The following is a 108829-nucleotide window of genomic DNA, read 5'->3' as shown; positions in this document are numbered from 1 at the left end:
AATAGCTTGATGTCAATCGTATGACCTATTTTCAAACAGCCATTACTAAAGAACGAAATTAGATCAAATATTACTTACTTTTTTTTTTAAATAAATCCAATCTTTCATACAGTATCACCAATGTCTACATGGACATATGATACAATATTCTTTTGGCCTTGAAAGATGCATCAAAATGCTCAAAACCGGCTGGCATTCAAGGTGTTGCCTTTTCATATAACGCTTGGCACTGAAGGAGTTAAGTAAACAACGACAAAAAAACTTTGCGCATTTAAAACAACTGCATACCTTTGCCAATAAAATTGAAGTCAAACCGAAAAAATATTCTTTGCAGCCCCATGCGTCTATACAAAGTATTTTGATTAACATTTCCACTGTACAATATGAATTAGGCCACAAAATCCACTCGTTTTTCTCAAGGGGCGGCCATTTTGCCACAAGATGTGGACCGAAAATGAGTATCTTAGGGCTCAGGCTAAAACCGATCAGGTCTCAGCTTGATCCGACACAGAAAACGGCTGAGCGGTGATTGATCATCACACGAACCCTGAGAAACTCGGATGTCATTTTCAAGTGACAGCAAGTGGCAAAATGGCCGCACCTTGAGATGGATAAAAACTCAATTTGTGTGGGATGACTTCCCCTTTGATACCAACATATAATTGTAAAGGTGACACTCACAAGCTAAGCAGTGATTGGTTCTTACATGAGCCCTGAGTAAGTGTGACATTTTTAGATGACAGAAAGTGGCAAAATGGCTTCCCCTCAGGATGGGTAAAAAAATATATATATAAAAAGCAGCTGCTTAATTTGATTAGCGTGCCTGCATAGAACATATAGAACATATTTTAAAAAACATTTTTGGGCTAATGATTTAAGTTCATGTGGCGGTGCTGTAACACATGACCACAATGGGTGCAGCAACACACGTAGACAGAAAATAATACTCTGTCACAAACATATGTTCTTTACCTGACAAAACAATATTATTACAACAGCAGATTAACAAGTTTTTATAACGTGTGAAACACATTCATTTTTCTTTTTTTTTTCCCCCTCCATGAGTCCATGTCTATCTCATACTAAGCCGTGCACAGCAGCTGGGAATTAATCATAAAAGACAACATTTTGAATTATTTACATTTTATCTACTTTTGTTATCACAATATGGTTTGGTACAAAGTAGAGTACAAAAAGTACAGTGTAGATTGCTATTTATTTTCCTGTTGAAAAATAATTTTGGGGCGTATTTTAACTCCTTAATGACATTTTTCTTGATTACGGATCCACCAATTTGAGATTTGTGCAAATTTAAAAAATCTTTTTGCAGGATTGTATTTTGGTTGGCAATGCATATTGGCGGTTTATCAACTGTTTTTTTCCCCTTTTTGGGTGGGTAGGCAATAAAAACAATATACATTGAAAAAATACCTAATGCATTTAAACGGGGATCAATTATATGTTGCTTTTTGCAGGCTTGCCTAATCCCTATACCGCATAAACTATATAAATCAACTATATAGTCCACCTATTGAGGACCTTTATTTCTATAAGGAATATTAACAATGTCCTACGTGTTACAATGTCGTGCGAAACTAACATAATGTGTCTTTCTGGGCGGGAGGTTTAATTAAGTTAAGCCAACGCGACATGCATGGCAACACTGACATGAAGGGACACTGAATTGATGAGGTCTCCTTCCAACTCTTGACAATGCACCTGTGAAAGTCAGAAAAAAGGCAATTTAATGGTTTAATGGGGGCAATCCATTTTGGAGAATTGTCACAATAATTAATTGAGAAGCCGCGTGTGTTTTAACTGTAGAGAAACGCTGTGACAAACCCACGCTATTGGATTGAAATTTAATGGGCCAGGTGAACGCATTGAGATGGCCCAGCCGTCAAGACAGATTAATTAATTAGCAGGCATGCATTTTTTTTTGCAATCCTGCTCCTTCTCTGTCAAAAAAAAAAAAAAGAGAGGTGTGGGGGACGTAACATAAGGGGCATTTTACAGTGTGTAATTTATGATTTCAGAAGAGGAGGTCATTGTCTTGCACTGTTGACCATAAAGGCTCACAACAACTATACAATATCTATGATGTCAAAATGCATTTTTTCCAGAGGTTGCTAATTCCACGCATACAACATATTTGACCAGAAAGGCAATTTTAAGACAAACACTTAAGGGAACGTATTGAAAGAAGGGACCAGGGAGCTGAAATTTCACCTCCATGGTTTGGGAAATAAATAATGCTTGGTTCATATCGACTACGTGGACGGCGTAACAAGCCACGCATTTGAATCGCAGTCATTGATGTATGACTGCGTAATAAGGAGACATCTATTGGACGTGTTTGGTGTGACAGGACCCGAAACTTCACGAAACGTCATGAAACGTGACCCGAGACAGTCAATCAACTTTGGAAAGGTAAACATAGGAAACGGAAATATAATGAGGCCTTCCAGATTAAAAGCAAACATTTTCAGAGTAAGATATAACTAAACACTAAAAACTAAAGCGCTTGAAGAATTCTTAAAACAAATTTATTTTGAAACCAAGAAGGTAACAATCTTTATTAACACAAACACCGCTACAAGTTAATGCCGAACGGAGAATATAAACTGGGAATACAACATGGCCTTTCATATTAAAAAGCAGTTAAAAAAAAAATTATATATATGCACATCACCATGTAGAGCTAAAAAAGGGGCTGCTGTCATCTTGTTTGAATTTTCTCCCCTATGATAGAACAAAGTCAAAACTTTAAATTTTTAGACTTTATGTTGCGATGCTGTATACTTTCCCCCCCATAGATAATCGAAGTAAAGATCTTGTTTTATAAATTTAACCGCAATTAAAATTGCATGCTGCATTGGCTTAGTTATATGAAATATACGTCAGATAGGTTGGCCCATGGCATTATTTTAATATTGGTCAATAGCCCTTATTGGTCTAACCATTAATATGTTATTTTCCTAGCAGCCGATGGTAGACAGCCAGTGCTGAATTATCACAAAACCAAAACAGAAAAAAAAAAAAAAAAAAATCAATGGTAAATTACGTATCTACGTTTAAAATGGTTATATCTCCCTCTTGTGTCAAAAATGGCACATTACTTGTACCGGCGGCGATGACGTCATGGTACCTTCATCGCATGCACGTGTTCTTTCGACTTTGCATTAATTTATTTTAACACTTGGTGGCAGCAGATACAAAAAATAGTGAACTCCAAACACACGGCTTTTTTATGATGATAATAATAATAAAAAATAAATAAATAAATAAAAAGATGATGACAATATTAATAATGATAACAACACAAAAACTTTTTTGTGGTAACATTAATATACTGTACTATAATCATGTCCTGCATGTATGAATGTATGTATGTACAGTATGTATGTATGTTCTACAGAACATTAAAATATACTTCTCAAAAAGAGCATTCATAAACAGGAGGAGAAAGAATAGAAGACTTGCTAATGCTAATAAAGTTGCTAATAAAGATTACTGTATACATATAAATGCAATATCAGCTGTAACTTAGGGGATCTTCAAACTATGTACTGGTGCATGAGTGGACACCATTACATCATGAATATTCATAGGTCTCAAGTGTGTGCGGTTGTATGTGAACTTAGTAGGACCCCAGCTACACAGATTCATATCAATAAGCCACAAATATGCCCAATATGTGAGTGTGTGTTTCTTCCTCTTTAGCCCGCAGACACACACAACAATAAGTACATTGTGTGACTTATAACACACAGTCAAAACTAACTGATATGCATAGGGTCAGTACTGAAATTCCAAGGGAGCTTCTACCAGGGAAAATTACACTAGTATGAATCTAAATTTAATGTTCATAACTCCACGATATGTTCAAGTCTTATTAGGGCTTTTCACTCACCATTTGTTTTGTTCAGCCGAGGAGGTCAGGAGCCCGGTGACCAACGTTGGATGCTTCATTGTCACATTGTCCACATCCTGCCCATGAGTTAGGCGACCATCTTGTTTTCAACCTTTGACCCTGGCAAGGAGTTGACAACACTAAATACAGTGACAATACCTGGCCAGTAGGAGGCATATTAATCAAGGAAAAATGTGTCAAGAAGTCAACAACTTCCTGTTTGTGGGTATCATGTTCCTAGTTAGGAATATGCAACGAATGAGAAAGTTAAGAAGGAAGTGTGTGTTTCTCGGTAAAACTGTGCAGATCAAATGAGAAACATACTGTAGCTCTCCCATCCATGCTGCTGTCTCTCCCATGACCTGGAAACTAATGCGTTCATATGCCTATGATGCCTTCTGCTATGCTGCTGAGGTGGTGGTGAATGATCTTGCGCATGGAGGGGAAAAAATTCTTAAATATAAAGATAATATATATATAGATTAAATAATGAGATGTAATGTATAATTAAAGTGATCAAAAAATAGAGCTATAATGGGGTGGGGGTTAAATAGTAAACTGATGGAATACTGGGATATGTTTGTATATTAAAAAAATATATATACCGATAAATAAATTTAATGTTTCATTCTTGTAAGATGATGACTTTTGTCGTTAAAAAAATTGTTTCACATACACTATATTACACATTATATCTTGTTGAGGGAAAAAAAATTTTTTTTTCCAAAAAAGTTGTTTTTCTATTTAAAAACATGTTTGTTTGTTTTATTTAAAATCTCGAGTACCCATTGACGTTCCTTCAAGTAACCCCAGGGGTATTTGTTCCCCCATTTGAGAACCACTAACCTAGAATACCGATACTTAAAAATAAAGGAAATAAGGAAATAAGGCCAGATATCAACTAAATAACGATATTAAGTAGAAGAACTTTCCCATTCCTAATTATAATTATCCTTAATATGAAAATGATTCATAAATATTCTTGTAAGATTATGATTATCATAAAAAAAGACTTTGCACAGTATAAAACATTTTGTAACATCTCGTAAAATTGATTTGAGATTATTTTTTTGGTATAGGTCGGAACTTAATTTCTGGAAAAATTCTGACTATCCCTCATTTTTTTCTGAGTAACTCGTAAGATTCATTTCATGTTTCATGAAAAATCTGGTTGTATCACAATTCTTTTCATCTAAAATGACAATTACTTTGTGAATTTTTTTTTTTTTTTTTTTTTTTTGCTCGTATCCATTAAGACCGAAAACATTAAACTGAACCTTTTCTGTTTCAGCAGAAGATGAATATTTGCAGGTATAAATAAAACACTAACAAGGTGACCTGAAATTGAAAACAAACGACATGGCGCCGCGTGCTCTGCAGCTTTGCTGTATCATAAATAAAACAATACAGTGGACTATATCTGGAGGATGTTTATGAGTCATCAACAGCCTCTTACCTTTTGCACCTGTGATTCCAACAACACTGGTCTAATCACTGCACATTTTGCCCCAGATCCTCCATTGCAACGACCTCCAGCCTGCAGCTTTTTTTGCTCTGAAACAATTTAGGGGAAAAAAAGGGAATTGCCATGAGATGGAAGGACGGCAGACTGAAGATATCCCAATGATGTCTTTTCAGTCGACTCGCAGGTTGTTTTGGCTTCTATTCAATTTTGCCTCATTGCTTCTCTCTGCCGGCCAAAAGCACAAATCAAAGGGAAACTGCACACTCGCAAACGCCAAACTCTACAAAATTTCCCTGCTGAGCGAGTAAACAACATTCTCTCACCGACTGCAATCGGGACCCGGTATCAATCGTTGGGGCTGTACTGCAGTAAATACAATGCAACTTAAATTCTGTTATTAGAACTCTGATTATTTTCCTCTGGCCTTGAAATTCACAACAAAGGACCGATAAATCATTAAAAAAATAATAATTAGCAAATGAACTCCGGTATTTAAATCCCCCAAAATAATATAGAGTTACAAATTCTTTGGTGATTACCGATGAATGCCATTTTTCAGTTCTACCTCTGCGCATGTGAACACTTGAGAGACTGCTATCCTTTCCCAGTCGTTGCATTTCTTCGATTTGACTTGATGAATGAACCAGATTGAATATGCAAATCGGGGTCGGCCATTTTGCACATCAGTTGTTCATGAGCTGATAAATGCAAGAGACAAGAAAGAGAATGACGCACAAACAAATGCCAAAGGGAAAAAAAAAATCAATCTCAGCTAAATGCACTCTTTACTTAGAGGTTCTTCTGCTTGTCTGATGTAGATTGCATGTATGTAAATATATATATATATATATATATATATATATATATATATATATATATATATATATATATATATATATATATATATATATATTACTTCAGAGGTTTGAAAAATGCTGGTATATCAGAAAAATACAGGAACTGGTATCGCAAAAGACATTTCAAAGAAATAGGGCCACCTGGCAGTTATTTAATGCATCATATCACTTACTTAGGAGAAGGTGGCTCATCAATGCTGTGGTCTTATTGTGTGATCCCCATGTGAAAGAGCCTGTACACTCAAGCAAAAACTGCCAGCACTCACCTTGAATTTTAAATGTAATGCTTCCAATGGTTCGTATGTCTGCATTCATGATGAGGCTACAGATCTAGTGTGCGTACGCTCATTACAGTCACGCATCAAGGTTGCGTCCTCTATATATATCCTTTATGACTTTCTCCAACCACAGAAGTCTTGATTTCAAACGGCTCCACAAGGTTTAGCTTTCAGTTCGCGTGGATTATTTTGGGACCTTGCACCAACAGATGCATTATTATTATTATTAACATGCACCAGTCAAACTGATGTTTTATCGTTTTCAAAATAAGTTTGCATTTTTCAAACATATTTGGTCAAATTATAAGCAGTGATTTAAGCGTGCCTTTTTGCAGAGGTATGACATAATAGCGCTTCCTAATTGTATCCTCTATAGCGGAAAGTGGGACTTTTTACAACATACTGGGAATTCACATGAGCCTTATATAATACTCATACGCCTTCTTCAGTAATTTGAGTACACCAAACAATAAAAAAGTTAATTACAATTAAAAAAACACACACACACATAAAGTCATTGTGGGGTGTGGCACATGTCTCAGGTTAGCTGCTAACAGGAGTGTTAATAGGTGCATTCATTTGCATTTGGGCATTTCAAACTCACGCAGAAATGATTTATTTATTATGATCTTTTTATAGACTTATTAATTAACCAACATAATGATCTGCTGCTGATTCCTGGCAAGTCAAATAAGATGATTACAGGCACTTATGTTTGCTCACTGAAAGCACGATTATAACCATCATCTGCAAGTTTTTATTAAATAGCGTCACTTGAAAGTCGCAATTATTCACATGGAAGTATTTTTATATGTCCTTGGTATGCGTAGTTGTAAGCCCTGTCATGGAAAATTGATTGATGGACCACTTATTTGATTAAAATAAATAAAAGTAGAGTACAATACAAAATAGACATTTCCAAATAGAGACTTATGAAAAAATAAACGTGGTTCTCCCACATCGTTTTCGTCAATGTCACAGGTGCACTATTTCACGGGAGGCGCATCGTGCCTGCCGCGCGCATTGATTCGCACATGTGAGCAGGCTCGGCTTGTCAGTCATACTTTGAACGGCGCTGTGGCGCTCAGCATCCCCACCGCTACGAGCACCGCACCAGCGACTCGCCCTCCTCCCACTCCCTCCTCCCGTTGACCGCCGAACGAGCCGCACGGAGCGACTACATTTTAGGATGAACGCCTGCTGAGGAGCCACCGCCACAAAGCCGAGGGCGACTCGCACAAACGCCGCTGGGGAGGACGAGGAGCGAGCCGACGAGCCGTTTCGCCATTCGAGCGCTCGCCTCAAGAGGAGGCGTTTTGGGGGGGGGGGACTTTGCCATGGTCCGGTCCGGGGACATCTTTGTGGCCCTGCTTTTTGTGGGCTGTGCGGGTAAGACACTTTTATGAACTCTCTCTAAGTGTAGTTGCATCGCTAATAATACTGGCTGTAACGACCAGGGCGCTCGGTTGCCATTCTTGGGTCTTCCCCCTTTCTCGTCTCCCTCCGCCCCCCCCCCCCAAGGCGCCCTGTCAGGCAGGTGCTGCGGCTCATGCTAATTAGCTTACTCCGCGCCCTATTTCTTTCCTCCTGTCCACTATGGAGAACATTATCCTACCCCCCCCCCCCCCCCACCCACCCTTTGTTCCTTTTTTTAACGCCGAATTTGCATTATTTTGCATGGCATAATTTGTGATCCTGCACAAGGGGCACGGGGGAGGGTGTGGGGTAATGTGTCAAGGGGATTTATATCGGCCTCCATCCACTGCTGTGTTGTTGTTGTCCACTGCTCTTGTGTGGGATCTGTTTGTTATGGACGGGGAGGATGCTGGGCTCCCCTTCAGCACAGTGTGTAGTTTGCGTGCGTTGCCGATAACACACTTGTAACGCACCTGTTATTGTGTACAGCAGGTGCGGTGTTAAGGGGGTGCGCGTGTAAGGGGGGGGGGTGTAGTCCTTGACAGGCGATGCTGGGCTGCATGGAAGCATCAAGGGTCTGTCAGCGAGAGCACCGCTTCATTTGCGCCCTCTCAAGCACACTGATGCATACCCACGCAGACACACACCAACTCCTACTCAGAATCATCTGTTATGTAAGCTGATTCCCCGATAAAGGCTTTGAAACGAGATCCTCTAAGTTGGTGAAATGTGTCATTACGTAAGCGCAATGGCGTCGGTGGTGCGTGCGTGGAGGGGGGGGGGGGGGGGGGGAGGGGGGGGCTTTGTCAGATTACATTTGTGATAACCTCATCATGGATATTTGAGTGAATAATTAAAGAGTCGGCATGTGAGGGATGATGCGTGGTTTGGAGTGGCGCACGGTTTGGCGTGGGAGAGCCGTTTAATCTCTTTTACGGAGAAGGGGGGTATTCCTCGGGCGGGGAAAATGCTGAGGGAGTGAGTCCTGGCCCTGGCTCCTCCTCGCATGTTTACAGGCGTTTGTGAGAAGAGCGTCACGATTGTGCTTTGTTGATCACGTGCCTCGCCGCTTTTTGTGAGAAACCACCCAGCCGCCGCGCACGCTGAAAGGCGACGACATTCATCACGAGCAAGTGACACTTACTTATGGATGAAACCTGTCAAACGGCGGGAGTGCGGGAGAAAACCATTCAGGAGTGAAAGATCTAGTTTCGATTTAGATGGATGGGGATACTAGAGTTAGGTATGACACAACAGAGCATGTTTCTTTGCCTTAACAGTTTTGGTGGAGAATTTAATTCGATTTGATATCGCAATCAGTATACCATGAGATAACATCCACTATAAAAAAAAAAAAAACACACCTTTGAGATTTGCTTACATCGATTGCACATGATTAATATGTGTTAATCTAATATATATTTTTGAGGAAAAAAAGAACATTATCATCATGTGCAACCAAAAATTAAATGTTCTTTCCCCCCCCCCCAAGGCAGGGGGTGACAGCTGCCACCTTTCCAAATCGATAATCTAAATCTATAATTCATATTGATAAATAATTTATTGTTTAGCAAAGTAATATTAGACAAACCCTCAAAATTTCAGTCTCCTGACAGTTAATAAGATCAGATTTTAGTAGTATTTACTGAAACAAACTCACAATCATCATGTTGAATTAAATAGAAACATTTTCACTGCTTTGATTTTGTAAATCAATAATGAAAAAATATGTGCATATTTTCGTATTATTTGAAAAAAAAACAGTTATGCGTAAAATGGCGCTTTAAAATTTTTAAAAAAGATTTTTAACATCTGTTTAATTGACTAATCAACAATATAAGCAAAAGTCAATTGCATTTTAACTTGATTCAGTTATATTATAAAATGTTCATGGTTGCTCTAGTCCAGCAGTTTTCAAATGGGGTTACGAATTCCCTTGAGGGTACTTGAAGACAACTCAAGGTCTATGTACTATTTGATGAGATTTCTCCAGGTATCAACAATGGTATTTTGTTAGGAGAAAAGGGTTCTTGGGTTTTCCAGGGTTAATGCTGTGAGAAGCCCCACATTTTTCTTTAAAGATTCGAACGTGAATCAGTTTATGGCTAAATTGATTTGTCATGACTCTTTTCCTTTTTTTTTTTTAGGTACAGTTTTCAAATGCAATTTTGTGTTACAGTTTCAGTATAGAATTTTATTTTCGTGCATCTGCTGTTGCAACCATAGGAACAGATTTCCACCATAATTCGAGGACCCCACCCGCAGAGCGAAATTCAATCAGATTACTCACGTGAGCAGCACTAGGACTTGTATTGCAATTAACAGATAATGATCTGAGTCCAGGCCATCAATGTGTCTTGCTGTGGCCATTTGACTCCATAACGGCATCTCTCTGCATGTTTTTTTTTTTTTTCTACAGAGAGCATAAATTGAGTTTCCTTAAATTTAGGGACAACATTTGAACAGACAAATGTTTTCAAACGTATTTAATTTTGAATTATTGCAGGCAACATTACATTCTACACTTATGGGGTTGGGGATGGAGGGTCTTTCAAACTAAACCATCATTGCTATGACAAATGTCATGACCCCCTCACTCAATTCAGTCAGGTGTCCAGCACCAGAGCTAAGGTATGAAGTCTGGGATCCATCCATGCATTTGGCCTCAAATGAATTACAGCCGTGTTTAAAAATGCATGCTCTGCGGCAGGAAAATGTAGCAATCTTACAGTTGGATGATGTTAACGGGAACAGATGCAAATTATGGACCCTACCGAGCTTTTAAGCTATATAGGGAGAATTTAGCAAACACTGAGGGGAACACTGTATCGACAAATCTTTCTTGATCATCTATCAGCAAAACTAATCACTCAAGAATACAAAACAGCATATCCGCTGGTTACAGTCTAACATTGCTCTCCACTTTGTCAACAATCAATTCATAAAAAAACACAAAATGTGTGCAATCGACTGCATTGCTCCCATCCAAATAATCAATACTTATGGATTTCCATCATAACTTCTGTTGGTTACTGATATGCTTCCACATTACATTCAAGTAGAACACTAAATTGGGTACGACAAGAAAGAAAGAAGTTCAGAGCTGTAAGTCGACATATGTCCCCTTCGCTGTGGCGGACTGACTTATTTACAGTGGGACTATCTCTTTGTCTGTGTTACATCATCCTGATGATGACACGGGCTCATTCCACGCCGCTCCATGGAAGGACGCGCGCTGTCAACATACTTCCCTATGTCTGACTCCACACTGGCAAAAGCAATGCCGACACATTCAAATAGCATGAAAAAAAAGTGTTTTGTGCACAATATCTTCATTAGTAGGCAAGTGTGAGTACTGATACCAAATATTAGTATCAGGTCAATACTTGGATTTATTACAAGGCATCTCTACTCGCCGATTTTTGTATTGACCACTTTCTTGGAGCAGTTTCATGATCATAACTAGGAATTACAAATGACAATAACAGCAAATTGAAGAAAATTGCCATATTAGAATAGATAGAAGTATGCATCATAAGTACTCCTGGTACCGGTACTTAGTATCGGTACTGGTATCGGCCTGAAAAAAAGAATATCAAACACACTATTTATTTACACAGCACACTATCATTATCATTTATTACTGTTTTTAATAAACACCAACCCATTGGAAAACATAAGCATTCATCTTGCAACCTGAATGAATCCCCTTTGAAATTAGCAGACTCTTCTGGGATTTTGCAAATCTTTCATAAACAAACAAGTCTTTGGGCAGTGTCTAGCTTTATTATGCAAATCCGTATTAAAAACAGACACCTGCACCTTTGGGGAGAGGCTATTAGAAGACAGAAGAGCAAAAAAATACAAAACCTAGCGTATGGTTAGCCTTTAAACATTCTACTTTGAATTGCAAAATCCGCTGTCACACTTTTCGAAAAATCTCGTTTTCAGTATCGCTGAGAATAAGCGGTCCAAATCACAGAGGCTGTGATTTCACTCTCGTCAGGACCACTCGACCCGGTGGTGACGGGGAGCGGATCAGACAGATCCAGGTCTGAGAGCGTTGAAAGGAGAAGCACCGCCTCGGGAAGCCGAATAGATGACATTACACGTTCACGTGACCTGGCGAGGGCCAAAAGAGCCTTTTCTTAAGGATGGGCTCCACAGGAGTGCAGAGTCAGCATTTTTCATTGCTCTGAGGTTCAATGGTTAAGCGCGGCATTGATCAGGCATGGACTCGTGTGACACAATGCTTTGGGAAATCACGCCACATCCTTTCAGACTGGAACTGTTCTACATACTCACCGAACGTAAAGATGTCAGCTCCGTCGGGAAACGAGAACGGCGGGTTGGTGTCACTCATTAAATTCAAACGAGGCCAGAATGTTGAGCGCAGCGTCCCCCTGGACACGTAACATTGGTTTGTCAAAAGCTTCCGGCGTTCCGTAGCCTCTGCTTTGTAGGGCTTAAGGAAAAGGACCATCAAAGTTTCCATTGGAATACGCTTGACTCACTGATTAAGAACCAGAGTTTTGCTTTAGGCCGCCAAAGAGTTTATCTTTTATTACCAGAACCACGGCTGTTCCCCGGTTGGTGCTACCAGGTCTTTTTGATAGCACTAAAACCCCTTGGAGTCATTTCAATGCAATTTTCCCCTCCCAAGTTTTGCCAACAGTCTCACATTCACGCAATATTTCGTCACTTCCTGACAACTAGCTTTGGTTTTACAAATGACAAAAAAAAAAAAAAAAACTGCCGGCAATATTGGAAATGTAATTATCTTTTATTTTTCTAACGGCTATAAAAGCATTTAGGTGGTCCAGCATGTGTGTCAGCGGAAAGACATTACTTGATACCAGTGTTGTTTTTCAATAAAAATGTTCTAAATTTGTGCGTGCCGACGTCACCGGCTTGCGGGTAGGAGCCACGGCAGCCGTGTGTGTGTGTGTGTGTGTGTGGAAATATTTCAAGGACACGAATGACAACACTTTTAGGCAAATGCAAATCATGCTCCGCGAAATAAATAGAAGAAAATTTCCTTGGGCAGCGAGAGGGTGTTTCTTTGACAATGTGTTATAGTTTGTAATTAGATCTTCATATAGTCTGCTCTTGTATTTCGTAATGCGCTCAAAACAGCCTTGATGGATTTTATTGATGTTCGATACCATGAAACTATTTATTGTATTTAATATTCATATACTGTATATATTCATGTACTGTATAAATATATATATATATATATATAAATAAATTCATAAGCACTCCCAATTTAATTCTAAACAATGACATAATTTAAAAGAAAGACAAACAAATTTCAATATTGCAATTCCTTTAAAAATTCATGAAAATAAAATATTATCATATCATCAAATATCATCAAAATATTATCATAATTTGTAATTTCTCATTTGTGATTAGAAAATTGCTCAAGGATAGCGGTGGAGACTACATTAATATTGAGTTGCAATACCTTGAAATAAGGCCAGCTTCTAGCCCATCACTTGTTGATTCTGAGCCCAAACTGTTTCGGCCACTTTTAAAATGATATTTTCCAGAAAGAATCACACCTTTTTTTTCATTTGCAGGTTTGTGAGTTGTGCAGCCGAAATAGTCTTTCTGCTAAATCCGTGCATCTCTCTCATTCTCATTGTATTTTGTTTGTTTCTATGCTATTGCTCTTCCATTTGTTGTGTAATTAATGTTGGGTTGCTGTTCAGTGCAGCCCCCATTCTTGTTTATGATATCGCTTATGAGCCGGCTGCATGAGCTGCGTTCGAATACTCTTAAGTAATTGAAAGAGATATGTTTATGACTTTCTGTAATGTAGTATAAAACTGGTTTCTTGGGAATTTAACGTTTGAATTAAAGTGCTATAGCTAGCACATTGCGATATATGATTATTATTCAGGTATTATTTTGATATTGTTCATAATATGGGATTTATCCTATTTGTGTTGTCTTGTCCTGGCATTTTGTTACTATTAACAGTGTTGAGTGAAATATATGAATATATATTTTTTTCCTCAATAATATTTGATTTAAATACTGTAAAAATACAATTGCTTGTAACGACAGTTTCCCCAATATCAGCAAGTAAATGTAAGTAAAGTACTTGTAGTCATACTGAAAAAATTTTTATATTCCCCTTTTTACCTAGCAAGGTAAAACAACATGTTTACCACACCCAAATTAGCAATGTGACATTAGCAATGTGGGATTAACATCCTTAACAAATTAATTCACAAAAAACCCAATTCAGTACATTTATGTTGTGTTTTTAGGGCAAGTGACACCATTAGAAATGTCACAGAATTTCTGACACATCAACCTTAAGAAGTCATTGAATTGCGACCCGCATGAGATTATTCATAGCTATTTTCAGTGAATCACAGGAGTTAACACCTTAACTGACGAGACATCATCGGAAAGCCCAGGATGTCCTCTACCGAGCACACTAGGACTTTGTAGTATAGCTTGGATGAGCTAAAATGAATTGGCCAGGTCTCAGGAGGTTATCTTGAAAAATAATCCTCTTACACTTTTTTTTTTAAAGCAATTGTTTTTTAAAGTAGAAAAACGTTCCCCCAAAAGACAAAAAAAATGTTAAACTTCTCTGGAGCCCATCCTCAAAATGTCAAAAGTGTTGTTGCCTCAGACAACTCAGGTTGAAATTGCTTTTCCATCCAGACTCAGCTTTTTGTACTGTCACTTTTAGTAAATCTTGTCACATTGCCACTAAAAGCATTGCATTAACTGTCCTAAGTGCAGTTCATCCTTGAGTGGCTAATTTAGCTACACAATTTTGGCACAAGTGCATTAGCCAGACTACGTACACCTCACACATGGTATACTTTAATTGTCATCCACTCAAACCATTATGTTCATTACCCGTATTGTTGACACTTAATTTTCAAAAAGTACGTTAATCTTTTAAGTCTAATCACGTCGTCGTACAAGGTGAAAAAAACATATTTTACTACTTGTATGGAAGGGTTTATTCAAACAGCTAAACTTTGAAATAAAAGACGATTTCTTTTGGCCTTTTTTGAATTGACAGGCTCCCTTCCATGCACTCCTATCTAAAAGAAACAGTCGTGAAAAATGATTGAAAGATGATGAAAGAGAACTTTTACTAACTTCAACCCTAAATCATCAGAGCCTGGAATATGATGTAAACTCACGCGTCATGTCATACACTGTCCACGCTGGAGGCTACCCTGTCCCAGTTTAAAAGAGATGCTGATGAGTCCCCATAAGTCCAACCTGAAAGCAAGCACCCTGTTTGTATGATTGAAGGAGAAAAAGGGGGGGGGGGGGGGGCAGCTGTGATAAAGCAACACGCTGGTGGCTAGGATTTATCCCTCCACTTCTTTTGTTTGGCAGAGCTCGTCTTCAAATGCACCCATGCGTATCACGCCAAGTTCCTTATTGAACAACTATAGGATGCATCACTAGGCTCGGAGCAGGTTGAATTCTTGGCTGCTGTGCCCCAGGGTATCTTCTAATGTAGTTACCACAGCGTGTCCCCGCGCTAACATCGTGCTCTTTATGAACAACCTCATCATTTCCTGGCAACTCCGACACGCCTCTAGTAAAGCAATATTTTTATTAGGATTATTAACGGATAGTAAAAAACAAGAGCGATTGCCATTTAAAGTCATGACGTGACACGCAGTAGTAGTAGTAAGCTGCTCCTTTTAATCTCTAATTAGATCAGACTAAGAAGACACCATCTCAAGGGAAGCTGGAGAAGCCGGAGCCGTTTTTTGTGATCCACTTCAAAATGGTGTCACTTATTCTCGCAGATGAAACTTGACCCATTTGACATTTTACCCTCGGAAGCTGTTGCCGAGTTCCTACGTATTCTTTCATCGAAGAAGCCATTTTATTAATTTACCGGCCTGCGTCTGCGGGAATGAACCAAGTTTGTATGTTATGGCTTCATAACTTGGTATTAATATTTTAGTGTGAATATGAACAAAGTAACTGCTCTCTGTAGGAACAAGACTGGCACTTATTATTGCGGTCTTTCAAAACCGGGGAGTGGAAGAGCAACTTCAGAAACGAGGTACTTGTGCGCCATGTCACAAATCCCAATTAAATAGTCACATTTCTCAAAGGTGATATTTTTGACTCTGCAATTTGAGCATTCCACATTTACCTTGACCTTTACTGCAAGTTTGTTGCTGATTGATCCCAATGAATAATGAATGATGCCTGAATGGCTATTACACCATCAGTGCTGCCTGAACTCTTGGTGGATGAATTAAAGTCTTTCTAATGTCCTCAAAACGCATGCCTCCCCGTGTTTAGCTTACAATTTGCTTGTATTTAAATGCTAACCACCACCTTTTAACGCTGACATATTCACTTTGAAAGTGTGCCCTTTTTTTTATGCGTGTCAGTCTCCCAAAAGCGGCTGTTGAGAATAATGTACATTCCCTGTGAAGGGTGGTTTATGGAAATCAGTGGTGAGATCATTGAGAGCTGGCCACAGAGTGAACGGGAGGGGTAGCGAGAAGATTTGCAGAGATTACAGTCCTCTTTTGAGTTTAGAGGTCACTGGACCGCTACAGTAAGCTCGTCCGTGGCAGGGTGACTAATTGTGTGTGGACTATATGTCTCTTGCGATGGCAAAGGCTCGATATACTCCGCAGTATACAAACCGTCCTGTTTAGAGACCCTACCTTCAGTTTAGTAGCTTAGCCTAAAAGCTAGTCTATGTTTACGTATAAGATTTTAAATGGAGGCCATGTAAAAAAAAAAATGTTTGTCATGTTAAAACTGTATGACCTGAACTGTACAATATTTTAAGCGCAAATTTGTTTTGTATGTTTGCCTCATGTGTGTGTGCTATTCGATCAATATGCTCACCGCTTTGCAATTATATGTAAAAGCTGTCAGATGTTTCACTTCTGGTTCAGAGCCAGATATTGACCACCGTACACTGCAGGGTAACTGCAGAAATCAGACTTTAATGACGTAATAGTTCAGCTCGTCTTTGACTGACGTAGCCTACTGAGTAAGACTGATTTTGAAACACTGCAAAAAAAGACCATGTATTGCCCCCTGTAACTATATCTAAATCATACAAAAGCATTTAGCTACCAGGGTATAGCAAACATTTTGACAGACAATTTTTTTTCAATGCTTTTGCAAGTACTATCAGGGTGCTTGCAAACGGGCAGTAAATGTCTCAGTTTGCTCTATCTGCTATATGTGGCAAACCGAATATTTCAAAACCTTCGGCCAAAATGGAGATTTGCCCAAGCCTCAGGTTTCGCGATTGCGTGTCACCAGCTTCAACGGAGATACGCGTCATCGCGCTACTATAATGTCGTGGATACCGGCGAAGGCGAAAGTTCTTTCTGATTGGACACGTTAGAGAGGGAAGTTGTTTTTGATTGGACAGAATTTGCAACATTACTGCCGCCTAGCGACTTGGAATGCTCGTATACAAATTTGGAAACAGCACTATGCGGGTTTGTATCGACGCGACTTCTTTAAATAAACAAACAACAATAACGAAGGAGGGGGACTATGCGGATTTAAATAAACCGGTTACATGTAGACAAGGCCTTAGTTTAAACTCCTCATGATGCATGTCAATTGTATGTTTGCCCATTTCTCTTTGGTCTCATTCTCTCACTTCACAATCTTCACACAGTGTGAGTCATTGGCTTCCTCTGCCTTAGAGCCGTCTTACTGTTGTTGCCAGTAGATGCCGGATGCACCGCGAACCCCACTGCGCATCTTTTTTCATGAATGCCATAAACTGTAAAAGATGATGACAGCCCCGGAGAAGCAAAAGAATGTAGTGCTCATTGCTAGCCGCCGTGACCCAGTCAAAATGGCGACACGGTATCCGAGGACATCTGGGTATAGTGACCAAAATTTTAACCCTGATGGAAAAATTGTATTAGGGCTAAATGCTGACATAATCTTTGTGAAGAAACTAGTTACCATAATTTCTCAAATATATGAGGTTGTTTTTTTCCCCGAAACTGAAGGTAAAAAGTATGGGTGCGTCCTATAAACAGGAACTAGATTTTTTTTTTTTGGTGACACCATTCAAGGAAGATTGATCTGTCAGCCACATAAGTAGCTGTGTCTTTCTTTAGAATGAGCAGTTTGGTATTTTTGGAATGGGGGAATTTTGTATATCAAAAGTAATCGTGGTATCAGCAGTTAGTGTCGGTATGGGCGACGACTACTTATCTTTGTCCGTATGCTTATACTGTTAAGTATTTGGATGATAGTCCTCGCTGGATTTAACTGCACAAGTCAAGCAAGTGCAATTATTTAACCGTGCCAATCTGTCAACTGTGAACTTGCTGTTAGTCACATTCGGCTGAGTCTTTGGTGAATCAAGGCTCCTAACCTTCCATTGACCTTGCCGTAGCATACGCAGTACTATTCTTCATTAAATGAACAAAAGGCGTCTCGGTGTAATCAAGGGATGTAAGCAGATGTCCGCTCTTAGCAAACTGCAATCATCTACCGTGCTCTCAATTGTATACTGGGAGCTTGTGTAACTGCTCCCACTGGAGAGTTCCTTCAAAAGACCCCCCCATTAGGAAAGGCGAGTGGGAATAGGACTGTGAAAGGCTAGTGGCGATGTTGTGACAGCACATCGCTGCTTAACTCTGGTGAAACACCCTTTGACGGAACAGGGCCAGGTTGCCTTTTTTGACAAGAGGACAGAAGTCAACCTGCTCGAGCAAAAGCCTTGTTTGATATCAACTGTTGTGACATTCTGTGTTTCTTTGTCTTCCCACTCCATGTTAGAATATACTGTCCTAGACTAACGATTAAAATGGGCACTGTTGGCTACCTTGGGAACCACTCGCCGGCTTGATCGGTTGATAGTAATGCACTTTATGGCTGAACTATTTAAGATAAGATTGAATTAGCTTTTTTTTTCCCCCCATTTACGATTCAGCTCGCTATTTTAGTGCAATAGTCACTATGTAGTCAAAGTACATAAAGTAAGTCGCATTGCAAATTTGAATTGATTTAAGAAAAAAGATGGTATTTTGAAATCTACAGTATTCTGTGTATCTCATCACTCAACACGGGTTCAAAAGCAGAGATATGCAAATACAAAGCTTATATGGTATTTTGGCATTTTTAATTTAGTTTATTTGGTACTTTTGACTGTATGATCGCCTTTTCTAGACTGAAGTAACCAACTTAGCTAACTAGCATTGCTAACGCATCTGCTAATTTGCTGCTCATTGCAGCTAGTTCTACATTGAAATGTGGTTCCATTCAGACTTCTGTGGAAAAAAAAAAGTTCGGGAACGCACAATTGGGTTAGCAAGAGATGAGGGAGCCCAAAAAATTGTTTAGCCATTATTATGCAATCTTAAAACTATCCCAATTCAATCGTACACCTGCTTTACAATGACAATAAAGGCATTCTATTCTATTCTATTCTATTCTTTGCATTGAAAGCTCCAGTGCTGCAAGCTATTGGTGATGGTCTTCCTTTCTAGCAGATACCTCTAGAGAGTCAGGTCCCAAGACAAGAATTCAAATCTCATGTGGTTAGCCCAATCCCAGTGTCTATTTTTACTGTCTTCCTTCTGATTGGCCAACGAGGTGTCTGTGGAAGCTCATGTGTCGTAAGGTGCCTCTGTGCCATCTGTTGTTCTGAGCTGTTGCAAAGACAGTGCAAGCCAATACGAGTAAGTCTGTCTCAACCGAATGCGATGTACCAACTTTGGGAGTTGCAAAATTTATTCTCATTAGTTACTGGCTTTGATGAGAAGTCTTCAGTGTAGTTGCAAGTGTTATTACAAGATGTAGTACAAGTAGAAGAAGTATTTTGTATATACTGTTATCAATAAGTAGGATAAGGTAAGGTGTAAGGGGAGGAGCTGCTACAGTATAACACGAGCGTGACGCGGTATAATACAAATGTGGCGCTTTGCCACAATTTGTGACATGTACACGTACGTATAGAATAGAATAGAATAGAATCGAAGGCCTTCATTGTCATTGTACAGCTGGTCTACAACGACATTGTGAGCATTGCTTTGATAGATGCATCTTAAATAATACATCTTTTTTAGGGGGAACCTGAATTTTATTTATTTATAAGAAAATGGATGAATCTAAATTATTTCATACATTACCAAATGCATTCTGGTTCATTCTGCAACATGGTAAAACTCAACTCATTCATCACAATACCACGAGAGAAAAAGTCAATGTGGGATGCTGTCCATGGTTTCTCCACCTTTTAGTATATGAATCTTTTACTCACCATATGCCAAGATGCAATGCATTATGTAAATGTGTATCTGTCACATTACACTGTAGCGTATGTTGTATTTGTATCGGCTTTTATTTTGCTTTGTTTATTACTTTGCCCTCTGCTGAGTAGTCTGGCAATGCAAATATTCTCTATTGCCTTCGCTGGATAAATAAATAAACAAACAAAAGTTTAGTATCAAATCTGTTGATGTCCATTAAACACAGCCAAGCAATTTTGTTCTATTTTTTTGCCTGAATTTTGCTTGAGAGCATGCCCTTGGTAGTTAAAAATCAAGTTGTACAAAATTAGTCAAATAATCAGGGTTATTCGTGACAGATTTCAAATAAACCATACTGTATTGTTTCGAGAACAAAACCTGAAGACTTAAACAGTCAAATCATGATTTTTATCTTATTTTTCAATGCAAATCTCACTTTGCATCACCGCTATGACTTTACTGGCAGGGTTTTACTATGCTTTCTACTAAATGTTTCTTGAGATTCATTCTATTTCGCTGGGCCCATGCTGAAGTCTAAGTGATGGATGGATGAATGGCGGGATGGATGGATGTGTTCGTCAGGACGTCTTCTTCGAGTGAGAGACAGCCTGGAGACTAAAGGTCACATGGTTGAAGGGAATGTGCGATTCGACAAGTAAGGTCTTTGTACATGCAGCAAATGCGGCAATGTGATACTGAAAAAAACATATGGAATGGCCTTAGAAAAGACAGACGTTTTAAAAATAAATTCAATGAAAGGAATGCCTCAGTTATAACCACAATGGTTTATGGTGCACTCACTCGCCTGGTTCAGACGTTATCTTATGACAGCTTTACACTGAACTCCATTCAAGTTCAGAATAACCTGAATGTGTCTTATGATTCTGGGCTTATCATTTTTACCATCCGCTTGTAAAATTTCCTTGGGACGTGCAATAGTGAGCATAGGCAGAGTTTAAAATCAGTTGATTAACAAAACGGCAAATGGCCTTGCAGGCATAAAGACATTTGTGAAACCGTGTTTCGGAATTCGACTTTTGTTCAAGATTTGTTTGGTTGATAACCATAATCCAATTCAAAAGAATGTGCTCAGGACTTTTTCCGACCATAAGGGTCCAAACATTCTTCTGTTTCTGAGTATTTGTTTGCACCAACACACACACACACAAAAAACATCACCATTACATCAAACGTTTGCCCAGCACAGAAATATCATAGTCCTAGGACAAGGATTTATACAGCATAATTTTCCAAGAGGATACAACAAATTAGCATTTTGGCCAAGGAGATTACTCTCGTAGTATGGTAAAAGGGATTTTCTTTGAAAATGGACTGCAAGAGGCCAGGAGATTTATTGCACATCCGTATCAAAAGGATACAGTAAATCCAGGTGATGGCAACACTGAAGCAATTGCACGGTCTGCTAGCTAAAGATCCTTGGCTTGAAGATTATTTAAAGAGGAGGAATTCAGTATCGGCATGCATGTTTCCACCTCAGTGAAACCGGAGGACAGAATGTAACGTCGCGGCTGGCTACCATTCCCATTTTGTAGCCTCTAAAACGTATACCTATTCTAATTAGCGTTTTAACGATGCAGACGAACCATAAATGAAAGAATCTGTATCTGCTTTCTGCTTCTCATACCGCTACGAGATAACGTTATTTGCATCTGTGCATTACCGCTGGTCCGCAGGGAGACCGCGCCATAAAAACACCTTACTCATTTCAGCGCTATTATGTTGTAAAACATTCACTTCGGAGATGAGGGAAATAAAGGCTTTGATTTAAAACTTGATCATTGATTTTCATGCCTTGGGTGTGTTGATCGATCCATTTGTGAATTCACATTACCCGAAGAGATAAAGCGAGATGTGTTAGTTTGTACTGTTTTATATTTTCGACATCAGCGTGTTAGCATTGTCACTATGATATCTATAAGACATAAAGCCCTTAAAGACCTCTCTGTGTTTGAGTGGTTTCTCGCAATATATGTTCAAGGTACAGTACGTAATTGCAAAGTTTTAGTTGACTTGCTTCAGATTCAGGTCGACGGTTGTGCAATTTAGAAGTGTGTAAGAAGCTACGTACCGACAACTCCATACCGATCATATTAATGTAGCGCGTTGTGTCCGAATTTCAGTTTGTTGTAATTATAACCTTTCTAGTGTTGTAGTTCTCAAGAAGAGGATGGTATTGGTCTTGTCTTGGAATCATAGATATTTTTAGCGCTCCTGTCTCGGTCTCAAACATGGCAGGCTTGGGATTTTTGGTCAGGGCCAGGGCAGTTCGTTGTTTGCTTAGAAAAGATTTGTTACATCCATAATTTTTCTTTTTTTTTTCTTTATTCTTTACAGACAGAGTGGCAAGACTCGTGAATACTTTCAACAGTCAGCTAAAATTAAATTGTTGCTTGCGTTTTTTATTTTATTTGTTTTGACTGACACCCAAAAGGTTTTTTGACAATAACATGTTGAATGTACCCCCGCTTGTTTACACACAGTATTCTGATTATCATTGTGAAATATGAACTAAGGGGTAAAACCTCATCTCAAAGGGTAGGAATTTTGACACTAGCTGTCGCCTAAAAATGACATTTTACTAATTTGTTTGATGGTGTGGTAATCTCAAAATGAGCCAGGATTGGTTGTTGCATGAGCCTTGAGCAACACTGACGTCAAATGCCAAAATGGCTGCTGCCTAAAACTGATGAATTTCGACTCTCAATTCATATTCTACCAATGTTCTGAATCATAACACTGTGTTTAGACTTGTGGAGCCATGTGGAATATATTTTGGGCAAGAACATTTTTGACTTGATTTCCCCTTTAAGGCGAAACAGCAATGAACCAAATGTAAACTGCAAGTAGTTAGACTCTAAAATCATGGTGTATGCCTCTTTTTGCAGTGCATAGTCTAGAGGTCAGGTGCATAATTATTCCTTTGATTATTGAGGTCAATGACTATTGTTTATATTCTGGAAAGGCCTAATTACGCTGCTATTTGATACTTGGCAGAAGTTAATTCCAGACCCTATTTGCATTGTAGGAGGGTCATCAGTACACAATTGACTGATGGAGGGCTTGAAATGATCCGCCGCAACACGGCTTGCTATTCAGAAAAAAAGATGTCTTTCATGAGTGTTGTTCTACTTGGAGAAACGATTCTCTTCCTGAGTACTATCATTCTCAGCTTTAACCTTGATGGAGACACACTCAAGACAGATTATATTTTCATTAGCACTTCAATCCAATTACTGGGCCATCCACCCAAATCTCCACCGTACCGCTTCCAGACGTTGTCGCTCTACAAGTTGCCGCACATCCCACACACACTACGTAATGAGTCCTGCGCTGTCGCTCCGCCCTGCTTCCCCAGCTCTTGTCTGGCTCCATCTGAAATAGTGCCTTCCCTCCTATTGATCCCCCCTTCTTCCTGGAGTCGCGGGCGGGCTTATCCGGCTCGTCCCAGCTTGTCTGCCTGGTAAATGGACACAGAGAGAGAGCTGTGTGCATGTGCCAGGTTTAGGAACGCTGTGTTGTCTCGGGCAGCTTGTGGCTGAGTGGCCATTGTTTCATATTCTGCCTTTTTGGCCTCCCTGTCCTTCCCTGTTTTGCCTTCTTGTTACAACAGTACTTATTATATGTTTATAATATCCTGTTGGAATGGAAAACGGTGTTGTATTCTACTTAATTCTCAAAACTGATCACGTATAACTTGAACACTAAGCTCCACCCACTCAATCAGAACCGCTTTGCTGTAAAGACTTCAGGGAGTGCTCTGTGTACCTTTTATTTTATTGCGTTATGATATCAATTGCTATGCATTTGCTACCGTCATGTATTCATCACCTTTGTCATATCGGGTCTTTTGTTCATTGATGTAACCGGTATCAATTTCCATGCAGTAGCTGCGGTTCTTTAGTTTCCTTGAATATGTCACATGATTTATGTCTGACAGTATTTAAACCATAGGTGTCAAACTCCAGTCCTCGAGGCCCCGTACCCTGCCTGTTTTCAATGTTTTCTGGCTTCCGCAGAGCATGTTGATGAAATAACCATTTGAATCAGGTGTGTTGGAGATAGAAACATTGAAAATATGCAGGATACTGACCCTCGAGGACTGGAGTTTGACACTTATGGTTTAAATTCTAAGTTTGAGAGAGAAAAGAGTCAGAACATCAAGCTTCATAGTCTTCCTAATTTCATTCCGAGGCCAGTTTCCGAGTCTAATTTAAAATGTTTAATAGAACTAGAAAAATTACTTTCTACGTTTACACTTATTGCACATGTCTCGTCTGATTCTGTTTTCAAATGCTTCCTCTTGCAGGACAGTTATGTTCTCGTTACAAGGAATTACATTATTGGTAAAAAATCTTATTAGAATATCAATTGGATTTTTTATGACATCGGTGAAAATATTACATTATAGTTATTACATTTTTAGTGCACATTTTATTACATTTTCCGGCATTATCCCAGTTTTACAAATAGGGTGGCGTGGGCTTTGCTTTTCATGGAAATGTGTCGTGACTAGCAGTAACGGGAACCGCGAGGGATCTGTCGTCATGATTAGCCTGGAAGAATTAGCTTTTTTTAAAAGACTGTCTGTGGTGTTTGCAGAGATGCAAAACATTTCAGTCATTGTTCAGGCTCACACAGGCTCGCCATTCTCGGGGAATAAAAAGATATTACGCTGACCTCAGAATTCAGTCTCCGAGAGAGAGCCTTTCTATTTCACTGCTTATACATGTCACTTTAAGTCTTTGTGACTGACTGCTCGCACAGGTTGGGAAGTTCATCGCCGGTTCCGGGATGCACGTTAAATCTTTCTTCGTGGCTTGTTGTCATCATGTTTACCCTAGATTACAGTACGGTATTTGTGGCAAAGTTCACAATTAATCAAGCGGTACGAGATCGCTCTTTTCGGTTCGCCATACTCTATTCTACCTTGTTGTTTTTTTTTTTCCCCCTCGTCGTTCCACTGAGTCATTATAGGAGTACGGAGAAGGATGAGCCACAGACGCTCGGCTTTCCACCTCTCTGGGCTTTTGTTGTGTGATGCACAGCTGAGGCAGATGCTGAGGGGCACTTACACTAAATTGCCTGAATGAGGGCGAATTCTGCTCCGCAACCGAAGTGGCGTGCGCTGCTGCTCGCAGAGTTGCATCTTTGCCAGAGACAAAGAGGCATGTCGCTCGGGAAGGCTTAGTCCTGTTTGTCAGAGTACATTTTAATGATGTTTCGGCTTTAGTATTGATAGGGGGGTTCTTTTTTTGGATGAGGTTATAGTTATTCAGTGGCCTCAGTCTCATAGAAATAAAATGAGACAGGTGGGGCTGCTACAAAAAAAAAATAATAATTGAGAAATCTGTCAATTATTTTGTTATTTATCAACTAATTTGATTTTTTTTGTAATCTTTTCATTTCAACACCCCCCCCCTTTTTTTTTTAAATCAGGATTTTTTTTTTTTTTTTGCCTCAAATTGACTCCAGAAAAGTGACTAGGTTGACATATGTATAGTTTTTTGTGATTGGTCTACCAGCGATTGGTAACGTCACAAAATTGGCTAAAATATTTATCGTTGGACATGTTTGTAAAAATCTGTTTTTGATTTAACACAATGAAAATCAGTCTTTTTCCTTAGAGGATTAAAGAAATCTGAAAATATTTACAGTTGTGAGGCTGAAATTCTGAACATTTAGACAATTTTAGGTCTCTGGGCAATCAAGTGATAACAAAACTATTCATTTCATAGATTAGTTGTTAAGTGTTGCACCTTTATCTACAACTAACAATTTTCATTTTTTTTTTATTATTTAATCAATTCATTGTTGAAACATGGAAAAAAAAATGTCATTCTTTTATTAAAAATGAAGACATTTTTTGCAAATTGACAGTGCAGGAAATGTACTAATAATTGTTTTTATGATTTGATTTGAAATTGTTTTGAATCTAAAATCGATTCTAAATCAAATCAGAGACCCCCAAATCGTGAGACAGTCCATCATTTTTGATGATGCGTATTGTGTCCAATTCATTTTTGCTTCATCTTGTCGACTCCTTAGAACGGAGCATCAGGAGAACATGATTACTTCATCTATGGAAAGATGAGTTTTATTCACAAAACTTGTCAATACATGCTTTACATGTAGCCCAACGTAGGCTGTCAGGGCGTACAATACATTTTATGTTTCGATTACAAAAACAAACTCTTTCCAAGGGCCAATAGGAATTTGAATAATTTCAACAGTAGTATCTTAGCCTCTTCTGCAGTTGCCTTTCCTGCAGTATTTCTGTTCGACTTGAAATGGCCATTTTATTCTTCCTGACATTAGCGCAGCTTAAATGTGAATAGCTTCTTTGTTACTGTACAATTTTTGCTTGATTGCTCAGCTTAATACCATTGAGGTGATTACCCAAGTAAAGTGGTTGGAAATAAATAGAAGTTTGTCAGTTGCTCCGCTCCAGTGAGTCCACTTTTTGCACGGAGAAAGGTTTTAAAAACACACTTTGGGGGGTTTACTGCAAGCTTCATGTAATGGGTTTCTCTTATGGTTACAAAATAATGCACGTATGAAGCCTGCCAGGTTATTGCCATCGTAAGGGAGCCCCAAGCGGAGGCTGAAATGAATCGTTGAAATGTGGGCTATTTAAACATGATGAGGTTTTGCGGTGAATTTGGCCCGTGTAGATTATGTTGTGGGCAACCTGCGTGGAAGTGGAACCATCACACCACCACATCAGACCACCAAGGGAAAGCGGGCAGAGAGAAACACGTTTCCATAGCAACTGGTAGTGAGTGAGTATAACTGCGGTTGAGAGGCATAAGTACAGTTTTAATTGCTTGAAATAAGCGAATTATGAATTTGTCTACTTCCTCATTGCCTTTTGAGTGTTTGCATCCTGAGGTTTTATGATAAAAAAAAATTGATTTGTTAAAAATCCGGTCAATAGTGTAGAATTGATTATTGTGTAGTAACGTTGTGGCGATTCAAAGTCAAAATGAGGTGCACTACTTAAGCCAAACAACCCACCTTATTCGATACATTTCCAGAGCCTAAAACATTCATCAAATAATACGAGACACATTTCCATCTGTTTGGTGTCATCTGTTGAAAATGTCATTAAAATCTTCAGTTATCCTCTTCAGGAAAACATCTATTTCATTTTTTTGCCTCAGTCAAGCACGCATGTACAAATGAATTATTTATAATGGCATTCAACAGTTTGCCCTAAATAGATCATTTTTGACAACATGAAATTGCTGCCTATTTATTTACTTGGTGCCCTTTAAAAATTAGACTAAATTATTCAACAAAAGGTTCCTCGTGTTCGGCCAACACAGCATTAATGTGAAGGACAGATCTGTGTGTGCTTTGGATGAGTGGTTTTTCAAAGTCTGAGACACGGTCAGGTTCCCTACAGAGAACATTCAACATGAAAGAAAAATGATCTCATTTGCATAACTAATTTTGAAAAACTAGATGCAAGGCTTTTGTGGAATACTGGAACATGATGGTGGAACTGACCAAAAGAACTCGGTACTCTGCTACATTTTTGTTATTGTTATTGTTATTGTCGAGTATGAAAAGATAATATCACAACATACTAATTATACAGTAACTATTATAAAATGCTTACCGTGAAGGAGATCCATTTTTACGAGGGGTGATTTTATTATAATATCTTCCTTGTTTTTCCTTTTAATTTATGGATTAGGTTAGAAGGAGGGCTGCAACTAATGATCAATTCAGTAATCGATTTCTCTGCCGATTTTCTCGATTACTCGAACAAAAAAAGCATGTTTCCATTTCCATACTTTTTTTTTTTTAAATCGGTCTGCAATTTTAGAAGACTGCAAGAATCAAAAGAATATTTACTGTTGAAAAACTTAAATTGTACTCATTTAGCATTAGCACTGGTACGTTCCAATTAGCTCACAAATTTGGATGCTACTGGGATGGAGATTACTTTTATGATTTCAGGAGTTACGATTTATAAATGCGATACTTACTTTTAAAAGACAGCTTCTATTAAACACACAACAAGTGAGTAAGTATGTCACTTCAAAAAGGCATTACGGTTGAATTTCGTGGTTGAGCATCGAACGAATTGGTCAAATATCTTCGAAAGTACCTGTCATTGACTTACACGCTACTGCTTCATGTTATTGACACAATGCGTTTAAAGCCAAAAGTTGCTCAAAGCACAAGTTGATAATAGCATTGGTAGAAAGGATGTAATATTTCATATGATGGGATACCAGAAAAACTAATGCTTGCAAAAGGTTCCTAAGTATGTTTTAGTAATATATCACATCTCAGTGAAGGAATGCAGAAACAAATTTTGGTCCTATTTGGAGTGAAAGGGGTTTTGATGCAAATTTGCGACTATCGGTGTCAAGGGGTTAATATCTCCTCTCATAGCTTAGCAACTTCAAAAACATTTTCTTTGTTTTCTTTTCTCCCCTCAAACCCACCTAAGGGAAGTGCGCTTGACACTGCTTTATCTCAGTGGTAGTTAAACTTTTTAACTCTGACCGTCAAGTGCATTTGTGTGGGTGTGCGAGTGGGGGGGGGGGGGGGGGTGCTTTGAAGTCCATGTGTGGTCTACGTCAGGGGAATCGATAATGAGCACGAGTGCGATACGCAACGAGTCACAGCTCCGAAAGCGGAGGCTTCTTACAATGGAAAAGGCGGCAGCACCGGAGGTGTTGTTCCAAGGTATCTAGAAACACTGGAGAAAAAGGACCACGTGCTGCATATATTTCCATTGCTATACATAGTGTATCCTTTCCCCTGCGCTTATCAGTCACTTTCAGCGTCACCGTGAAAAAGTCCTCCTGTAGGAAACCTCAATTCAGATGTTTATAGTTATATTGACCAAGGAAATGGCATCCCCTCACATTTCAATTCATGAACCAACCTCCAACCAGTCAAATGCGAGCGCTGTTGATCTTAGTTATAATACGTGTACACAGTGCTTCTCTGGTTGTGCTGAAGACATTAGGAACAAGTCTCGTAAATTGAAACGCCAATGGGACTTGCATATGAATGAAGATATTTAATGCCGCCATGGGAAAATAGCTGGTAGCCTGCACTCTGCAAGTAATATATATTTACTTTGCGGAACCATAAATTTAACAACAAAAGCAAAAGCGGTTGATGACCCACAGAGGCATGAATTATTGACACCGCAAGCTGTCTCTTTGTCATCACAATCGTGCTGCATACAAATATGACATTGCCCAGAGCGACTGCGAATTTCAACTCCGCAAATGAATTTCCAATGTTAGTTCAATGTTCGAAGTCTCGAACAACAACTGCAAACTGAGGCCAACTGTGACTTTCAGAAACGCATTCAGAAACCAATTATGATGTTATTTAGGACCTTGGGATTATTTTGCAGACAAAATACTAAGATCTGAAAAGCTGTTGTCTGGGCAAACGGAGCCTGCTATGAAAAACATGAATCAAATTTCTGTTTTGATTGTTTTTTTTCTTTGTTTACCAAATAATTCCATTATTATTGCTGTATAATTTGTATCACTTAAAGAGTAACGTACTGATTGTGGTTTTTTTTGTTTACCAAATAATTCCATTGTTATTTCTGTATAATTTTTCTGACTTAAATAGGACATGATGAATGAATTTCCATGATGTTTCCAAACTTTTGACTGGTACTGAACAGAACAGTGTCTCCTTAAGTGTGATAAGCAAATAGCTTATTACGAGAGAATCCCAGCCTGGTAGATTGACTATAATTGCACTATGACAATGAGAATATACAGAAATCTGTCTGGGGCCATTTTGTCTTTTTTTTTTTTCTAAACCACACTAAATCAGGTTGGAAATGGACTGAATTTACCAGCTCATCAACTGATTTGTCCCAGAGAAAGTTTGCATCAACTCTGTATGTCATTGTTTAGCCTCTGTGGGAAAATCTTGTTAAAGCTGTATTTTCTTTGGAAATGTTTGTAAAACAGATAACGTACATAATCTGGTCAACCGTTGTTATAAATGAACACATACTAGAAATTATATTACAGTTTAAAACCTACATTTTGTATTTCATGCCACGTTTTTGATGCACAAACTGAAAAATAAGGATTGAAATTCACAGAATCAGGAGTTTGTAATGTTCGTTTCTAGGTAGTAATCTTTGCACTCAAAGCCTCACACTAAAGCATTTTAAAATGGAAAAAAATGACTTTAACTACAGGAGATTGCATGTTATGCCAGAAGTAGGTCACATTCATCCACTTGAGTTCATTTTGGGTCTCCGTGCATGTCGAGTGTCCACGGCCCCAGAAAAAGGGAAAAACAAAACACCAAAAAAACTAAACTCCGATTCAGAAACATTACTCATGTTTGTAAGAATTTAGAATTCTCTGATTAGGTTTGCCAGTTAAGTGGTACACAGCGTCCTGTAAAGCTCTTGGGGCATTTGTTCTAATTTCTCTCAGTAAGGTGACTCTTAATGAATGAATCATGAACTCCTCATGCTCCAAATGTATGATGTGCTTCCTGAACATGTTTGTCGGAATAGACGAAAAGGGCTTTCGATACTTGTTGAAATGATTATTATTTTGTGGTTATAGAAGCGATGAAGAAAGTCAAATTATCCAGGCACAATACATGTGTAGTTAACTTATGAAACAATATCTGGGGTGTGGTTTGTAAAGAAATGTTAGCCGAGTCTGCGAAACTTCCTCTCAAATTTTTAAGTGCACCTCTGTCACCGTATCCTTACAGTATTATCAATAAAGAAAACAAAAACCCTAACCCTTAAAGCTATTTTTACCTTATAATTGTCTAAATCCTCTGATTTCAGCCTCTACTAACTACGGGTATTTTTTCTTTTTTGTATGTGTTGTTTATAAAAATAGACAGCAAACATTTTCCTTGGACCTGGAAAACAATAAGTTTAGTAAAAGATAAATACTACATCGATCGATGATATTGTTTAATTGTTTCTTATTCCTTAAGAATACCAAATAAACAATAATTGGTTATTAAATGTTAATCACAAAAAACACTTGTAATACATTTTCACGCAAAGTTTTTTTTTTTTTTCCTGATTATTCAATAGAATAACCCAGAGAATGTTCAAAACTAAACATTTGATAGTGACAGCCCGTCTTACATAGAATAATGAACATTGATTTTTCGTCTAACCGAGAACAGTTCAGGTGCAACAATTACAATTTTAATTAAAGGAGAGTGCCGCTGCCATCCACACTAATGGAGGCGCGTATGCACTTTTAGTATTGAAAACAAAACAAAAAGCATGTTTATCGGGGTCACGCACGCACCCCCTCGGGGGGGCGTCCAAATTATTTGAGAAGGACTGACTCATCATCATCATCACCCTTAAAACGGAAAAACTGTAGTGTACAACTGCAGTAATTTTCTAATGTATATAAATCCAATATAACCGAGGAGCTTTTTTGACAGGTTGGGATAACACTTCACCGCTCATAGTGGTGATTTATCAATGAGTTATTTAGTGCCTGCCGTGGTAAAATATGTTCAAAAGTACATTATGACATTTTAATTTACGCCGCCGCCGCCATCCTCCGGGCTCGCTCGCTAACCGTAGCTGTGAAGTCTCGGGTTTCAAATGGATTGGTCTCCTGGCGGGGTTCACGTTCGGATTCAATTTCCTTTTACTTGTGTCACTTGCCACCCTGCCCCCTCTTGCTTTGAACGAGTCTGCCCTTTAACGAGACTGACGCTCCCGCAGCTTTTTAGCCTCTTAAACGTTTGAGACGAGAGAGCAATTACTGTCTGGTTCATAACTATACAGCGGAGGAACCGTGCATCTGCTTTGGATCTAATTGAACTACTTTGCGTTAAAGCAACGGGTGAATGGAATTCACAGAGCTGCCAAATTGGGGAAGTGTGGCGTTCTATGTCAACAGTAGAACAATATTGATTGTGGGATTAACGGGGATGGGCGGATTCGTGTGAGATGCCATTTACCTATCAAGAGCGTGATCGATGATCCAAAGAAAACAGTCAGATTTAAAAATAGACTCGAAACTCTAAAGGGCTGTTTGCACATGGGATGTGATTGGAAGTGTTTGCAGACTAACCCTAAGCGTGCCATGCGGCGGTCCCTGGTTTAATCGCCTTGACTTCGGTGCTACTATATGCAGTGCGACACCCACTCATGTTTTTGATCAACAGCGGTGAAGTGTATTCATCTACATTTGCCAGTTTTGGCAGTTAACTGTTGTCTGCACAATGTTTTGCTTTCGTTTTAATGGGCTTGCTAAACAAGACCAAAATGACCAAATTAGCTTGATTTTAAGCATCCATCCACATTACTGGCTGAGACAGTTTGCCTTTTCTCTACAACTTCCTGCCCTTTGTAACTCGGCTCCCTTTCGCCCTGACACCCCGGCGATATAGAGCCGGATTTTCGGCCCATTTAGTTACATTTCTCAACCGCGGGAAACCCTAACTGCTCCCCTTGGGAAACAAGTGAAGCTTTGTTCTAATTAGGAAGCAAAAGGCTTCAATCCAGACCTCACCCTGTGACCAAAAAATAAATAAAAAAATGTCTTTTTCCATTCAGACAGTGATAAAGTGTAGACATTTACCAATATACACATTGCATCTCTGCTTCCAAGCCTTAATTGGATATTATTTCTTTTGAAAGGGCAAAAACGGCTTTAAGACATTTAAATGTGTCACTTTTTAAATTCATATAGAGGAATTGGCAAACATCGGAGAACAGCTTTTCTCCAAAAAGGAGACTTTTCTTAAACACGGAAGCATGAAACTGCCAATGTGGAGTAAAAAAAGAAGACCTTAGCGGCATATTTTTTTTCAGAAAAAATATGAAAAAATCAGGGGTTTTCGATTTTGATTGTTCGGTGTCTGGCTATTGTTTGTAGGCTCCTGTCCAGCATATTCCTTTCATTATTCTTTTCATCGTAAATGTTGTTGTGTCTCCTTATCTAGTGTCACTGGACGTGCAGATCACACCCAGTCATGGTGAAATCAGTCTCGGAGAGTCCAAATTCTTCATGTGCGAAGGTAAGCTGGACAAGTTGTCCTGAAACTGTAATTCACACTTTTCATTTTTTTTTTGGACAATACACTTGAAACATTAACCAAAGGATAAAATGTCTGTTATTGTTCTCCTCACTCTATTGTCATCCGCACCGGGGGGGGGGAACGGATCATCCGAGATAATCGCTATATTTAGTTTTGTTTGCTCTTGGCGGAAACGAGGTACAATCCTGTGCAACGTACTGTAGTGAGTTTAATTACCACCGACATATGTAATTCCTATTGTAGTCTGTAAGATTGTGTAATTATCATTCGGCTTGTGTTGCTGAGTCACTCGGCCGGCGCTTTTGGAGCGTGAGTTGCGAGGCCCATAAAGCAAAAAGGCTTCTGTGCATAAAAGAGACTGTATCGTCAGCACTATTCGGTCCAGGGGAACTGATTGACTTTGCTTTACTACTTTGTACATACATACATTATAGATGGACTCATTTTATTTTGGCTGCTGCTCCGCAGTTAGCGGCGGGGCAAAGCACATCGACTGGTTTGGTCCCGGCGGCGAAAGGATAGATCCCAACAGACCCGACATAACAGTGAACCAAAACGACGAGACGTCATCCGTCCTCACGCTGTACCGAGCTGTGACGGAGAGTGCCGGCACGTACAAGTGCGTGGCCACCAATGGAGATCAGCAGGGAGAGTCAACGGTTAACATCAAAATATTCCGTGAGTATTTTTTTTTGCCCACACAAAGCAGAAGAAACCCCTACACTGTTTATTAAACGTGTATTATTTTATTGACTGCTCTAGGGCAACACATTACTCTTTTGCTTTATTTTTTTTTTTTTTTTGCCAGACGATAGATTTTTCATCAGTTCGATAAATGGTCGGAAGACCATTAGAAGGCTGCTTAATGATGCTGTCTGTTTTGCAGCTTCTGTGATGAATGTCTTTTATTTTCCATGAATGCCGTGCATCAGCACATGTCCATCAGACCGGAGTTTCCACGCTTTTCAACACTTACACTGTTTGTTTTAGATTACATAGAAAGCGACCAGCCATGCGTATAATAAAATAGGAGAACCTATTTACATAGTTTGATGCTTAGATTTGAAATATTTATGTCCCTTTTTTGAAACTGAAACCTCTCAGCCTTGTACAAGGAAACAAACGTCATAGCTCGACTGCCCCCTACCACAATGTCACCCCCCCACCCCCCCCTTCTCCTCCAATTATTGCTTCCACCTGTAGGCACAGACTGTTACAAAGCACACTTTTATCTTTTTAATCTACGGAATGTCACCCGATAAGATTACGGCTCAATGCGAGTCTGCAACATTTGACCCGGGTCAAGTGTTTTCGGTGGCCGTAGCGCTTCGGTGCCACCGGCAAACTCCATCAATCAGTTGGTTGGTTTAGAATGAGGGTCCACTGCGGTGAAGATTGTCAGCCAGAAAAAAACTTGATTAAATTACACGGGAGAGGAAAGCTGAGCAAACTGATTGCAAGTGGAGAAAATCCTCCTCAAAGAAGCTGGTAGTTTTAAAATGAGGATACCATTGGCTTGTTTAAACATGGGGGAATTTTCGAGTCGTAAAATGATTAGTACAACAGATAAACACTGGGCTATTATGCTCTCCAAATCGCCGTATCATTGTCTACTTCAAAATTAACACCTGCCTGAAATAGATGCCACATTTCCCCTCCCATCAAAAAAAAACAAAACATTACTTCTCAGTTCATAGCCCCCAATAAAAACACATTTTTCATTTGCTTTCGACTGACGACGTCAGCAACAAAGTTCAAATGAGCCCAGTAGTTAACTACTAAAGGAATATTCATTTAGCATTTTACCCTGAGTATTTGTGATGTCATTTCTGTCGATGGAAAGGGTCAAAGTGTGTATTTAAAGACATGAATTGTACATGAAAAAAAAGGTCCAATTACAGATGAAATATTAACTTTACACTGATGAAAATGGCTAAACTTTTTTGTCACCCAAAACAGCAGCACTTATATATGCACGTATGCAGTCTCTGTTTAATTTAAGTGTGGTCGAATCTAAGTTCGCTGTGAAGTATTGAAGATAATTCTATTTACATCTGTAATGACGATTAGTGACAACTAATCAAAACAGCAGCACAATATTGTACAACTATGAGTTCCAATTGACAGTATTTAAAAATGTGGCAACAGCAATTGTTCTAGTCTTGTATGCATCTATCTTATGCAATGTGTTTCTGCTTTTCATCTATTTCAGCCTATTTTTTTTTATTTTAAAATACAAACTCAGTCCAAAAATCCCTCTCTCCATCTGCATATTATTTTGCATAAAACCTCTATACAGTACATTAAAGTAGTGAATAAAAAAAGAAAAAAACCCTCAACAATCCTCAATCCTCAACAATGATACTTGATGAGTATAATTACACAGCTACTTGTTTTCAGAGAAAATCACCTTCACAAACGCGCCGTCGCCGCAAGAGTTCACGGAAGGAGACACCGCCATCATCGTGTGTGATGTCATCAGTTCCCCTCCGCCCACCATCCTTTGGAAGTACAAAGGAGCTAGAATACAGATGGAAAAAGATGGTAAGATGGCAATCGAGCAATCGCAAGAATGAAATTGAAATTCAATGTCAAGCTGTGGGAATTATTACACATTAGGACCAAAAGTTCAACAATTGAAGTGGCGCGTGGATGGAAGCACCTCTCCATTATGAAAATGAGGATTTGGTCAAATTTGCTTTTAGCTCGACTGGGGGAGAGATGTTATGTCTGAAATGAAATACAAATGACATCAAATGGTACAGCGTGACTGCAAAACAGAGGTATTATTATGACAGGGGAGCAAATGGCCAAATTCAAAGACAATTTTCTTTAATTGTTCTGGTTCGCACTTTGTTGTGTATATATGAATGCACAGGAAGCTAAACGCCATTTAATCAGGCCCCCTAAGCAGTTCTAAAAGCAAACTCTCCATATAGTAAAACACCAAATAATATGAAACCTAAAATGGAATTAGGAAATGTGTTCGACAAGTAGTCAAAATACTTATGACATCATTCTAATGCAAATGTTCTGGCAATGGGTCCCTGACTGCTCCCGTTTGACTCTCACTTGTATTTACGAGGAAAGAAAGGAAAAAAATTAATTTGCTTTTGAATGTGAAAATACAATCGACTGTGTTATTCACCCAAGACCCTGAGCAATATCACAAAATGTGCCAGGCTGCAAGGACATCATAACGCCGGCTCACGCGGGGGTTGTAACTGTGTTTTGAATTAACACACGATTGAATTTATTAGTCCCACATTTCATTTCAAAGTCTGGTTTTATTTTCAAGGATGTTTTCCTGGTATGTACAGTATGTGGTGTATTAATCATGAATAAGCTCCTACAGTGATGGCTCTGAGGATAGACAAAAGCAGTTTGCCTAATGTCTGTGTTTTCATTTGAATATGATTTTCATTTATAATATAATAAGGAAGATGTATTCGCTTCAGGCAGAAACAGGACACTGACAATACAATTTTTCGGAAAAGCATTTTAACGTAAAGTTAAATAATCTATGAAGCCAGTACATTCAACTAAAATGAAGTAAAACTACCCATCTTTTGATATCCTGGTGAGACCCAGTGTCCATTACCATGGACACAAACGAATAGGCTGGCTAGTCGAACTGTTTAGTTGAAAACAAAGCTATTCTTCTGTTGTATGAATCCAAACAGGTTAATTCTACCTTCTAGTGGAAGAACATTTAATTGTACTGCCGTGCAACTGTATCTCACTGGAATTAGCTGCTTATTATAACCAAAAATAATATCCATCAAATGATATCGGATCATTCCGATTTACACATCAGATAATCCTTCGAGGCACACTAATGTGTTTAAGAACCACTGCGCTGAGATTCCAGACGGATATATATGATTGATGACTCATCAAACACGTCAAACATCACTTCAGCGACTCCGTCTCGTTGGCTCCATCGAGCCACCTCGCACGTTTTGTACCAGTTCATCATAGTTGTTTTGCATGACTTGACAATCCCTCACCATGCTTTTATCTTCCCTATCAAGTTCGCTTTAAGGTCCTGAGCAACAACCACCTTCAAATCCGCGGCATAAAGAAGACCGACGAGGGCGCGTACACCTGCGAGGGACGCCTGATGGCCCGCGGCGAGATTGATTTACGGGTTATCAAGGTCGTCGTAAACGGTTAGCAAAGCTTTCGCTGTTATTGCCCTCTTCCTGTTTGTGTGTGTGATTGTTTGTGAGTGTGCTAAGTATCCTGAGAGGCTCAAGGCACGGATGTGGAAACAGTTGCCCACAGCAACTGGATAGCACGAAGCACTCATGCCAATGACGTGCGTCTGCTCCTGAGTTCTGAGCCATGGGGACGACGTGTGCCTAAAATAAGTGTTCTGTGAGATTCGGGTTGTGTTTTACATCCTTGGTTCTGTGAATGGGGCTGCAACATGTATTTGTATGTGTCTCTCAGTGCTCCCAACCATCAGGATATGGCAGTCAGAGGTCAACGCCACAGCAGATGTGGGCCAATCTGCCATGTTGACTTGTGCAGTTGATGGTTATCCTGAACCCATGGTGACTTGGACAAGGTAAGGTTTTCATCCACAGGGAGAGGCAACGAACTAGCATTCATTAGGCCTATCAGTGCATCAATTATAACATTTTGATTAAGATATCGTTGCTTTTGATGCTGTGCTTTAGTTTCCGAATGCACCTAAAATAAACGTCTCCTTTTCCTATCACGAAAATAAAAACAAACTAAAACGACCTCACTTCCAACCATTTTCTAAAGTGCATCCTTATAATTTTCCTGGTTGAGCTAGAGCTTGTCGCCTGACAACGTTCAAGAAGCAAAATCGATACACTCAAACTCAACTTTATTTACAGAACACTTTAAAACAACCGTTGGCGAATACAAAGTGTTGTATGCGAATCCAAATCAGTCACGAACCCAAGGGCAGGGGCAATAATGAAACCAGCAACGGCTCCAGGATTGAACCTTGTGGAACACCATAGAACAGTGCTGGACTCGGAGCAACCAAGATGTTTTAAAACAATCATATCTAAACCACTCAGAGCGCTAACATCAATATCCACACTGTGTGGCAAACAAGCCTAGAAAAAACTCAAAATCTGCAGTTCATTAGAGCCAACAAAACAAAGACACAATATGATAGGTTCCTTTTGCAGTCACTCTGCAATCCTGTCCATTTTTTTCTTGACATAAATTGTAATATTTTGCAATATTCCCCCCAAATTGAAGCTTCTCCCCAAGCAAAAGCCTCACACTGTTCACTCAAGAACAATTCCTGCGATAATCTACCAGTCACAAAAAACTATTACTATTGTAAAAAATGACATCTGTGACATTACATCTTATCTGCCGTGCAAACAGTAAAAATGCTTGTGTCATCAAGTGATTCTAAGCAAATCTAATTTAATCCCTGCTGTTTTGCCACCTAATGTCATTTGTTACTCAAATACATTTGTGAGGCTAACTAGTTAATTCATTGCAATGGGATACTGATTGACATTATATCAAATGGTGAATTAAGGCCGCGAAACCTGAAGACCGACATCCTCAATAGCCACATTGTTCTGCGCGACACTGATAGGCCTCTGCTTTGTTCAACAGGTTGTGTTTATCCCGTTGCCATGGCAACGGTTTCCTTCTGCTGTGTGAATTTTAGTACAATGAAAGTGAAATGTGCTTGAGTTTAAATAATATAACAGTTGATGCAGAAAATGCACCTCTATGTTCATGGCCATTTTAGCATCTAAGATTTGTGTTACACACAATTTCTGAAAAAAATCCATGACACCAGAAAAAAAAATGTCTGGAACTGTATTTGCAATAAAAAAATAGTATCCATAAGATTAGGACAGAATGAATAATGATGAAGTGACAACCATTTATTGTCTCTTGTTTGTGATACATTTGGTTCTTCGGATTTAAGAAACATATTATCGGAGCTTGTTTTTTTATTTTTGTCCGACAGGAACCAAATACCTCTGGAGGCGGGAGACAAGTACAGCTTCAACGAGGACGGCTCTGAGATGTCCATCATGGACGTCAGCAAGCTTGATGAGGGCGAGTACACCTGCATCGCCAAAAACAAAGCTGGGGAAGCAGAGCAAGAGCTCAGTCTGAGAGTATTTGGTGAGCTGGGAGTTTTTATTTACTATATGTGCATATGATATAGTGAGGGTGTGAGGCAATAGCACACAACGTTTTTTGTTGTTGTTTTTTTTCTGACAAGGTGTTGTTTTTATTTCACCCTTGTCCACTAAGAAACGATAGCTAATCATGTAAAGATGACGTGTTTGGCCATTTTATTTAGCCTGTTCTCCTCTGCAGCCTATAAATATCTTCAAATTCAAACACAGTTGTCATCTTCAAAGCGTGGCTGTACCAGAGCCAGTTCTCTTTGAGCAATTATTTTTTTTCTTTTCTCCCACACGAGCACCAGTGCTCGTGATGGCCTCTCTTACTCAAGATACTGTACTAGTTTTCTAGTCCTTAAAAAAATGAAAAAAAAATCAATGTTTTATATAATGAAATCAGAAACAAGGCAGAGTCTCCTTTGTTCACCAAATTACCAGTGGCTACTCATGCATTTTAAATACATGACTGCAAATGTATCCCTCGGTTTAGTATTTTACAATCCTAGGATGCTACAATGTAGTCGTTCTCCACAGAGTTAAAAAAAAATAAATAAATATACCTTCACGCTTCACAAGCAGCACTTTAATTCGTTTTGGCTCTCCCGCAAAACTCCTCACCACCAGTTAGGTGAAATGTAAACATAAATAGAGCTCAAGCCTTCTTACACAGGCGTAATAGTCACATGAATTAAAATATGGATCCTCATATGCTTATCATGTTTTCACTACTGCTGGGAGTAGACGGCTTATTACGGTTTAGCCTCATCACCTCCCCCTCACACGTCAAGCTTCTCATCCTCCCTTTGAACTCATCCCAAATCCAGCGCTCACTCTTTGCGTCTACTTTGTGTTTTACAGTCAAACCAAAAATTACCTACATTGTAAACCAAAGCACCTCCGAGATGGAGGAGCAGGTTATGCTAACATGTGAGGCCTCGGGGGATCCCACGCCAACCATCAGCTGGAGCTACGGCAACCGCATCTTCACTGACGGCGAGCAGGTAAAAGGCAAACGTGACTATTGACTTCATCGTGACCTCAGTGGTTGGGTTGGCATTCTTTTTAAGGAACGGCAACAAAAGCCAACGTAAACTGCAAATGCAAGGTTATAGGTCGGCGTTGCTCCTACCGGGCCTGTAAAAAGATGTCTGATGTTTTATGTTCATAAATTAGGAACATGAGATTTTTGAAGCAGATCATTTCTCTCTCTACGTCATGTGTGTTATGGCAACACATGATACTTTTCAGGAAGTCGAGGAAAGGAGCCCGAAAAAGGACTAGAGCTGAAGAAGCTCGAGAAAGCCTGTTTTCAATAACAAAATGATTCGTCCAAATATATTCCTTTTTTTTTTTTTGATTCTCCTACTTGTGATTTTTGATTTCGTGTATCATTAAAAAAAAAATACACACATTAAAATGACCCACATAATACACTCCAAATTATTTGTAGAGAAACTTATCAAAAGTGTCCCAACTCAACTGCGATTTAAACTAAACCGATAAGACAACAAGACAAGAGATGAGCATAATAATGTCTGACTTGAACTGCTTATTGAACACTCCTGACCATTAAGCAGTTGAGGCAAAATTGAATGTGCTAATTAGCTACAAATAGCAGAAGCTTTGTGTCACTTTCACATAATGATGTCTACTAAAGAAAGTTATAGCCGCATCCACATTCACTCGGATTCTAATTGCGCAACACCTCAAAGTAGCTAATCAATACACAGCAATAATAATATGAATATATAACAATACTGGTGTGATGCAATGAATAATTTGCATCAAATCCGCATCTTTAACCTGAGTTCATAATCATTTGTCATCTAGCTTGAATAGTCAGCAACAAAACAAAGGAACAAGCGGCAAAAAGATCACAGGGTGATCAGCCATCCGGGACCGTCATGAATCTGCGACCTTCGTGTCAGACTGCGAGAAGCTCGTGCCCTAAGAAAAGACACGAAGCACTGCCGCTTTAACATGTTTATCAAGAGGGGAAGTTCTGGTAATCAAACGTAGGTATGTGCAGGCAAAGCACAATGTGAAGTTTGTGGATCGCCCATTAATTCCTCCAAATTAGTCGGCTCTGAGATGGCCCGCTGGATCTCACGCAATTAGCTTGACAATACCGCATTCAACTGCCGACACGGAGATTAGATTCTACTTAAACGCTCCCAAATGTCAAGAAAGTCAACTCGAATTCCTCTCTTTCCCGATCCAATTTAATCCAGAGGCCTGTGATTAAACACCACGTCTGCTTGGTACCGTGTTTGCTAGAATGAGCGCTTGAATGAGTAAGTGTTCATTTAGCGTTTTCAATCACATTTTGCTGTGCTCATGGAAGTGATTGAAAGGTTTCAACATTTTACGCTCAACCGTATCCTCTCGATTGTTTCACTTTTAGGTTATACCGCGCATATCTTTTCAATTTGTTTTTTGAGCCACTCTCATGAAGCGCCGCAGTAAGCCTCCATTACGATCTTGACCAATATTCTCCCATCACAGTCAATGGTCAAATCATCAGAAACGATGACCACCTGCCTGTTATTGTCCTCACCAAGCTCATGCGGCCTGCTTCCTCAAGGGTCTCGCTATGCTGCGAAGTAATGAGGGGGAAAATGTTGAGAGAATGGTGGACTTGGTGGCAGGATTGTGGAGCTGCTCCATTACATGCGCTACATTTTCTCCCTACAGGCACACCTAAACAGGATCTATCAGGTATGAAATCGGCTTGGCACACAACTCTACTGTGGCAAATGTGCGCCTCCAGATTTCAGCTGAAATCCAATTATTCTATTCCGCTAGAAGTTTTTAGAAAAGCACCGCTGCATGCCATCCGAGTGTAGTTGGTCAAATAGTCGATCTTGCCGTAGAAGCATGAAATCGCGTGGTTTCTTGTCACGTAACCCCAAAAAAGTGAAACGCCATTTTTTTTTTCTGTCTTCTGATCACTTAGTCTTTGTATCATACCATGAGGATGCTTCATTCATGTCCATTTCCATACTGTAGTTGTCTAGACCAGTGTTTCCAAAACTTGAAGTCACTCGCTACTCCCCTATCCGCCACGCCCCCGGAAATGAAATAAGGCATCGTGTTTAATCACATGAAATTTTAAAACAGAGACAACACAAAAGCTTCCTCAAATTAGATATGCAACACTGGCGTTTCTTATTAAATGTTTGCTAATGTTTACCTGTTTTGTGAAGAAAACAATAGAATTGAGTAATGTTGTCAGACCACCTTAATGAGTTTGAGCAACTGTGTTTGAAGACATCTTTCCAGATTTAAGTTACGTGCCTCCTTCAAAATCTGGAAAAAGACACTCCCTCACTCCTGCTCAAACCTTAAAAACTCGGAATGAAGTTGTACACCCCCTTACCAGTGTAAAACACTTATGGATAGAAAAACAAACAAAACTTAAATCTAAGTGCTTTTTCTTCTGCATCTCATTAAATCTGCAGGAGTAACAAAGCGCATATAATTTAGCAACTTCACAGAAGAAACGGTGTCACATCAGCTGTTTTATTTCTGACTCATCTGGCGGGGAATTGTGTCACTCATAACAAAGTGAATCCTTTTCAAACTTAGACATGCAGTGATTTGCACTATGATGCAATTTAGCAATAGGCTGTTTCATGAGCCAGTACGCTTATTTAAAAATAAAATAAAAAAAATACAATAAAGCTTAAAAAAAAAAACTGCTCCTGTCACAGCATTAAAAAGCATGAATTTATATATTCTGATACCTACATAAATTCATTTGATATCTCACATTTGAGACCGCTGGCCTAAAATACAGTTTTTATTGAATGTTTAGATTTGATGGGAAATTCATCAATTTTTACCTCTTGCGCCACATTTTGAGAATCTCTGGTCTAGACAGCCTAATGTTTTTGCCAGTCAACACAAATGGACCATATCTAAGTGTTGCTCTTTCCTATTTGTCTTTTGAGAGTCAAACGCTCCCCTTCTCAAAGTGGAACATCAATGGTGGGCTATAAAGCGGATGTTTTTTTGATGGTTGCAATGTGCGGACACCAGAAGTACAGTGTTTTTCCCAGCCACCTGTCAGGCTCACAGGGGCGAGCGTTTGATCATCAAAAATAGATTGCGAGCGGCGCGCTTCACTCCAAACGCAAAAAGAAACACTGCCGCCATATGACGCACGTCACGATATGCCTGTTTTCTCTCTGCCCACGGTGCAGAGGCGCGCTGTCACACTTTAACGCTTCACACCTCCCATTTTATCGAGTTAAAGTGACCAGTGTTTAATACCGAACGCGCTGCCAAGATTTCCATTTTATGGCTTTAAAAATGTTTACTGCCCCTGCAAAGATTAAATCTGCAAGTGGCCACCGAGGGAATGAATTTCACAAAACAGAAGAACAGGCCGCGACCAGTGTAGTCGCATGCGACAGTGTGTTTTGCGCCTTTCGAGTAGGGCCACAAAGAAACGATTAGCAGCCTCATGAATGACCCGATTGTTTAGTCGAGTAGCGGGATTTAAAAAAAAAAAAAAAATGCTTTTCCTTGTTGGAAATCTGCAACAAGGGAGCAAAAAGCGGGGTGAAAAAGTGAGGCGCGGTGAAATGGCTGCTAATTGTTCGGTTGTCTTGTTCTGTTCATCTGATGTCCGTCTGTCACGCCATCTGTATTCATCGCAACAGCTGTATTTCATCCAGAATGGCTGCATCCAATGAAAGCGCATCCAATTTGGCTGATTTGAGAGAGTGTGGGTTGATTGTACCGCATTGAAAAGCCAGCGCATCTGTGCATCGCATCCAACACTGAAGCTAATTAGACGCTCGTTTGAGGGAGTTTTCAGACCCTTTCAAATGATTCACATGGGGAGGACAATGTGGTAAACCTCAGACGACTCCAAGGTCCAGTCACTTTGGTTATAATTACACTTAAAATACATAACCTTAGCTTCTTTTCTTCTGCACGGTATCAATATCAACTCAGCATTTTATTTATAAACCAAAGCGGCACCTTTAATACTTCAACAGCTAACACGAAACTCGCCCCCTGACTCTCCATCCTTTACCCAATGTGTAAATCGCTTTTAAAGTTGATCAACTGGTTAAAAGTGAATTTAACTATTTTGCTTTCACGTATGCAGCATACTAGAACTACTTCCTACTTCCGAGAAAATGTGGTCGCACTGCAGTGAGCTGAAAGTTTCTGGTGGCGCAGTTCCAACGTTGGACTACAAAGTGTATTGTGCCAATTGATTTTTAGTTTACAAAGCAAGGTTTTGTTAGTTCATTGGAAGTGCATTGAAGGACCGCTCACGCAGTAGCACAACTCAGTCGTGTCGAAATTTTCATTCAATGCACCAGCAGCAATGAATAAGCTATGAGCACATTGCAGGGGGTACGTGGAAACATTTTGTAATTTATTTGGGGAACCTAAATCAAAGCAGCAGCAACTCAAATTGCACTTGGAAGCAATACAAGCTTCACTACTTTAACACAACCCTGAGATTTTTTTCTGCTGCACATTATTGCAGTTTTCATTTTAGGTGAAAACGTAGTGTTTTCGTTTTTTAATTCTGAAAGTCTGGTCACCCTTCCAATAATATTTAACCACTTATTTTGTTTCCCTACAAGGGAAATTATGTAATACTACATAACTACATCCTAATTAAAACAATTTGTACTCTTCCCGACTGTCTCAAAGCAGGTTAGTTAACGAAGCAAAAAAAAACAATAATAAGCAAGTTCTAATGTTAGCTATACTTTAGCTCTGGATGCTGCGGCAATGTAGTCAAGTCGCCACTCTGCTGCAGTGCCGCCTTCAAATAAAAAAATCAAGATGCTGTTTCTCCCCCATTGTTATTTGTTCAAAGCGTGTTCGGTGATTTTCGCAGTCTCCTGCGACTTGGTACTGAGCAGTGGAAAAGCATCATTACTATTTAGAAGACATGGTTCTCGTTTTACTATTTTGATGTGGAAAACCAAACCCCCAGGCAAATGAAGCCATATCACTACCGTACAAGTGAAATGGCGCAAGACATTTCCTGTCTACGAGCTTTTAATGCAAGACAACCGTCGTTCAGTCTGCCCCTTTAGCAGTCAGGTCCTGAGGATGTTCTTCTTGCAAGCATAATCGATTCTCATATGATATTTCTCAGACGGACAAATCACCGCAAGACGGACGTTGAACATTTGTCTTGTCAGCAAGAAGGTTCCCAGGGCGTGGCGTCTCACACAGACCCATCAGACTGGTTATATTCTACAAGGCTCCAGAGGTCATTTTGCTTCTCGGTTAACCCAAGTGACATAAAACATGCCTTTATTCATTCATATTTTCCTAACTCATCTGAATGCGTTGAGTTAGAGCATTCCCAGTTAACAGACGGGAAGTCTTCCCCCCTATAGTGGCTCTGCTTGTAATGAAGCTTTTGTTACAGGACAAAAACTAAAGCAACTCGAGTTACAGCTGCTACGCTCTGACAGATTCATTGTTTGCCTCGCTTAAAGACGTCTTTGTCCGGCTTGCTCGGCTTCTCACGGCAGACGTCCACTGGAAAAGTTAGAGCCCAGAAATGCATTTTCGCTAGACTCGTAGTACACCGCGGGATTCGGCGCGGGGATTGTCTGATAAACAGATGTGAGAAGCTCACCCCCTTCTAGGATTAGGAGGGAGATTACGAGATCGCGCAATATAAAAGCAGTGATTCCGTAAATTAAAAACGTGGAGTAAAACCACAATGTCCAGACAATCTCAACAGGAGTCTTATCTGTTATTGCGTTGTTTATTCGTACGCCTTCTCTCACTTTGTTTTGATTATTTAACAACTTAATCAGGCGCAGTTGGATAACATTCAGGCAAATTAATTTGTCATCAATCATTGATGGCTTTTCAAAGCACTAAATTCACATTCTAGCAGAAAGTGTAGAACATATAAGTGTTAGTAAACAGCTTCTGTCTGATTCACAATTACACATAGATACAGTATTCTTATATGGTCTCATCCAGATAGCTAATTAAATAGTACCTACTCGGGAAGAAAAGCGGTTGTTTGATTGCTAATGAAAGGCTAAAGCCCATTAACGTGGCAGCAGTTTCAGAAAGACTTCAGAGACGGGCTATAATTGTGCAATTGTTGTCTCCTCTGGAAACAAAAGGCTCCTGCGGGCCCAAACGCTCGGTAATGCGGTGATGCAAGGTTGTGGCTCCTTAACGACAACACTCATGATAGTCTCTGTTAGTCAGGGGCCTTGAAACACTAATGCGGGGGTGTGGCAGCGAAGCCGTCTTTAAGACATAATGCAGAGACATCGTTGTCAATGGGGGATGAATTCCAATGGAGAATCTGTGGATTTGTTTGGAGATCTTAATTATTGCATGGTTCTGTTGTTGGTTTTCGTGCTGCCGTTCATTTTGGTTTAAACAAACGCAAGTCCTAAACAAATACATTACACACGCGGCAGTGATGCACGGCTTCTGCAGTATAGAGCCGGCGCCTCGTGCGCGACAATGTGCTGATGTTCCACGCTATTAGGCCGCCAGCTAGATTAGGCCCATAGCTCTTCTGCAGCGCGGCGGTGACAACGTGGCTAACTGCTGTTGGCGCTAATGTGCAAGGTTTCACTACCATGTTACAGGACAGACTGCGCCTGCTGCCAACAACATTTTCATAGCTCAACATCCTACAACGACCTGCTATATGAGGTCACAATGTGATATTGTATCATTTCGAGGGCTGCACGATTATGGCCAAAATAATAATCAATCAAGCCAAGCCAATCAATAATAATCATATTATTCAATATTGAAATCATGGCTATTCATCATGTTTGGTCAAACATGTCTATTTATTGCCATCTTTTTAAACAAGCAGTATATAAACAAGGCTTTAAGTCTTGACAAATAATAATAATAAACTAAAATAACTAAAGTAAATATTTAACTTACCGTATTTTCTGCACTATAAGGCGCACCTAAAGCCTTAATTTTTTTTTAAAAAGCTGATGGTGCGCCTTATAATCAGGTGTGCCTTATATATGGATCAATATTGAGATTGGGATTCTTAGATGGGGAATGACTTGATTAAGTAAGCTTTACCTGTTTATTTTGTGTGTTTACAGTTGAACAAGGTTGTTCATATTGACATTGAGTTATTACGCTATTGAGAGGTTAGAGTTATTATTTGAGTTACTATTGTTATTACTTTGAGTATTACTAAATTGTGATTGAAAAAGTTTTAAAATATGTCATTAAATGAGGACGCGCCTTACAATGCGGTGCGCCTTATATATGGAAAAAGTTTGAAAATACGTCATTAATTGAGGGTGCGCCTTATAATCCGGTGCACCTTATAGTGCGGAAAATACGTTACTTGCTGAGTGCAAACCAATGAAAATAAATTAAGCCTAAGCCTACTTAGAGCCAAGCACATTACTTTCAAGCTTTTAAGCTTTCAAGTTTTAATCAATTAGCAGTCATAATGTCATTTTTGATCATTTCAAACCGAACTTATTCAATTTTTTTGCCAATTTTTCAAAATGGGTCTCAATCGACAGCAAGCACGGTATATATTAGGAATCAGGTGAGAAACAACGCCATTTCACACTGGTAAATAACATATTAGGGTAAGAAAAATCTAAGCGTTTGTCATGCAAACATGTGGGAAACATTGCCTCTTGGTGGCAGGATGACAAAGTGCTTGATTTGACATAAGGTTTTTAAATGTTAATATCTCCGAGGAGCAGCTTAATTATTCGTGGCAGCCAATATCGATCGCGATTAAAACTCAATTAATGGTGCAGCCCTAATCATTTCTGACACAATGAACAGTTCCATGCGTCTTCTATATGATGTTTAAGAAGAAAAAAACTACGGACCTAGTGAATAAATGAATTAGTTCTTTTTTTTTTTAATTGCTTGACCATTCATTTAAACGCATTCAAACATAATTGCAAATATGTTTGCAAATACTGTTTTTAGGTATTTGCCAGCCAAAAACGTTTACTCCACAGTGGCAGCTTCACACTATCGTTATAGTGATGCTAAACGATTCTGGTTTCGTCTCTATATTAGATAACAAACTCTGTTTACAAGACTAAAGTGGCAGGTATTTACTACAACCTTCCCTTCTACTGGAGAACTAGCAGGGACCTGCCTCTCTTAAAGCTAAATGGAATGGAACCCTAATTAATGTCATTGTAAACGCCTCTATCTGTCCTCCTATTTACTAATTTAATACGTCAGAATAATGGTGGTGAAAAAAGTGGTTAAAACCCGAAAGCTAGCAGTATTCCAAGACTTTTGCAGTGCCGGCTATCGATTATTCATTGCCGTTTATTTACGCATAGGATGAGAAGTCCCGCTGACCCACAACATTTAGCACTTCATTAGACATACACATATATTTGTGTGGCAGCCCAGATATATTAGTTTTGGGTTAAAGGACTTAATTAAAGAGTCCACTTACCCTCCATCAGTGGACTGCATTTATAAAGCACCGCTAATGAAGGCTGGACTCGAGCTGCGAGTTCATTGATGCTGTTTTTTTTTTTTTTGTTTTTTTTCCCTGACAATTATTTCAGCAGATTGCGTTGACTAATTTCCAAAGTTTCACCTGATGAAAGAGCTGTTTGCCATTCTACTTGTTACGCGAGCCATCGCACCTCATCTTCATGCTCTAACACGTTCTCCTCCGAGCATGCCTTCTGTAAAGCTTCTTGGCTTGCTGAGCTGTGTCTTTGTTGTTTCAAATGGACATAGCATGTTGTCCTGGGTAGCACAAAAGCATTTCGTCCGAGGGTGTTGCAAAATATGGGTTCACACGTGTTGAATTTTGTCACACTTGTCAATTCATAATTTCAGCACTGTATTTCTGCAAATAGTGGCCATGACTGTAGTAGATGTGACCAGCTTTGTTTGGACAAAGATACCTTAAATTTTTCCTCGTGGGGACTACAAAGACCTCATTTGGTGAACGTAATTGTTCACACAAGAGTTAGGCTGAGCCAATTTGATCCATGTTGCAAACCAAAACACTTTGCTCTGATGAAATCAAGTGTGGAATTTTAACAAGCTCTTTTGACGGCATTGATAATTAGCGATCCAGGTGGTTGCACTATGCTTTTGTTTTCTAAGTCATTTATTTTGAATTTCCAACTCCTGGCCGTGTGCTGTATGTCCTCATAAATGATGCAATTGTTTACTATTCTTAAAGCCTGTTTCTATAATTAAATACAGTACTTCCCCTTGGCGCTCTTTGCAGAAATATTGGTACTTTATTGCCAAAATAATAAACACTTGCAAATTCATAAGGAAATCATGAAGGTTTCAGTATAATGCAGCTAAATCTGAAATGTTTACAGAATACATGACTGAATGGCAGGCAAATGAACGCCAACATAACAGTCTTGTTGGCATAATGTAGCGTTAATGTGTAGTGTAAACATTGTTTCAATCCTCTTAAGATTCCCCGATGTATACAGCAGCATTCGGATGTTGAACACAATCCATAGCTGCCAGGATTAACTCAAGTAATGGTTGTAGAAAAACACAAAACGGCTCCCAAGGGCTAGTTTAAGAGACCGGAAATGATCCATTCAATTAAACGGAGCCTTTTGAATGAAAATATTGGGCTGTGAATAGTCTAAAAAGCGAATGTAGCATGTCTTACTTCATCTTAGTACTATCATTGGGTCTGATGAAGAAAGAAAGAAGAAAATAGATGGCAAATCGATCATTTCAAGCCCACTTTTTAAAGGCTGCATGATGATAAACTTTGAAAGCGTTCCGGCTATCGTGACACCAGTAGACGTGCTTCTTAATAGAGCTTAGACGCAGTGTCGCTCCAAAGAGGACACACTAAGGGATTACGGAAAATTTTGAAAACGCCAGCCTTTGCTGTCACACAATAGTCGACATCAAGCATATAACTGCAATGTTGACTGTTTTAACTGAATCCAACTTTCAAACTCAGGCATTAAAGATGGAAAGGAAAAACAAACAAACGCACACAGCTGTTAATACTTACATGCGGCACCAAAGCGCTTTTTTTTTTTTTAACCTGCATGAGGATTGCCCTCTAAGAATTACTCTGCTTCTTTTTTTGTTGTTTGTTATTCTTTCTGTTCTCTACAGGCATCATGGACTCGTCCTGAGCAGCACAAGGTATTCTAAATGCATGATTTTTTTTTTTTTCTTTCCCTACACTCATCCATCTCCCATGTCAGGGGAGTCCAATGCGATTATGGATGGATGCAGATGAAAATCCTTCAAATAAAAGTGGAGAAGAAGAGCAGGAGCACAATGGGGGCGGTGTATTTTTTTGCTGTGTATGAGGCCATTTCAGTTTATTATGTGTACAGTGGACCCTCATTTTTCATTATTAATTCTGTGCTGAAAGTCTGACTGAAACTGAATTATTATTTCCCATGTTAATGTAAATCCAGTTAATATTTTTCATACCCCCCAAAATAACTTATGTAAGAACTATACATAACTATACTTTCATTATATATATATATATATATATATATATATATATATATATATATATATATATATATATATATATATAGAGAGAGAGAGCGAGAGAGAGAGAGAGAGAGAAATGACTAATGATGTGGATAAATGATTGACGTATTTAGCTTTATTTTATATATATATATATATATATATATATATATATATATATATATATATATATATATATATATATATATATATATATATATATATGCACTCAAACCGTGTGTTTTTATTGAAAGTGACTGCTAGGTAGGGTAAATTGTGGCTAGCAAAAGTGAAGTGAAATATTTTACTTTCCTGCATGCTTTTATTTTGAAGCCTTGACCATTTCCAGGGGACCAACATAAATCTGAGACTCCCAGTATAATTTTACTGTGTATATTAAATAAAAAAAAAAAAATACAACAAATTAGAGTACATGTTATAACTACACACCGTTTTTAGTTACCGTACACAAGAGAGCCATTAAAAAGACTCAATTCATGTGCTGTTTTTCTCATTTTTATTCCTGATAAGGACCCTACTTTATCTCTTACATTATCCTTTTTTTCATCTTTAAAACATGAAGACATCTCATTTCTCCTATCAGTGGCGCTGCGCCACCTTTTGCAACGTCTGTGAAATGGGCAGTGAGTTTAGTTTACGAAGAAAAATCGAACTGGCACATGGTCATATCTCCCCCGGTGCTGTGCCAATATCTTCGCCATCGCGTTCTGTCTGCCTCGATGCATCACAGCCAGCGACTGTTTGTGAAAGAAATGAAAATGCCAAAAGAGAAATCTGCCAGCAACTTGCTCGGCTTAATGTCTTCTGCCTGTGATAAATAGAAGTACAGGACATATTTATTTATGTGGTAAACACAGAATCAAGCTCCAATTTATTACTACTTTGGTTGAATATTAGAACTGAATTTTCTCATTCTGCTTTAATCACCAACCTAATTCCGTTTGAATATCATGACAAAATTCTCTCATTGCTTTTTAATATTCAACCAAAGTAGTGGTTATGAACTCACTTCTGTGCTCGCATCAACATCAAATATTTATATTTTTACTCAGAGCCAGGATAAGCAAAAGGCTGTTTGGGCACTGTCGATTTTTGTGTTTTTTATTCGTTAAAAAACGTGGTCGGGGAGGGCAAATCAAATTATGCTCAGAGGCCTGTAACGGCTTTGTCTTAGTCTTGTTTTCTGCGGAATGACATTCATTCAGTAATGATCATTAAACGCCCAAAGAATACTTGAATGAAAAGAGGGAACGTTTGTCGTCTGCCGCGGCAATAATTACAAGGTTTGTGCAAACACCCGGCCCGTGTGCCTGTTGAATTTGCGAACCTATGGAGGTTTCCTATCTTCCTACCAAGGAGCGCTTGAAAGATGCGAATTTAACCATGTTATATCCACAAGGCTGTGACTGGTTTACATTAAGGGGTGGGGAAAATGAAAGGCATCAGCCACAGAACCGTATGGTGGTCTACTGCACTTACACTGAGTGTGTGTGTGTGTGTGTGTTTGTAGATATCCCATAATAGAAGGCAGGCAGTGGGGAGAAGAGTTATGGGCACGCAACAGTGCCGTGCGTGCCGAGCATGTTAGCGCCGAATGCGTCGGGCTCGGCGGACAAGCTGCAAAAGGAAGCGTGTTTCCTTCTTCCATACGCTGGGCCAGTTAAGGTTTGGTGACACGTGAAGTTAACGTGTCCCGTAGCGCTCTCCCGATTTCACGCTCCGACGTTTCCGGAGTGTCTCGGCCTGCTACGCTGTTAAAAGCAAAGAAAACTTGCTGTAGCATTTCCTTGTGAATTGGAGGTGTTCATAGTCTCGGGGTTGTTTTGGAATCTGAGTAGTTACATCACACTGATTGCTCCAGTAAATGAGCAAAACGCCTCAGATAAAGATCCCCATTATTTTCTAAAAGGGACGCCACTAGTTAGATATGTTTGCCTAATATTGCAGTTTCCGTCAAGTGTCATTGCTTCCATGTTCAGCCCAACAAATGTGGCACTTGTTTCATTTTTTTATTCAGAGATCGTTTACTTATTAAGCAAATTTCAGCTGTAAACAAAATACATGTATCGAGTCTACAATTAACGTGATCACTAAATAATTTTTCATGTGCAAGTAAGAACTTTTAAAACACACTAGAAAAAACCTAAAAGACAGCCGTGATTGATTGATTCATAGGGCGAATATGTGACATGGCCTTGTTGACAGCGTGGTCTGCCTGCCATGTATCTCCTATTCAATGTGTAATTTTCTTGGTCAGAGGAAGTCTGACGAATCTGAGTCGATCTGGCAAATTTCAGTTAATACTGATGAATAGTCGGAGATTTCACCAGTATTGCCTCTGGAAAAATGAGAGACAGACTCTGATTCATCAGATTATGTCCAAGAAAATGCTGCACATTCAATGGGAGACAATGCAAGGCTGTCAGTGAGGCTGTGTCAAGTCTCCGCCCCCTGCTGGCAAGTGGCACGCATGTTGTCTCGACAAATAGTTTCTTCGAGCCCTTACAAGCTTGCTTTAATACAGCCAGCAAAACTAAAAACATGTTTTGAGACATTTTTTGTTGATAAATCAAGTACTTAAAATGAAATGTTGTCTATCTAGTCTTTTTAACCCTAACATTACTCCCTGAATTTCCTAAACTCCTGTTTGGACACGTATTGATAAGAATAATGCAGATCATTGTACTGTAGCTATGAGATCAATCATGAGATTTCTTATCGATAAATATTGATGACAGTAGTTTCTTTAGGTAGCGTTACTTGCGAAAGTATACTATAAAAAAGCATTTGTTATAAAAGCTGCCCAGTGATTGGCTGAAAAAGAGTCCAAACATTCAGATAAACGTCAGCCAAGCGTGGGGTAACAAGCGTTACCCCAAACAGAAGACTGGGCCTCTGGGTAGTTGAGTAGAACCGCCCCCTTTCACTATATCAGGAGATACATTGCTGATTTGTCTTCTTATTGTATGGAGCGCTTGAACAGACATGTCAAATTAAGACATTGAAAAAACATTCTCCCTCAAAACAAAGAATCAATATTTACTAAATGACTGCCAAATTTAGTCTCGTGCGTTGCCAAGCTGCAGAGTCGGACCGAGAATGTTTTCTGCACCGGGTCAGAATAAAAGGCCGTTGTGTTATATAAGTGTTGCTCCAGTCCCTCAACCCGCCATGCATAATGAATGCTGCAGACATGCGTAGCCTATTCAATCCGAATACAAACTAGCCGGCTCTCTCTTTACATGGCCGCCCAGGCTGCCTCCTCAATCAGCATGTGTAAAAGCATCCGTGGCATTGGTTAGCCTGCAGCTTGGACCTGAGCCATTCCAAAAAAACTCAAATGGAAACGAACCGCTGAAGGCATTTTGCACCTCTTAAAACAAACAATCCCGCAAAAAAGAATAAAAACAGAAACTCCGCGTCAAAATTCTATTAATTTAATCCCAACAAAAGGGATTGACGGCTTGAAATGCGCCAACCGCGGCGATTAGACAGAAAGTATCGCCTCAAAGACAATTCATATCATCTGTCATTTGCAGCTTGATAAAACGAAAGCGTGCAGGCAAAGTTGTAAAAGACAATCATCAGGACCGGCGGGAGGTAATTATTTGCTATCTTAACTGCAGAGAAACAGTTGTCACAAGCATTTGTGTTATAATTGGGATTGCTAGTTATCAATGCCACAAAACGGTGGTAATCCTATCTTGTGAGGGTGGCTTTTGGCAGTTGTTGACCCTGAAGGTTGGTACGTGCTACAAGTCAGTCGTCCATGAAAGCAGGTAGCATTTCTGGAGTGTGGGACTCATTTCCATAACTCATTAGCCAGCTGCCTTTAGTCGTTTCCCTGGCTCGGGATGCAACATTCGCTCTCCTGTGCTGGATTCGACAATCATTTTTGGAAAGCTTTGGCGGCAAAATCAATGCCGTGGTGATCATGACCAGCAAAAAAAAAAAGGAAAAATGAATAAAATGACCCTGATTGAAAGCCACAGAAGAATCTGGTTTAAGGTGAAATGAAGCTGCCACAAGTTGCTAAGCACTCTGAGTGGAGAGCTCGTCACGGTTCCTCCTGACATGAATTATTGATCAGCTCCCTGCTACTATCAACGGTGCTCCTGTGTTTTCACATCTGTTGCCTTTTCTCTGTAATCAAATGTCTCGGGCTCCTCGGCGTATTTCTCCTCCACGTTATGGGCCGTATAAATAACACGTGACTTTCCCAACCGGGCTTTTGTTTGCTTCTGTTCAGAGCGAGGATGGCAACGTGGTGGTGCGGAGTGACGCTCGCGTCTCCTCCCTAACTCTAAAGTACGTTAAGTACACAGACGCCGGGCAGTACCTGTGTTCTGCACGCAGCGCCATCGGAGAAGATGACCAAGCTGCATATCTGGAGGTCCGATGTAAGTATTTGTTGTCGAGCAAGCCCCTGATTTCAGGAAAATATATTCATCTGAAAAGAATTGCCGATATATGATAAGAAACCTGCAAAATGCATCTTTGACCAAAAATTGTCGGAAAACTCATTTTAACGCAGTTCATTGGCGATATAATGGTGGCAAAGCAACAATTTCTTTGCATTGGCCTGAGCCCAAAACAAGAATTTTAGTATATAATTGAAGAAATGTATAAAAGAATAGAAATAATAATAATAAGAAGAAGAAATAATGACCCCCCCCCCCCCCCCCATATACTTGATGGTTCAACACAATTAACGTCAGCGTCTTTCTCTTTTCTTTACTTTATTTACCAAACAATTAATACCTTTAAAGGCACATTTTGCTACTTGGCGCCAAATGAAAATGACATCACATTCTTAGGGCTCAGGAAGCAACCAATCACCACTCTGCTCGCGTATCTCAAAAATCCATACATATCCAGACAGAACACAGAAGACCCGTGATTGGTCGTTACCCGAGCACATATTGTCATTTTGGGTCAATAGTGATTGGAAACATGAGTTGGTATTAAAGGTATTAATAGTTCATGAAAATAATGGTTATCAAATTAATCTAAACAAAATATTTACTTCTTTACAACTGAAAATGCCGAACAAAGTAAAGTATTCTTTTAAGTGCCCTAAGGGTTCATTCCGAGGAAGCAAAAAACACCCTTTAAACGTATACAAAAATGCCGACAACTTTTCAATACTTTAATTGAGTAAGCGTTTAGTTCATTTCCTACAATGGTGACATTTTGTGTAATATGTCATCATCACCTAGCAATTAATAAATAAACAAATCAAGTCATGCTGAATATTAATGTAGTGTTTGATTGATTAATGGCAGTTAAAAAAAAAAAAAAAAAAAGCGGTCCAGAAACTAAATATATTCCTTCCACTATCATAAAGACGTTACATTCCCACTTGAAGTTTTTGGGTGTTAGCAACATAACAGTAATCCCATTTTATGTCGGCGCATGACAGAAATTTGCAAAATCAGCAGCGTGCTGTCTAAAGCGATAGTAACCTGGCGGAGGGGCTTGAGATATGCAGCCTGTCGCCCGGAGCTCTTCATCTGACAGCTTGCTGTGTGGCCGCTTCTTGTTTCTATTACCGTCTGACATTTTTCAACCCCATCCTCTTGCAAAAGGAAGAGGGGGAAAAAAAAATGATGAAAATGTCAATGTGTTGGCTTCACGAAATGTAAAGTCCCATGCACTAACATGCGGTCCTTATGCCTCAGAAAGATGGCATTTTCCCGCCTTTCTTCCATGTTACGTTTCCATGTAACAAGTTTTATACCCGACTAGCATCTATCCGTATTGCAAAACGGTAGAACTGGTATTTATCAACGTGTGCTCTCCGCACAGATCCCAACGAAGCAGGAAATTTGCCGTGTGCTTTTACACCGCGATCTGAGAGCACCTTTGCTGAATTCTGCGTAAAATGTGGCTTTATAAGCCAACTGTGGCTATGAAGAAGCAGTTTGAGGGATCAGAAATGCTGAAAATGCTTTAAAAGCCTCTTCATAATTCATCAACGCGGGCTGCATCGTGCGATTAAAAAGCGAAAAAAAAAAACCACACCTCATTCCTATCCGAATGGCTTTGATACCGATGCAAAAGCATGCTTTGAACACAGGTATCGGCTTCATGATGAGAGAACCCCGAGTGACAATTTATGCATTTTGCATCAAAGATGGCTTCGGTTCGAGGCCGACTTACAAACACGCTGAATGTAATGTCATTAGCCCGTTCAATCAAACCGGCCCATTTGCAAACGCAGTGACTGGAAATGTTCGCGATAGTCCAAATCATTTTCATCTGCGGTTTTTGTCATTATTCCACCATTCCAAGTGTCTAATATTAGTGCGACAATACACCGCTCTATTCCTGTCTTTTAAAAGCACGCGGATGCATTTTTTCATTTCAAGCATCGTTTCACCCCCCGAGATTAGGAGTGTAACAATTGGACGTATTTCTCCCAAGACGCCCCTAAGATCCACGGCGAAGTGGCGGTGTACACCTGGGAGGGCAACGCCGTCAACATCAGTTGCGAGGTGCAGGCTCACCCCAGCCAGGTCACCATCACCTGGCTGCGGGACGGACTGACGCTGCCCAACGCCAACACCAGCAACGTTAAGATCTTCAGATCGCCCTCGGCCAGCTACCTTCAGGTAAAACGGGAGCGCTCTTCGATGGCGCCTTTTTGCGTCATCAACATTTCATGAGGGGTTTTTTTTCGGCTCTGAATAGTGAATAATTCACCGGCGGGAAATCCACAGCAACAAATGAAAATACAGTGAGCTGTTCAACATAGGGGATACCTGTCCCCCTTATGCTGCAGGTGGAAAAAATTGAAGGGGTCAGAAGGATCAGAAGGCCGTTGGCTTGCAAGCCTGCTGGTGGCTAGCGCCTCTTATGGCGGTGTGATACTGTAGATTTCAGCCGCCAGAAGGCTTTGAGCGGATATATTTTCATGGCTAGAAGATGAAGAGTGTGTAGGCATAAAAATTGCTTAGATGGCATAGCTTCTTTTATCAGCGCATACAGTATTTAGCGGACACACCCACAGCATTAATTTTTCAATATTTTGAAACCTAATTTACACACCGATTCATTTAATAACATTTGGCAGGGTTGTTAGCAACGCTGTTTCACATTGCATGTCCAATTTAGAACACGTTCATTTTCGGTTAGCGCGGACTTACATTTTTAACCACATTGAACTCTCGAAAACTTGCGAGAATAGAACCGATAGAACATATTTTACCAGGACCAGACAATAAATCAAATTAGATCCCTTCATCATTTTAAAAACTGACGAAAATGAGCTAAATCATAACATACAACATATGTATGCTTGCAATAGTTACTTGATTGTAGCCTTTAAGCAAATTATGCACAAGCTATGTTATATAAAACGAGAGGTGTGCCAGGGCAGGCAGAGTCCACAAAGGTAATGTTTTAAAAATATCAAAAACAGGTGATCTAAAGGCAATAATAAATCAGTTGTCAAGATTCAAAAAGACTTTCCTCCCAAAGTACAATATAAAAGAGTTTAAGTATGATTTACGAGGAAAAATCTGTCTTGTACTTCGGCAAAAACCACTACAAATAATACCTAGCACAGTGTTATTGTCCATGGACGATTGTCACTTCATCTCCGTAGGTGACGCCGGCGTCCGAGAATGACTTTGGGAGTTACAACTGCACAGCTTCCAACGAGATGGGCACAGAGGCCAAAGAGTTTGTCCTCATTCAAGCCGGTCAGTCTTCGAAAAAAAAAAAAATCCAATCCCGCCTGTTGTTTTTTTTTTCCCCTCACCTCGCTTCCCGTCTTCCATTTTACGCACAGAAGTGCCATCGTCTCCATTCATCAATGAAGTGTCAGCTTTCTCCACCACCGCGCTGGTTCAGTTCGAGGAGCCCGAGTCCACCGGAGGCGTCCCCGTGCTCAAATATAAAGCGGCGTGGAGGATGCAAGGCAGAGGCAGCTGGTTGCAAAGAATCTACGAGCTCAAAGATGGTAGGAAGAAGTGGACTTTTTTTTTTGTTTGTTTGTTTCCCGCCATCTGGCCGCGTACCGAATTAGCAGGTTGCTCGTGTTTCCCTTTGGTATTTCCGTTTGTTCCTGCTTGTCTCTTGTATTAACGGAAATGTAATAAGATGCTAGATTTGAACTCAATAGGCATCAGATAAAAAATGTGTTTTTGCTTTGTTTATTTTATGATGCCATCACAAGAGTAGCAATGGTTGTTAAGGGGTCCTTATTCCAGACCCTGGAAAACAGTCTCTTCCACAGACTAAAGACTGCAATTTTTGCAGGAATCGTGAGGGAAAGTTGAAAGGCTGATTTAAAAAAACACACACACAAACACTGCAAACAAACACTAGTTTCTAGTGTTTACAGCCGCTCAACAGCTTCAATGTTCTCGTCAATTCCGCTTCCTGTTTGGGCCCGAAAGCGTGCGGAATTATATTTATGCCACTGTCGTCAGCGAGGATAGATTTTCAACGCAGAAAACTAAAGCGAGCATTCATAGATTTTGAGCCATTGAGCCAATTGGTCTTCAATTAGATCGCTGGAGTTCGGGCAGTTGAATTTTAGTTGAATTTTTTGAAATAATCTACGAACAGTATTTATTTTTATGATCGTAATGATTATTGTCTCATGCGATTGAACTGCCTCGTTAATTTTTGTGCTTTAGTGATATAAGTCCCCTCCACACACTGCTCTAGATGACACTTGGTTCACAGATGGAAATTGAATGCATTTCCATTGTACTGGCCTTTATGTTTAAACAAAGAGCGCCATCTAGAGCACTGAAAAAGTACCACAAGTGGTTCATGAGGATTCATTTTCTTAGGAAATGGATGGATGGATAGTTTGATTAATGGTGCAGGAGGAGTGAATAATGTAGATTATGTCCTAATATGGGAATTAATTTGGGGTGAAAAAATCTGAATGGTATGTGCAAAATTTTAGCATGAAAATCCTTCCCCGGGTGAACTGAATGAGCAGAATGCTTTGAATTTTAAATGGGAATTCTATAAATAATGGATTGTATGTACTGCTGACTGTGCTGTTGAAATTAATAGTAAACACGGTGGAAGTTGTGCCTCGTTGGTACGGAAAGGTAGAACTTTTGCGTTTTTTTTTATTTTGGAAAAGTTTCTGAATTAGGAAAATGGAAGCACACTAAACAGGGATGATTGGAATGTGTTGAATTTGTAATGGTGAGAATCGGTCGAGAAATGTGGAAGGAGTAACACGTCAAAAAGACCCATCAGCCTTCACTCAATTAGCTACGTGGGCCCTCATTCGGTGCACTTTGCACACAGTTTGGTACACACTGTACATTAGTCTATTCTGAGAAGAAAATGCACTCTCTACCCTACTAACCATGAACTTTGACACCGTTAGGCGCCATTGGCGACGTGACCATCACAGGCCTGAGACCAGACACCACCTACGAAATCAAGATGTCTGCCATCAACGGGAAGGGGGAAGGCGAAAGTTGTCCCGTGGAGACCTTCAAGACGGAGACAGTCCGTAAGTTCCTCTCATGACAAAACATCAACTCGGGCCATCCGGTTTTGCCTATGATCTCGATTAAGACTCGGACAAAGATCAGAACACGTCTGTCAAAACCGTCGTGAGTAATGGCAGCAAAGAAATGACAGAAATGCGAAACGAGCAAAAGCCAAAGCAATCGTTCCCTCTCACCCTCATTTGTGAACGGCTTTGGAAAAATCCCACCTTCACTCCAATACATCACAGCTAAAGGTCATCACGGTTATTGTTGCCCTAATAAACTCTCGGCTCCCGTCGGCCCCTTTTCATCACCGCTTTGTAGACACAACTACGCTCCGTTTGGAATGAACATTTGCATTTCATTAGGCTCACACAATGAATGTGACTTGGTCCATATCAATTACGAAACAAGAAGAAACATCCTGTCAGAATTGATGCCGTTATTTAGCGATGAGCGCCTTCCGGTGGCAAGAGAAGACACTAACCAAAACACAAGTTGTGGATTAATTATGAATCGTTTTGTTTCAGACACTTGTGCAGTTTCAAAATTGACATTATTTTTTTCCTTCACATTTTCAACTGAGGTGAATAAAGGCAACTCAAGCAATTCTTGACCTTGACCACCTCAATAAGTCAAATGGGAAGTGATTTGTGCAGATGATTAATTTCTGTGTTTTTCTTTGCCTTAAGATGACGTTCTTGATTTATTCTCAGGAGACACAGGTTTGTGCTGTAGTCAGGATGATTAGACTAGCTTGTGCAAATTAGTTTTAACCAATCGGTATAATTTAGCTAAGCGTAGGTTTTGGTAGACATTGTTTTAAGGCCCCCTTTTACAGCGCCCGCAAACATGGCATTTGTCCGTTTTTTGTTTTTTGTTTTCCATTTTTGGATAAAGCATGTGAGATGACACGTGTGTGTTACAGGATGACAACTCACACCACATATGAATTTTTATAAGTCTCATTAGGCGCTAACGTCAGCTAATTACCTGCTTCGGAACAAAATTTTGCCTTTGGTGGTTTCTGTGTAAAAAGCTAACATGGACAAAAGCCAGATCTTGCTATGCATCCGTTTTGTGAGATCTCTGTAAAAGGGGGCTGTTTTGACCCAGAACAGTGGTTCTTAACCAATTTTCAATGCTGTACCCCCTAACCAGCGCAAAACATGTTTGGATTTAAATCAAACCAACAAAAAAAGGAAAAAAAGACTTAGAGCAGTGTTCTGCCATCCGTGTTTGATTTTTTTTTTTTTCAACTTTGGAACTATATTTGTGGTAGACTCTGCAGGCGTATTTTGTTCAGCAAATCCAGAAGATAGCTCGTGTAACGTGATCTGTTTTATTCCTGGCTTGTCTAATGAAAAACCGTATCACTTATGACAATTTGCATCCATAAGAAAACTTTGAAAGGAGTCACGATAACACAATTGTTTGATGCCTCATGTTCCAATAAGTTTGCTCTTAATTTGCAAAGAATAATACACTGTTCCTGTCACGACATAGATTGCAATACATTTTGCAGCAGAAACCATGTTAAAATCTCATCTGAAAAACCACTGACCTAAAATGACATTATTTGACTCCCACCCCGAAGGCTACCGCTCTCAGAATACCAGTAATATTGAGGGCCCAATTAGCAGCGCGTGAATTCCTACACGTCAGAGTGATGAATTAAAGCAAACATTCCATTTCAAAAGGCAAACACGGCTCCTCTAGGTTCATGCTTTGTGCCATTCACTGTTTTGATTGTTCCTCTCAACGATGACTCATCAGTATGCGCTAGTTGAAGACGTCTGCTGCCCTTTTCAAGCACTAGAGCCCCACCGTATCCTCTAATGTCCTGTTCCAAAGTTTTAGCATGCTAGTCACCTGTCCTATGCTCGGTTCTTCACGCCCGTTGTCCTTTTCCCCTCCCTTCCAACCATTCATACATGTGCATTTCATGTTACTGTTATTCTGCTTGCATGGCGCCGTGACGACCGCCCCTCCCCCGCCCCGCTCTGCAGAAGGTAAACTTGACGTTGAGACTGATTGCTTTAATCGGCAAACGCCGCCATTAAACGCCGCATTAATTGCTTCTAAGCGGACACGTCGCAAAGTTGGAGCTAAACGCCATTAATCATTCGAGTAGGCGTCCGTCTTGGCGGGATTAATGAGAGCCGGAGCCGGTTACCTTGGCGATGTTTATCAGCATCGCTTGAATTGTTATTGAGAGTCAGCTACCTGCGGGACACATCGCGATTGCTCTCGGCTGGAGACAGTTGCGGCGGAACGTCCAAAGTCAAACACTACTTACATGTTGTTCTAAATCCAAAACTGTTTATACAATCGCAAAGAATGGTAAGTGAATTAATAAGTTCCAGACAGTTGCCATCTTAAAATTTAAATTTAATGTACTGGCAATGTCATAACAACCTCTGTTCACTATATGTAAATGCAAGTACAGTATTGAGATGGAAAACTCTGAAATATAACACATATAAAACGCAACTCAAATGAATCCAAATCCTTACAGACACATCATAGAGACGATCATTTATTTGTGTATGAAGGCCTTCCACACGTCATTCTACACCTTCAATGTTTTTTATTCAGCCTTTCAACCTTCACACACAATTTCTCCAGAAATTGCACTCTTAATCTTAATTAATTTTATTGGACTGTGAGCTAAATGCTTCCCGATGTACCATTTTGTGAGCCGGAACAGAAAACTGTCAGGTTTGTATGCCTTTTTAACTATAGTTTTTTTTTTTTTTTTTTTTCCCTAAGTGAAAAAAAAAAACACTTTTTGAAGCGTTCAACTATAGTTAATGCTCTCCCGACAAAAACACAGCTCCCATTCCGCAGTTTGCTCTGCTTCTCAATCAGCAGCTTTTAGTATTCATGCCGAGAGCGCTTACTAACAAACTCATTGCCTCTCCGTATTGTTGCCTCGGCTTGGACCGAGTCAGAATATAAAGTCTAACCACGGTGCGCCTTCGTCTACTCGTGGTCTTTTAACATCGATGATTAACTTTTTTTTCTCATGAGTGCCGAATTCAACCTTCCTTATCGAAATCTCCACACATGCTGAGACCGAGCAGCATAAACGTGTTATTTGCAGCTAATTTGTTGTGCTGTAAACATTGCAGTCAATAAGTAAAAAGCTCTGGAGGCTTGGAACGGTTGTGTGCGTGTGTGAAGGGGCTTCTATCAGTCAGTCATCCGGATTCTGTTTGAGTGCCACTCAAACTGAATCTGATGAGCAGGCGCCCGTGTGTCATTTAATAATGAGTGTGACTCCACCATCTGGAGGCAAAGAGACCAAGGAAGGACCAATGACCTGAATAGCATCACGACAAGAAAGCCAAAATGAAAAACGCTTTGTCAATCTTTCCATCTTCGTCTCAACTTCTGAAAACCCAATGCTTCCCCTCTCCCGCTGGCCACTATATCTGCGAAATGTTGATAACGTCACTGTCGCTTCCTGGCTTTAGGAAATCCAAGTCCTCCAAAACTGGAGGGGGCGCTTCAGCCAATAGGCAACTCCCTGAAAGTCAGCTGGATCAAGCAGGATGACGGCGGCTTGCCCATCATCCATTACCTCATCCGCTTCAAACCGGTGAGTATGGAGGCAAGGCCGACATATACAGCATCTTTCCGGGACCGTTTTCAAAATGTTGGAGCGTTACTTGAAACATTTACCTCTTGTTCGAAACCATAATGCAAGCTTTGGAGCCTTATTCGAAAACCGAAACTTGTTTCGCCTTCAGATGGATTCGCTGCAGTGGAAACCCGAAATCCGCATGCCCAGCATCAGCGACTACGTGATCCTGAGAGGCCTGGAGTGGGACACGACCTACGACATCTCCGTGATAGCCGAGAACCAGAAGGGCAAGTCTCAGCGGGCTAGCATGTCCATGCGGACGTCCGTCCAGCCCGCCGTCATGCCAGGTAGGCTTCCTTCCGTCCTTCCTCGCATCTCTATCGCACTCTAACACTGCAACTAAACACCGGCACACCGGGGAGCACCACTCAAAGCTCACCTTCTATATTTGCCCTCCAAGTAGAAAATGACAACTCAATAAATCTACAGGGGCCGTGGAAAAAGGAAAAAAAATGCTTTTCCGGTGGAATTTCACCGACTGGAGGTTTTGACAGCCGTCGCTAAATGAGCTTGAGTTTGCTCCTGCGCAAGTGGGCCGGACTACTTGAAAGACCTCCCCCCCGAATAATTGCATCTTCTTCGGTCCAGCAGGGCGGGGTAGTGTGCGCTATATAACAGCTGACTAACCCGGTGCTTCTAACTGAAGCTTGTCCGCGCCCCCCCGACGCCATCTTGTCCTTTCATCAGACGCCATCTTCCCGCTTCTCACTTCAGTGTGTTGCTGTTTTTTCCACCCCCATCTTTTCTTTGATGTTTTCACCTTTTGTGTTTTCAGACGACATATTTTCACTTTCTCTCTTCCTCTGTTTCCCCCCATCCCCTTCTCTTGTACCCCCCTCATCTTCCTTTTTTTTCTCCCCCCCCCCCGCCCGCCAACGTTCCTGATCACCGGCCCGATTCCGGACATTGTCACGGCAGCCACTCAGGGCTCTCCGTCCGCGACGTGCTGTGCCGTCTCGCTCATCCTGTCAGTCATCACCGCATTGCTGCTCTCGTAGTTTCCACGGCGGCTTCACGTAAAAATCGCGGGAGCAGCCCGGCCGTCTCCGCGCACACTTTTCAAAAAGCGGACTGTGACGGATGCATGTGTGTGTTTTTGTGCGTGCGTGGTCCTCGCGACACAACCGAACCAAAGGCAGTGAAATCCGGCGCACGTTGACAGTTGAGGCGCGTTGGACAAAAGCAACGGCGGCAACAAACTAGAAGCAGGGTCCGTTTCGCAACGACTTTTCTGGCTCTAAATCCTGACTCTAAATAGTGACTGCTCAACTGTATGGCTCACTGAAGTGTGCGTGTTTGTATATTATGTAAAGACCGATTTAACCTTTACGCCAACAAAAACAGCTAACAGTCAAGAGCTAATTATATTTGAATAGCGTACACTCTGTATTACAATGACTCGTGCTTTAATGTGACATTTCTCCTGCATGTCAAAGTGTTTAGAAATACCTAACCGTGTTTTCTACTATGTTAACCGAAGGGTGCTTTTTTTTTTTTTTTTTCCACACGGAGCTGCACGCCTGTCTTAAGCGCGTCATTTATGTTGAAAAAATACAGTGTTTCATTTGAAAGGATAATTGAATTGGCCATTTTTAGCGGTAAAAAGTTTTTTTTTTAATTAATTTAAAAACAAAATTATTTTTTCGTATAATTAATACTTCAAGGAACAAAATTTTCCACATTGAGTCGACTGAAAATGTCATCGCATGTGCTCAACTCTAGATGTGGTCATGTGACGGTCACTGAGCTGTGATTGGTTGTTATCTTAGCCTTATGTCATTTTCAGTCAACGGCAAGTGGAAATAAAAAATATCTAGTCGTCAAATTAAATTCTGACAAATTATTAGCATTTAACTTTTGAAAAAGGCACAATAAATTTCGTATGCCTTTGTTGCCCAGCCGCTATACACAGCCTCACTGCACAACATTGGATATAAACAACACACACAAAGTTTCAGGGCTGCTACTGCAAATTATTTTAGTAATCAACGGATCAGATTTGAAAAAATATATTTTCATTTCCATCCATATATTAAAAGATGCTACCAATAGTGCAGGGAATGCACTAACGTTTTTTTTAATGGTTCGGTTTTTGGTTAGGTCTGTAACGTGTCAAAAATTAGACAAAAATGTTGATAGTTTTCCAAATCGAAAGTAGACGTGTAAATGTTTCAATTCAACACAATGATAATCAGTCAGTAGATATTTCTGATATTGTCAAGTGGGTAAAAATCTGAGAATTTGTACAATTTTAGGTCTCTGAACTATTAATCGAGTATCAAAATACTGATTGATAAAAGTGATGATCTGTTATCGATTAACCGTTGCAGTAGACACATTTTCTGAAATACTGTGATTGTCATGTGTGTCGCATCGCTAACTTTGCTTCATGAAAGGCAGCACAGGATAATTATGTTGCTTTTGCCATAAAATGAACGAGCCATAATTATGCTCTGCGTGCCTATTTTATTAGTAATAAGCAAATACATATTTTTGGGACCAATGATGTTAAATTGTATATTTTCCTGTTGCATACCGAATATTCTCTAACGGCAGCAGTTGGGAATCGGTTTTCCATTAACGTGAGCATAAACTGAATCCCTAAGATAAATATTTGAAAATATCTAACACCAAATAAATGAATACGCTGAATACATGATGTGATTGAGGGCTGTTTTGCGCCAGCTCATTCATAAAATTCACTGCATCAAAAGCAGGTGAGTAGTTTCTTCTTTGAAACATTTTGGAGATTTATTGATCTGTTAACGGACTAAGCATCGCACGTCCCCTATTGTGTTGTCCTTACCGTTGTCTGTGTCAGATGTGGACGAAGACGCGGCGTTCCCCATGGGCGTCATGCTGTGGGCGGGCATCCTGGTGGTGGCGTTCGTTCTGCTGCTCCTGGCGGTGGACGTCACGTGCTACTTTGTCAACAAGTGCGGCCTCATCATGTGCCTGTGCGGCAAGTCGACTTCCGGCACCAAAAGCAAAGATCTGGAGGAGGGAAAGGCCGCGTTCATGTACGTTGCCGCACAATTCCAAATCGCGATGAACGCGGTTGAACGAGAACACGCTTGTGAGGCCGAATATTCTTGCCGGTTGCATGTGCAGTTTACAACCGATGAGGGATGAGGTGAATTCAAACCTGCCAACGTGACTTCATTCTCATCCTTGTTTTATTCTTGTGACTCAAAGTGCCACAGGATTTTTTCCATTCTCGTACAGTAGATGATGTGTTCAAATGGTGCTATCTAGTGGCCAAAAGGCATGACGCTTGGACAGTCAGCAAATCACCAAAACGTTAGAACATGGACAGACACCCCCCCCCCCCCCCCCCCCCATTTGTTTTTATGCAAATGTGGCTTGCGTTTTTGAGATTCTTTGAGCCGATGCATGAACGCACTTTTATTATTAGGCATATCCACGAGGACTTTGCTCTGTGTCCGTCCACAGGAAAGACGAGTCCAAAGAACCCATCGTGGAAGTTAGAACGGAAGACGAGTGCACGGCCAATCACAACGCTGCAGGTCCAACAGAACCCAACGAAACCACACCCCTCACAGAGCCAGAGTAAGTTCAGCTGGCAGCCGCACATCCTGTTTTTATTTGTTTGTTTTCTTCTTTTGCTGCTCTTAAACATTTCTTACCAGCTGTTGTACTTTGCACTCCACTTCCAAGAATCCACATTTCCTCCTCTTCCACCAGGACAAAATTTGACCCGCTTTCATGCACTTGGTTTCAGACAAGTTCTGGTCATTCTTGAGTGGAGTCCACTGAGAGTGTGTGGCTTTTCAGGTGTATTTGTTGACTGTGAGATCATACGATTGTCTGTCGAGGCAAAACCAGTAGAAGACAAAGCAAAGGAAAGCCTTTTGTCCTCTCCAATTAAGCCTACGCGACACTGTTTAAAGCGTCCAGGTGGTTCTACGCGCTAGTTCTCTGCTGGGTTTCCAGCCCTCCCAGTCAGTAGTCCTCCATGTTGGCGTGTGTATGGGATGCCCGCCCCCGCCCCCTCCTTTGATGTCCACTCACAGCATGACTTTTTGTTTCTCCTTACGAGTTGCTTTTTTTTTTTTTGGTTCTTGTTGTTGTCGACCGTCCTTCTTGATTTCAGTTGCTTTGTGTTATTTGTGAGGCTGACTAATCCTCTTGCATGCCGCTCGGAGGGGCGCCCCCTTCCTGTGTCACAGTCACCCTGGTGTCTAGTTTGTGTGTCTCTGTTCTCTCCCTGCTCTCTCAGGCTGGCGGCTTTCACTGCTGCCCTGGCACTGGACAATCTCTCCTCTGACACGGCCACAGCCACGGCCACCATTGACCCCGCCCAGGACAGCCCCTCTAGCGAGACCACCACGCTCACGTGTAGCCTGTCCACTCCGGCCAACGACCCCTCGCCCACACCCATCGCGGCGCCGGCCCCCAGCCCGGAGATGAGCGCGGCGCCGCCGACGCCCCCCGTGTGCCGGGCGTCCGTGGAGGCCAAGATGGCGCCGCTGCTCGAGCGGAGGGGAGCCGAGTGGGGGGCGGACGAAGAGGAGAAGAAGAAGAGTCCACCGGGAACCCCTGAACGGACTCAGAAACCCGGGACGCCCATCCCACCCAAACGGAGGCACTCTCCGAAGCTCGCCGCCCTAAAGGCTAAAGCTAGTCCGCCCGTGTCCCCGCTGGCCACGGAGCCCCCCCTTACTCCGGACGCCAAGAAAGCAGCTCCCGGCCCACCGCTCGTTCCCACGGAGCCCGACTCCGACAAGGCCGCCCAGCCGTCCTACCCTCGCAACCCTCACCCCAACCCCCCGCCTTCAGCCATCCACAGCGCTCCAAAGGCGCCGGATGCTGAAGAGTCGTCCCCTCTGGTCCGAGACGTCCCCACCCCTTTGTCTCCCCCGCCTGCTAGCACATCACCGCCGCACATGTACGACTTTCTGGCCCGCGACATGGGCCTGAATAACGCCACCTTTGAATTAGAGCTGAGTAACGGCACGGAGACGCCCTCGGCCATCCCCGATGATCTCATTAGCTTAGAGAGCCCGCCCTCTGCCCCTTCTCTGCCCAACGGAGACGGAGCAGACCTCCCCCCCTCAGTGGACGCGTCAGAGATTCTGGCCAAGACCGCTCCTCCTGTCAACGATGAGTACGGCTCCCTCTAGAGGTTTATCTGTGTGTGCGCGTGTGTGTGAGTAACTTGTGTGTTCATTCATTCACCACCACATGTTGCCATTGACCGCACGTGTAGCGACAAGGCTGCTGTGAAGTCAACTCGATAGTCCTGATGGTGACTGAGGTTCCGATCCGACATATTGCTAGTGTCGGGCGCAATTCTCTTCCTCTTATTGACTTGCTAACATTTCAATAAGACGGCACTTAGTGTTTGTCGGTCATTTTTTTAACTAACAGATCCATATGGTGACTGAGCCATTGTGTAGATGACCAAATTTGCACATTGGAAGTTTCGGCCCGACACCGGCAGTGTGCGAGCTCTGACGAGCACAAAGAAAGCCTCTTTCAGACGTCACAATTGTCGACACTAGAATATCGCAATTAAGCGGCAGTAAAAACTGAAAATTGCGGTACGCAAATGGGGTGTATGTAAAGGCATAATGAGGGGGTTTACATTACATTTTAATGGAGGCTCTATCTAAAGGTATCAGCGATTCTAACTGAATGCCAAAACAGGAACAGTACATTTCTTTTCAAAAGAAGAGCAAAATAATTGTAACATGGACTTTGTGCTAAAGTGGCTTTTAGTGCCTTTTTGCAAAACATTGCATACCTTTGAGTTTTTTTGTTTTTCAGATGCGCGTCGTCATTAGTCATGTTCCGGCAGAAGAGACAGACATAAAACAGATTATGTTAACGCAATCTTATCTTCTGAAGTAGCTGAATCAAACGCGCAAGAGATACCGCTACAAATGCCATTGCAATGTTTGATGAATCAGACGTGCATGGCACAGCACAGCACTCCGATATATATGTATATTGGATCTTCCAAGCTCATTTAGGTCAGCGGTACAACAGTAGTAACGTTAGCCCAAGAACAAGAGACCGAAAACCTGTTGTCGACGGGATCCACACTATTAGCCATCTGCCGGCACTACTGTGCCCAAGAGGACGTTGGAAAACACTACCGACGGAAAGTGACCAGAGTGAGGTTAGACAGGCTAGCCAAATTAGCGCTATCATTTTGAAGTAATGTATTTTTAAAAATGCTTATTCATTTGCAGTTTTCCCAAAGCTGATGGAGGCGCTTGGATTTTGCCAGAACTTTCTCAGTGATTTTGCTACACAACCGCTCTGCTTGGCAGGAATTTCTGGCAAAGTCCAACGCGGCGGCGAAGTAAGCGGAGGGTTAATGGAGCCAAGCAAGTGAATTTACAATATTATGGCAGTGGTTAAACGTGGCCTTAAAATGTGTCAAAAGCCTTTCTGATGCCAATTTGTCTCATCAGAGGCATCGCATTCATCTGCTCTGCTCAGAGAGAATTTGCCAAAACGGCGCATTTGCATGTCTGGGGCTCTTTAAAAGCACATTTGCAGAGACCGGGGGACATTGAATGCAGTTTTTACAAACAGCCTTACACAAATACCACTATTATATAAATAGTATGGCGCATTGTGCTACAAGGCAATCAGGGCTAAGCTGATTAATAAAAACAAACAATGAGACTTTTTCTGATTTGCTACAATTTTTTACATCGTTGCCAAAGTATTGGTGCTTCCTATGAACAGTAACCTAGAAAATACCAGAATTTGACCCCAAATTTAAGGTTGCGTCTAATATTTACAGCAAAGGTGTCAGATTCCAGTCCTCGAGGGTCGGTATCCTGCATCTTTTCAATCCTTCTCTCTCGCAAACACACCTGATTCAGGATCATTTCCAAGATCCTGCAGAGCTTGCTAATAAGCTCATCATTTGAACCAAGGTGTGTTGGTGTGAGAAAACTGGAAAAATTGGAGGATACCGGCCCTCGAGGACTGGAGTGCGACACCTATGATTTACAGTGTTTAAAGCCTTGTACTTCTTTGACGCCAATCCCTATTTGGATGGCGCTGCAGCACATTCAAAGTTTTCAGCGAAGAGGAAATATAGCTGTTCATCTGGCTGAGAATCAAACCGCATTCGAAAACAAAGTTTGTCGTCTGAAAGGGGCCGGATGTAAAAACGGCACCAGACACTCTTTTGAAATGAAAAAAAAACAAAACGTGCCACTCTGGCTTTCTGGTTGAGGGAGGCCCGTGTGATCTGGGATGACTTGGTAGCCTCATGACTTGTCCCTGACTGTCGTAAATGGTGGTGAAGGAATATGTAAGCAGACCGCGCCAGCGCGCTGGCTCTTCTTACATATACAGTACGTCGACGACGTCATTCCGAGGTTCAGTGTTCACCCGCGTCAACTTTTGACAGCTCTAACTTGGACTTTTTACCCCCATCCGTTGCAGGACCATTTTTTCCGACGGGAAGAGCAAACCGGAGGAGGAGCTGCCCAACGCCCTGACCGAGACGCCCGCCCAACACAACAGTGTCATACAGACAAAAGCCACGCAGGGCAAAGCATGAAAAAAGAGGGGGGAAAAAAAATGGCGGAAAAAAAAAAAGCTACATCTTAACATTGTGCAGCTGCGGGAATTTTCATTTTCAGTGCCCTTAAGTACACACAATCAAACACACACACACACACACACATATTTGTTCAAACGCACTTTCACCCTTGAGGAGTTGATCTTGCAGTTACCAGATTTTTATTTTTTTAATTTTATTTAACAGGACTATATGGAAACTCCCCCCGAGCATTTATCATGTGAACTTCCAGAAAAAAACACAAAACAAAACAAACAAAAAAAAAAGAATATTCTTTGCGTTTTGGTCTTGTGTATGCGACGTTCTTTTGTTTTCCCGGAGCTTTCCATTCGTGCGCCCGTCTTGTTAGCTTGTTTGTGCATGTTTGGCCTGCAGATGGTTGCTAAAAGCTTTATGGTTTCGCCCCCCCCCCCCCCCCCCCTTCCACACACACACACACACACACACACACACACAAAGATCTTACTGAATTTGATCAGGCCGTCAGTGCTGATGTCATAATCGAAAATGTCTCAGTTAGATCGTTTACTCCGCGCACAAAGCAAAAAAAAACAAAAAAAAAAAAAACAAGACTTCCTCCATCCTTGCCTGCAAGCTTGTGCACTGTGCCTGTGTGCGTGCGTGCGTGCGTGCGTGCGTGTGCGCGTGTCCGTAGAACGTCCTGTCAGCGGTTTCTATGATAATCTGCTTTGTCGTGAGAGATCTAGCGTTTTGTTTATATATATATATGTATAAATATGATACTGTATATTAAAATGTACTACTATTAGTGTTTAAAGAAGAAAGGTGTGCTCACTGGACTAACGTGGTCATGATAATAATAACGGGTGTGGTGTTATTCAAGTGTGGGGGTCACACACACGAGGCATGAAAACATAACTACTAACGAGCAGGCACGTTGTTCGGGACTCCCTTCACGAGTGTTGTTATCGCCGCTTCGGTTTTTTTTCTCCTTCCAGTGTTCCGTGACGTGCTTAATTTTCACTTCTCCTCGTCTTTTGTAGACACCGCTCGTCAGGAAGCGGGGTGGTCGCTGGCGCTTTTCCGCGCCGAGCGGAAGGACTGTATTTCTTCAAAACGAACAAAAAAAAAAAAAAGCTTGAGCTCGTTCGGGCGATGTTGCTAACCAAAACAGCAGCACCTACCGAGCAAAACGGTCGCTCAAATGAATTCAAATATGGAAACGTATGAAGGGTCCTAAATAGAAATGGCATCTCGCAGTCGCTTAAACCTCCGTCAAAATATCCCAAATTTTGAGACGCTTTAAGCCAAGTTAAGAAAATTCCTTTGATTTTTTTTTATGATATCATAAAAGAACAAATGGGGGAAAAAACACTAGGGAGCTGAAATTTCCAGCGGATGATTAAAACATCTTAATGTTCAAAATGCAACGAGTCTGACATTTCTATGTGATTGCAGCTGGACGTGCGAGATTTTGTGTACAAAATAATAATTTTCCAAATTTTGGACCATATGAAACCATTATAAATACAATTTTTGAAATGCATTTCAAAGGGATTTATGACATTGATTTTCCTGTGTTTTTTGCAAAATTCTGTCGAGCGGCCGTCAAACTACGTCAGCAAACATATAATTCGTTGTTGACTTGTGTTTCACCTCAAGACATTAGGTGGCGGTAGAGACCAATTAATGGCTTTGTCTTTTAAAGTGTCATCGTCATGTCACGGACTACAAAGACAGACCATAACATTTTTCCATTTTTTTTGCGGGTGTTAATAAATTTACCCTACATATGTACAGATATAACTGACGCCACTGAACAACTATGAAAAAAATCATAAATAATTTGAACTACCATACCTTTAAAAGCATTTACAAAATTAGAAAAATAAATGCAATGTGTATAGTTTGAAAAGTGCGTGCAAAAACTGCAAGCCAATGGGAACTGGTTGCTAACCAAAACAGCATATCGTCCCTCAACCTTTTGAAATGGATTCCTCCCTCAAAAAAAAGTCTCAATTAGTACCAGGAACAAAAATAAACTGATGAATGTCATTTTTACGGTCTGAGCACTCGTAATTATTTCAAGCATGTTGCTAACCAAAACAGCAGCACATACCAACGCACTGGAAAACAAAGAATCTCACTATTTCTGTCAGATGCTGTTGCACCTTGGTGACTTACTTTGGGAAAATACAGTCCCGTCGAGTAAAAACTACTCAATTGTCCTCCTCCTTTTCTGGGACCACCTTGCTTCCTCCTTTCGATCTTACAGAGTTGGGAAAACTTGTTCAAATATCTGCTGTGTACAGTCTCGAGTGCTAACCCATTTTCAAAATAAAAACATTGTTTCTCAGTCTCACTTTGCGCTGGCCTGTTTTGTGTTTGATCCCGTTGAATTGAAAAAAAGAAAAGGAAAAAATGTAGTGTCACAAGTTGACCGCCAGATGGAAGCATAGACACGTGCTGAGAGGGCTGCTTGCTCCACTTTTTGCTCGGTCATGGCTGGACGACTGTTTAGCAGGCGCACTGTTCAAACAGGTTGTACTGGCTGGGAAATTCCGTCATGTACTTGCTCTGATGGTAAACACTTGTTGCATAATGTTTGTTAGTTTAACAAACAAAAAAAGTAAATAGCTCCAGAGTCGCATTTAAAAACATTGCCCTGGCCAAGCTTGGATGTTTCTTTAATGAGTCACGAAGCCGCAAACTGGCGCTGAACGGGCCTGCCGTGCTGTCAACTGTCTCCCGTTTTGTCCCCTCTTAAACGGCGTAACTGAACGTTTTCAATATTTTCATATATTAATATTTCAATTGACAACCGTTTCACTATATTTCGTACGTGACAAAGCCGGACACTGCCACTCTGCAAAGAAGGCAATTTACTAAGTTAGCAGCAGTAAGCCGTAATTTTACCGGAAGTTAGTTCATGACACTTTCGCTGTAAAATAGTTCACCGCTATTCACGGAGCTTGGCCGATTGAACTAAAAAGGGGCTACAAATATGAACATCTAAAAGGCCAAAATGAAAAGAACTAAGTCATTCTTTACTGTAAAAATATTAATTTGGTATATATTCGTGTTACAGAGCTTTCCTGACATAAATAGCAAATCAAATGTCAAAAATGGACTCAGTCACAATATAAAAACATACTAGAATAGTAATAAAAAAATGTACACAAATCATTATTTTAACACAGTACAGTACTGCAATTTATGTCCAACATAATCTCGTTTCATATTGAACTGTTAGAACCATCCTCATATGATAACATTCAGTTAAATATTTTTTCTGTAGTACTCAAAGCATCTTCCACTTATTTTTCTTTTCCATTCAGCTTTCAATTTTTTTTTGTGCAATGTAACATGACGAGCGCTCAATTACATAATCAGTGCGTAGAAATGATATTAAGCGACATTAGTAACCAGCCAGACACACGCTAGCTTATATTAGTATATATTATATTAATAATTAGGTTAATGACTTTTTTTCCGTGAACAGATATCTACTGTAATCCCAAAAGAGGATGTTTTGTTTTAATATTTTTCTGTGAAAAAATATAATGATTTCTTTTTGAGAGCAAGGCTGACATTTTATTTTGATTATTTCTTTATGGACAAATAATTATTAATAATTAAAGTTTTTTTTTTGATAACAGATTTCTTATGTGATGTTGGTAGTTGTTTAATGGACCAATGCAAATAATATCAGACACTGAAGCCATATTTTTCAAAATGTTTTGCACTGATTAAAGGGTACTTGGCTGAAAACATTTCACAGTGGTACGTCCCTGAAAAAAAGCTGAGAATCACTGCGCTGAAAAAAATAAAACTAAATTGACTAAAACGTGACCTAGAAGTGTTCGACCCGATGGCAGCAATATTTAAGTAACAAATAGTTTACTAACAAAAAGAACGAACTTCGCAAAACCGCGCAGAATCCGCACCTTTATTTTGACAGCTCGTAGCGGAAGCAACCGCCGCTTCACCCCGCCTTTTGACGCGTCTACTTGGAAGCGGCCGCGAGTTTTTTGGGAGCGGGCACTGTGAAATGTGGCAGCATGATGCTGCCTGGATAATCAGCGGACAGCAGCACAAGCGAACACGACAACAAGGGTAAGAGCACCACTTTGCAACAACTACTTGACTCTTTTACTGCGGATATAGACATCAAATCAAAACGACGTGCTTTGATATCGGGTGGCATTATAATATCCCCCCTTAAGTTTCCCTCCAGCTGATTTTTTTTTTTTTTTTTTGCTAGAACTACACGTAGTTATTTTCTTTTTTTTTCTACACCTTTTTGATGTGAATCGCTGGTGTGCACCTGATGCGCTCCGACGCTTGCGGACAAATCGGCAAGGTGACACGATGGATAAATAAAAAAAAAAAAAGCATGTTTTATCTCGGCATTGTAGACTCACGCGCGCGCGCATTGTCCATGCACGGCGTCGCACAGTTTCCACTCGTTCATCCATCTTAATAGTTTGATAACTTATTGATCGGGCGGCTTAATTGTCTGGGGCGCCTCTAATTACGAACGTGCGCTGCCTTAATGGACTAATCAGGCTTTTGTCTACCTGTTGAGGGGCGTGTGCGCGCGCGCGAGCGAGTGCGCGCGTGCGCAGCTTGATAAATGGCCACCGTCCCCGCTTCTCAGTATGCAGACGTTATTACAGCGACGTGGTGGCTTGCAGACTAATCACCCCGCAACAAGCAAACTGTTGCAGCCGCGCATCGACCTGTTGTCTGCTTTTTGGAGACTTAACAACCTCAAAATAAAAACAACAAAAAAAACCCTCAAATCTTCTGACTGATCAGAGGTTGACCAGCCTATGATTGAGCCTCATGGAGCATTTTCTTTCCCTCTGTCCTCAAAGTCGGAAAAGGTCCGATTATCAGAAGTCTGTGAGTGATAAAACTGACAAGTGTTAAAAAATAAAGAGTTGGGTCCAAGCCAAGGAGCTCAATAGGCTGGTGTCAAACATACGGCCCACGGGCCGATTCTGGCCCACGAATTGGTGTCCTTCTGCCCCGCGAGATGACGTATAGAGGTGAACTGATTTTTTTTTTTTTTTGATAAATGAAAAACTTGTTTTACAATTAATAATATTCCTAATGTTTTATGATTAATAGCGATGTTGTGCTTGTACCATTTTGGACAGTAAGAGAATAATGAATCTGAAGTTCAGTTATATCTATGCAGACCGCAAGCTAAAATGATTTTGACACCCCCGTAATAGACCAGTAGTACAAGCCCCCCAAGGAATAAAAAAAACTCGGCCACCGCTCGATGGGCTGGCTATAAGATTATTTCCTATAAAAATTGTATTCTAAACCTGTAATCTTTTTAAACACTGACAAAAGAAAAAAGGAATATAGTAAACTTTCAACCTGTTAATTATTTTTTACAGCGTTTATATGGGTTCCAGCTTAGTCTAAAACAGAAAAAAATAAACAAGTGCATCAAACTGCCTGAAAAAAAAAGATGAAAATTCTTATTTTATTATAATTACAGTTCACATGACAAATACAAAGCCTTACATACAGATTAGCGACTGTGTTGGGAGTAATGCTTTACAAAAGTAAGGTGATTACTGCAATGCATTACTTTTTGTTGCAACGTGGCAGTGTAAGGCATTACACACACGAAAAAAGTAATAATATTTCTCTTGTTACCAGCCCCCCCCCCAAAAAATGTCTCCCAAATCCTTTAAATAGATATTGATTGAAGCATTTAATAACATGAATGCAGTTCATTTGGTTGCGCAGATGCATTCTTGGCATGCAGGGAACTTTGTTTAGGTCGTTTATTTGTACGTTTTTATTTGACATTTCCAGCGATCTGTGCATCATATACAAGTCCAATGGTGCAATAATATTTATTTTGGGATAATTTTGAGCATCTAAATTTACTTAAGTTTAGTTTAGGGTATTTCCTCGGTATGTGTAATGAGCTACTTTTAAAATGTCAAATCCATATTTCCAGGTATGATGGTGAGAGTAATGTAAAAATGCAATAGTAGTGTAAAACCTTACATTTCAAATACAGTAATATTATATGGAACTAATTACTTTGGAATGGCAGTAATAAGTAATGCATTACAGTTTTGAAGTAACTTGCACACTGATTATCATGGACTTTTTCTCCCATGGGATCATTGCCGTCCGAGGCTCAATTATATGGTGTTTAAAAGATTATCCTGACTGATTATCCCGTGTTGTGAAAGCTGCGAAAACTTACATTGGGCTCAATGTAAACTGTTTTAAAACTGCAGAACAAGGAAAGCAGACCTTTCGCTTTTCTTTTTCTTCTTTGTATTGTCCATCAATCTGGATGTCCTTGCCTGCCTCTCTCAGGCTGATCTCGGTACTGCAACAGACATCTGGTTTGAGGCGCAAGTCCCACAACTGCCGGTAAAAGATCATTTTTCACAGTGTACCGCTATGGTCGTCTCAGGCGCAAACTGCGATAAGAAAACCGACGGTCCGATTATCAGAAGATCGGTGATGTTTTCGGAATTTTCTTTTAAAATGACCATCTTCACTTCAATCCCCAGCCGGAGTTCCCAGACCCCCAGTTGAAGGAGGGCCAAGGCCTGATGCGCGGCCGCAGAGAAGTTCCGAGCGGGTTCTGACGAAAAATGGGCGTGCTCCAGCTCCACAACCCGGCTCACCCCGACACGCTGCTGCAGCGGGCCAACCAGATGCGCCTGGCGGGCACTCTGTGCGACGTCATCATCACGGTGGATGGACACGAGTTCCCGGCGCACCGCACCGTCCTGGCGTGCACCAGCAAGATGTTTGAGATCCTCTTCCACCGCAGCAGCCTGCGCTACGCCCTGGACTTCCTGTCACCCAAGACCTTCCAACAGATCCTGGAGTACGCGTACACCGCCTCGCTGCAGGCCACGGCCGAGGACCTGGACGACCTGCTGTACGCCGCGGAGATCCTGGAGATCGAGTTTCTGGAGGAGCAGTGCCTGAAGGTGCTGGAGACCATCCAGGCCGAGGAGAGCGAGGACGCGCTGGTGCGGAACCACGTCGGCGGAGACCACGTCGACCACGGCCGGGCCAGACACTGGCGGCACCTGATGTCCAAGAAGCATTCCGTCCCGGAAGGAGCCCCGCGTACGACCCCCGCCGCTCTGCACCACCTGACGTTGTACCACATGACCGAGAGGAGCCCACCAGGGACGGACCCCAACGCCCCTCCGGAACTGAGCCCCAAGATGGACGTGAACGTGGACATTTCCCAGCAGCTGCAGCAGGGCGGCGGCGAAGCCCCGACCCTGGAACCCATCGAGGGCATCAAGTCCGAGAACATGCAGGTGGATGAGGCCGACTGCTGCGAGGGCCGCTCGTCCGGGAGCTGCGCCTCGGACCCCGGCCGGGACGAGGGCCCGGGGACGCCGCTGAGAAGCAGCGTCATCACCAGCACCCGAGAGCTGCACGCCAGTCCCGAGGAATCCGTGGTGGGGAGCTCTCTGGACTGTTTCCCGGGGATCGCCGAGAAGCACCTGGCGTCCATTTACTCCGTGGCGCCCAACCACGCGGGGGATGCCATGACCCAGGTGTCCGTGTCGCTGGCCCCCTCCCTGGGGATGCCGCTGGACCCGCGGGCCTATGGGGGCCTGTTGCACCAGGGCCTCCTGCACCGGGAGCTCCTTAGCAGGCTGGGCCAGTTCGCGGCGGGGATGAGGCACGAGGGGCCCGTTCAGGGGCCACAGTGTTGCGGCGAGTGCGGGCTGCAGCTACACAGCCGACAGGCCATGGAGCAGCACAGGTAATGCCGACAAATGATGAATATTTGCAAAGAAAAGCCTGTCATGCTTCACAGATCGGCTTTTCTTTGAGGGGGTGGTCCTTATGCAAATGAGCCACTGGGGGGCGGGGCAAGGTTGTAAAAATAAGGCAACTTCTTCGATTAGATCCTACACTGAAGAAATAATTTAGCAAGCATTCAAAAAAAGGAAACCCCGAAAATGTATTCTTAATAAAACGATCCATGAACGGCGATCTGATGAATACGTTTGTGTCGTATGAGTTATGGCGTATTTTGCCGCTCGCTGTCAGCTGAAGATGACATCATAGGGCGACGTAACGACCAATCACGACTCAGCTAATGTCACTCAAAAAGGATGCGGTAATTACCTGAGGCCTGAGTAACCGATGTCATTTTCAGCTGACAGCAAGTTACAAAATGGCCGCCCCCTTGAGATGACTAAGAATCGCTATATTTTGTGTCTCCATTCATATTGCACAAATGAAATGTTAATCATAAGGCTGTGTATGAACATAGAGAGCGTGTTAGGGTGAAGAACATTTTTGGATCAACTTAACCACTTAAGAATTGATGTCTACATATCTACATATTTCATGAAACATGAGAGCAAAATAAGTCATGTGACGAGATTTTGAATTTTGAAAATCATATTGAGTCTCGTGATCTTCAGAAAAACTCTGGACTAACAGAAAATGCCAGTTACTTTGCGTGATCATTCCTCTGGATAAAATTAAGAAAAAAAAAAAGCTCCGTGGTGGAAGGAATGATGCCAATAAGTTCCTCGTAAAAAAAAGGCAGGTGCGCGCCCGCTCGTAATCAAATTTCCGCACCGCTGCACGTGTCTCTTAAATCTGAGAATTTCTCCCGGACGTGTTTGACGGTCAGGACGACGGATCCCTTCGAGCTCCCCGCGTGGCTTTATTTTGACGGCCGCCGCATTGACGAGCCTGTCAGCTCCCGTATTAGCCAAAAGTTAGCTCGCCCATCCACGCCTTGACGATTGTCAAAGCGAGACGCGGCGCGAGGTCCTCTGACATTTGGGCCCCGGTGTGGGGATGTTTCTGCTGGAGGACGTAGTGAAGTTGCAGTAGGTCCGGAACCAGGTCACTGAGCATGCACCTGCTTGGGCGATTGACATTTGCTAGTGCTTTGCTGACAGAATTTCTCCGCGAGCGCTTTCAGCTGGAGAAAAACTCCAATTTGGAGATCTCTTAGAGGGCTGCTTCTTCTGCAGTGGGAGATTTTTTTTTTTTTTTTTTTGTCTCTGCACAAGTTTAAGGTCAGGGACGATGGATGAAACGGTGGATGAGACGTTTATGTATTGCCGTTTTTACATGAAAATGATCATCACTACGCCAGTTGAAACCTTGGACACTTTGCCCATCCAATAAATGAGACGGTTTGCATTAATCATAATATAGTTTTTTTTCTTTTCTAATTGTTAATATATATATGTATATATAAATGTATTTATAAATTAAAAAATGATATATATGTAGATATAAATTTATGTTTATAAATTAAAAAAATAAAAAAATATATATAATTATATATATATATATATATATATATATATATATATAGCTATAAATGTATTTGTAAATAAAAAATATATATATTTATGTAGATAAATTTTTTTATAAATTAAAAAAATATATGTGTAGATATAAATTGATGTTTATAAATTAAAAAAAAATTATATATATATATATATATATATATATATATATATATATAATTTTTTTTTTTTTTTTCTTTTTTCAAAATTGAAATACATTTGAAATATTTTAAATTGGGCCTGGCCACTTACAATAGTCTGTCAATTCCAATATTTGCAAGAATAAAATGAATTTTATCAATCCCAAAAATGTATTTATACGTCTTAAAAATAGTCCAGGAATTCAATCCCAGGTATTTATTAGCATTATTTTTTCTTTAATTTACGTAGCTAACTATATTTCAAACGACTGTAAAGAAGGGTCTAAAAATAGCTGGTCCTGAATCCCAAATCCCCAAAACCATAGTCCAGTCACTCAGTCCCAGGGACTTATTTAAATTATTTATGTATGTATCTATTTTTCAAATGATATAAAGTAGGGTTTAGAACTGGGCCTGAATCTCAAATCCCAAAGATATTTTTATACATTCTATCCATATTTTCAATCCCAGGTCCTCTACAATATTTGTTTATTGATTTATTTTGAGTTATATGGAAACCAAACCTAATTAATGATCCCTTAATGACAACAATAAATGAATAACAGACAGAGCATGAAGCATGATTGGTCATCACATGAGGGTTCACGTAAAACTTTTTTTCTTGTCTTAGTTTATCAGGTGGCATGTTACATTATTTTACCACCGTTTTTTGATTTCGTGATGTGGATCTTTTGGACACTTGGCATATTGGTCCGATTGTTGATTGATTTTGCCATGGCCCGTTAATTCGGTGAATTATGAGAGTTTTTTGAAAAATGCTGGCACAAACAAGGTATTTTCATTTCCAAAATGTTGTTTAGCTTCCCTTCAAAAATCCATAAATGATTATGCCCATTAAGTGTGTTTTTATTGGGCTTCAGACTGCAATGCCGGAAGGCAAGGAGGCACACATTTTCTCCGATTTTCATTTTGTAGTAATTACAAATGATCTTTATCATTTCTCTCTATTATAATAATATTATACCATTATATATTAAGTGGTAAGGAAACTTTAAATCAAGCTGAAAATTTAGCGCTTCAAATTAACCTTTCTCAACTTTTAGCTCGATTCAAGTGAATGTTTCTGGTTCTTTTGGATTATGAATTGACAGGAAGAGGGAGTAAAAAAAAAAAAAAAAGGGGGGGGGGGGGGGATTTGGAGCCCAAAAACAACAGGCAGATCATTGTCGATGCCTTTAACTGCCAGGCATTCCAAAGTAACTGCTTTTTTTAATGCCATATCACATCAATTAGTCTGTTCACGATCTTTTGGACTACAGAGGACAGTTTTAGCGGTAGTAAAAATTAATCGCGCCTCTAAATGTGGTTTTTGTTTTGGAGTATTTTAGTTTTACAATGGCCTCCTTTTGAAGGCCGGGGTGATGTGAGGATGAGAGCACAGATGCCTGGCATGCTCAGATGTGTGTGATATGATATGATGGCTCTGGCTGGCGGCTCGTCTTTTCTCCCTTTTTCATGGCGGCTGCATGAGGAAATGTGCGTATATGTATACGTGTGTGTGTGTGTGTGTGTGTGCGGGCGGCCAGTGCCTCGCAGGGCTGGCGGGTGGAGGCACGCGTACGTCTGCTCTGAAATTAGCCAGATATCCTATTGTCTGTATTCTCGCTGCATTCACTCGTTCTGAGATTCGCAAACTCTGAGGGGCCTCTCACACTAATGATGTCGCATTCAACCGGGCTCGGGATTTCAAAAAGGAAAAAAAAAAAAAAAAAAAAAAGATATGGCTTTTCTTGTTAAGAAGCATAATGGCGTATGGGATGCGGATGAGGGAGTGAAAAAGCGTCTTAAACAAAACACTTGTGCTAATGCCCCTCTTTTGTGTGTCTGCCCCCCCCCCCCCCCCCCCCCCACACACACACACACACAGGAGGCTGCATGACGACGAGAAGGGCCACGGCTGTGAATTTTGCGGCAAACACTTCCAGGATAGCATGCGGCTACGTATGCACATGCTGTGTCACACAGGTACGAATTGTTCTTCAAGTTACCATTTTTGTCATTTTCATTTTGCTTTTCACTTGAGGTCTGCTAGCATGACGCTAACATATAATGGAAAACACCATGGCCAGGCTAATGAAACTAGCATTGGCGTTGGAACGGTGAACCACCTGCATATTTTAATACGATTTTTTAAAATTTTAATTGGTGGAAAACGTTTTAAAAAATGGGACGAATGACTTCCATTTATTGCGGTTGAAATTTACTTCCTTGTCACCAATTACTACTCTCCTATTTACCAATGATTTGGCGACATCATCTCGTGTTTCGGAATGAAAACACAAAAACAGAATAGGCTAGTACTAAAGCTAATTGCTAAAAGCTCCTATTCCACTGAGGGTCACATTTTGAGTCGACATTTTGAGTCCCGACTCTTTTGATCTTGTCAGGTTTCGGTTAAGGTTGCGACAGTTGGCCAAGCAGAAATTTCCAACTTGTGATGAGCAGTACAGGTGGCAGTCTGAAAAAAACTTTGCGACCTTAGAAAATAATAAATAAATAAACACCAGTCCAGCAAAGAGTAGCGCATATATTTTTTTTCAGGCACTTTGATGCACTTGATTATTTTTGTCTGTTTTAGACTAAGCTGTAACCCGTATAAACACTGTAAAAATTAATAGTTGTTGAAAGTTAATTTGCTTTTTTCTTTTGTAGGATGCAGGTTTAGGTATACTAATACAATTTTTACAAATAATAAACTTATTTAGAGTCAGCATGTCAAGTGGGCGAAACGTTTTCTCTTTCCTGGGGGTGGGGGGTAGGGGGGGGGTTGGCAAAACATAATTGAGAAGCGCTGATGCAACGTAATTTTATATAGTCTTAATTTCTATCTGTTTATTTCAAAACAGGACATTTGGTCAAATTAAAAGTACAGAAAAAGTCAAAATAATAATTATAAGTAACTGGTTTGTTCCAGAAGCTGAAAAAGGGCTTGAATGTTGATAATTTACCCCCTACCCCAAAAAAAAGTAAATATTTACACAACCTTTATTTTAATTTGGCACAAAGCTAAGTCTGCTTACGAAAGCAGATAAGGTTTCCTGCAATTCCGAGTATTTGCACAATTTAAAACTCCCATCTAGATCTTGAAACCTTGAATCGATTCTCGATAAAAATGACTTGATAATCGATAAGTTGTCGACGAGCTGTCGCGGCTCTCAAACTAACTGACCTTGAAAAGTCATGAAAAATCCCAAAGTCAGCTGCACCTGTTCCCCTTCGTCCTGCCCGGATCACTCCCCCCCCAACAGAGTCCCGTCCGTGTTTTTGGGCCTCTCGCCAGCTCTGCCCCCTATTTTTTTTTTTTTTTTTTTTTGGGAGTGATGACATCATCAGCTCGCTGCCGGCAGGCCTGGGTGTTCTGCCAGTGTTCCGAAGCGTGTGTGATGGCTCGCTCGCAGATGTGTGTCCAGGAACACACTGTACCCAAATGCAGACTTAATCAGACCTGACTGCTCTCCCAGCTACTTTATCCAAAATAGAGAGCGAGAAGCAGAAGGGAGGGATTGAGGATGAAAAAAAAAGGGGGGGGAGGAGGAAGGGAGGGAGGGGGGTAATCAGAGAGGAAAAATGCAACTAAAACACAAAGCTCAGCTGTGTGCAGACATTGTTTCCATGCATGTTGACATCCTGCTGACAGCCGAGCGAGGGATCTTTCAACTTTTCCCCGAGTCGTCGTCCCTTTTTTATTTCCGCGCGGCCCCCTTTAACCTGAGACTTGCGCGGCCCCCGTAACGCGACATGAAAACGCAAACAAAACAAAACAAAAAAAAAAGGATGCGGATCTGGTTTAGTGCGTGGCGGCGTATTTGGGTAGAGGCAGTGTCAGATCCGGCCGGTTGCTAAGGAGCGAGCGCTCCGCCGCTCTAATGGGCTCATTTGGTATGCAGCTCGACGCCGGCTCTTATTTTGGTATGCCAGACAAAGTGTTTTGATGGAGGACGATTGCAGCCTCGTCTAGAGACGGTTTGATGGTTTATGGATGAGAGCACACTCCGTGCCTTTGACTGCACAAGACAATGCACTATGTCCCCCCCCCCCCTTCCCGCTCCCCGCCTTTTGCCTTTATCACACGAATCGGAACACAACACGGCGCGCTGGACGGCGTCACACAACATTAGCATCTACAGCCGCCGCTCGTGTGTAACCCTATTTGCTCCGCGCAAACTATAAAAGATGAACAGATTGGAGCTTTTTTTTTTTTTAGGAGGGGGGGGGGGGGGATTTGTTTCGGCAATGGTGGCACCGTGCGTGTGTGTGTGTGTGTGTACAGAGTTGAAAGAGGACCACATTTAGGTCTGCGGCGTTGTGAGTTCCCGAAGCTTGTGGGTGTTTTAATGAGTCATTTTAACTTCATTTAAAGCCAGCTGAGCAGAAAATAGATCAGTGAATGAGCCCAGGGCCAGTATGGATCTGCAACCGATTTACATCTCTGTGAGAGCCAACCCACATCCAAACAGCTGTGTGCGTGCGTGCGTGCGTGTGTGTCTGCGGGCATAGAGCGGAACCTCTAAAGTGGAACACAATTGGTTCCGTGATATTGGTTGATTCAAAGTTGTTCTAATTTTAGCCAGGGTTGAAATTTTGCCTCTGAGAAATTGTTCCTCTAAATATGTTTACAATTGCAGTATTAACACAGTCATTTTGAATGGGCTCTCTCACGTCATTGGTAAATGGAAGAGGGGTGTCACTTTGATTTTTTTTCATCAAATATCCTATTGATTATCTCTTTAAATAATCGAGTAATCCCCCCTCAACCTCCCTTAAAATTCATAAGGTAAAAATAATCTACTGAGGTTGAACAAAAGTGGAAGAGAGTGGATTTAAGTACTTCCATGTCAAGTGTATTTGCAATAAAAAAAAAAAAAAATCATTTCAGGCCCTTCAGGCACTTTATTTGCAGCATTGTGATGCGCTTTTTTCTGTTTTAGACTAACTTGTAACCTGTATTTAAATGATGTTAAAAAAAAAGTAATTTAAGTGATTTATTTTGCTTTTTTTTGCTATTGTGAGAAAGGAAAAGGGATACTTAGACAATATTTGTTTTATATATATATATATATATATATATATATATATATATATATAGCCTGTTCATTATATTTATAAGAGGTAATGATCCCTGCTTATATTGAAGTTTTATGTATCAAAAATAGTAGTATATATTGTACTTCAACTTGGAGGTTCCGCCATGTATGCATTACAATGTTTTCGCCAGTCGATGCGTTTTGAGCGCGCCCAACAAACGCTAACCCTCCGCGCCTTTTTTGTTCTCGTTTCACCAGACGAGGGTTGTTTGTTACACAGGTGAACTGGGAAGTGTAGTTCCACTGCACGTGATGGGATTTAGGGTGTTGACTCTGAAGTGTGTTTTTTTTTTTTTTTCCTGTTGGTTTTTCTCCGCGATAAAAGGGCCGTGCCGCAGGCGGTAAGCGTCTGCTGTAGAGAGAGAACACCCAGTCCTTCTGTGGCCTCTCAGGCAGACAGTCTGCTCGCTGTTCATAAGCTGATAACAGGGCCACGGTAAATAAAACTCTTCAGCTTGGCTCGTTCTGTCTGCAAGAAGGGCCGTTCCATCCTGTCTGATGCTTTTGTTTGTCCCATTCCGGGCTAAAAAGTACTAAGCGTACAGCAAAAAAAAAAAAGTCCCTTAACCAGAGGCTCCTTCTTCCTCCCAAGATGAAGATGTGACCGATTGTGCTAAACACAACGCTGTCTTTTGAAACTATGTCCACAGCCCCTGCTGAGGCTCTGGTGTGTGATCAGTGTGGAGCCACCTTCTCCTCGGAAGAGGCTCTGGATGCCCACCGGCAAACTCACACAGGTTAGTCACACACACGCACTTGCTCGAGTTACCCCCATGACTTTGCGACTGGATTTTTTTGCTCGTCATGCTGGCTGGTTTCAACTGTTCCTGTCATGATGCTCCATAATTTATCGAGGGGGAGGTGGGCGGCCCTCTCACATGTCCGCCTCTAATATCTCTCAGTATCCACATCCACTGCGTGCCACTTGCACACGAACCACAGCTTCACAAAATAACACTTGGCATTACAGTACACCCCCCACCCCACCCCCCTCACACACACACACGCACGCCATTTCTTACAACCATAGATATCTTACCATCACAGGCCAAAAACATCCACAATTTATTCATCTTCGGCAAAAATATGAAGTGGGACTAGTGTTGTCAAAATATCATAATTTGACACCAAGATTCTGACTTGGAGACCATAATTGCTCAAAGTATCTCAAAATGCAATGTTGAAACATGGAAAAATGGTAAAATATCAGTGAAGGTTCCGTATAATCACATATGAATCATGTAACATTTATTTTCAGCATTTGTATGAGTTTAAAGCAATATTTTGCAACAGATAATATCATAGAAGTCAAAAATATGTTCAATAGAGCCCGACTAATCTCACCGTGGCATGATTAAATCATTCAATGCCAAAAACGAATTTTTACGTTCTAAAAGACTCTTTTAGTACTTAATTACCTGAAGTAATAATGACTTAATAATTACGTATAAATAACTACATGAGATTGAATATCCAGACCCTTGGGGAAGGAATAAAACAAAACAAAAACGCAAAAATACGTCTTTGGGTTTGAATGAGTTAATTTTGCATTTGTCGAAGGTTATATCCAGCTCAGTGGGCGGCCATTTTGTTACTTGCTATCAGCTAATAATGACATTACATTTGCTTGGGGCTTAGTAACGGCCAATCATTGCTTACTTGTTTTTTGGGTTTGGTCATCTGACGAGTTGGGCCGAGATCCCTGAGCAGCGGCGATGTCATTTTCAGGTGACAGCAAGTGGCAAAACGGCCGTCTCTTGAGATGCAAAAAAAAAAACTCCTATCCTGCAAACACAATATGAATCAAAATATGAGTTTAGACAAGTGGAGTTGCACGGAACAAATTTTAAAGAAAAAAGACTTGCTGCTCACTTTAAATTCTTAGAACTTTTGTTTAAGGAAACAACCCATTTTTGACTTCACAGTAATATGTTCTACATAACTGCATTAGTATTATGATTGACTGTTTGTGGAATATGAATTGAGCAGAAAAATCCACCCGTCTTTGTCACTCATGCGGCAGCCATTTTGCCACTCGCGGTCAACCTAATTCTGTTTGGACACTAAAATAGCACAATTTCCTCATATGGTTTCCCATCATACATTTTTACAAAGATTTTAATTGGAAAATCGTCCTGCGAGCTAACACGCCACGGTACGCCGGACATCCCACTGACAGTGATTGTTCAACAGAAAAATCGGTCACTTCCACGTTAAGAATCGCATCTGCCGTGCTGGTATGATGTAACGCTCGGGAGATGATGTCATTTGTACCTTACACGAGGACAGGTTTACTGTACCGTGGTGACCTAAAATGAACTGCTGCGCTTGGTAGAATCAAGATGACATAGATGCTACTCTGGCTTCAGAACAGCCTAAAGCTAAGGTTCATTCTCATTTTATGAGTTATTTCTTGAGGGAATCAAGTGTTTCCCCAAAAAGGCTTCTAAATGCAGCATCCACCGCAATTAAAAGTCACGCTAAAGCGCCATCTGAAGCCAAATAGCCTTGGAGGCACATCAACTCAACAAGGGGGAACAATTGAATTTCTTTCTGCTGTCTTATTCCTTCCTTGTTTGCCATTTTGTGAATCTGTGAAGCTAGCAAATCCGGGTGACGTAACTTGCTATTAGCGTGCTAGCTAACCTGATACCCATCAAAACATCATGTGAAACGCGCGGAGGCAGCTGAACGTTGTTTGTTTCCGTTAAGGCAACGGCGTGTCGTAATCGTAGCCTAGAAATAAAAGCTTCAGTCATTTCCGTGGTCCGCTGGCTAGTAATGAGATCAAAAAATAGAACCCGGGATCATCTACTTTGATGGTTTGGGATGATGCTTGTGTTAGCGCTAGCATCAACACTATTCGCCATCGGGTGCGATTAAGGATGGCCTTACGAGTCAAACCATTGATTTTGAAAATGTATTTTTGATTTGTCCAACTTGCAGGAGTTGTTGATTACGTTTCAAGTAGATTGTCATTTTGAAGATGCTCTGCATGGTTAGATAAGGCCTACGTTCATACTACTGTATTGTTTTGTTTTTTTTTGTCTCTAAAGAGGTACAATGTTCACCTTCCAAGTGATTCCACTCTTTTTTTTTAATCTTCATGTACATTCTGTACAGACGTACATTGCCTTTTTTAGCCTTGCTCAGGGGTCAGCGACCTTTAACTTTCAAGCAGCCATTTTGACCCAAAATCCACAGATAAGACAACACTGGAAGCCGGAAACACTTGCTTGCATATAAGATGGTTTATATATATATATATATATATATATATATATATATATATATATATATATATACCACATTATTTTCATGAAAAGAAGCAAGCAAACCGAACCAACGTATGAATCCATCAGTGTTCACAAAGAGGCATTAAGATGAGATTTATTCTGTTCTGTTTGTATTATTTACTTCCCTGGGGAAATCAACTTTGAAATTGTCTTTACAAAAATTATGCTCTATGCTGTCTTTGTGGACTATGAATTACACAACAAAAGCCACCTGTTTGTTCACTGACCACTCACAATGTGGGAAATCAGAAACACTTTACGTGCAACAAATATATAACTTACAAATATATAACAAGTTTAGGAAGATGCTATTTATTCTACTTTGCCAGAGTTTTTACATTGCTGCATCTTATACATGGTAACACAAAAAATACCAGAATTTGACCCCAAAATTGAGGGTGCGTCTTATACACAGGTGCGTCTTATATTTGGGACATTGCGTTGTAGGAATGCATATTTGAACATTTCAACTCTCAAAGGTTACATTTATTGATCGTTTACCTTAAACGGGGTCTAAACCTGGGACCAACCTGAACTTAAAACGCCTCAATTTGACGTGATTATTTGTGTGCAAAGTCGCACGAATCCTCATCCTTCGACAAAACAAGCGTCCTCTCAGATTGTCCCTACATGTGTCCGAGTCCTTATATTTCCTTGCCACTGTCAGAGAAAGCCGATCGCCCTCTCGGGCGTGCTGGCATGTAACTGTAACTCCAGGTGGCACACACAGTATGAATAGTTAATGCCAACCAGGGGTGTCGTCCGTGCCCAGAAGTTTCCCCCCTCGTCACCCCCCGACTTGTAAACATCCAGAGCTCGGTTTCAAGCTTGGCGGCGTATCAAGAGCAAAGTACAGCGGGGCATTAGTCTCTCATTTTGCCACGAGATCACCTCGGCCTTTCGTGACGCGTGATCAGATTGTTTTTCGTTTCTGTTTTGACATAGGTGAGGCTAAATATCACGGGTGAAAAACGGAGCCGCGCGGCCCCAACGAGTTTGGTCTCCATCGATTCACACTTGTCAGAGATGAGCAGCTGCTCCCTACACTCCTGATTGGGAATAATATGACTCAGGAGGACTGCGGGTAGACTACGGGTTTTTACAGGTCTCGTGGCGTTTTGATATGTCAGAGGTGAACGGCCGAGGGTTGCTGCGATCAAAGCGGGGGTAGTGTGGGAAAGGAACAGGCGACAGGGGCAGCGGAGGGCTACATGAGGACTTCCTAAAGGGCGGGAAGGATTTCTGCTGGCGCGCCAGCATTGCGAGGTGGGAAAACAACATCATGTGCTGCTGTTTACTCCTCAACACAGCACTGTCATAGTCTCCTGACCTACTTGTCAGAGCCCAAAATAAAAGAATGGATCCGTCTCCGAATCGCTCGCACAACAAAGGCGTTTGTTCTGTCTGGGCTGGTGAAAGAAAGAGAAAAAATAAAAAGGCTCCGGGGCCGTCTTGATTTTTGCGATCGTATCATAATCTGTGGCGAAACGGACTTGAAAGCGCCGCCGGGCAGCCGTGTTGTCACCTATGGCGACGTAAGCGCTGGCTTTGTGTACTCACAGCAGCGGCGCCGTGTCCACGCGTTACAGACATTCGCTTCCGCCCCGGCCCTCGTAATTAAACATCACTGAAGCTTCATTCAATATACAGCCGGCGCTTTGTAAGGCGCGAGACCTTTCGGTTGCACGCCGCCGCTTCCCCTCGGTAACCACTTGTAATTCATCCGCGCCGTCCGGCGGCCTCAACGGCGCTCTCTTCGGCCCCGAACGTATTTGCTCTGCGATGATACACAAAGCGCCCCGCGGCCCGTTCGATTTCTATTACGTGAAAATTATTTAGATGGAGAGAGTAGCGTAAACATTCCAGGAAGCGCTGCGGCGGCGGCGGCGGCGGCGGTGGGCGAGCGGTGACCTGAGTGAACCGCTCCGGCGAACGGGTAAAACGGGAGCAACGAGGCTCTTGTTGCATTAATTATTGAGTCTGTTGCTCGTACGTCGGCTAGATTAGCAGTCGACTGATGAGAGCCCGGGGTTGTTTAAGGTACGGCGTGTGCGTGTGTGTGGCGCGGCCTCCTCGGTTGTATGCATGAGCACATACAGTACAGTGACTCGAGCGCTCACGGGGTCATGCGAGGTGCGTAGCCTCAGCTGAGCCGAGAGATTTCACCTCGCGGAGCGCAGCCCGGGAACACAGCCGCTCCCTGCTATGTGACGACACTAACCGGTGCGCATGATGTAATATTGTAAACTTGAATTCGTTTCCCCTGGGAAGGAACTGAGATGTTTGTCAGGATGGAAATTTGAACCTAGCGAGTTGCGCATAATGCAATTATTGAAAAAAAAAAGTGCGCAGCAAAAAGGAACAGTTTGTTTTCTGCACTGTTTGCCGTCATTTGGGTCATGGGTGAACTGGAGCCTGATTCAAATAAGGCCGTCTGAAACCTGGGCCAATTGCCAATCAATTACTGGGCGCATACATAAAAAAGTCATTGACACTTCCACGCCTATGTACCATATACATTTTTTCCATGAAGCTAACATGCTTGGTATGTGAGAGGAATGTGGAGTAACGAAGAAACAACGGCCAAATTTCAGACATGTTTCTCTCTCCTTCTCGCTCTCTCTAGAAAACACTCACTCACACAAACATTCAATACTGAATACAGGGTGGAATAGTACAGAAAAAAAAATATTGGAGATGGGTGACATTCCGAATTTTGAATTTGCGCGAACTGTAGCTTTAAGTTGTAATATCATCATTCACCACTAGATGGCAGACATGGATTAGTTGCTTAGCGCTTTACCCGGGTTTATACAGTACTGGATCCTGCAAAAAATAAAATAAAAAAAGTGCATTACATTTTTACTGAATCTTTAAATCAAGAGTGCCATCTAGAGCAGTGGATATTAAGAAAAAAAAATCATTTTATTTATATTAAATTATGAAAGTATTCATGAGTCTTAATTAAAGCAATCAATTCAACCAGTTTAATATATTTTTAAGAATAATTTTTAAATTTGTCAAAATGCCTTTTGAGGCGATGAGGCGATGAAGCCTAAAGCGGTGTTTTATTTTATAATGCTGTTTTTGATTAAATAATTGGCAGCAATCTGTTTGGGAAAAATTGACTGTTTGCAATTTTTATTTTCTAAATTTCAGTAAAGCTGAAAAGTAACAAATATACTTGTTGTCTAATTGAAACTGCTGGTGAATAAAAAGGGCACGCACTTATGCTTCGCTTGGATCTTTTTTATTTTGTTTGTTTGTTTCGGTGCAAATTTGCAATGGGGGTCCTTGGAATATTTGCTTTCTAAAAGGAGTGCCTGATTATTTTTATCGCGTTTACGCAGGTTATAGCTTAGTCTAAAAGGGAACAAAAAGAAGTGCACCAAAGTGAGTAAAAACTAAAAGGATGAAAAATGATTACTTTATTGCAATTACATTCCACATGACAAAAACAAAGCCCTTTTCCTGGGATCATACACGCTCCCCCCTGGGATCACCTCGCGCCCCCCCAGGGGGGCCCGCCCCACTATTTGAGAAGCACTGATCTACAGGAACAAACAATATCAAAAGTGGTTAATGAGGCTCCATTTACCCATCACTACACCCAATCAAAATAATTCAAATAATCAAAAATAATTTGGAGTTACTGTGATTAAAAAAACAATAAAAAACGCGCAAAATGCGCACTGATCTACTGGATCGTCCTCCAACGATTGAACTACGGGATGAAAAATTTCTCTGCTCTTTTGTGCTTCATTAAAAATGAATCAAGGCAAAAATCGAACCTTGTGACGAGGACAAAAAAATGAATCAAAATACAGCGTCCAGGCTGTCAATGAATACAATCTCTTGTTCAATTTGCGGCAGGGTTTACTCCCAGATCCTCGGGGTGGGAAAACTTTTGTTTGCGGTGTGAAAAGCAACAGGCTGCGCTTATTTGTGAATGAAGGGATTAGCTCCAACACTTCACCCCAACACGCAGCGTGATCCTATCTGGTTGCCTGGACACGTGCTTTTGTCTCTTTTTGGCAGCGTGAGAGCCCGAGCCCGCTCCGGGAGGCAAACGTGGCGAGACGGCCTGTGTTTGCTCACGTGAGCGCACGTCGGCGGATGCGCCCAAATAGCATCCCCGCCTCGGCCCGTTCTGAATTATTAACCTACTTTGCGCGGCGTCAAAGTGCCCGCTTTCTGGCCGCGACGAAGCTCCTGAGTAAATCATTCCTGCCATTCCTGAAGACACAATGGTCAGTGTAGCGCGGCCTTAAAGGAATGCCGTTGCTTATATGCTATTGACCCTATTGAGCGCCGTGGGTCACGGGGTCACACTGGGCCTTAAAACCCAAATCCTGAGTCCATTGTCTGGTTAAGGGTGAGAACGCAGGGGGCAGTGACAGTCAACTTTAGGGCTTATTTTCTGCACTTATTAGCTAAAGCTGACTGGAAAAATGTAAAGTACTTTTTTTTTTAAAAAGTGTATACTTTTTTATACTGCCCTGGACCAACACGTTAGAAGACCTAGGAATGAAATGCGGGACAGAGTGTTTTTATAATTACTAAATTGCAATGTACAATACCATTAATTTAAAAAATGCACAAAATTACTTCTTACAACAAATGTGGTTCAGCGGTTATTTGCTGTGCTATTGGTAATTCTGATGAAAGTCCATGCACTGGGTAAAAAAGTAAAGTAACTCACAGAATGTGAATATTTTGCAAATTATTTGTTGTAGGGTTTCAGGACAGTGGTTCTCAACGATGATGTGCCTGCAGCGAAATAGCGAAACGCCTCGCCCGAAAATGGTATCAATAATGACAAAATGCGTCCGTAGAATACTCATTACAAAACAAAGTCACTACAACACAATTTAATAATAAATTGCTTCATGTTTCAATTAATTTTGTCTTAAGTTGAAAATGTACTGTTCTTGGCACAGCATCCAAATATATTTGTTGATACGTCTTGAAACCATGTCGAAATCTTAAGTGACTTTGCGTACACCAGTTGAAGAGGCACCGTGTTAGGATAGTGGATCTTTTACATGCGCACTGAGAAACGTACATGTGCATATTTTTTTTTTGGGGGGGGGGGGGGGGGGGGTTGGGGGGCACAAAAAAAAAATCTCTGAGCAGATGGCACCAAAGAAAGCGCTTTCAGTGAAACATGCACACAGCTGATAATTAAAGTGGCTTTGAAATATTTAAATATGTGGATTATGAGTTATTCAACTGGTCCAGGCTGACCACACATAGGAAAAGAAAGCAGGCCCCCTGCTGGTAAACACAAGCATCGAGCAAGAAGACCTGAGCTGACCAAACGTTTCAAGTAGATCCGGCTAAACGGTGAAAGGATTTCCCGTACGGTCAGCGTTTAAGGTGTGTGGTATATCGAGAGCGGCGGGCGTGTTGCCTTTCAACTCAAATATTGTGATACGCGGGTGAGAAAGGGCCCCGGTCATTAGGCGAGCGCATAAAGACGGTGGGTGAGGGGGGTGGGGGGGCGACGGGGGTGGGAGGCGCATGCGGGGCCTATGACTAATGGGCTGGGTCAATGAGGGCCCGGACCTCATTGTGTGCTCTTTGTGCAGCCAGCAACCCCAAAGCCCGTAACAGGTGCAGCTCAATCCAGTGGCCGGCCTCCCCCCCGGATTGTTAAGAGCGGGGAATGTCTTTCATCCCGTCCTCTTGGCGTTAATGATTACGGAGCGTCCGCCGGTCGTTTTTACGGGGCATTTCCATGCAGGAAAAAAAACACACGGATGAGAAGTCATCCGTCTTCTTCACAATCGTTTGCGAAAGGTCCCGGAAAGAGGCGCGTTTGTTTGCGCAAGATTACGAAAACGATGGCCGCTGAACGTTTTCTGCTTTGATTTGTTTCTTTTGTCTCTTGTCCGTTAACTTGATTGAACCCAAAAAGCGGGCGGCTGACACTCTTCGCCTCTTTAGTATGAGCGCCCCGCATCCCTTTCCCCCCGCGTTAATTCCAATTTAATTGCCAGTTGCCTCAAGGCACTTCAATAACAGTAACAAATGATTTGATTTAGTGGACCTCATCAGACTGCATTTTAAATGTGACACAGCAACCCCACTTGAATTCCAATGAAGTGCTGGCACAGTCCCGTGTTTACTAATGATCCTCGGCTGGAGATGTCTGATTGAATCTCAGTCAGGAGCGATGGGCGCTGCGAGCGTGGCGAGGGGATCTGAAACCTGAGCAGACAAGACAAATAAGGACCCTCATAATCTCCGACGAATGCCCGAGCGTCTCCGGAGGCGCGTTTTTGGTCGGTAAAGCCGCAGATTAGCCGGCTCCTCGGTATTACCGCACGTATGATTTTCGCTCTGGCGCGAGTGGATTTGGAGTGGCGGCGCAGTGTATGACGAGCCAAAGGATGCGCATCTCCTAGCCGTTTTGACTTAAACGAGCCCGCCGCCGGCTCCCCATCTGTATTCGTCGCCACACTCGGCGCAACAGGAAAGCGGCCCCAAAGAGATGCCAGGTCACACACAGGATTAAACTGGATTGTGTTTTTTTTTTTTTTCTTTTTTCTGCAGTCCTGCCTTTAATGGCTTGATATCACTACTTAACATTCTGCGCAGGGCGCAGGGTGTAGGCATCATTTAGGGCGGAGCCACTATCAGCCGCTCTTTCAGCGCCGAGGACTTCACAGGCTGCGGCTGACTCCTGATGGGGAATGAAGAGAATAATTACACATCTAACGTAGCAGGAAGGAGCCATTGATTGTGTGATTGGCATGCGTGAGCTTGGGTGGGAAATTCTTCAGGAAAACAATGACTTTCATGGTTGGAAATAGAACGTATAAAAGGCTCACAGCTGAAAGCGCCTGCGGGCTTTTAGGGGAGTTGGTTTAGGTAGAGACACTTGCTCTTTGAAAGAAGCTTTTCCCTCCGAGGACTCGCGCAAAGTTGAAGTGACCCAGTTTCCCCACTTAAGGCCCCGTGTCTGCGCGCCGTACTGAAATAACCGCGCGCCTCCGTCTCTCCTTTTGTGCTTTCTCCAGGGACTGACATGGCGGTGTTCTGTCTGCTGTGCGCAAAGCGCTTCCAGACCCAGAAGGCCCTGCAGCAGCACATGGAGGTCCACGCCGGCATGCACAGCTACATCTGCAGCCACTGCGAGCGCCCCTTCCCCAGCCACACCACCCTCAAAAGACACTTGCGCTCGCACTCGGGTGAGAACTCACAATGCCGCCTCCTCCCTGGCACCTCAGCTGATGCCTGGGCAGGAAGTGGGGGACCAAAGCCTCTGATAACTAACATGTTTTACTCCATGACTCTGAAAAGTGGAGAATTATACTCCACATGCATATATATATATATATATATATATATATATATTAGTATATTAGTATATTTTAGACTACAAGCCACACTGGTGTATAAGCCACAGCAGCAATAAGCCGTTTGAGAGTATGGAAGTTTTTTTTTGTTTGTTTGTTTTTCAGTTAAAACCATTAACTGCCCGCTTACAGCAACATCTCATCTACAACATACCGAACATGCCTGCATGTTTAGCAACATAACACAGACAGAAGACTTTATCTTTTCACAGCGTTACCAGTGGATTGTCCCCTGGTGACTAATAAAATAAAACTGCAGATAGGGCGCACTGGACTATAAGCCGCAGGGCTCAAATCATGAAAAAATGGTTGCGTCTTGTAGTCTGAAATTTATGGTGCATATCAAAACATAACTAATTTAATTACAAGGTGGCAGTATGTCTAATTTTGAAACTTGTTTACTGCAAATACTTGTGTATTATTTGTAGAGTATTGACATAAATATTTGTACAATATTTTATACAATAAAGCCGTTTTGCCACGTTTATCACACCAGTGCCAATAAAAGATTTAATAACACTCCTCCAAACAGTCATACAATGTGTGTGGACCCCATCAAATCGGATTTGATTTTGGTCTCGGTTTTTAGCTGTCAAGGTTGATCAGATTGGCGTAAAGTTTAACCTTTATACTTAGACGTCATTGTTTCATATTCAAACCGGACACTCATGGGTCATTTTGTACCCCATTTATTAGAAAACCGCATAGATTTTTTTATATTATATAATTTTATACAACTTAATGCATTTTGTTGGCGTAGTTAAGAAAAAAAAAAAAAGATGTTTTCATTACATTTTTTTACTTGTATGGAGGCTCCGCAAAGAAACACAAAAAGCCTAATAAGGGGTTGAACTTGAAATTCAGTTGGATTTTTTTGAGGCGTATTCTTGCCCATAAAGTGTTGCGTGAACTTCAAATGTTACCGCTGACATTGAAGTCCAATTAACTCTAAATACGCCTCCTCTCAAAAACGACTTTTGTCAAGGAGGAATGTGTTGCATTTCTTCTTTGTACGTGACTCCATTTCTTCCGTTAATTGATTAGCACGCATCATCTCCCGGCCCGCTTCTGCATCAGATGACTCACCTCTGCTGTGACAGCACTGTACCGTTCCGGCCGGTGCTTATTTTGGGCAATTTCATCGTGTTTATATTTTTGGGTTCTTAGACAGCCGTCGGGCGCTTGTGCAAATTCACGGCTGTCAGTTCCAGTGCGCTTGACGCCGGGCGATAGAGGGAACCCAAATAAATATTGAAGGAAAAGCAAATGGAAATGACTTGTCTTGTGTGTTCTAGCCAGGGCCAGTTTGAGCGCCGCGAGAAACCCGGGCGATATTTGCCGAGGAGATGTCCCCCTTTCTTCTCTTACCTTAAATAACACTCTCAGCTGTCAGGACGGCTTGATGTCTAGACGGCGCAAATACATAATTGATGTGAAGAGACAGAAGTGAGGGGAGTTTTGGCCGTGACAGCGTATCTTGTTTGTATGCCATTCTGCTTGGAAGTAACATTTTGTAAATGTCAGCGTGCGGGGAGGGGAGGGGGGGGATATATTGGGGGAGAATTGGCCTGTAATGAGGACGGCCATGTATCCTGGGCCTTGCTTGTTGCTGTGGTCACTGAGATAATGAGCCACATAGGTCATTGGAGATGAGTCAAATCATCAGCCGAGGAGAGAAATAGATTAACTACAGTACAGAGGCGAGAGCAGCGCGCGGCCGCCGGGCCTTTATTAGCCGTTAGCCGAGAGGAGTGCCCTCGGATCGCAACGTTGGCGACGTACCACGGCACATGTGTCCGGTCCGACTATGCGGACATACGCGAGCCGGCGTGTCGTGCCAAGGATAAAGCTAGCCTCGCGAGATAATGTGCCGCGTCGGCGGCCGGGCTATTGTGTTGACACGACACGACTTACTCGTGGGTGTGCGTGCGTTTCGATTTTCAGGCGATCACCCGTTCGAGTGCGAGTTCTGCGGGAGCTGCTTCCGGGACGACGGTACCCTGAGGGGCCACAAACGCATCCACACGGGAGAGAAGCCTTACGAATGCAACAGCTGCGGGAAGCGCTTCAGCCTCAAACACCAGCTCGAGACGCACTACCGCGTGCACACAGGTGAGAGCCGCGAGGGGGTATCGGGTACTCAGAGGGGCTACCGATACTAATCATCTTAAGTATCAGAAAGGAAGGTTCTGTCACTGTGTTGTATCATCTTGAGACCCAGCTTCTTCATTTGTGTCTACTGTTGTGTCCATTTGGTGTCAGCAAGACAGACAAATTCATTGCATCCCACCCGAACGCATGAGTCACCGTCGGAAAGATCAAGATGTCTTCTAGTGAGCACACGAGGACTCAGTTGAATACGTCGAAATATACAGACAAAAGGCAAACGTTCGTTAGAGAGGACGCAAATGAATAGGCTGTGTCTCAGGAGGAGAAGTAATTCTATATATCAAAGGTTCCAGAGGCCTTAGGACTACAGTGGACACCTGGGTTACGGCGTCCCTGGCTTACATTTTTTTCACATTACGAAGTGGAATACTAAGTTTTTTTTCATCCCCTCTTACGGCATTTTTCCCGCGTTACAGTATCAACTGTCATATGACATGTGGGGTTGGCTGTTTGTTCTTTTTGCCTCCCTCTTCAGGCGTTTTTCGCCTGTGCTGCAATGTGTCACTAAGATGCTGGTCTGCCATTGGTCGGCATCACGGTGTCAATAGGATAACCGATATGCTAAAGACCTGTATATTATGTATGCTAAAGACATGTATATTATCTAAAAGTAGCACTTACTATACTATTTTGTTACCAATTTATAATATGTTAATACAATTTTGATGTTTTTACCTGGGATTTTATTCGCATTAGCTAGGTTTCTTTTGCATGCCATACGACCCCAAATCCGGATTAATTTCATATGGTGGGGCTCCACTGTACTAAGCCTGATACTGGTATCTGTCTCAAAGTAATGGATCCTTCCAAGGTTTTTCAAATTTTAAATCAATCAACATTTGGCGTAATCACGATCCAGCACAAAGGTCTTCAAAAAACATTCCTAACATATCCTTACATTTTTCCCTCAACAGCAATCCAACAAACCAACTTTCCAAATCTTAAAACGTGAAAATAATCCAAACAACAAGACTGCGACATTTCTCAACAATTATAAATATTGTATTGGCATGTATTATTTATTATACCCTCTTTAGGCAGAGTCTTAATTTTCTATTAAGAAGCTGGGTTTCAGAAGCGTTTAGATCGATAGATATACGCGATAGATAACAATACAGTTAGAGATATAGATGCATAGATTCTTTATCCTCTGCAAAAAACTAATATTACCATAGCTAACAGTTTTGTTTTGTTTTTTCAGGTGAGAAGCCATTTGAGTGTAAGCTGTGTCACCAACGTTCCAGAGACTACTCGGCTATGATCAAGCACCTGCGCACCCACAACGGCGCATCCCCGTACCAGTGCACCATCTGCCAGGACTTCTGCCCCAGCCTGGCCGCCATGCAGAAGCACATGAAGGGCCACAAACCCGAGGAGGTGCCGGCCGACTGGAGGATAGAAAAGACTTATCTGTACGTCTGTTATGTCTGAGCAGGTCTTGGACCGGGGGGGGGGGGGAGTAGTGGGTGGGAAAAAAACCTCACTGAGTCAATACTTGTGACTCTTGCCAGGTTAAACGTTTAAAAATGCATAGCGGAAAGTTATCATTCTGGGAGAACGTGCACGATAACGTACTTTATGACATGATTTGTGCCATTTAACGATAAAAAAGCGTTCAGAGACCGCGCCTCGTCTTTCAAACTATTCTCAACAAAACGTGTTAAACTGTGAAAAAGTTCAAAGGCGCGGACAAAGACGCAGAAAGTGGACAGCTTCAAATGAGACCCAAAGAGTCTTTGTGAGAGGATTTCGTTTCCTTAACCATACCTCACGGAATTCCACGCAAAAGTGGTGACTGAGGACACGTTTACACCATAACAATCTTGTAAAATAAAAAAAAATAAAAAAAATGGGAGTCTATGTTTCTCGACAAGGACGTTTTTCAAGAATTCAAGTCACGGTCTGAAGACGCAGTCAGAGAATTGTGATGATCATTAAGAGTGGAATGTGTCTACTGGTCAAAAATTTGGCCATTTCTTTCTCCCATTTTTTTTTTCCCTTTCCAAAATGCTGTGACTGACAATTTTTTCCATCCAAATGAACAAGTGTACACTAGTGATAAGTTATTTCAGGTACGGGACATACTGATTATTAGGAGTCAAGTAGGCCAATAAACGATATTTGAAGTAAAATGGAAAACATTGCGGTCAAAATTAATTGAATAAATAAATACCACCCAACTCTTAAGGTCCATTTTTACTGGGCTGGCAGTGCCAATAACTTATTCTCTACTTTTAACGGCCAGACATCAAATTACTCAATAGTAATCCCTAGTAGTAATTAGTAAGTAGTAATTTTGCTGTAAATGGGGACCGAAAACCCACTGCAAAAAGTGAAAAACCGCAAAGTGACATCACACCCCCCCCACTCCAGATTTTTCAGGCATGCGTATGCGGGTACCTGAATTTTTTAAATTTGCAAAGTATTTATGCTTTACATATTTAGACAAACATTACTGCAGTACACATTTACTTAAATTGTAAATTATTAAACTATACAGTAGCTGTACTGTTATCCCTTCCCATTTCCATCCTTTGGCTGTAGTCTCACGGAGAGCCATGGTGGGACTCGGATTACCGGCGCCTGGAAGTTGACCGGGGTTTACACTTGAAATTCCAATTTATTTCAAAAAGAAATGCTCGGTAACAGATTTACAATGTGCCCTTGCATTGCCACATTTGTCTCTCTCTCTTCCCCGGTTGGTATCTTATAAGTTTCGTTGAAAAGTTAAACGTTTCCTGTCGTCGTCCCAGTTATAAATTGTTATCTTATTGGCCTTCCGATTTTGTAAACAAGCATACTTGGCCCGGCAATGATCAGTTTCTCGCTCGCAGGGATGGACGAGTACCGATACCAAGTATCGATATTGGGCTGATGCCTGACCTTATTTAAAGGTATCGGTACTTGCGATGGAAGCCAATAATCGTAATGTCTACTCTTTTGCAACAGTTTTACGATCCCAAAGTAGAATTTACAAAGTGAAAAAATTTAAAATTGCCATTGAGTTTTTCTGTTGGGAAAAATTGATTTATCTAGTCGTATCGGTACTTGGTATTGCTATCTATTCAAGAGTTGAGTACTTGCACTGGTATTGAGCATCCCTTCTCCCAAGCGTGGACATCAAATGATATTTGATGTCCAATTTCCTTTAGCTTTGGCATCCAAATAACCAAAAAAAAAACATTGATGGTAAAAAATACTGGCTGGTTTTTAGTTGTTGCAATATTAAAAAGACACCTCTACTAAGGTAGATCAAATAATAATTGCTGCGCGTCCCTCATTTTGATATTAAGCGTGTCTGGGCTTTTGACGTGAGTTGATTGTGCTGTAAAAATCCTTGGGTATTAAAAAAAATAAAACAATTTCACGAAGGCTTGGTTGGCCGCGCCATTTTCAGCTCTCTCCCGCTACTTTTTTTTTTTTTTTTTTAAGTTCCTGTGCTTGTTTCACTTGAATGGATGTCAGGTTTTTTTGGCCTCACGACACGTGAGCTCTTCAATCGTCTCGTTTTGTGGCGGACGGCGTCATGGACTCCGAGGTAGCAGGCTTCTATTTCATTCAGCGTACTTTATTTTTTGCTATTTATATGTTGTTCGTTACCAAATATGTGCTGATGGTTTCAGGTAGACAGCTCTATTTGTCCGCCATTTTCGCCGTTTGTTGGCAAAAGTGTTGATCTGTCTGTGGGTTTTTTTTTTTTTTTATTTCCTAACCCTTACCCGTCACGATTTCAATGGTCAAACTGTAAAGAAAAAAAATGTAAAGAGCCTGAACATGGCTTTGATGTGTTTTTTTTTAATCGTCTATAATTAGATGTCTTATAAGTCACAGAACTGATAAAAATAGAACATGAAAAGCAGTTTTTTTTAAATTATTTTTAAAAGAAAAATCAGACACTTGACAGTTGATGTCCGTTGTGGTGTTCTGTGTCACGTACAGGTCGTCCTGCGTTGTTGTTTCCCTGTGTGAGCCTAACACAGGCCTTATAGAGTTAAACATGTTGTATTTTTGTATCACAGTAATTTGCTGTCTTGTTTACATTTGGTATCATTTAAGAAGCATCTTTAACGTGTGCGTTTTATACGCCCCTGAGAGAAAAAAAAAGGAAAAAAAAAAAAACGTCCCTCTCCCTTGTGCCTCTTTTTCTAAGTAATGACATGCTTGAGTACGTGGGTCTGTGCTGTTGGTTTTTTTTTTTTTTTTTTGGTTTCCCGCTCCCCAAAATCCGAAATGAGATCTAGGTCTCGGAAGGTTGCAACTGGAAGCACCGTACTGTGATTGTGACGCTGACGCAAGTTGCCGGCAAGGGCGATGAGGAAAAAAAGAAAAAAAAAAAAAAAACGCAGTGTATAGCACATCCTGGCAACTTGATGCCATGACACACATTCACTGTATCTATTCTATACATGAACATGCACTATAACCAGTTTAGTCAGTGGACCAAAAGAAATAGAGCACTTTTGTTCTTTTTTTTTTTTTAAATCTTTGTATCTTGTGATAATGCAGTTGTCCTTTTATTTGGTGTGTCCTAGAAGGCTGTGATTCGCATCGTTTTAGATATGTCGATGTCTGTCTACCTCAGGGCCAGGTCAAAGTTCGAGCTGGTGTCCAATCAGGGTTGTTCTTCTTGCCATGTGTGCAGTAAAATCCCTCCTCATTGCCGCTTTTAAACACCCGTGTGTGAAAGTGTTCTCTCAGTGTGGATTCAGGCACAACTCTGTACGCGTCAGTGTTCGGTGGCATGGTCAAAGAAAAAGAAAAAAGAAAAAAAAAACGGATTAAAACAATTTACTATTCTATGCATTCTGCCTCTTCTGTCTACTGCTTGATCACCTCGGAGAACTAAAGAAATCTGAGACCTACAGTCAAATACAGGCCAGATAATGTCATTTACTGTAAAGTGGGAGGTCACAAAATAATGATTGCAATGGGGACCACCCCTGCCTAAAAAAATAAATAAAAAGTTTGGTGCTCTCATAAACTCTAGAACAGTGTTTCTGAACCTCTGTTCAGTGATGTACCCCCTGTGAAATATCTTATCAGCCAAGTACCCCTTTATCAGTGCAAAGAATTTAGGGGTTTAAAAAAAACAAACTTAAAAACATGCCATCAGTGTCTGATTTATTAAACTTTAGAACCTCTAATATTTGTCCAAAGAAAAATATTCAATTTCAGTGTTCTCTTTTGGCATTGTAAAAATAAATCATTAACTTGACAGGTAACGAGCGGTGGCACGAGTTGGATCGAACCATTCGAGTATGGGGGAGAATCTGGGTTTGAAAAATAATGACATTGAATAACCTACTGACGATTAAATTTGTTTTACGAACATATATTTTCCTGAAAGAATTAATGACCAGTAATTATTTTCTGTTTTATTTGAAATCTCGAGTTCTTTCAAATACCCCCAGGGGTATTCGTATTGGGGTATTCGATGGCGTACTGCGTTGTAATATACACTGGCTTGTAAGGTGCACCGTTTTAAAAGGGGACAATGTTTAAGATTTAGACCGTTTTTCTTTAAAAATGAATAAATGATTATAATATATATTATATGATTTCTTAATGACCAAGAGTACATTTTGAATATACGCGTAGATCTAGTTATCATATACCGTAATGTCTGTAATGGAAAAAAAGTCAAAATCTTACACACCGTCCCTTTAAGGCTCACTGGGTTATAAAGTGCATCTGTTTATAAGGTGCACTGGGTTATCATAAGCAAGTTAAAAGGTGCATCAGACTATAAGGCTCACTCATTTATTAGCCGCTTATCCTCACTAATTTCGTTGGCTAACTGGTTGCTAATATGCAATCATTTGAAGACATTTAAAATAGACTTTTTTTTACACAGGGAGACATTTGAATTGCATATAAGAGAGACATTTGGTGCACCGTTGGTATCATTAAAGGATTTTAAGTGTGACTCTTAGCTTTCGCCATCATTCTGGCAGACAATCCCGCAGATTCCTGCCACCCTCCCAACACGTTCCTGGCCCCTGCCCAAACCTTCCCAGTGGCTTATTTGTGTCACGTGGGCCACGTGAAAACAGCTGGAGTCACTCCAGGCTCCGTGCTGACCCCTGATGGCACCGTGCCGCAGCCGCAGCTGGCCTGCGTCTTAATCCAGATGCGGAAGGAGCTCAAAATTAGTGTCGCGGGACTCCCAAAGCTCCATGTGCGGCACGGTGAGAGTGGCAAAGCTCAGTCAGACCTCTTAATTACAAATGCTGGCAGAGATTTCTGGATATCCTCTCATTCACTTCCCCTCATGTTTGCCGAATACTTTTAAGACTGTGCCACGATGTCCTTTCGTCACCTTTCCCATCGCACGGTGTTCTCATAAAGTTAAACTGTGAAATAAGAGCAAACATGCACTCTCGCACAAAAATCACAACACAACTGCCGTGTGCACACAAAAGTGCACACCTTTGCTCCGACAATCACTATCATGTGTATTTTGCCCGGGAGGGTCATAAAAAAAAAAAGGAGATTCCAGTTTAATATGACCTTGACCATCTAAAGTTACTGAGGAATTTTAATTTTTGCCACGCCATTCACATGTTACACAATTGGAATAGAATGCTAATTTTAACTAGTTTAAAAACTAAATAAAAAAGGCAATTTTGTCCAGTAGGTGGTAGTAAATTCCCACATGCTGAAAACAACAAACAAATATTCAGTGTATGCATTAATCAAACAAGGTTGCTGAGGATATAGTATTGCTTGGTCATAGCTAAAAATTTTCAGAATATAATACTCTTATGATGGACGTATTTCAGTCTACTTTAATTGTATATAATGGGGTGCAAAAGCAGGGAAACAAAGTTATATGAAAAAAATAAACTAATGTCCCTTTCTGCTATATTATTTAACTGGCATAATACTCGTATATCTTTTTGCAAGACCTTTTTGTGGGTCTTAACACTAATTTTGAAGCACTGCGATGCAAGGATATGTATAAAGAATTGAAATTTGGAAGAAGAAAAAAAAAAGGTTGTCACGTGTCAACGTGTGCCCCAACTAGTAGGAAAAAAAAACCCAACATTCTGATTTTCTGTTTGTGGTAGGAAGCAAATTAAGTAGTAACAACATCTCATTTCATCCATGTCCGGAGGCGGCCATTTGGTCAATTCTGTAGCTTGAAAACGACAGTGTTTTTCGGTTTTGGTCACGTGACAGTAGTTAGGCACTGTGATGGCAATTTCAGGGCACGAGAATAGAATTGTGCTCTCACTGCCAAGATGTCGACTATAGATGGACAGATGTGATTTTTTTTTCCAGGGCTACGCTACGTATTATCAGTAATCAAGGAGGTTGTTAACCAATATTTGGGAGCCGATAGTATTGGTACCAAAAGGTGAACTAATAATTTAACTTTTGTAAAATCTGTTGTAAAATCCTAACAAAAACCTCTTCTCCAGTCATCAGGGTGTCTTTACAACTTTCACGAACCAAACAAATGCTCTTTTTAGGTTTTATACAGCAAGACGGAATTTCCAAATAAAAGGAACACATTTTCAAAATAAAAGGAACACACAATGTAAGTAAACATTTCCCTCGAGTTTTAAAGTGATTTATAAGCCACTAGAAGAAATAAATAAAAGACTGCTGCTGATTTTCAACAAAATCCCGAGCGCCGATAATCGATCCTAAAACGGATGTTAAACACTCTTGTCCTTTTATATCGACAAACACAAATCTAAACGATAGAACCTCACGATCACCTCTGCCACGCGTCCAAGGGCAAACGCTGGGCACAGGAGCAGATTGAGTTGAATCCTGCGCTAACGTAATCTTCTCTGTTTAATTAGAGCGAGCGTGGTGGGCAAAAAAAAAAAAAACTGCACACACATTATAACCACCATCTGGTGTGGGTGAAGGCCCCATTCCTACCAGCTTCAGCCATCATTAGGCCTCTACAAACTCATACATGACAGCAATTTATGCAACCTGCCACGTTCAATACAGACACAGCAGTTTATTGTTTAGCAGTGTTGTGACGAGGGCATCGCCGCCGCTTCCACTTGTCCACCGCTGTGCTGTCATGTCATCCTAATATGCCCAGGACACAATTGTCCACACTCAATAGCTCATGGAGCTGCACAGTGAGATGTTTTTTTTTTTCGCCGGAGAGTAATCGTGCTTAGCCTGTGACGTCAATAACTAACACAAAACAGCAGTTTCGCTCTTTTCAGATGAAGCTGCAAGGTCATTCAAATGAAGGAGAATGTCCTTGAAAATACCGCAAGGTGGCAGTGTAACCAAAGGAGTAACTGATACTGACCCATCCTAAACCAACGTCATGACACACGAGAAAGAAAACCAACCTCGGGCGAATTTAGGACAATAGGTCTATTTTTTGCACCAAAATAAGCCGCTAATGTTCATTCACATTTAAAAAAAAAAACATTCACATTCCGAATCAAAGCAAATCCGCCAACACATCACGAGAGCAGGGGTTCTATAGTGGGGGTATATGGGTACCCCTGGGGGCACTTGAAGGAACTCCAGGGGGTACTCGACATTTTACATAAAACATGCGAAAACCCTTCAAAAGTAATTTTTGAAGTAATTAAATGTTTCAGGAAAATACAAGTTCATAAAACAATTTCTTTTTAGTTGGTTATTCAATTTATTTAAAAAAAAACATTGTCCTCGTTCTACAATGGTTCGACCCAATTTGTCACTCGCCACCTCTCATTACCTGTCAAGTTAATGATTTATTTTTATGAACAAATCTCTACTGTTAACCCAAAAGAGGACACTTTAATAGTTTTCTGTGCACAAACACTTAATAATAATTATTTCTTTTTGAGAACTTGTTTGACACTAATATCTTTCCATCTGACCCGTTTTCAGCTATGCGTGGTGAGAGGTGTGTGCAGCTCCCAATCGGTCATCACTAGAAGATTGGTGCTGGCTTTCCTCAATCTCAGTTATGGAAACACTTTTTTTTTTCCTTCATTCTATTTTGTTTTGTGCTGTATTTTTAGTTTAAGGGTTGTAACTATCCTATGTTAGTATTTTAGTTATATAGGTACACCTTTCGCATTTAACAAAGACGCGGACCCTATCACACAGAAAAAGTGAGATCAGTCCAGAGTTGCCAGGACCAAGTGAATTTCTAATATATTTCCTGCCCATATTCTATAATAATCAATTGGCAATTTATGTTTAAGCTTCTTCTTTGGGTTTTGACGACGGGGATGGGCGGAACAATCCAATTATTGCGGAGTGCTGCTGATTTGTGGGAAATTGCTTGTTGATTAATTGTCTCGTCAAAATGGAGTGCGGCACGTGAAGCTGTTTAATCTGTCTCAATCACTTTGCTTTATCTAAGGAAGCACAACACGACGTCGGCTTTGAGAAGCTAAGCTTCACCACGGTACAACTTATATAAGGATTTAACCAGTGATTAATAGTTAATTTTCATTAGTTGATCAGGGAAATTGAAGGAAATTCCGATTTCTGACTTAAAAACAAATTTAAGCGCAATGACTGGAGAAGAGCTTTCCAGAGTTTGCTTCAGAATCAATAAAGTAGCCATCTACCTGAATACATTCATCAAGGGGGGAAAAAGTGCATGCTGACCACAGCGGAGATCCGACAACACTGGATTGCACTGCGGGCTGAAGGCCATTTGCCTTTGATTACTTCGATTCAAAAAACGACCTTCGTGCTCCTTCTACAAGGGGCTCCCTCGCTAATATTCTCCCATATGCTGATGAAAATAAAAAATAAACCTCCATACAGTTTTAATAGAAATCGATGCATCTCGAAACCTTGGAAAAAAAATAATTGCTTCTTCTGATAGTGTGCCATCTGCAGCCTGCTGGTTTAT

At 41.1% G+C, this 108829-nt stretch overlaps 2 protein-coding genes across 7 annotated transcripts; both read left to right on the top strand.

The window, feature by feature from the left end:
- Positions 1–7583: 7583 nt before the first annotated feature.
- On the top strand, positions 7584–73929 carry ncam1b (neural cell adhesion molecule 1b). Of its 6 annotated transcripts, XM_088426961.1 has the most exons (23): positions 7584–7902; positions 33162–33236; positions 33726–33935; positions 35658–35801; positions 37292–37429; positions 37713–37830; positions 39241–39401; positions 40265–40407; positions 42101–42124; positions 50516–50545; positions 55161–55311; positions 57338–57525; positions 58521–58617; positions 58707–58877; positions 60276–60404; positions 61077–61109; positions 62394–62396; positions 63864–63988; positions 64140–64320; positions 66855–67053; positions 67487–67603; positions 68274–69161; positions 71468–73929. In XM_088426961.1, exons 1-23 carry the CDS (start codon positions 7851–7853, stop codon positions 71583–71585), a joined length of 3495 nt encoding a protein of 1164 aa, XP_088283087.1. In that variant the 5' UTR covers positions 7584–7850; the 3' UTR covers positions 71586–73929. The 6 variants fall into 6 exon arrangements, with proteins under 6 accessions (XP_088283087.1, XP_088283081.1, XP_088283085.1 ...); XM_088426955.1 differs by lacking the exons at positions 61077–61109; positions 62394–62396; XM_088426959.1 differs by lacking the exons at positions 61077–61109; positions 62394–62396 and having other exon boundaries at positions 68274–69203.
- Positions 73930–75600: 1671 nt separating this feature from the next.
- Positions 75601–103788, top strand: zbtb16b (zinc finger and BTB domain containing 16b). Its single transcript, XM_088426838.1, has 7 exons — positions 75601–75683; positions 78128–79353; positions 82940–83037; positions 86807–86893; positions 96478–96648; positions 98761–98928; positions 100187–103788. Exons 2-7 carry the CDS (start codon positions 78212–78214, stop codon positions 100414–100416), a joined length of 1896 nt encoding a protein of 631 aa, XP_088282964.1. The 5' UTR covers positions 75601–75683; positions 78128–78211; the 3' UTR covers positions 100417–103788.
- The last annotated feature ends 5041 nt before the right edge of the window (positions 103789–108829 follow it).

The sequence above is a fragment of the Hippichthys cyanospilos genome, chromosome 11 (assembly GCF_059441005.1).
Source record: "Hippichthys cyanospilos isolate Australia breed blue-spotted pipefish chromosome 11, RoL_Hcya_1.0, whole genome shotgun sequence".
Classification (NCBI taxonomy): domain Eukaryota; kingdom Metazoa; phylum Chordata; class Actinopteri; order Syngnathiformes; family Syngnathidae; genus Hippichthys; species Hippichthys cyanospilos.
The sequence above is the reverse complement of the archived record's forward strand: the minus strand, read 5'-3'. Positions and strand labels throughout refer to the sequence as shown.

Excerpts from the sequence above, each read along its gene's own strand:
- ncam1b (XM_088426961.1), top strand. The coding sequence starts at position 7,851 with ATGGTCCGGTCCGGGGACATCTTTGTGGCCCTGCTTTTTGTGGGCTGT. Across the intron at positions 50,546-55,160 it reads CTCGTCCTGAGCAGCACAAG|AGCGAGGATGGCAACGTGGT; the intron begins GTATTCTAAATG and ends GCTTCTGTTCAG. Across the intron at positions 67,604-68,273 it reads ACACCCCTCACAGAGCCAGA|GCTGGCGGCTTTCACTGCTG; the intron begins GTAAGTTCAGCT and ends CTGCTCTCTCAG.
- zbtb16b (XM_088426838.1), top strand. The coding sequence starts at position 78,212 with ATGGGCGTGCTCCAGCTCCACAACCCGGCTCACCCCGACACGCTGCTG. Across the intron at positions 83,038-86,806 it reads GCACATGCTGTGTCACACAG|CCCCTGCTGAGGCTCTGGTG; the intron begins GTACGAATTGTT and ends CTATGTCCACAG. Across the intron at positions 98,929-100,186 it reads GCACTACCGCGTGCACACAG|GTGAGAAGCCATTTGAGTGT; the intron begins GTGAGAGCCGCG and ends TTGTTTTTTCAG.